Here is a 115,038-nt window from a genome sequence, read left to right as displayed (position 1 = left end):
CTAAATCTCCTTAAGAGGTCTCCTGTCTGCATGTTATGGCTTTTTTTTTTTTTGATACCATAGTGTATGCTTAAATAATCACTACAATAAATTATGACTTTCCAAAACGGATAGACAACTCAAAAGTTACTTCTTATCTTGCCTTCTCACTTGGGTGGCTCAGTTTAACTTCAGAATTGCTTTTAAAGCCTTAAAGGAAAAAAAAAATTGCTGTCTGTTTATCCTGACTTAAAAAAATGCAAGTACAGCTGTGTTCTCCTAGTAGTGTAGCTCTGCCTGGTGGTGAAATGTCAACTAGGATTGAAATTGGTTCAAGTATGTGAAAGTACACCTGGGTTGGGTGTCTGTGAGCAGCCTCAGTGAGAGATGCCAATTTAAGGGGGGGTGAAGGAGGGTGATGTGAGGTGCTTCAGCTAAATGGGGGGGGCTGGAAGAGTAGAAAAGGCTGAAGTTTGTTCCTCTTTTCTCCTAGCAGTTGATCAGGCTGCAGGTAACCTGCTGTAGAAGTGTTATTATGTGGGAACTGTAACTCATAATTAATTCACAATAATTCATCAGGGATTACTAAAAGGTACTGAGGTTATCTGATTTAGGGCTGCTTCCTGGTACCAGGCAGGGTTAGAGGGAAGTGCTGAGGGCTGCCAGAGCTGCTCCTCGGCCTCTCCCTCCCTGTCCCTATAAGAGCGGGGCTGGGACTCTCCCTGTGCCTCCTGTCAGAGCTGCGCCTTTCCTGGGCTTATTTATTTGTGGCCGCACTGCGCCTTTCCACCTACTTGCGGCTGCACTGTGCACTTACACACGAAGAGCATGTTTAAAAATATATATATAATAAAAAATTAACCCGATTTTGCCTTCCGTTGTCTAATTAATGCCCTCTGGGGGCGGGTAGCTCGCCCCGAGCCCTCACCTCAGGGGCCCCTCAGGAGCCGCCCCGCGGGGCGGGCAGCCCGGAGCCCCGCCCACCTGCCAATCACTCCACAAACCCCGCCCCCTTTCCCCGGCTCCTCCCCTCTCCCTGCCTTTTAAACCCCCGGCCGGCCGCTCTCTCCCCACCCCTTCCCTCCCCTCTTCCTATTGGCCGCCAGCCCCGTCCATCACTCCCCGGGGCCGCGCGGCGCCGCGTGACGTCCCCCCGCCACCCAGGAAGCCCCGCCTCCTGCTCCTCCGCTCGGCTCTGGAGGGGGAAAAAAACAATTTCAAGATGGCGGCGGCGGCGCGGCTAACAATGGGGGCTCGGGGCTCGCCGCCCGCCCGCGCCTGAGAGCGGCGCCCGCCGGGCAGCGCCGGGCCGGGAGCGGAGGGAGCCGAGCGAGCTCCGGCCGGGGGAGCAGCGGGGGCAGGGCTGAGGGAGAAGGGAGCGAGCGGAGCGGCTGCGGGGCAGAAGGAGGAAGTGGGGCGGGGGGGGGGGGGAGCCGGAGGGGCGCCGAGGAAGAGGAGGAGGAGGAGGAGGAGGAGAGGGGGGAGGAAGGGCGGCTGAGGGGCAGCCCCGCTATGGCGAGGAGCCGCTGAGCGGCGGCCGCTCTCCTCCCCCTCCCGGCCCATGGTGCTGCCGCCCTGCCCCATGGCGGAGTTCGTGGTGCCGCGGCACAGCGCGGTGATGGAGCGGCTCCGGCGCCGCATCGAGCTCTGCCGGCGGCACCACAGCGCCTGCGAGTCCCGCTACCAGGCCGTGTCCCCGGAGCGCCTGGAGCTGGAGCGCCAGCAGACCTTCGCCCTGCACCAGCGCTGCCTGCAGGCCAAGGCCAAGCGGGCCGGCAAGCACCGGCAGCCGCCCCCGGCCCCGCCGCCGCCCGCTCCCCCCCCGCCGCCGCCGCCGCCTCAGCAGCCTCCTCCCGCCGCGGGGGGCAGCGCCGACAGGAGCGGGGCCAACGGGCTGGACGCTGAGGGGGCGAGCGGGGAGCAGCACGGCCGCAGCAGCACGCTGATCGCGGTAAGGGGACCTTAAGGGATCGGGGGGGACCGTAGGGGACCGGGGGGGACCGGGGGGTGGGTGCCCGGCTGGCAGCGAGCCCCCCTCTGGGAGCTGCCGGTGGCTGTGGTGCCGCTTGGTTCCCTGCTGGAAGGGTGCTCAAAGGTGCTGCTGGGGGGAAAAGAGGGCTAAGGGATCGCCTGCTGGTCCCTACAGCCGGTGGTTGTGGTCCTTGGTGAGGTGTATGGTGAGGGGTTTCACCCAAAATGGCCCTGCGGGGTCTGTCAGGGGTGCCTTGGTGCTGTGGAGGCTTTGGGGGGTGTTTTTTTTTTGTCGGCTTGTGCCTTCGTATGATCTGTCAGGGTTGAATCCGGTTGCTCGTTAAGGGTGCTTGATACGGGTACGCTTATTACCGTGGATAAATTGAAAAATAAAGAGTTTTGCTGCATCTTGGAAGGAGCTCCAGTTGAAGTCGGAAGGCAGCTGCTTATTTGCTGCTCGCTGCAGTGGGTGTGAACGCGATGGGAATCCCACTCCACCCAGCAAAAAACTGGCTGAGCTCAAAATCTGAATGTTTCTCTGGCCTCTCTAGCATTTCTGGTTGTCGGGACATATTCATGCAGCCACGTTTGTATATCAAGATAGCTGTTGCTTAACTTATTCTCAACCCTTCAGACGTCCTGCTGTGCACTAATGTGTCGGTAATGTAGGTTAGTGGGATAACCTCGTAAAGGGTGCCTGTCATAATACCTGTCTTTCTCCAAAATAGGTATTTCTAAACGGTGGCCTTCATGCAAATGACCCGGTGCTGTCTTAGGTGCCTTTAAAAAGTGATGCTGGGTTAACCAAATGTGTTTTCAAGTTAATGTATACGTTAAATCCAATTTTTAAGGTGGTCTGTGTGTTTCTTCAGATTAGAGGAAGAGGAGGACATGATTTTCTGCTGCCTTGGACCTCATTTAGCTGCAGTTTTTAAAATAGAATTGCAGTAGAGCTTACCGTGTTCTCGGGTATGAGTGTACGTGGTGTGAAGCAGTGAAACATGGCACATGGATGTCAGCTCTAACGTACCTAGCGCTAGGCAGCGTGCATGCAGCTTGTAGGGTTTGTGATGTGAACTGCAAATGTTGCTGAGCTGAGTTGTTGTTATTCTTCCTAATACACACGTGCGAATCTTGGATGTACAGACTTTGCTGAAGACCTCAGCACTCGTGGTAGTTAGGGCACTTCAGGTGGCTGTTAGAGAAGTCTTTGAGGACAAGAGGAAACCTTCTTACACATTCCTGACAGTGATCCTGTAAAACTTTACGGGTAGCTGTTGTTCAGTAGGCTCAGCTTGAATATAAGTTTGTGTCAGCATACAAATGACTCAAACTCATATTTTGTTTTGAAAGACCTGATGGGATTTGTGTTTATTTCCTGTCAGGGCTCTAAGGCTTTTTCATGTGGGGCTCTATCCAGTAATGGTGCGTCGCTGCACATTTTCGTTGCACACTCTGCAGAGCTCTTTAGCATGTCAAATCCTGTTGCTTAAACTGCCACCACGCTGCTTCTTCGTATTGATCCTCTAAAAGAAAGACGTCTTTGATTCATTGGTGTTGTTCCTTTTCAATTGCTTTGGATGTGGATTTGATCTAATTAGCATCCATTATGATGAGGACTCTCAACAGCAGTGTGGTTTTGAAATACACTGCACATCTGGGGAAGCCCTTCTTGTTCAGGAAGCTGCTGCCAGTGGCCAATTTACACAACAGAAGAGGGTTTTAGTGTATGAATGACTCTTCCTCGTGCTGGCCTGCTGTTTCCTTCCTAGGATACATGACTGTAAGCTTAATTGCAGCTGCTGATTCATCATCTCGTTACTAGGGTATAAAGTTGGTTTGCTTAGTAATTCAAGCTTTGGAAAACAAAACAAAACAACAAGGAAAACAACAAGAAGCCTCTGCTGTAGTTGTGTTCCTTTGGTGTAAAAGGTACATCTCTAACTCAGTACTTGACCTCTAGCTGTGCCTGTTGCCTATAACCTGTCGCTGTTACCAAGACCATGTACTCTGTATGGGAAGGACATGGGTATGGTTTAAAATATTCAATAAATTTTGGATTAGCACCGAATCTATGTTGTTTTAAAATTTCCTGGACCCATCCCTTTCAAAAGAATGCTATTAGTTGAGTGAAACGTGTTATAGCAGCTATCGCTGCTCTTGGGGTCTGATTTTCCATGAAGCCACATATGAATTTTCTCTCTGAGACTGGTGCTCTGCATTCAAAGCGTTTATTTTGATCCTTGAAAGGAAGGAAATGTAAAGGGTATGTGATCTAGCACCCGAGAGCTTGGAGCAGAAGGACCTGAAGCTGCAGTGCCGCAGGTGTGCCCGGTGCAAGCGCTCCCAGAGGCTCCCCGTGGCAAACCCAGCCGAGTCACGGGGAGCGCGGTGAGCACCACCACTTCCTTTGTAACGTCTTGTGTGGTTTTACACATGGCCCAAATCAGAAAGTAAGTTTGTCCTCCTTAAGTTTTTTTTTCTGGTTTAGGTCCTGAAACTGGATGGGTCTCAGTTACAAGCAGAAGTAAGGGACGGCTTCATCCTTTTGTTTTCTCACTAAGCAGTGCTACAATGAGAGTGAACAGAAATTGAAAGAATATGGCATCAATACAAGTCCTGGGTGGTTTGTGCACCACGTAGGCCTGTCCTTCATTTGAGGAAAAAGATGAAAAATGGTAGCTCCTTATTTAAAAAAAAAAAATAGAGACAATAATTCAATTGACAATTCAGTACTGAAATTTACTTTATGCTCTGTTGTTGAAGATGATGTTCAAAGTAGGAGATGCTTAGAAGTTGAATAATGTATTGTCTCTTGTATTAATCTTGTATTTTTTAGAAACAGAGAAGTTGGAAGGAGAAAGGACTTGCCACCTAGCATGTTTTTTCCTCTTTGTCAGTTTCTGTTTTTGAGAAAGTTCATTTTAATACTGAGTTCTGCCTACTAGAAGGGTTGCCTTGTATATCTCTGGTAGGCTATAATGCAGTGTATCACTGAGTTGAACATCGAGTGTTTCCTTGATGCAAGAGTAAAGAGAATATTAAGAGCTGGATTTTTATCTCCATCTTTTTTTCTTTTCCATATATTTTATTTATATATATCTCATCTTTTTATGATGTGGCATTTTGGAAGGAGACCTGCTCAGTGATTCTTTCTGTGTTTTTCCCTGAGCATCTGAGTTGTGTGGATGGTTTGCTTTGCCCAGGACTGCTGCAGATGGTATTTCTGGAACGGGCAGAGAAGTCCAGTCAGTGGCCTGCCTTGGGGTTGCGTTGTGTTAAAGCTGAAGGGTTTGACTGGGAGCCGTCAAAGTTTGTACAGTGAAAATAGCTAAGTGCTAGCCGAAGCAAAGGCACCAAGTAGAAAGTACAGAAAGAAATTTAAGTATAAGGAGAACGAAGAAATGTTTTGTGGTTGAAAGGACCTGAAGTAATAATGTAAAGGGAACAGATTGCCCGGGTTGTACTGACAGGCATTCCACTACCGAAGCCCAGGCCAGCACGCTAACAATTCAGAAGACCTCATTTTTGTGTAAGCTGTGGTATATGGGTGTTAAATTGTGAAATTATGTTTTACCACAAAAATAGCAAATTATTTCCACATTATTTATACATAACTACAGTACAGTGTAGTCTTGCCACCATTGTTTGGTTTTGCTGACAAGTCTGATAGCTTGTTGCCCAACAACTCAGACAGGTTTTTCTGTCTCCTTTTAATGCTGCGTGAGGTATTGTTGTAGGTTTGAAACATTTCCCCTCTCAGGCTGCTTAGATATGCAGTGATGCTTTCTAAATTGTACGGATCTGGGAGGGACTGATCTGCTGCTGCTGCTGCTGAAGTTCAAGTGAGGTGGAGGATCCGGCGCTGCAGCTGAAGGCACGGCATTTTTTTGATTCAGCAGAACAATTCCTGTAGCAGAAGCTGCCCCTTGTGACTAATGCAGGCTGGGATATTTATAGCCCTGCATATCCACAGCCCTTCTTCACTCCAGCAGGCAGTCACCCAAATACAAAAGACTTCTGGAATTAAAGTAAAAGTCAAAATTAAAATTAGTCCAGCAGTTTGGTTCTGACAACACGCTGGAATGCAGGAACACATTTGGTAATAAAATGCTTTCCTCACAGGGAGAGCACGAATGTGGAATCTGGGTATAGATGCACAGTAAACGGGGAGTTTTTAGTACAGCGTGTGGCCACTGTTATTTTTTGCTATTCAATATCCTTACGTTGCAATTCCTGATATTTGCATTGCTCTCCCAGCTGAAGAGGTTGTCATCCGTGTTGCTTCTGTCCTCAGCCAGGCAGGAAAGGAGGATCCAGCTGTGCCTGCAGAGGCCCTGCTGTAAGCTCTGGTCCCTGGGAGCTTATCTGTGCTGCGGTGCCACCACTGAAGACAAACTGATGTCTTCTAATTTGATTTCCCCTTCTAGGTGAGAATGCGGGTATCTAGCTGGAAGGCATGTTGCAACTAGACTGTTATTAGTTTGCAAAGTAACACAGCATTTCTTCTGTGAAAAATGGCCGGCATTGTGTCTCTTGCTGATGTGTCATGACAAATCCTTGCAGACATAATTCTAAGACTGAAACTGTAAACTTATTTGAAATAAGATAGAAAAATGTAAAGCTCTGCTGAATCTGGTAAGAACAATTTAATATCTGTAACAGATGCTTCAAAAAAAATAAACAGGAACGTCATAATCAAGCCTAAAAGGTAGGGCATACAAGCTAGATTTTTAAAGTTTTGTTTCTATCATTTTTACTAGGTGTTTTTCAGAATGCATGCAGTTTCTGTAACCATATATAATGTAAATATTTACTGTCTTCAGCATTTTTAGAAAAGTAGTTTTAAGTTGTGGTTAGTCAATTCAAAACTCAACAGTGGGAGATTTCTTGTTTGCAAGAGAATAATGTGAGCTGAACTTTTCTGCTTCCTAACTTCTAATATATTGAAATGCTGTTGGCTTCAGATGGTTATCTAAAAGCATTTTCAGGTACTGTTTGTTTGACTCTTGTGTTTTGATTTCTGGAATAATCTTTCTCTTTAAAAAAGTTTGTGTGGTATTTGGTATTAAAAAAAGAAAAAAAAAAGTTAGTGTGTGGCCAGTTTTATGAAGCCTGCTGATGTGCCTGTGCAGTGAGACTCCAGTCTGGCTCAGCATCGTTGAGGTAAACGAGACTGGGGATTTAAGGTGGGTGTCGAGTGCAGTTTATCACAGTTATTGATGTGTCCTACCCTGTGCCCTGCATTTTCTGACAGGAGCCCTGTCGTTTGGGCCCTCCCAGCATCATGGCCCTGCAGCCTAGTCCTGTGGGGCATGGGTGTACTGGGGGTTGTGGGGCCAGAGAGTGCCTGGGTTGGGCTGGGCACCCCTTTTGTTGTGAGGGCTGGTACCTGGGTTTTATCTCTTTGTGCTGGGCACACAAGGAAGCCACAGTTAGGGCCTGACTGGCTTGTGTTCCCCTGCCGAGTGAATTTATCTGTTCCCCCCTGTGGACTGTTGTGGCTGTGTGACTGGAGTGCGGCTCTGGCTGATGCTGAAGAGAGGCAGCCTGTGGCCAGTGCTGATTTAACCACCCCTGTCCAGTCTTAGGCCAAAGGCACAGGCTGATGCCCATTTCTTCTTTTTTTTTTTTTTTTTTTTTTTTTTTTAATAGCTGCTGTATGGCTTTAAATACTTCGGATAAATGCTTTTGGGGTAATAGTTTTTGGCAAAGTTCAATGGGCTTGGTGCAGAGAGGCTGGAGGTTCGTCTGTCGTTGGGAAGTTGAACCGGCTGAGAAAGTCGGAATACATTTCTGTGTCTGATCTTGTGACGATGGGAATCGGCTTGTGCGTTATAAATAAAGTGGGTTGATGCTCTTAAGGAAACTGGGAACAGCATACCGGAGGGCCACCATGCTTTACAAAACGGTAGCAGACAGAAAATTGCTAAAGGGATTCTCTTTGTGAGTAGCGCGGCACATTTTATTTTTGTCAGTGCTTTTTTTGTTTGTTTTTGTGTGAGTTTTTGGCAGAATGGAACAGGTTTTTCTTGCCTCGAGAACTCTGTTGGGGCAGCTTGATATGTAGATAACTTGCTGTCTGACTCGTATCTCACATGCTCCCTGTTATTTTTCCCCCCCAAAAAATGGCTGTAATTATACAGAGACAGACAAACGGGAAGAACTGAATTTAACATTTCTCCTGCTGTTAGGAAATCAAGAGCCGAGGTGGTGCATAAGAAAGGTATTTCGCAAGAGGAGGTTACGTTATTGGCAGAGCAGCTGTATGAATGTGGTTGGTGTGAGAATTTCAGGTTGTGCTATTCAGAAAGTTGAATGTGAATACATAGAAGGTGTCGGGATGAGACATCTTCCTAATGAGACAGGAGAAGGAACCTGTAACTTTTGGCTCCTGCAACCTTTTGTAGCACGATCCTTTCTTGAGGGAAGAAAGGAGGTGGAAAATGGAGCACTGTTAGGTTAATTTCAGCTGGTTAGCTGCTGTGATGCTGGTAGGGTAACTGCAGTAGCACAAACCTCAGCAGAGACTTACTGCTTAATAGTTCCTAAAATTCAGGAATTAAATGTCCTGGTTACGAACTGGGCTCAGTCTTTTCTGGTACAAATAAAAGATACACAAATGTACAAATGTGCTTCTTTCTTTTCTGCTGGTTGTTGTGTACAGGTAGGATATCTTTCAATTAATCTTACATTGAGATGAGGTGAAGCAAGGCTGGAAAGCAGTCACCCCCAAATTTTACCTCATTACTGAATTCCTTTTAATTTATTTTTCTTTAATCATTTTTTTTTTTTTTTTTTTTTTTTTGACAAAGGAGTATAGTTTGAGGTGAAAGGGCTTTGTTTAGAGCAACTAGCACCAAGAAATTGCAAATTGGGTATCTTAGTGCTATGATGAGCAATGAAACCCATGTAGATATGATAGATCTTCAGTTTTCTGAGGGAAAGAGCCTGTGATGGATATTAGTGGTCTGTATCTTTACCTAGACTACAGTAAGTTTAGCTTAGCACTCTGGATGATTTAGTCTTGCGTATATTGCAAGTGGTGTAGCACAACACCAAAGCAAAGACTTCAGCACAAATTAACATGGAGAATATTTGTCCAGCGACCCAGGTGAGTTTTGCAGCCCGTGGCTGTGTGCAGCCACAGCTGTAACGCTACGTCCTGGTTGCCTGGGGTTGGCTGCATGAGTTACGGTTCCAGCGGTTGCTCCAAGGGCCGTAAGTCCCACATTAACACAGAAATTCGCTTCAACTACGAGAAGAATACATTGTGTACAATACTAAATTATTATTTGTATGTCACTTTTCAGGGAGTGTTTTTTCCTTAGTGATTTAGAATTAAGGAGGACTCATTCCCAATCTCTGATTGACTCATATGACCTTGGGCAAGTTACTCATCCACCTTGAGCTTCAGTTTTCCCTGTTGGAGTGTAAAGTAAACAACAGGAAACTTGCTGAAAGCCAAATGCTGCAATGGAGCTGAACCTTTCTTGCTTTCTGTTGCTTGTTTCACCTTTTTATGAAAAAGTAAATTTCCTTTATTCGTTCATTACTTGAAAAAATTGTTCTAGGTCTGCTACTTGAATGTTGAAATGAAGAGAATTTAAGATCCAGCCTCCTCTCCAAACTGGTACCTCCTCTAAGTAGGTCTTCTGCCGATCTCACTACTCTGCTGTGATTTCCATGAAATAGCCAAAAGATCATGGTCTCCTGGAAGTAGCAGTCCATTCCTCTTAGAAAAATGAGGTTTTGCCACTACCTAGGCAAGCATTAAACTGTTTGTTTCCAGAAATCAGCTAACTCTGGACTGCCTAAATAAATAAATAAAATTAAAACGCTATGATCCAGTCCTATCCTTAAATCAAAGCATGTTGTTGCCCAGGCAAGTGCTGTAAAATTCTTCTGATAATTTATGCTGGCTCTACGTACAACCTTTTGCTTTGGTGCAGGGATTTTGAGGTTTCCCCTGTTTGTTCTTGGATGAGACAGTTTTCTCCAGGGGTTAGTGGACCGTGTTATGGAGACTGCGTATTAAAATAAGCGTACTTGTCTTGAGGTTTGTTTAATGAGCTTCTTTTCTGCCATCTGAGAGAACTATTGTTCGGCGAACCGCACTTCAGACGAATGGCTTTTTGTGGGGATTCTCCTCATGTGTCCTGCTGGGATGTACAAAGGCATCTTTTACAGGTCAGGGGAGCTGACGGGAGCTTTCCCTCTGCAGGCTGAGGCTTTCCCTCTGAGCGATGTCTCTGCCCTGCAGGTTTGTCTGTGTTGGTGTAGCGATTCCAGTGCAAGCAAAGCCCAGGTTTCTTACAAGATGTACCTGAGGGAAGTAAAAATTCCCAGTCATCTTTGATGTGTGCGTGAATTCTGTTCTCAGATATTTTGGGGGTCACTGGGAAGAATATTGGAAAGAAAGCTGCCAGAGAAGAGAAGTTGAACAAAAGGTCCCAAGCTCTGCTAGCAGAGCTGAGGTGCTGTTGCTGTACTCTCTGGTTGCTTCTAGGTGGCACTGCAAGAAAAAGAATACGCGTGTTCACCGGCTGGGAGCCAAGCAGCTGTAGATCTGGTTGCTGTTCATGGTCATGGTGCACAGGGTAGCAGGGGGCAGATTCTCTAGGAGAAAAGAGGAGAGGAATGAATTTGCTCTGCTACAACAGAATCGACCCAACTCCTCCTAATCGCTTCTTACCTAAGCATGAAACAGTGGTCGCTTAGTGACAAACTGGTCTTGCCTAATGGCAAAAGTGTGACTGTGTACGAAATTTTTATACGTATCTGTCCTCCAAAAACTATGATCGCAAGAGAAATGGTCCTCCCTTTGTCTAAATATTTAAATGAGAGACTGCTTTATCAAGAGGTCTTGCAGGGAAGTAACACTGTGTGTACACAGACCAGACAAATACAGGTTGTTATGCTCATCTAAAATTTGAGTCTTCCTATTCTGCAGTGATTTTGTATTTGAACAGGAAAGATCATAATATGTTCCAATTCAATGCTATTTCTCAACTTTTTGTTGTTGGCAGTATTTGGCAGCTCTTGTCTTTGAAGGAAGAGACTGTTTGATTCAGCATTTACTTTTGAAGGTTTACCCTAGCAGATTTTTAAATCTCATATGGCGATTTGTAAAACAAATCTTATCAAAGCAAAGGTTTAAACTTTTTTTTCACCTTAAATGTTTTATTCATTTTTTTCCATAGTCAGACCAAGACAAAGCTCTTGGTTTGGTAAGAAATAATCTATGAGACCTGAAGCAACATATCTAAAACCTTCCTTTTTTTTTTTTTTTTTTTTTTTTTTTTTTAGCAGCTCCATGAGACTGTGAAAAGAAAGCTTGATAGTGCTTCTTCCCCTCAGAACGGAGACCAGCAGAACGGCTACGGCGATGTATTTTCTGTGTCCAAGAAATTGCGTCGTGATGACGGTCTTGGTGGAACAAGTGGTTCTTCCAATGGAATGCCCCCTGTGTCTCCACTCCATCATCTTGACAAGAAATCTGGCAGCGGAGATACCTTGCAACTTAACGGGAAACATCCGATGGGGCTCGATGGCATTAGCAAGAAGTGTCTTCCAGATTCCAGCCTGCAAATGAATGGAGGTGGTGATGCTGACGACTCATTTCCTCCGAGCTTGAACAAAGAGCTGAAGCAGGAGCCTGTAGATGACCTTCCGTGTATGATTGCTGGAGCAGGGGGTTCTATATCTCAGAACAACTTGATGCCTGATCTTAATCTTAACGAGCAAGAGTGGAAGGAACTTATTGAGGAGCTTAACAGGTCAGTGCCCGATGAAGACATGAAGGATCTCTTTAATGAAGACTTTGAAGAGAAAAAAGATGCAGATTCTTCAAATTCAGCCGCACAGACTCCCTTGCCGCAAGATATTAACATAAAGACAGAATTTTCCCCAGCACCCTTTGACCAGGAACAGATGGGGTCTCCCCAGGTTAGGTCTACTTCTTCAGGTTCAGCATTTATTGGTGCTGCTTCTGCGCCTGTAAGTGCCGCTTCTCCAGCAGTTGGTAGCTCTCAGGCTATGTTTCAGCCTTCTAGTCAGTCGATGACTGACAATCCTAATCAGCCCATGATGCAGGCATCAAACCACTCTCAGAATGTCCAGAGACCTCTCCCCAATGTGTTGTTACCTGGGAAGGGTGCAGGAAGTGCCAAAGAAATGTCCTCTGCTCATCAGCTCCAGCAGATTGCTGCCAAGCAGAAGAGAGACCAGATGTTGCAGAACCAACAACAGGCTTCACAAGTCCACCAGACAAATCAGATGTCTACCTGGCAGCAGTCTGGGCCTTCTCATAGTCCGTTGGCTGTTCCATATACCATGGAAAATCCCACCAGCCCATCAGTGTACCAGCCGGACTTCAACAATCAGAAGCTCATGATGCCGAGTATGGGAAATAAAAGCTCGCCGAGAGCTGGAGGCAATTACCACGTGAACATATTGGGTCACCAGCAAAACAGCATGAACCAGAACCCCGTGAATAGTCAGGGCTCGATGCTAGACTATGGGAACACCAAACCTCTTTCGCATTACAAAGCAGAATGTGAGCAGGGGGTTACGGTGCCTGGTCAGAACAAGACTCCCATGTTGGCGTACATACAGCAGCGCCAGCAGCAACCGCTGGCTCACGTGAGTGACGACCAAAATGGAATGATTCTGTTGAAGCAGAAATCTGGAAACATTGCCTACCGGCTACCACACAGTCAGGTAAATGTTCTGATTTTTGTTGCTTTTGTTTAGCAGCAGACTTAATGGTTTTGCAAGATGCTGTTGGATAGGTAAGACCTAGAGTAAAGGTACAAGTTATTTGGTGGTGTTTCAAAACAGTTGCTGCATGTTTTTAAAGAAGAAAATAATACGCAGTATGCTGAGGCAGGAATCAAGATCTGTGTTTTCCACTCAGGACGGTTTTAATATGCAATTCTAGGTCATGTTGTTAATGTGTGGCTTCCAGCCTAATATACTTCGTGGGCAACAAATTATGTCACACTTCACAGAAGGTTCTACTTACAAAGATAAATGGATGCTTTGTAAACTTTTGCCTGAAATAACTCATGAAACTGCAGTGTTAAACTGTGTTCTCAAAGAAGCTTTGCTTTCTTTACCTTCTTTTTAGTCCCTGACTTCTGTCAGAGTTGGCTTACTATAAACAGATACGCCTTCGGTTGCTGCTTTTTTGAAGAGAGATGGGGGTGGAGTCTGCATTCCTGGTTTCTTGGGTGTTCCTTGGGGTTTTTAAATCTGAGAATTTGTTATTGGTTAAGTCTGGGAATTGGGGAAGCAGGGGATATGAGAGAAATATATCTTTAGGAAGAATGGTAATATTTGTCTGCCTGAAGCAATGCGCTTCAGGCTTTTCTGTAAAGGAGGAATCCAGGTTGCACTTCTTTGCCTTATGAGATGTAAGAAGTTTGCAATAAAAGGATAACAATATATAGCTGATGTTACAGGTTACAGGCTTGCTGGAAGACTTGTTGAGAAACAGGCTTTTGTTACAAGAATTCAAGCTACTTTTGCAAAAGCTGATGGAGCTCCAACGCTAGTAGCATGCTTCTTCAGTACAGCAAAACAAGAAACGTGGGACAGAGAGATCTCATTAATCTGTGGTAAAGACCACACTGATGTAAAAATAAAAATGTGAGATCAATAATACATGCTTCATAAGGCACAAATTTAATCTCTAAAAGCTAGCTGAAGTAACGATCTAATGATATTTTTGATGGAGGAAGAAGAAGGGAAAGGGCAGAGATCATTGTTGTATCTCTCTTGCTGAAAAACTTGAAGATGACCTTTCATCTATGCTGTCACACTGGTGTTGAAATAACAGAAATTCTGGTGCGTGCTTCTGGAGAATTTCTCAAAAGCTTGCATATAGAAAACTTAGCACAGTGTTACCTATATTTGGCTTGTGATTTCTTACAGAACTGCAGCACGTGAGAGCCAACAGCCTGGATCATTAGCTGAATTCTGACTGTGAAAGTAATATCTGTTTGCATAATGAGGAATGAGACTGAACAGTGCTTAAAAATGATAAAAATTGTCAAATTTCAAATGGATTCACTAGTATAAAGAGGACAGTATCAGGTCTTGAATGATAATCATTCTATATGTCACTTTTGTTAGTGGTAACATGCTTGTCCCAACTTCCCATCGCCAAAAACAAAAAAGCAGACTTATGGAAAATTATTTAAAAAAAAAAAAAAAAAGAAAAGAGGATTATCCATAGTAGTATTTTTTTCCTGTGTAATATGGTGGTTGGATTGTTGAAAAAAATGTTAGGACTCTTCATTTTTGATCAGTGATATCTTTATTCACCTGTGAATACTAAACTCTGATACTTTAAAAAAAAACAACAAACAAACAACAAAACTTTAGGAAGACTTTAGGAAGAAAGGGATAAACTTGCTGAATTAAATGTTGACAGAAGAGGCAGGATATAAATAAGTGTTTTGTGTGATGAAAATTCAAAACAGTGTTTGAAAAGCTGCAACCACGTTAACCAAAGTTCAGGTTGATGCATTTAAGTGCTGTTTGTAACTGGCGCTGTTCCTCTGGCTGAGCAGCAGCACGCAGAGCCACGTTCACCCATCTGAGCTGGAATTTGGAAAGTGCCTTAAGTGAGGTTGAAGTTAAAGCCTCTGTTCCTGAATCTTGAAGAGCTTCTGGCCTGAACTCCAAACTCTCACTTCTGTGTCTGGCTGTCTTTAATTAGCTGAATTGAATATGTGTCACACTTTGCTTTTTCCATTAAAAGCTTCACGAGCGAAGAAGCTATTGCATAAAGATGAGAAGATAAAAGAAACTGTTCTATCTTTTATTAAACAGTGTAAATGCACAAGCAAGCAATAAGTGTCAATTTCTGTTTTTCTGAGGTGTTATAATTCCCCTTTCTGTGTAGAATTCATTTATAAATTCTCTTTCCCTTGTCCTTCACAAAGATAATGTAAATTGTGGACATCAGTTTGAAAGCATCTTTCCTTGTCTGTGTGACTACACACTGTTTCTAAATTCTGGAGGCTGACCTCCTTCTGTAACTCACATCATTTTTGTTTAATATTCTGCAGGATCAAAACCCGTCTCCTAATGTTCCTCGTGTCCCCGTTTCTGTCCCTGGCCCTGGTGTTGGTGCCCAGGCTCCCAATGTCACCATGGCAGGAAACCACAGCAACACACCTTATCTCAGCAATCAACAGCAAGCAGCAGTGATGAAGCAACAGCACCAAATGCTGATGGACCAGCAAAAGCAGAGGGAGCAGCAACAAAAGCACTTGCTCATGGAGCAACAGAAGCAGCAGTTCCTAATGGAGCAGAGACAACATCTTCTAGCTGAGCAGGTAAGAGGGGCCAGCCGTCATCTTTGCACTTCTTTAAGATCTTGCAGAAATGCTCTCACCTTACAAAACAGGGGATGTAAACTAGAAGATGCTTTGGTATCATAAATGGAATTGCTCTTTTTTTAATATATAAAATTAACTGCAAAATATAGCATTTGATTGCTGACTGACTTAGTTTTTCTTTATAAGACACAGTTGTGAACAAAAAGAACAAAACAGAATTTAATAGTGTTGAAATGCAAGATAATACCTACAGGAAGAGAAGATATCATAGCAGTGATGGTGTAATTCTTTGTGAAAGAAGAAAGGCAAGTGAAATCAGAGCAAAATAATAAAAGGTTGGGATACCTGTGATGTTTTGCAGAGCTTTAAAAATGGAAACAGTGAGCAAGGGGCTCTGTAAGCTGGTTGTGTTCTGCCTTTCTTCTCCGTGAGTGCAACAACAGTTCATGTTTCAAATTTTAAACCATCTTTCATTTGTTTGTTTGAGGAAAATAATTAGACGTTTGCATCCAACTGCATCTTATCCTGCCAAAAGAATTTAACTCTGCTATCCATCAGACTGTGCAGAAAGCTGCTCTAGTCTCTCTCAGGGAAATAGGCTCCTTGTGTGAACCTTCCAAAGCTTTAAATCTTTTGCAAGTCTTTCTGTTGGGAATCAGCCCAAAGGGCCTTATTCCTGTCATCTGTGCTTTTCTGGATTTTTGAAAAGCCCATACAGGAGTGTTCCAAGCATTGGCACTGTACAAACAGAGAAATCATTAGCGTCTGGTATGGAGGGAAGGAGAAAAGGTTTGGATGCTGCATTTGCCATATTTCGGTGCTGCCCAGACGTTAGATCTTGTTAGCGTTCTGTTTTGATAATTCTTCAGATACGGATGGTGCTGGATGTAGTTTTACAGAAAGGCTGCTGAACTGGTCAATTTCTGTTTTGCAGGAGAATGGTAGTTTCAGGTAACTTCCCTACCACTTGAAAGCTTTCTTTGTGTTTGGTATTCTGCATCTTTTTCTTTTTTCTTTTTTTTTTTTTTTTTTTTTTGCTGAGCGAGGCTTTTGCAGCTCTTGGTTTCTCTTAGAGCTGTGGCATCTCTCCCTGCCTTCTGTGGTCAGCATCTTTCAGGTTTGACTGGTCCTGCAAGCAGCAGGTCCTTTCTGTCAAACACCCTGCCCTCCTCATTCCTCTGCATGTCTCAACAGCTTCGTAGTTATAGACACTTCAAAACAATGGTAGTGATGTGTATCTGCCTCTCTGCTACACTGCACTAGTTTCTTCTCTCTCCTTTTTTTTTTTTTTTTTTTTTTTTTTTTTTTTTTTGCTTGTGTCTTTGCCCCAGAACTCATGGAAGGGAATTTCTGTCCCTTCCTATGCCTCGTGCAAACTTTTAGATAAGTGGTAGTTGTGGATTGTATTGTTTCCCAATTCTCTCAAAATTTCAGTCTGGTTGAAGATACCTGTGGAAGATGAGCCAGAAATGCTCCCCCGGTTGTGTTTTATATTGTAAAAGCAGTCTGTTGGCTGTTTACACTAAGATCTCCAGGTGTACTGTTAGTGCATGTACGTACACACACCCTCTCCCTTTCCCCTGTGGCTTTAAATTGCTTTTATTCCCCAAATATTCCTAATAGAAATTCACTTATTTTTCTAATGCATTTATCATAACGTAGGTACAGGCTGGATGCTTTTTTAAAAGGCAAGAAGGTTTTGAATCATTAGTAGGGTTTCTTACAATGAACAAGTGAATTGTTGAGAAAATGGTTTTGAACAGTTGTTACAAAACTTGTTTAGTTCCTGTTGGAAACTTAGTTCTATGGTTTTCCATAAGCTTTGAAGAAAACCTGTGGTATATAATAATTTGGGTTTGTATATGGCTTTGGTTTTGAAAACTAGGCCTGGAAAACATTTACATGTTTTTACTTTTCAGAGTAATGCTGACATTCATGACTTCTCTTTCAGCTATCTCTTTGCAATTAAAAAAAATCATCTGGGGGCAAAGAGTAAAAAAAAAAAAAAAAAAAAAAAAAAAAAAAAAAAAGTGTGAATTTTTTATTCTTGCTTGCTTTTACTCGTTAAAAAAATAACTGGAAGTCAGGAATGTTAGTCTAAAGGCTTCAGACACGTATTGCAGTAACTCCTCTAATGAGTTGTCCTCTTGACTTTGAGTTCCTAGCCTTGTCGCTCATCAGATTAAACTGAGTGCTTGAACCTTAAGAACAAAGGTCTGAAAGAACTTTAGGTTGCAGAAGCCCCTATAATTACCAGCTTCATGTAAAAGTATGATTATCTCGGATTTTTATCTGAGATAGTCACCCATGGAAAAAGCTTGACCTGCTTTCCAACTGTCTTGCACTGAACCTTTCCTAGGAGAAACAGCGGCAGCAGCAAGAGCAGCAGCTGCAGCGGCACCTGACTCGACCACCTCCCCAGTATCAGGATCAGCCACAGAATCCGTACCAGCAGCAGGTTGGACAGTTCACAGGTAAGCAAACATGGTGTTGGTAAAGTGGCAGACAAAATACCAGGAACAAAAACGTTTTTTCTCCTGCCACTTTTGTACATTAATACATCTGTTAGGAGCAGAGTATGTGCTTCTATAAATGAACATTTTTTTTTCCTTGTTGTGATGATTGTAACTGTTTCCTGCATCTTAAATCCTGGTATGTGTACTATCTCTTTGCTGTACCATTCCAGTAAGACCTGCTTGCCCCATAACACTAGTTAATTATTAATTCAATGTAGAGCCAATGTTACTCACCTATCTCAAAAAAAAAAAAAAAAAAAAAAAAAAAAGCCTGCAGCTTTTTGGTTTGGAAGTAGAGAAGGTTTTAGTTAGGGTGAATTTCCCTTGGTTGACTAAGAAATGTGGGGAGGAAATGTATTATAGGAATTACACTTCACGGTGCTTTTCTATTCTTTTTTGTTTTAAGTAGGGGGCTGTTTCTTCTACAGGGAAAAGTGTTTTCTCGTGTTTTTTTTTTTTTTTTTAACCTAATTTAGAAGAAGAAAGGATTCTGAGAAGACTTATTTTTGCAAATCCTTTTGGTTATTAGCATTGCATATTAATAAAGTAAATGTTTCACCGTGGAAATTAAAAACCAAAAAAATCTGAAAGTTATAGAAAAAACATTTCTGGAACTATAAAAAAAAGCACAGGACTGGAAATCCTACAGTTGTAGCATAAGAGACTCATTGTGTATGCACAGAATAACTAACAATGCATGTGTGCAGTAAGTGATTTTTTTAGCAGACTAGCAAATTGTGCATGTACTTCAAAATATGTGTGTATACTTCTGTTCACAATGGAGTAACTACAGTCTTGTCTTTAAAGCCTAATTTTTAATTTTTAAGTTCACGACTCTGAACTCTTAGAAGTGGCATTTAGACTTTTTAGGATGTTGGCATATCTGTGTTTGAGATCAAGGTAGAAGTGCTAACAACCCTCTTTACTTAATTACAGTACTGCTGTCTGTGTGATGGTTGCATAATTTGCTTTATACAAATGCAGCTACACCTTGTTTCTTGATTATGGAGTCTACACACCTAGGTCGTCTCTGGTTGAACCGGAGTAGTTAACGTACAAAATATTTCTTTGTGTTTCAGGGTCATCTTCAGCCATGCCTGGGGTCAGTAATTTAGGACAGTCCAGCTCCAGTAGTCCACGGATGTTTCCTCAGCCCCAGAACATGATTCAGATGGGACCTGGGCACAGTTCTGTTCCTCCGCTCCAGTCGGGCTCCAGCCAGCAGGATCGGGGGGTGACTCAGTATACCAATATGCAAAACATTCAGCGAGGGGGATTGTACAACTTGGCGTCTGGTATGACCCCGATGGTTCCCCAACATGCAAATCAAAGTGCCAATGGACAGCCACCGATGCAGAGACAGGGCAGCTTGGGCCAGGGTGCTGCTGTTCCTGCTGGCTACGGGCAGAACACCTTAGCGAACTCAAGTATTTCTCAACAGCACAATAAAGGCGCACTGAATCCAACCTTATCTAAGCCACAGATGGCAAGAGTACCGGGTGCTATGGGGGCTCAAAACCCATCTTGGCAACACCAAGGTATCCCTAATATTAATAACCAGACGCAAGGAAACAGTGGCTTAGGACCGTTTACTGCCAGCTCCTCTTTCCACATGCAGCAAACTCATCTAAAGATGGCCAACCAACAGTTTGCTCAAGGAATGCCTCAGGTAAGCCTCAGCACCAGCAGACCAATGACCTCTATGAACGCTGCCGTCTCTGGGCAGATGCTGTCATCGTCTTTAGGCTCGCAGCAGCGGACAAACGCACCTACGCAACAGCAGGTACCCTCACAGCAAGTCTTGCCTGGCATGAACCAGACTGTTCCGGATCTGAATGCGTTCAACCAGAATCCAAATCAGCAAATGCCCAACAGAGGTAACATGCACTGTAGTCAAGGGTACCCGGTGAGGACAACGAGTCAGGAGCTGCCTTTTGCGTACAGCAGCCAGTCGGGCAATAATGGACTTCAGAACTTAACTGGTGACACAGATCTGATAGACTCTTTGCTGAAAAACAGGACTTCAGAGGAGTGGATGAATGATTTGGATGAGTTGTTGGGAACTCATTAAAAATGGGCTGGGGTGGGGGTTCTACTTTGTTGTTTTGTTTTTTTTTTTAATTATTTCATGAAACATAAAACAACACTTGGACCAAAAAACCTGTGGCATTGAGGAGAGTTGCAGGCATTAGAGGTAAATGGTTGGTAAAGGGACTGGAGCTGCTTCTCAATGAGTGTTGATACACGGTGAAGGCGCACCAAGCAGGTCTGCAGGAGCAGTGCGCTTTATCCTGGTGTCTTTACGGAGTCGCACGTCTGAACAGGTCAAACAAAACTGTGCGTGTCCTAGCCAGCCTTTCAGAAATCTCACTTGCAGTGTTCTAAAAATTAAAATTTTGAATTATTTAAGGATAATGTTCCACAGAAATAGTGCAGAAAGAAAGCAAATAGTTGCAAAAATTGTTGTTTAGGGCTTAGTTTCCTACAGCTATTACTTGCAATCATTATTGTTCATAGCTTGACGTGCTATTATAGTACTGTCATCAAACGTCTGACTTTTTATTTGAGAAGAGGCTGTATGCACCTGAGTACGCTTGCAAGATGTTTTGAATTGTTTTTTTTTTTTTTTTCCATCGCTGAAGCATGTGCCTGTACTCTCAATAAGCAAGTGATATTTCACGGTAAATATTTCTAGATGCTGGTGATAGATGAAAGAAAGTGTTAAAACCTGGCCAGTTAGTCTAGGTAGTCTTCTTAATAGATTGTAGTCTTTTAAGCTGCAGTTTGCACTCTGTTGTAGAGAGGCACAGTTCTTGGCTTATACCTTGCTGTGTTTAAAGGGGGAATTTCTTATGGGAGAACTTTTAAACTATAGTAGTTTTAACATGAATTGTAAAGCCATTTACTTTGCACCTGTTTCTTCATAACTTATTTCCAAAGGTAGTTGTATTTAAATGAAGGCTTTGCTTCATGACAGCTCATCTAGTTTTCTTTGTTGTAAAAAGCAAAACTAACTTCTGAGATCAGTTCATTCCCCAAAGTTAGCAGTGACACAATGAGCACAAGACTTTGTCACTTCAGGGTAAAATGAGGAATAAAGAATTTGGCTGAGAGGTGAGAAGTCCTTATCAGCAATAATAGCACAGGCAGCCTGGGAGAATACTTGTATCAGGGTTGCTCCGATATCGAAGTCTCCCCCTTTAAATACTTTTTTTTATACTGGGTTATGAGTTTGATAATCCTTCTATAGACAGGTGGGTTTATTCCTTTAATATCCCTTGAAGCAGATGCTGGTTCCTCAGCTCAGCCCAAGGAGACCTCATCCATGGTGGGGTCAGTCTCAGAAAGGACAAACACCACAATGGGAGCAGGAAGTGTTCCAAAGTCCTTACTTTCTACCAAAAAAAAAAAAAAAAAAGAATCCCTTATCCACCAACAAACCACCTTGCCTTAACCTTTACTTTAAAATGAAAATAAAGTTGAAAGCTTTTGTTTTAAATGCACAAATACCTCTTCCCTTTCTAAATCCACTTTTTTTTTTTTTTCCTTGAGAACTCCTTTAAACTTTCTAACCAAACCCAGCATTGTGTTTTAAAAGCATTTTCCTTCAGTGGACCGGCTTCTTTGGGAGTTTTCTGCACTGCAGAGATGTGAGAGGGTTTTTTTCCAGAGTGGGTGATGGAGAAGTGAAGGATAACATTGAATTCAAGGAAGGAAAATATTTTTACTGTATCTGCAGCTTCTTTATCAGACAATTTGCACTTTTAAAAACTGCTTTTTAACACTAATACTTTAACCCTTTCCAAATATGCATGGAACATGGTTTGTCCAGCACACTTATGTAGTGTGGATGAATTGCGCTCTGTTAAACAGATTTGATCTCGTGTCATGTTGAACTGTCGGTGAACAATGTGCATTGATCAGTGGTTCCCACCGTTGAATAGAGGATAAAACTTCCCTGAAGTAGGCTTAATCCCTGGTAGAACTTTTAACTAAGATTGTCTTTGGATGGGAAGACAAAAGTGTTAGCGACTTTGGTTTTTGACACTTGGGATATTTTCTAGAATAAGTAGTTGAGATGCAAATAACTGATGCTAACTTTTCTTATACTGGCAATCAAAGCAAAGAGCTGGTGAGTTTGGTTTGCTGTCAAACCAAACGCTGGTCCAAGGTAAGTGTCGTTAGAGTATCAGTAAATTAGCAATGGCAGGGGAAGAAGTGTTTGCTGTATTTTTTTTTTTTTAATTTTTTTTTTAAGGGTTAACTTTGCACCAGTGTGCCTTCCCTTCCTGTTGGGGGTGCTTGGGACCTCATAATTTCAAGTGACATCCTTCAGTGTCACTGCTTCCACCCTCTTCTCCCTCTCCCTTCCCCCTTCGGTGACCCCCCCCCCACAAACACTTGAGAGAAATAGCAGGGTAGGAGGATTCAGCTCTTCTTTCTTCCCTGTTTAGAGTGTGGTGAAATCTGCTACATTCTCCAGTAGGTTTTGCACACAGACTTTGTTCTGAGTAAGTCAAAATACAATCCATCCAGTTTTAATTTCTTAATCAGAGGAAGAGAACATCTGCTGTTTGTGTTGTTACTACCAAAAAGGCAATCCAGCTTAATGTCCAGGACGATGCAGATGTACTTTTTCCTCCACTGTTTCTGGAAGCTAAGGTGGATATTGCCCCATTTGCCAGAGGGTTTGTTCAGGAAGGTGTCAAGTTTTGTGACAGGGCCTTTTCACGGTACTGTTGAACTAAAATTAAGTGTGATTCTAGGCAAACTGGCTTATAATGCCCATTGGCCTTCGTATGTGAACTGGATCCAAACAGCATTTGGCCTGGTAGAAGAAAACAGCCCTTGCTTCTGGTTTTGGTCCCTGTGCACGTAATGCGGTCAGACTGTTAAAAATCTGGTGTCACTGTAACAATACTGAAACAGTTCAATGGAAATGAGAACACGGTTTGGATGAAAGAGGTGCATGGGCAGGGCTGGGCTTTGCCCTTACGCCCTTTAACATGTAGCTGTCTAAATATGCACTTGGGCTTTCCATTTGCTGCAGCTTCAGAGCAATAAAATGTAGCTCCCCTGAACTGTACCTAGCCAGCCGCCCATGGCTTTATTTATAAACTGCGGTTCTGGTTGGGTAGGAAAGGTGAGAGTGTCACTGTGCAACATCCACTGCCTTCCAAAAACCACAATTCAATTGAAAAGGGTGCTCAAAATTTTGTTATACACATTTCCTTTGTGTAAATAAATGTTTACAATTTTATATTAAAGATTTGAATAAGAGTTAGATCTTCTGACTGTATATTTTTTACTTTTTATAGATTTTAAAACTATAATTCTTTATATATGTGTTTGGGGGGTATTATGGTAAGTTTTATGCTTGTAAATGGAGAACAGTTGAATTTGATGCTAACCTTTATGAATTTTTGTCATTGAAATGTATAAAGAGTCCATTAATCCCCTTATTCTTTTACTACAATTACTGGTGCACACCAAAAAAGAAATCCTTCACTTCTGTTTTATCATTATAAAATAAATATTTTGCTAGTGTATTAAACATACATGGTGTGACTTTATATGTTTGTGTGAGCTGAGCAGCAGGGGGTTCTGTGTTTTCCTACCGAGATGGGTCCCTTCGTCCCAACACACCACTCTGGTCAGCCTCTTACAGAAGCTCAGATTTTTCTACTCTGTTTAACAAATCTTACAGTTTTAGAAAGTCCATTTTGGCCAGGACTGGATAAAGAGGCCTTAAGAAGGCAGTCTGAAAACAAGGCTTTAAGCTACAACCACAATTTCTGGCCCTTTGTCTTTTTATTTATATATTTTTTAATGCAGTTTTAAGCCTTAAGCTAGAGAATGTGACTGCGGAGGTGGTGGTTATTAGCATTGCTTCACTCTTGTTTCTAAATTTGAAAGTGAAGATGTTAACTACTCAGATGTGCAAAATCCCAGAGCTCTGGGTGTGCTCAGATTCCCTCAAAATAACGGGCCTTGAAGTTGGTTTCCTTGAGACTTGTGACAGGAGAATGTTTGAAGTAGGCAGATTGTGTGCATGCACACACAACCTGAAACAAAACCAAAACAAAAACCACCAAAAACACCCCGAGAAATGAGACACAAACTGCAAGCGTGAGTTAATATATCTGATCAAGGACCAAAATGCTGGCAGCGAGTTACACGAAGATTTTGGTTTAAAGTTGGCAAGGTCACGAAGCCGATACGTGGAGTGGGTGGGTCGAAGAGGCTGTGGGAAGTAACAGTGAAATAGGGTTTTCAGACCCTACTAGGTCTGAAATAGGTTTTTCAGAGCCTCTTAAGTTGGACGTTTACATGTGATGGTTAGAAGCAAAGTGAAAATCTGTGGCTCTGTCATCATCCGGAGGAGTCGGCTTTCAGTGGAAGTGCGTTAGGGTGTTGGTGTGTTCTTGTTAACCAGCTACGGCTTGATGAATTACTTGAACATTTCAAAGCAATTCTCTTAAAAGTGAAGCATGCCACTCACAGCAAACACACAAATTCAAATTACAAAATATACAAATTACAAAAAATACAAATAAAAATTACGTAGTATTTCCTGTTTGTCAAGGGTACCTTTTAACTGCTTATATCTAATCTCAAGTTTTAAACTACCATCTCAAATCTCTCTCCACAACCACAGATGTAGCAATAGTGATAAAGAAGAAATTGAAAAGCGTGACAAGCTTCTTGCTAAGGCTGTGTTCATCTTACAGGTTACAGTAATTTCAAGCATCCTCCTGTGTAGGAAAAATTTTAGTCAGCTTTAAATGTTGAAGGACAATTCTCCAAGCATTGAAGTTGGGGTTGGTGTCTCATTGTATGGCCATTGTGCATAAGGCTCCATCTCAGAGCCATCAGACGTTTTCACATGGTGCTTTCTGAATTGCTTGAGTGTATTTCCTGTTCTTTTATGCCTTTGGGTTGTGTTTGGGGGAGGAGGAAACGTGTAACTTCAGAAGCTTGTAAAGAAGCAGAAGTGAGAAGGTAAATAATAATACCAAGCTGGGCTGCTCCTGGCCCGCGGGGATCTGCTAAGTTGTAGGAACTTCTGATTCATTGTCCCATTAAAAGTACTTTGCTGAATTCAATGTTGAGGAAATCAAATTTCCCAAACTGTCATCCTGTTAAGTGCATGTATGTGTTTTTCCAAAGATTTTACAGAGTCAGCAGCAGCTCGGGATCAGCCTCTGCTCAGAAACCAATCTTTTTTTATTATTGATTTGTTTTTCTTAAGGCTAGCGTCAATCCATAACGGAAGTGTTTTCTAAAACCCGAACTGTTTGTTGAAATGATGTAAGTGGAAGTGGGCTTCTATTGACACTCTGTACAAAATCAAGGATCACCAACAGATCCTGTTAAACAGAAATATAAAAAATAACCTTCAGTCTGGGTCTGTTGGCAGCTTGCACGGTCAAAAGTCTTACCATGTTTTGCAGAGGTAGTGGTTTTGCTATATTTTATGTGTTTTGCCAAAAGAGTACCAACTGTATATTCGAATAAGCTGACTTGGAAGTTTTCAACTTGATAAGCTGCCGTGGTGGGGTTTTGAGATGAAGATCCAAAGCAGAAGTAAGAACTTGCAGCATCCTGCTCAGGGGAGGCGGCAGGTCTGATCATCTCTTGTTGGTGCTGTGCACGAATTCTGTGCTGAGACTGTGTGAGCCTGTGTCTGCAGAGAGAGCAGCGCAGCCCTTTCCTGCAGCCTCTCTCAGTACAAAGTTAAAATTAAGGGAAAACCTTAGCTGATAATGAATGAAACTCCCCCCCCCCCCGCCCCCCCCCTTTTTGGTATTTAAAGTGGTATTTAAAATTTAAAGCTGGTATTTAAAATCAGAGTAGCCTTTTATCTATATTCTGAGTTTTAAAGCACATTTGTAACTTTTTGAGCCAATGTGTATTTTGCCATTGTCACCCAGGAAGAGATTATATAGGGCTATAAAATACTGCTGTTCTTTGAACTTCACATTTCACATTTATAATTCATTGTAATATTTTTGAGTAATTATTTTTATATCCCATTTGGCCACCCTTTCTGAACTGAGAACTTCTATCTTGTATTTTAGCCAGAAAAATATTGGTACTGCAGAATTTTAAAAACACCTGAGAACTATAAAAAAGTCAGTTAGAAAAGGACTGTACTGTGTAAACTTACATTAATATTTAATAAGCTAAGCATCTGAATGCTCATCTGCATGTAGAATCCAGTAATAATTAAGTTATTCCAGCTAAAGTCTAGAAAATCTTTCATGTGGTCAGCTCTAGTACTTGGAATAGGAGCAGCAGGCCAAGTCATGAATCTTTAAACCCTTGTTAATATTTTTGTACCCTTGCACGTAATTTAGCTGCTTTAGAACTATTTAAAACTAGCAGTAAAAGGCCAGGCAATCTTCCCATAATCTTTCAATTGCTGGTAATAGATAAAGCAACCCGGGTACGAAATCGGTAATTGCAAGAATCTCGGTTTGAGTGCAACAAAACTTGTGCTGCTCCATGGCTCAGTGCAGGGCACTCGGCTCTCACAGAGGTTGTCAGATGGGTGCTTTGGGAAGGTTTGTGGCCAGGGGAGAGTTAACGGGCTGTGGAGGAAACGTGTCACTGCAGGGCAAGAAGCTGGCTCCGCTGTAGAGCGTGCACTAGTGGGAAGGTGGGAGAGGGAAGCGGCGAGCAGCCCTGCTCCTCGTGCTCCATCCCTGCTCTGCTCCAGAGAGCACCATGAGAAATGAGATAGACCTGCTGGCCGCTGTCACGGTGCTGGGAGTCCTGGAGCAAGGTAAATGCCCTCAGGATCGGTGAGGTATCAGCTAATTGTGCTTAACCACGTGGAACTTGGTTGTGTTTTGCTCGCAGGCTGTGTGGGAAGGAAGGTGCTGATGTCCAGCAGGGAAAAATGATGCAAATCACTCGGCTGTTCAAGGTGTAAGTGTTACGTGGGAGCAAGTTTATTTATTAGGGAGCAAAATGATGTGCAAACCTCACAGCCGGCATTCTAGAAGGAGACAAAACTTAAGTTTTACTTTTAAACGTAGAACAATTGGAGCAATTGAATGTTTGAATTATTTTGTGATGGATTTTCAGCAGATAACTTGTAGTTTGGATGGGTTGGAGGTAGGAGCCCAAACTAAAGGTGGGCTGGCTCACTGTTGAAGAGGTCAGCGTGCGAGCCCTTATCAGATGTGTGTGCAAAGAGCATCCTGTGCACATGGGCTCCTTCTCTGTGAGCAATACTGTTAGGTGTCCAGGTCATACCCTGAGCAGATGACAAGACGAGCTGATGCCACACAGTAATTCGGAAACTAACGCAAGCCCTTTTGGTTAGAAATAGATGCGAACATCCTCAAAGAAACTCTGAGTGAATCTTCTTAGTTGAAGTGGACGTGTCCATTTCAGCCTGCTCAGAAAGCAACAGCCCGAGCTGCTCCTATCTCAGCAGTGCTGCAGGGCTCTGTCTGTGCCGTGGCTTTAGCTGGGGGCAAAAGTGGCCCTGGGGCTGCAGGAGGGGGGTACCCACCCTGCCCTGGGGACGGTGCCCCCCTTTTGTTCCTTTCTATGTGGAAAGGTGGATGTTTTTCTGCTGTTGTTTTTTGTTACTGAATGCATTTATCTTAGAGCTGTTGCACCTCTTTGCTCACAGAGGGTTGGATACGATTCTCCGATTCTCTGAGCAGCCTGATTTAGCTGTCAGGTGCTACATCTCTTAGGACAAGCACTATCTAAAACACGAACATGCTGCTTGAAGAAAGGAGTTCACAATTTCTGAACTATCAGTAATTTTCCTCAAACAATTTACTTGGCAGCTGACCCCTAAATAGCAGCTTCCTCTCAAATACATTTGTTTTACGAGAACCTTAAGAAAGGTTGCAGCCCTTGGCACTTCACACTTCCACACTATGCAAACCACGGATCGGTGCGAAGTCAGCGGACAAATAACAAGCACAGCACCTTCCACCTATATTAGGTTGGACAAAGTAGCCTAACTTATGGTCTCTGCTTGGGAAGCCAGGGAGCAATTACAAACTAAGAGGGTTCCTTTCCTTCCTCTCTGCAGTAAGAAATGTGTGTGCTAACATCACCTCGATGCAGAGCTGTGCGGGAGCTTCCCCTGCTTCTTCTGCAAGGCTATTCTGTATGTGGATTACAGATCTGAGATCGATTTTGAGAAGGCAGAGAAGTGGAACAGTGACACGCATGATACATACAAATGCTCTTCTGTCACAGGTTACGTAGGAGACTTAATTTAATAGCTGGGCTTAGTAAAGGACTGGTCGATTTGTTGTTTTTCCTCCCTCATTTTTTTTTCTGAGAGCACACTGTTTCCACATTCTTCTAATTAATTTTCCCCTTTTTAATTTAGTTAGGATCAATTTAGCAAAGCTCTGAGCGCAGCGCTCCATCAGTGTGTGCTCTGGCCCTGGGCTGAGCGCTGTGTCTGGGATCAGAACGCTGCTTGCCAGGCTTAGTTCTTTTTTTCCCTTTTTAGTATGGCTTCAAAGGAAATAAAGCTTATGCAATGTCACCGTCTGTCAGTCCCCATAGAGCTTGTTTGCCAGGATCATTCAAATGTGATAGAGATATCAGCCATAATAAGGTTAGACAAGTTTGTGGACATAATCAAATAGAGAACGGAGCTCCTGCTGATGTTCCTCAGTGGGAATAATGTGAAGGGAGAGCTCAGCCCCTAGGAGCCACTTGGGAATCCACAGAGGGGTTTAATTTGAAGACACGTGCCATGGAAAGCCTGTCTGAAGGGTTCTGCAGAGCAGATTGATCGCTCTTCCCTATTAGTCCCTTCTGAGAGGTTTTGTGTGATGTGGTTTTTCAGCACCTCATTCTGAGGATTGCTGCTTTTGGAGGGTGAATCTTCATCCTGGCACTCCACCATACACCAGATTTGGAAGACAGCCAGCCATGCTCCAAAATGCTCTCACTCCTCTTGGGTATTCTATGTGTTATCCATCTCCAAGCATAAGGGATCTTGCAGGAATTGCTTGTCTACAGGGACAAATACTCAAACAAGACGTTAAGCATAGAACTGATGGAGAGTTTGGGCTTAAAATAATTCCTAAAGAGCTCGTGGGTCTGAAGAATGCTCCGTTAAGCCTTGGCAGAGCTGCATGGGGTGCAGTACCTTTACCTTGCTGCATTCCCTGGGAGGAGTCTGGGATAAGACCTGAAAGCATGAAATATCTGTGTAGGAGAGGTGTGCTTGTCTGATGGGAAGAGGTAACGAGATGGATCACACTTCCATAATCGTTTATCAGCGCTCTGCCAGCCACCGCTGACTCGCAGGCTGTGCACTGCTGCAGCCCTTTCTGGTCTGCAGGGCGGATATGGTGTTGAGCAGAGGCAGGGTGATATCCTCACCCACAGCCATTATCAAGATGCTGCAAACAAATCGGGGGGTGGGGAAGTGTCTTTGTTTCTTCTGCCTTCCTCTCCAGCCCCAGCTGTGCCATCGCATGCTGTGTGGAAGACACTGGAACGTGCATATCCTGAAATGGATAATAGGTTGTTTAATACTCAGGTCTCATAGCATCAGGTTATTTACATTTCTCATTCCCTTTTCCTCTACATATGTTCCAGTGCTTTTCTGCAGGCGTGCATGGATCTCTCATCCTTAATCTTGCAACATCTGTCTCTACTTTCCTCTCTCTATCCTGCTGCTCTGTTTTATCCTCTTTCTTAGAATAAGACAGTCCACAGCAAAGTCCTTGCAGACTCCTTGTCTGTCTTTGCAGTGCCCTGTTAGTGTATGCTACATCAGGACCTTGCTAATCCAAGTGACTTGCTTAGCAGCATGCTGCCTCAGCCACCAAAGTAATTGTTTTTATAATTTAATTTTCTCCTATATGAAAATCCTCAATTTCCATAAAAGCAAAATGTAGTAGTGCACCTAAAAAAAATAATACTTGAAACATAACAAGCCCCTGTGAGAATAACATCCATCAAATAGTGGAATGGTCCAAATCTTCATGTTAACAACTTTTCATCATTGTGAAGTGACTTTTGACATCCCCAACAAATGCACAAAGGAGCGATGTAGCAGACACCACGATGATACCTTGGCCTGTGTTTGGTGCAGGCTCACCGTGGTAGTTGGCAGTGCTTAAACTCCTCAAACTGCCTCCTGGTTTGGGGCTACCCTGCAGGAATGAAAAGGAAGAAATAATTGCCCCATTGCCTTATAATGCCATGATTATGAGCATCTCTAGTTGACCTAATGATAGCCCAGTGCTTCCTGGCTTGGGTGCTGCTCTGTACTGGGGTGCCATCCTTGTACAAAAGATTTGTGCCTCTCTGGAAGTGTTATATGTTCCTGTGAGACTGGCTGAGGGTGTACTAATGTCCTAAATCCAGAGTGCAAGATAAAACATAAGAAGAATAGCTCTGTGATGGGCTGGACGGGGGGAGTCCATGTGCTGGCCTTCCTGCAGGGCCAGGCTGGGTGTGATGCTATGCAAAGTGCCCTCCAGCACATCAGCTCTGTGCCACACATGCTCTGTGTGGCTAACCAAATCTGGATTTACATCCAGTTCGAGCAGGAGGTAATGGCACTCTTATTTCCAGTCAGGTGTGACAGCCCTGGACTGTGAACCTGGTGGTACTGGCCATTTTCCTCTTACCGCTTGCTTGATTCCAAACCAGATAAAGCTTGGCTAAACAAAACACTGCCAGACTGTTACCTTTTGTGTGTTATTCTTTTTTTTTTTTTTTTTTTTTTTTTAGCCTATTTTACGCTGCAAGTGATCTATGCTCGGCGGAAGTTCAAGATCTCTCCTCCAGAGACAGCAGGTCACCCTGAATTCGAGCGGATCTTCAGGGCTCAGTAAGATTTTGATTTGTTCATGGTGACTGCATCTAGATATGACTTGAGTCAAATGTGACTACCAGGAAAGACCAAAGTCACTTTTTCACTTATTTGTGCTGATACTAGACTTTCTTTCATGCTTTGCATGCAGATGTAGAATTATGACAGCCAAAGCAGCGAGCAAGTGCCTTGCTTGTGCTGGTTTTTGTTTTCAGCACTTCGGCTGGAGTGTTTCTGTCCATGACAATCTTCATTCTGCTCTCATGAGAGGCAGCCAAATTAAAAATTAATGGCTGTATGGAAGAGGTGTTGAGCATCAATGCATTACAATCATTAAGTTTAATATTAATGTTGGCTCCAAAATGAGAATAGCTGAAGCTATATTAATAACCTGATGTTTGCTTGCATGTTTTTGCTGTTGAATTGAAGCAAAGGATCCTGCTGGCAGAACCAGCTATGAGGACCTTTTTTTTTTCTTTTCTTACTTTATTTATTTTTTTTTTTAAGTCCTTGTACTGTGAAAGTCAGCACTTGTGGGCCCATGCTGAGGGCTGTTTCTTTTTCCTCTGTTTCTATGGAGTGAGAAATGCTGGGGCTAAACTGGAAACGTTTACAGATCCCTTCAGCTTCCAGCAAGCACCAGCTCCCATCTTTCATCTCAGTCGTGCTGTTTCGTAAGCAGCTGAAAGGAATTGGCTAGAGTGGCTTTCAGTGATAGTTTGAGCACGGCGGTAAATTCTGAACAAAGCTGATGCATTTCCCTGCCAGCAGGCAGGAAACATTTGTGGAGTGGCAAAAACACTCGCTTGGGCCTTTTGTGATGTACTGAAAGGCCAACCTGTGTGGGAGGCATCAGTCTCTTCTAGCTGGGTAGCCGCCGGTGTGGCTTTTAAAGGAATGCTGAGAAGCTCCATTACAGTCTGTGGTGGAGGTGACCTCAGAACTGGGGCTGGAGAAGGTATTTCTTCCTAGTGTATTTCTTCATTTTTTTTCCTCCATTCTTTTCCCTGTGGAAAAGGATGCAAATGGATAATTTGTTTTTATATCTTCCAAAAAAAAAGTGTGTGTGTGGGAGGTATTGATTTATTACTTATGGAAAGCTGGCAGCCTCCTCTTGCTCAGGCTCTAACTACATTTGCAGTGTAGGTTTCTTCAGACTTTCCAGCTCCCAGTCTGGCTCCATTCCCTGAGACTCAGTGACTTCTTGGCCAAATTCAAGATTAGATTGCTTAGGACACTGTAAAAAGTAGAAAAAAAATTAAGAAGCAGAAAGGCATCATCTCTCACAGCGGCAGCTCCCAGCACCCAGCAGTCCCTTCTTGCCTGGCTTCTCCTCCAGGAGAGGCAGCAAGTGCCTGCATGGCCCCAGCTGTGCCCTTCTCCTGGAACAGCACCATGGTGCCAGGGGTCTCTCCTGCAGCCTGCTCTGGTGTGTACATGAAGCTCGCCTCTGTCTCTGATGTGTGCAGGTGCCGGGTTAACTCCCCTCCACTTCTCACAGGGTGAATTGCTCCGAGTACTTCCCGATCTTCATCTCGCTCCTCTGGGTTGCTGGGATCTTCTTCCATCAAGGTAAGGGGAAATAAAACAACCAAGCAAACAAAAAAGAATGTGCAGATGGACAAATCCCAATATAAATCCCAGTGTGACTCAGTGGTGCCCTCTCTGCACCAAGAAGCAGTTGCTCAGGGAAAGCAAAGCTCCCCCTTGCCCTGAAGGGATTCAATGGGATGGACTGCGGAGCGCTCTGCCTCTGGCATGCTATTTGGTGGAGATGTTCCTGTGGTGGCAGCAGCAGCCCCTGCTCCTTCACTAGGGCCCAGCCAAGCCCTGTGGTGTTTTCCTTGGAAAAGTCAGGCCGGGGCCAGGAGTGGTGCGCTGCTCGGTTTCAGCGGCTACAGCTTCCTAATGAGTTGCCCTGTCAGTAAATAACCAAAACCCAGCCTCTCAGTGATGTGGGGTGGGTGCAGGGGATTCACCTGCAGCAAAAGCATGAGGAAGGATTGAGGTGAGCACTGGAAACCTGAGTCCAGAGGCAAGGAGAAAGCACTTGGGCTGTGTGTGGATGGGGCAGCTCATCCCTCAAAGAAAGTGAGGAAAGAAACCCCATTTGAACTCCTGGTGCCCGAGTCCCATTGTACTGTGTTCCATGAACATTTTGGGGCAGTTCCATCCCTGGTGTCCCTGCAGGGACGGCGGCAGCCTGTGGGGTGCTGTACCTCTACACCCGCTTCCGCTACTTCCATGGCTACGCGCTGGCTGCGCAGGGACGGTGAGTACCCAGCTGGGGCTGCAAGCACCCAAACCCAACCCCGTGCATTCCCCATACCACCACCACCCCTGTGTGGGCTGCTCATCCCCTCAGGTGCTGCCCTGTGGTGCCCAAACCCATCCTGCTGGGGCTAACGGGGACGTTTCCCCACACAGGTTGGGGCCGCTGTACGCCAGTGCCCGGCTGCTGTGGCTCCTGGTGGGCCTGGCGGTGGCCGGGCTCCTGGCACACTTCTTGCTGCTCCCGTCCTCCCCGTGGGCGCTGGCATGGCCCCTCCGACTCCTCAACGCCTGGTGAGCGAGGCCTCAGCTCCCCTGGGCTACTCAACCTGCTCTGAGCCTTGAAATGCCTTTAATTCATGAATTGGCCTGCACGCTGTCAACGTTCCTCACCACTGCTGTGGGCATCCCTGTCAGAGTGTGTCACACCACGGAGATAGAAATAAATGCCTTTTCTCCACAGAAATCATTTGTGACTGTCAAACTTGCTTGAGGGGGGGACTGGGTGTGAGAACATCAGAGGTTTATGGGCATGGGGTTGCATGGGAAAAGCTACCATGAATAAAACTAATTTGAAAGTGTGTGCAAACTTGTCTAAAACCTCACCACAACTGAGGGGAAAAAAGCCTTACTTTAATCTAAAGGGCTTGCCCCTGACTTGAATGATCTTGCCTTGCCAGGCCCTGGTCCTGGACAGGACACAGGCCCAGTGCCTCCCCCTGTGAGTGACTCTCACCACTGCACCAAAGGTTTAAATTTTGCTTTTATTACAGTGCACATTATTTTATATATTTATATAGAGAGATGTACTTGAAAAATCAAATGTATCCAATAATAAAAAATACAGCACATTAAAGTAGTATAATGCATTCCAGTGTATAGCTGAAGAGACATTGGGATTTACACTAATCCCTACTATTTTTGAACTGGGCTACTTCTGTTTTTTTTTTTTTTTTTTTTTTTTTACTCAAAAAATCACACCAATCAATAACTGAAATAGTTATTTAAAAAGCTGTTTTCTGCACTCAATCTCAAGGCATGAAGACACTGGAGACTTCACCATGAGTTAAGGGGCTGTGTTCAATGCTGGCAGGCACAGTGTGGCGTATATATTTTTATTCCCTGCCATACTCATAGTTCCAACCCCCTTTCAGCTTCGTTCCTCCACCACAGGAGGGTCAGCCCTCACCCTCATGTAATCCTCAGCTGTGGCCAGGACCAGTGCCTGTGCCAAGGCGATGCAGACGTCAGTCCCTGGCTGTTTCCATCCTGGTGATCCTGCACCCTGTGCATCAGCCTGCAAAGCAGGGGCAGGACTAAACTGTTCCAGGCCCCCTTTCACCCCAGATACAGCCACCAGCAGCCCCCTTTCCTGGGCCGAAGGTGCGTTTAGTCTCCGTGCCTGCTAAAGCTCATCCTGACATCAAACGGCCCCGCGTGTTGGTGGGACTGTGGCACCACACACATTGGCGATGCACCCACAGGAGGAGCGGTGAGCACCTGGGGCTTGCCCAGGAGAGCAAAGCCAACCCTTCGCAGCAGAGCTTGGTTTTTGCTTTTGCTCTTCTTCCAGAGGAAGGTCTGTCCTGGCCCTGCAGCACCATGCACTGGTGCTGGCCTCGAAACCGGGGTGTCGAGGGCCATCCAGCACCCGCGTGTCAGAGTGCGGCTCCTCCCGGCAGCCAGGCGCGCGTCTCGCTGGCATCGCGGTCCCCACGTCTCGGCAGGAGCAGGCGGCGAGGCGCTGCACACCCACGGCCGACTTGGGGAGGAGGGAGAGGGAAGGGAGGGAGAAGGACCCGGGCTCTACACGTGTCCATCCTTCATCATGCCCACTTCACTCTGCTTTTTTGATAAAAATCTGCAAGGAGAGGGAAGGCAAAAATCACATTTGTGCAACTGCAGCACGGTACCCACGTGAGGTAGTGCACAATGGATGCTGGAGAATGTGGGGCTGGGGTGGATGCACTGAGGGCTCCCCAGGCCAAACACTCAGGCAGGAGCAGCCCCGTACCTCGCTCAAGATGATCCACACCGGGGAGTCAGTCTGGATGGACAGCCGGATCGCCTCCAGCGGCCCGAAGGACGGGTCCACTTCGCCTTCTGCAACGCCCTTGGAGAAGGAGCCTGGTGGGAGAGCACAGGGGTGAGGTGGGGCTGGTGGACCTGAATGCCAAGGGGACCACAAACAGACACTACGGCCCCTCTGTGCAAAGCACAGGGCCCAGATGAGAGGGAGAGGCTGAAACCCAGTGTGGTTGTCAATAAAGTGCAATTGAGATAATTTCGCAGACATTATGCTCAATGCTGGTATCATTTTCTAAACAAATAGTGGCCTTGAATCACTGGAAGATGAGCACAGGGCATGCATGTTCTCCACCCTGCCACCTGCTGTACCTATCTGGATGTAGCCATCCGACGTCCTGCGGTATTTGACGGCTGCACCTCTTCCCTCCTGCAAGGTTTCCTTGTCCGACTGCAGGCTCTGTGGGATGGAGAGGCGCACTCTGCTCAGGGCTGGAGGCAAGAGACACCCCAAAGCCCCAAGCAACAGCAGGAACCCCAGAGCTGTCCTTGCAACACTCTTGGCCATTTTGAGGTCACAGCATCCCATGGCACCTCGGCCTCTCACCTGACACCATGCAACCCACTCCCCAAAGCAAGAGGATGTTTGCTGCTGCTTCAGCTGCACCATCCTGACCTCTGTTCTTTCTTCTGCAGCCATCCCACCCATCTGGGCACCCCTCTGCAGGCAGGGACAGCTCCTCCAGAGGCAACTCCATCCCAGCTGCCGAGGTGGCATCACACCAGGGGTGACCCCCATCAGGACGCCAGCACCTTCTGAAGGCACTCTTGGGAAGGTTTTCCTGACAGCGTTCAGCAGTTTCCTTCTCTCAAACCTCTTTTCCTTCCCACTCCACCCCCGCCTCCGTTCTCAATAAAACACTTACGTCAAACGGCAGAACCTCCACAGTCGTATTGAAGAGTTTGTCTTCTGGGTGCTCGATGTTCCCACTGCGGAAGAAGAACCTGTGGCAGAGACAAAAGCCATGGAACACCACACTGAGCACAGGGACGTGACATCTTTCACCCTGGGCGAGCCATCAAACATCTCAACTGAACAGGCACCCTCCCAGAAAGCCCAGGAGTGCCTGCTTGGGAAGGAGAGCTTCTGTGCCAGATTAGCAAACTGTGGATTGCTCCACAGTGCAAGAAAACAAAGAGGTCTGGCAGCCGTGGACCCACCAGGAAGGGTGGAGTTGCCTCCCCCTGGCAGAGCGCTGTGCCCTCCTCCCAGGGAACCAACCCGTACCAGGGATGGACAAGAAATTTGGAAGAACACACGGGAAGTATCTCCATGCTTCGTGCCCCCCCAGACACTGGCCTTTCGATGCGGAGTGGTTTGAAGAATCTGAATCGGATGAAGTCTCCGGCAGTGGGTGTAAAGGCCCAGAAGAAGTCCTCCTGCAGGTAAGCCTTCTCCAAGGTGAAGTGCTGGTAGGTTTTCAGGCTGGTGCTCACCTCTGCAGGAGGGTTGACGTGCTCTTTCCGCAGGGCTTGCTTGCCAAAGTCTTTGTCCTTGATGGACACAAAGCAAAAGGGCAGAAATGGGTCATACGCTGCTCTCAGCCACGAGGAACTACACACACACGCTCGTTCTCTGCCTGCAGCACGATCCTCTGCCCAACGCTGCCTGTCTCCCAATGCAGTCCCTGCTTCTTGGCCAGGAGCTCACACACTCTAAAATTTCACAGAAGCCTACATCCCAACTGCTCTCTGCCAAGTGAGGGACAGCAAAAGAGAGGGCAGCTTTATTAAGGGCCTTAAAATATTATTTGTTTGCAGCAGCTGAGGTGATGTCTCTATTGATGGTACCACAGAAGCAGGCCAGGAGCAGAGGAGCTGGTGCCTCCTCTCCCTGAAGGGCAGGAGCACATCAAGGTTTAAAAGCTTGCTGTGCCTGAGAAGTAGGAGCTAGATGAGCTCCCTGTGATTCAGGATAAAATACAATTACTGCACAGAAAGCCACAAACCATGGTGCTGTCCCTGATGTCCTCAGGCAGCCCCGGTGCCCACAGTTCAGATCCAGCAAAAAGGCTGCAGGCAGGTTGGAAAGGTGATTTCGCAGCATCTGGTACCCACCTTCAGCTTCTGGATCTTTCCAGCCAGGGAGGAGTGGGTTCCCACGTGCTGGAAGAGCGAGGGCTTGAAGCGGATCCTCAGGTTTGCCTTCTGCCTGTCGCAGTGTTTCTGAAACGGGAAAAATCCCGTGTCAACCTCCCCATGTTCCACTCTCCAGCACCACCAGAGAAAGGGACGGGAACACAACAAAACCTCAGGGAAAAGAGGTGTGATGATGAACCCCACCCTCCCTCTGCATAGCTCCCTGTGTTATTTTGGCTTTAATTTGGCCCTAGGGCTTTTAATTGCGCTCTGGAGGAGCCTGTCCTTGGCTCTCAGCTGGTCATTGCTGGGGTTCACAGGCCCAAGTGCCAAATATCTCCTCGCCAAGCACATCTTGGCAAGCGACGAGCAAATCTCTGGGCTCTGCGAGGTAGGGACAGCCAGAGAATTTAGTTTCTTTTGTCCTTGGCTTATCTGGAAAGCCTTTCCCTATGACTCAGAGCTCGGGATCTCTGAAGTGACAGTAAGTACAGGGATACTTAGAGCCTAAGCTGGGGTATTTAGAGCCTAACAGGCAGCAGCTGCAGTCTCTCCTCAGCTGGGCAGCTTTCAGTTTGTTGGCAGGTTTTGCTGGGCACTGAGACCCCTTGGCTGTTTCACACCCATCCCACCAGGCAAACGAACCCGGACAGGCAGCTCTGCTGCGGCCAGCAGTTCTCTGTGGGGTACAGGGAGAGCGGTGATGGAGAGGGAATAAAGGACAAAAGGGAAAAGCCCTGAGAGTGTGGAGCAGAGCCACGGCGAGGGGAATGGCAGCAGGGGGCACGGGGTTTCTATGGAGGTGATTTTTTCCCCCCTTCCCCGTCTCATTTGCCTGGCACTGCTGGGCATGGTGGGGAGGGGGTGACACCAAGCAACACCCCAGAGCTGGGAAAACTCGAGCACACCCCTGCGAGCTGCCAGCAGATAATCCCCTAATCAGCTCACGTTACTTTAGAAAATTAAACCCAGCCCTGCTCACAGGAGAGACCCTGCTCATTGCCAGTGACAACAAACGTCACCCCACAGAGCAGCCGTCAGGCCTCATCCCTGGGTGGGCAGGGAAGGGGGAAAGGGAGAGGAGGGAGCTATGACATCCCCGATCTCTCCTCCTCCCTTTTACTCCTTCTGTTAAAGAAGCATTTGCTGACAGCTACTTTGTCCCCAGTGGAGCTGGGAGGGGGAATGGCCCAGCTGGTGGTAACAAGGTCATCCTTTCACACGGCTCTACCCCAGGTAAATCTAAAATTAGGGAACAAAAGAAAGAGCAGGCTACATCCAGAGCAGACAAAGCACTTAGGGAAAGCTCAGGTCAAACAAACTTTCAATCAAAAAGACAAATCCTCACTGCTACCGACTTGGTTCTGCACAACAGGACTTAGGAGTGAAAGTCGTGTTTGAAAGGGCGCGGTGCAGAGTTAATCATGCAAACAGTGGGGAAAAGGAGCCAGAAATCCACACGGAAAGTAGGTTAATTTTTAAAAAGGCAACACATTTAAGAGGCTTGCAGGTGCCCCTGGGAAAACCTCACGAGGACTTTGCCAGGCTGGAGCTGAACAGACCTGGCTGTGAGGCAGGACCCGCATTTAACCAGTGCTTGGGCTGGGGGCTTTAAGGGGAGGGCAGAGGGAGCAGCACTGTTCCCAGCTCCATCCCAGCACCCTGCCTGTGGCTCTGGGGACACTGGGAGCCACCAGAGATGCCCGGAGACTGCTCTGCCAGACCTGAGCCCTGAGGGTGCCCGGCCACCCTCCTGCACAAATGCGGTATTGTCCCAGGAGCCACCGCTTGCCCTGGCATGTGCCAGCAGCTCCCTTGTGGCCAGCAGGTCCCTCCCACACTGCTGGCTCCAAGCAGTGAAACTATTCTGGGCCACTGCGACTCAGCTGCTCACTCTCTGTCGGGGAGAACGCAACCAGTGCATGAGTGAACACAGTATGCTCAGGGAGGAGACAGGAGGGAGCTGGCAGTGAGCTCATTTCACTCGTGCTCGCTCTCACTCCTCCTCTGCCCTTCCCACTCGGTTTCATCCCCCGCTGCTGCTGCTCTGGCTTCAAACATCCCTGGGTGCAGGGGTTTCTCCTGCTGCCATCCGCAAGGTGTCACACAGACCCTGCTCCGCCAGCAGCAGAGCACGGAGCAGGTCCCGTTTCACTGTTCCCACCCCAGCAGGAGCCCAGGCGAGATGCCTGCGAGCACTGTGCTTCCAGGAAGCAGGGCGGGTGGCTGCGGGTCAGCTGAGGGCAGCCCGCGCGTGCTCCTGGCAGGTATGGTATGTGAGCTCCGAGCCAAGGGTTATTTTGGGGTACAGCGTGCCGGGACGGCTGCTCTGCTGCAGGACCGCTGGAGCAGCCTGTGGGTGCTCAGATGCAGAAATAACACCTTTTCTGACAGCTGCAGACCACACAGGGCTGAATTCCTGGGACCTACACAATCCGGAAGGATGCCCACAGGAGCAGCAAGGCTCCGTGCAAAGTCAGCTAGCTCCAGAGCTCGCAGAAATGACCTCTGGAGGGACAGACCAAGGGTATGCTTGCCCACGCACAAAAGGAGCTTTCTCCTTAATGGAGGCTATTTACGTACTGCGTCCTTCTCGGGGTTGCAGACTTTCACCCAAAGGATGTGATCCAGCAGCCAGTCGATGGGTTTGTCCTTATAGAACATCAGTATGAACTCCACGATCAAGCTCAGATCCAGAGACTTGAACATTTTTCCTACAGCACAGAAAAGGGAGAAGAGAGAGCAGCTGTTGCAGGAGACAGTCAAGAATGAGAGCTGGGAAGAAAAAACTTGGGAGACTGGGCTGTGGAGGTCAGATGTGTCTGTCTCTCTACGTAAACGAAATAACATGCAGCTCTGTTTTATGTACCAGTACTGCTGGCATTGCTAATACAGCTCTGGATTTAGTATTCATGGCAGAACTAGAAAGCATGAGTGTCTCATAGGTCACAGCAGTACCAAAAGGTCTAAAACTCTTCCATTCAGCAGAGAGAAATAAGGTTGAAAAACATCCAGCCAGCTGTAGGACAGACCATTTCCTGCCCCAAAAACTGGAAGTTTTAAGCCAGTCAAACCAGTATCGAGAATAACAGATCAAGCTGCTACTGCAACCATGTACTGCTGTTCCCAAAATAGTTCAGTGCTGATGTAAACTTCCTTTTGTACACTGTTAGGCAACACTAGATCCCATCCAGCCTAAAAGCTACTGCTCACATCGAAGCTGTCAGGCTGTCTGGTGGGCCACCGACCAGGTTTATTTTTGTTAAAAGTGAGCATCAGCAGCATCAGCTGTGCAAAAATAAGTGTTGTTGCAAAAACAAGGGGGAACTGAGTCCAAGTACGTGACCATCTCATGGGGATGACGTGTTGGACCAGGAGCTTAACTGCTTACAGGACCCAGCAGGAGTTTGTGCCTGCTGGGATGGGGGCGCGGGGGAGACGTTACCGATAAACCCCAGCTGAGAGAACTCCAGGATCATCCACTCCTCGGAGGGTTGCTGCAAGGCAAAGTTCTTCATCGTGCTGAGATAGTTTGGTTTGGCCACGATATCGTCCTCCAGCTGCAAGAGGAAGGGACACTCAGTGCCAATGACACGTCCAGGCTCCAGTAAGAGCCTCTCTGCAGAGCAGTCGTGCTGTAGAGTGGAGGAAAGCCTTGGCAGACCTAGTTTATTTTGGAAGGCTCTCCAAGCAGATCCTCACCCACTGTAACAGGTAAACAAAGCAAGGACTCCTGCCCTCCCTAGGGGAAAGGTCTCCAAGTGTGAAGCATCTTAGAAAACTATCTGGCCATCACAAAACTCAGCAGCCACGTCTGCCAAGCCATGCTTCACACACAGCAGCGTCCGGCAGCACCTATTCCCATCAGCTGGAGGGATGGATGGTAGGAATGAATGCTGGAAGAGGTTCAGGTTAGATGTTCCTCCACAAACCGTGACACCATGCATGTGCAGGCCCCAGGAGGACTCACCCCTCCACAGCCACACACTGGCCAGGGCCTCGCTCCCATAAGAAAACAGCCTCTGGGTTTGGCATGCTCAGCCCAGCCACGCACAGGAATGGCTGAATCACCAAGAAGCACGAAAAAAAATGCAAGATTAACTTTTAAAAATAAAAAGTGTGTGATTCAATGTAAAATGTGCACAGGGATGTAGGGCCTGACACAAAGGCCAGCTTTTACTGTGAGCTCAGCCCCATCACACACCAAGACACACACTTCTTCAGCTGGGTGCAAGCTGCAGTACGCACACGTACACCCACCTCCTCTCTGCCCCCAGCACCAAACCTACCTGCACGTAATATATGCCTTTGGACTGGGCGTACATCATTAAAAAGCAGTAGTCAAGGTTCTGCTTGGTCCTCCACCTGCAACAGACAAAGGCAAAGGGAAGCTGACGGAGGCCTGGTGGCAGCTGGGAGGAGCGGGTGGCATGCAGTTGCTCCTTTTGGACTCAAAATGATCTGCTCCGAGCTGCTGCACAGCTCAAGGACTGCCAAAAGGAGCACGCTCTGGGTTAAGGCCACCCCATAGCTTGGTGAAACATTGCAGCTCAAGGTGAGCACTGCAAGGCTGCCACCAGCTTGTATCCCCCCACACCACGTCCTTCCCCCTGGATAAAGCCAGTTTTGGGGCCTCGCCTGGACCTGCAGAAGAGCTTTTCCTGCTGGAGTCTGAAGGGAAGACTTAATTCAGGGTGTGCTTGCTCTTAAGTTCATTGATTCTTACCTGACTCTTTCCTTGGGGTCCCCAAAGGATTCTCGCAGGTGTGAGAAATCAGGATAGAAATGCGGAGAGGGGGAAATTACCTCCAGGAGACCTGAGTGTATTTCCTTTGGGAATCTGAAGGAGAAAGACAGCAGAGAATGAACACCTCCACACTTGACATACCATTTCATTGAGCAATTCGCTGGGTAAACACTGAGCCGCAGAACCAAACACAAAATGCAGCCTCTAAGAACAACCTCCCCAGCAGCCAATGCACCTCCACCCTCACTGAAGGACAGCACTGGGGACTGTCACCAAGATTTAAAGCTGCTTGCTCCCTCCCATGGTCTCTGGCAGCCCATGTGCTCCCCTAGCATCCCTGGCACACACACTGACTGCTGGTGGCACGCCGGGCTGGTGACACATCATTTTTGCAGGTGACCATAAGTGCACTGCCTGCCCCAGACGCCAGCAAGAGGGAATGACTTTCGGTACTGGTGGAGAAACCATTTTCCCTGATTCCCTGAACTGCTCAGTGCTTTCTGCAATGCCACAAAGCTGGTGTGCTGAGAAAGCAGGGCACCACTGGAGAGGTCAACAGGGGCTGCAGAGAAGTGGTGCTGCCTGGTGGGTGGCAGAGTCCCAGCACGTTCCTAAAGGATGGCCACACAGACATGGTGCGGTCTGTACCAGCACCCAGGACAGCTGAGATAAAGGACAGGAGAAGTGGGAACACTGAGAAACCAGCTCAAAGTTCTGCCCAAGCAGCCCACAGCTTGTCCCAGAGGCACTGCCTGGTATTTGTGGCACTTATGAAAACACGGGGCAGCCTTAGAGAGAAGCCACACGCACTGAGTCCCCTCGACAGGATTAAAGGGCCCAGCAGACTGGCACACCAAAGGAAGGACTTGCTGACATTACCGACACTTAGAGATTTTCTGAGTGTGTTAGTAATTAAAAGCCATTTTGCAGAGATTATGTTATGCCTTTCTGATAAGTTACTTAAAGCACCGCGCTGTGCTGTAGTTAGGATAGCCAGCGGGAGTTCTACCTAGGCAAATCAGCATATATTTTCCCTGTAATGTGGTTAAGAAGCCTTTAAAGGGTCAAACCCAAACAACAACAACAAAAATCTCATTTGTCTGAAGAATATGTACCTACACAAGAGCTGCAAGCAATACCCAGAGATTACTGCAACTGCCAGAGATAAGCAGGAAAACCAGTTATTTTTATACTGCCCTTTTTGAGAACATTTGGTGCAAGGTTGATTTCCTTTGTTTGTGCAGAGCCTGGAGGATGGGAGATGTGGCAGAGGGAGACAAAGCAGCGAGAATGCCAAAAACTTCTCACTTATTTTTCTCTTCCTTATTCCCTCCTGGAACTGGCAAGACTTCCAACTATTTCCGAAGCTTCCCTTCCTCACACAGCGGCGAAGCAGAAGTGGACAAAACCTGCAGCGAGGCAGCGGCTGCTTTCCCCCCTCCTGCAACGTGAGCTCGGCCCACCCTGTCCCCACACCACCTCGCTTCCATTTGGAAGAAAAATCATGTAAGCCAACAGGGGTGGGGAGAGAAATAAAATCATTAAGCCAATTAAAGTCGCAGGCCATCTCCGCAGAGCACTTGCTGCAGCGGGCGCCCGGTAATTTCATCAGGCTGCCGCAGACAATCAGCCCATTATCCCCGCTAAGTGCGTCCCGCAGCCAGCAGGCAGGAGGAGGGAGCTCTGCCAGCCTCTGCACAGCAAGATGGAGGGCTCTGTTTCAGCTCTGCTCCCGGTGCCCAGCACACAACCCTTCGCTTGTCCCAGCCCCTCGCCCATCATTGGCTCGGGGACGGGCGCTGGTCGGATGCGCTGCCCTTCGGAGCCTCCTTCTTGTGCTATGGTTCCTGCGAGCCTTTGGAAACATGCAATCGCAGGAGCTGGACTGCGGGCAGAGCCTCTTCGCTCCCCGTTTTTTCTTCTGCCTCTGAGCTCTGATGCTGGCAAGGCCTGGCCTGGCTCACGGTTAATGCTTCACCGCCGGCTGCTGCCCGAGCAGCCCCAGACGAAGCAACCACGGCGCTGCAAAAGCCACTGAAGGCTCTGGGATGTGAATCGCAGCTAGCAGGAGGGAAAAATGTTACTGTCGCCTAGCGCATGGGAAAAACAAACAGGCTGGAGCGGGAAGCAAAACCAAACATGGATTTTTGAAAGCAAACTAAGGCGCTAGCATTTGGGCGTGCTTGCCACGCCGCCCAGTTGCTCTGACTCCGCAGAGCAGGTAGAGGGCTGCACAAGGCACGGAAACAATTGCCAGGATTATTGTAAATCTAAATAATCCATCTTCTCGTGACACCACAGCACAGAAAGAGCAAAACGGAATGGCATGGCCATGTGTGTTAAATACTGCACGCACAAAGCAGCCTACTGGAAGCTACATATGGGACACATTTTGGAACAAGCAGAACTGGAAGCAGCAAAAGCAAAGGCAGGCCAGAATAGAAAACAAAGCAAACAACAACAGCGATACAAAAGGGTTGCAAAAAGCGTGTTTTCTCCTTAAAGGAGCTGCCCCACGGCAGGCACAGACCATACCAGCGTAGTCATTCAGAAATGCTTACAAGTTTTTGATATTTTCTGCCACTCCAGCTGTGTACTGCGCATCTGTCTGAAAACAAAAGTTAAACAGCGTTAGATTGGTCAGCCTCAAGCCTGTCCTGCCCCGTGTTTTAGAAATCACATGGAATATTCCCTGGGCATACTGTCAGCACCTCAGGTGTCACCATCCTTTATCTGTGTGTCTCCTTTTTTCCCTTTTAATGCCCTGACGGACTCCTAGGAGCCCTCCTTTGGGGCCGGTGTTAGCCCAAGCCACCACAGAGCCAAAGCACACCGGAAAATGCAAGACCCTGTGCCTCATCACCCCTGCTCTGCTGGTGCTTCTGCCCCTGCTGGTGTTTGCACAAAGCGTTAACCGCTGGGCTATTTGCTTTTTTTTTTTTTTTATACACGCTGGCTTTCATCCAAACAATCTTCTCTGCGGAAGAGGATCTCCACCCCTCTTGTGAAAAACAGGGGGTTATTTACATGCTCACATTTTCATTTCAACTTCGTTTCAACACTTTTCGTCCTAAAACAACAGCTTGTTCCCACAACCCACCCCGCAACCTGCGGCGGTTCGGAGGTGAAGGTCGGCGGCGCTGCGAGGCGCTATCTGCATGGGCCAGAAAACATTTGCAGGGTGACCGGGAAAACAAACCCCAGAACAAAGGGCAGGAGACCCAGGAGCAGAAACGTGCGTGTTTCCTGGAGGCTGTATTGTTCTGGGAGGCTGCATCCATCACGGGACCGGGACCGCGGGTCCGGGCGGATCTGCAGACGCAGCAGTGAAGAAGCTGGGGTCGGCTGCTGCTGCCCCGGCCCCGGGTGGAAGTGACACGTGTGATATGGGGACGTGTGTCACCAGCCAAGGCCAGCGCCTCCACGCTGCAACGGTGACAAGGGAGGGTTTTTCTCGAGGGGACAAACAAGGCTCAAGCTCTGTTATGGAAATACCAGCCAGGGACCCGGCAGCCAAACGCGACTCTACACGTCAAATCACGGGTAAAGAGGCTGCAAAAGCAGGCGTTTATCTTTGTTCCGCTCCCAGTAACACGCCACTGAGGTTTATCATCCTCACTGGATTTCTGGAAATTAAGACAAATGCATTTCAGGCTCACAAAAATAATCCTGAGGGGAAAGCCACGGAGAAAAATAACCATCTAAACCCGTGGATAAAAGCAGCTCTTGTGGATTAATGTATCAAGGCTTTTTAGCCTCTGGATTCAGCAACTGATTCTGGGCTCCACACAGGCGTACAAAGCAGCGTATTAGTCTCAGCCCCAAATAAGTGGGCTCTTGGGTCTGGAGAGAGGCGTTAGAGCTATTTCAGAGGTATGGCTGAGAAACCAAGCTGCTGCAGGAGGAGTCTGAGAGCCCCTGAGATGTGGCCATGGGGCCACTCCAGCTTGTTTCGGGAACAACCACTCCAGCACCCTGCAAGAGGCAGCATGATTTAGACCAGATCAAAGCACGTGCCACACTGGTAGGTGCCGATGTGAGGCATATTCCTGCTCGCACCCTGACCTTCCCTGCCCAAACCAGGGCTTCATTTTGGGTGGGATGCACCTCATGATCCTGGTGGGACAGTAGCCCAAGGCTGGGCCTATCTGCCCAGTGGCAAGACTCAGCCTCCGGGCATGCAGCCGTCCCATTTGGCACCCAGTCTGTCAGCAGGGTGGGACGTGGCCAGGGAAGCGGGATCAACAGGCCCAGCTCCATCTTACCTCAGCGATGAGGACGACGATGACCGAGTCCTCCTTCTCCTGCTGCGTGAGCTCGGAGATGAGGGAGCTGAGGGTGTCTGTCAGGTAGGAGTGCACCTCCCGCTTCACGCTGGGGATTCCCATCACGACGGACACTGCCCAGGGCCAAGAAGAGATTTTAGAGAGGGGGTGTGCTGGGACAAGGCGTTTCTCGCAGTTCCCGTGACCGCCTCGTGGTTCTCCTGCTCGGTGCCTGGCTCCATCATTAAAACCCAAAGGTGCTCAGCAGGTTGCTGGGTGCCTGGGCTGCGTGGGGCTTCTGTACTCCAGTGCCCCAGCCCAGTACCAACCAGTAGCACCCCAGTGCACCCATCTGGAAGGGTACCAATCGTGGCCAGATGCTTCCAGGACCGCCGGGACCTGCTGTCCACGCAGTGCCTAGCCTCTGCAAGCACCTGCAGGGGTGGTTGGCCAAGGGCTCTCCCACACCTGCAGCCTTGCTGAGGCTTGATTTTGGAAATGTGGGGCATGGGAGTGCCAAGGTGTTCACGGCCATGAGCAGCCTGGTTATGCCTAACTCAGGGTGAGCCCATTCAGCCAGCAAACTTGGTTTTGTACTGCTTTATGAAAAATAGAAAGGAATCAGAGATTCCTTCTTTTCTCCCCCAGAGACTGATGCTTTAAGAAATGCCCCAAATCCCTCCCCTCCCAAGGGCCTTTCCAGCCTGTGACGGTAACTTCAAGACCACCCTTGTTCTCCAACCCCCACCCATGGACAAAGCACCTCAGTTTAGGAGGGATCAGGTGGTTGCTTGGCTTTGGGTTGGGAGTCAGGAGCAGGGACAGGAATTGTCTGGGAACCAACGTCCTACTCCAGGTGGGATTTGTCTCCTAAGACAGGTTAGAGTCTCCACAAAATGCACTGCAAACTGTGCTCTCATCTGACCACCTTATAGGCAAAGCCCAGAGCGCTCTGGAGATGGAAAGCAGCAAAAAACATCTGAGAGAAGCACCGAGAACATCTCAAGAGCACAGACATCCTCCAGTCATCCTGGCTCGCAGAGGCTACATGGCTTACCCACCCCATGTGCCGCTGCACCAAGGAAGCTTGCATGATGCATGCAGCCGTTCCTCCAGTCCTGCTCATCTCCGCACCGCAGCCAGGCCCGGAGGAAAGGGCAGGGACAGGCACCAGCTGAGAGGAAGAGCACCAGAAGCAGCACTAATTCCCATTTACCTCCAGTGCGCCCCTGTCCCACATGCACGGCTGGCTGCAGACTGTTCTCCTTTGACAGCAAATGTGGCAAATGATGGAAGATGGTGGGAAGGTGCAGCACATTCTTGTTGGTGATATTCCACAGTTTTAACTTGGTTTCGTCTTAAAAAGGAAAAGGGAATCAATACGCAAGGAACTGTATGTAGGAAGAGACTGCAAGGCAAACAGCCTTTTTAGAGCAGCCTGGCCACCCGAGACTACTGCTGGGTTATAAAAAAATCAGGCCAACCTTTAACACACTACCACAAACCCAATTAAAGTTCAGCTGGAGCCATGAGAGCCTTAGAGAAGTCCCAAAATATTTGGGAAGGAAGGGGGAGAATGAAGATCAACTGAAGGCCAAATCAGATCTTTCTGGAGAGATCCAATTTTCTTCAACTGAGCAACTTAAAAAAAACCAACAAATAAATCGGCAAGGGGTGCTCAGCCAGTCTAACTCCTTCCTCTCCCGTGTCTTCAGATACCCATTTTCCATATGGATTCAGTACAGCCATAGGAAACGGTATGTATGACTTGCAAGAAAAAAAAACAAACAAACAAACTATAAGCAAGCAAGTTGGCAAATATCACTGGCAGAGGCAAATCTCAATGTTTAATGATGCATATGCACCTGTAATTAAACAGGAGTTTAAGAGTTCCCAAGTTCATTGTATTAAATAATAAAGAACAAATCAAGCCCTCTGAGCCCCACAATTTGCTGGTGCCAGGAGGGAGAAGAGCACCGTCCTACCTGCAGCCCTGCACGCACGCGCACCTCTCTACCTCCTCTCTAGCAACCTTCAAAACATCCCGAGATCCTCAGCTCCTGCTATTCACCAGATAAGCTGCTCCAGGTCCGGTTGATATCCCGCAGGGCCTGCTTCTCGGAGATGGCTCGCTTGATCTCCTCCAGGACCAGGTTCAGCTCCTTGGAGCGCTTCAGGCTTTCCTGCTCGGCTGCGTGCAGTCGGTCCCGGAGAGCCAGAAACTCCCGCTGGTAGATATCCACAACGTCCCCTGTGGATGGGAAAGAGAGGAGTTTTCTCTTCCATGCTCTGAAGGGTTTCAAGCTGCAAAAGCAAAAGCATTCATCCCTTCCCTACCTTCACAAAGTTACAGAACCACAACGAAAAAGTGACTTTTTCTCATTAACTTGGGTTCCTGGGTCATACAGACCTATGACCTGATACTATGCAACAAAATCATGCAGCAAAAAGTTCTGCAAGTTAGCTCTTCTTTGCTACACATGCTGCTGGAGTTAATTTTAAGAGCAATACCATGCCCCTCTGCAGCTCCAGCACTTTGGGTGTGTGAGAAGGCAACTGCTGGAGCGAGCAGCGGGGACCAGGAGTCAAGAGAAAAAGAACTGGGAGTACTGGTGTTGCTGACCTGGTAAAACCATGAAAAAAAACAAGGAATATAAATATTTTCAATTGCCTTGAACCTTGCTTGGGTTCCCTTGTGGTGCAAAAATAAGAGTTTAAGAGCAAAAGCTCTGGGCGTGAGATGAGAGCTGGTCTCCGAGAGAGGACACAGCTGGGGACCTCCGCACACCAGCCCTGAAGCTGTGGCAGATGGGGCCATGGCCACACGGTGCCACATCCCCGTGCTTTCCTTCCCACAGAAAAGACCCTAAAATTCCCTCGCAAGGCCTGCTTCAAAGGACAGTTTATCAGCAGGGTGAGCAGAAGCCAAACCTTGGGCTCGCGGGGAGGGAGTTGGCACCACGTGCTCAGCTGTGCCACAGACACGGCTGCTGCAGATGGCCCGGCATGAATAATCGGGGCGAGGGCAGCGGCATCGCGGGGGCCTTCTCCAGATGGCACGGGGCATCTCCAGGGAGAACAAGCTGCCCAGGCTGGCTCGAGAGGCTTTTAAAAGCGCTTGGTTGTAGTGGCTGTGGAAGGGATGCTCCTGACCGCAGGAATGGCAGGCGCAGGCAGCTCCTGGCATGCTGAGAGGTCTTGTCCACAGGGTGGACAGACAGACAGCTGCTCCCACGCCCACAGAAACCCCACAGGTTTTCATTCAGCCCTCCCTGCCTTCAAGCAAGCCCCGAATATGTATTCTGCCTGTGGTTAGAATGTGCTCGCTGTCCTCTTTTATGGTGAAAGAAGCACTCGGTGCCCAAAAACCCCACAGGGCCCCATGGCTCAGTGCTGGGGGCTGGAAGCAGGCGAGGGCCTGCACGACACCAAGTGATGGGGGGAGAAATACAGAATATCATGTGGCAATAGTGGCTGGGGTGCTTATATAAATTCAAGTGTCCGGATACACACCTTAAAGAAGCATAATAATGTAATATAAATAAAGAAGTAACTTTTGATAGGGTAATAAAGATTTTATTTCAAGACAACATCTTGTCGGCACGCCCTTTTTAAACAATAAAACTACTGAGTGCCTTCAGCCGGAACCGACTGTACAATGGCTGGGAGTGGAATTGGTTACTGATTAATGAACTTTCCTCGGTCACTTTTACCACATTATTAATGAGACTTGTGTACTCAGTAAACACACACGTTTATCTGTGGTTGTTCATGTGTTTTCAGTAAGGTTATAGCTCACAGAACCACACCAAAACATGTTTATCCACCGAATATCAGACCCGCAGCCCAAACACAGCCAGGACAGCTAACACGACCGAAAATACGGCCCTGGAGCTTCCAGCATGGGGCTAAATATAAACCAGAGCCATTGAAAAAAGATACACCGACTGCATCAACAATTTCTATTTTGGGGTCCACAAGCAAATAAAAAAAGTGTGTTTTGAAGATCAAACAATACGCAGCTCCAAAGCACAGAGTTTCCAAGACAACAACGTTCTGAGTCAAGCGCTCTCTAATGCTTTTGCCTACAACAAACGCCCCCCATGGGGTCCCTGCCCCCCAGACAACCTTGGGGACTCACTGCTTCAATTAAATTCCCCACACGATGAACACGCTCTTTACCTGGTGCTAGCTCACAGATGTAAGAATTTACCTCTAAGCTCCCACATCGTCCAGATGAGAGCTTTTCACACACGTATCGTTTAGTAGCTGCATCTATGAGGACCAAACCTCGCTTTGTGTTATTGAAGGGACCAAGGGGCAGCACCAAGCTTCAGGATCTTGGTGCACCTGGGTTTAGGGTTAGGGCTGTGCGTCTGTGAACGAGTCCTTGCTGCAGGCATCAGGCCTCGTTCTGCAGTACCTGGAGCAGAACGCAGGGCTTTGTGCTTAATGGCTTTTTCCAGAGCACTGCACTTCGTTTGTGTCAGACCGAGAAGGGAAATGTCACTGATTATTCAGGCACTAATGACCTGCCCGCTGAAGCCAAGAGCTGTACTTTTCATTAGGCTGCGATGGTGATGTGCAGTCAACCATTTGCTGCTTTTCCGGCTAATGGTTGGAAGTGAAATTGTATTTGTTTCCAGTGCTCTTGTCCTATGATGTCTTAGTTGGCTTTCCATTCTTTAATTAAAATTTCATGAAATTTAAAAGCTGATCGATCGTGACCAGTTACGGTGACAGCTTGAACAGCCTGAGACAAAGCCCGAGATGGGCGTGCAGCTCCTCACGACTTTCCAGTAACGCCATTTCGCACTCGTCAGGCTGTGGTGACACAAGGATACAAGCTCCTTTCCTTGCATGTCCCTCGACTGCTAACCCAGGGAGGGCCCCAAAAAAACACCAAGGGCAGCAGGGTGCAGGGGCGAAGCTGGCTCCCACATCTGCAGGCCAGGCTGGACGCAGAAGTGATTAGCTGCTAATTAGGCTGAACAAATCTTTCAGGTAGTGGCAGTTCAGCACAGAGCCCTTCCTGACCTTTCCAAGCAGCAAGGCTCACTGTCTCCCTATTTACTGTAGTCCCACCCAGCACAAGAGGGTAGAGCTCTTAAAATATCCTGACAACAAGTGCTGCAGGACAGAAACTCCTCGCTGTAACTGTATTAAAAAAAAAAGACTCATCTTGTGTTTTCTTGAGAGATAACACATTGCTTCGGGCTTAAAATACACTGCTTTAATAAAGATAGAAATTCAGTGCTAGGTGGGAGCCTGCAGGATGGAGCTGGGAGTCTGGCTGAGCATCAGACCAACCGAGCCTCACACCGGCTGAGCATCGTGCCGACCCAGCATCACGCTGACCAAGCATCGGCTCCTCCCTTGGCTCCGTTATCTCTCCCCATCTGTGCCCAGCAGCAGCTGCCAAGGTTTGGTTTTGATGCGGGGGCCCCCAGCTGACCTGCTGCGGGCTTCCCAAAGGTTTCAGTCCATCTGAGAGGTGCTCGCTTAGCACAAAGGGAGAGAGGAATGATGTGGCTTTGCTCTTGCTGAAGTGACGATGAGGTGAAGCGGGTTTGCCAGCAGAAGGAAAGGCTGGGATGCCCGTGTCCACCCTGCTCACGCACTTCCAGTTTTTGAGTCAAAGCAAAAAACCTAATCTGAGCCTAAAACAGCAGATGGGCGCAAAATCAGGCCAATGCTGACAAAGCCCCCACTCTGAAATCTCAGGGTCATTCGTCCATGTGGACACACATACATATAGTCAAGAGTCCTATAATCCTGTGCTCTGTCTCTCAAATGGTGTTCAGCCCCCCGGGGAGCGGGTGGCATGTTCCCCGTACACCCACATTTTGGGAGCACTTGCCCTGTGCTTCTGTTGTGTGCAGATAACCTCTGTCGGCAGGGCTGCGATGGGCAGCTCCCTCCCTCCCGCCCAGCCTGCACTGCCTCTGCTAGCTGGATTTGCCGCTCATTAGGAAGGCTTTTGAGAGACTTTGCTTAAAAACTCAAAACAACTCCCAGGCCTCTAATCTGTTTATAAAATCTTGGCTTCGAGAGCGTAACGGCGCATTTTGACCCTTCTGCTGCGAGTGCTGCGATCAACACAAACACCAGAGTTTCCAGGGACAGAGCAGCCAAAAGCAAGCGCAGTCAGTCACAACACAGGGGGAGTGAGAGCAGAAAGCTGAACTTTCTCCGTAGACGTTATCGAGTACAGCGAGCATCCCAACCTCGTCTGGAGCGAGGTTCAGGCGCCCTCAGCCCTGGGTGATGATCGTCGATTTTACGTTTTGATGTTTAATGATTTATATAATGCTGGCACCGCTCCACACATCATGCTCTGGACTGCCCTGATTGAATCGTGATGTTCGTTAGGTGTTTGCTAATGGGATTTCACCGGACCGTTAAAACGGGTATCAGGAGTGACTGTGCCGCGTCGGTGAATTCGGTTCAGCTGCTGAGATGTGCAAAAGGTTGGTGCTGCCGTGGCACACAGCTGGGACAGCCCTTGCACAGCTACACAGCCATCCACAATAATTCCACCATAAACATTTCATACCATCAAAAGCTAAATTTTGCCATTTGCTGGTTTGACTGTGGAAGAAAGAAACTAGCTTTAGAGACGTGTCATCAACAGAATCCCAAAGCAACCCCAACAGCCGCAAGGAAGGGACTGCTGGGCTGTGTGGAGCTGCAGGTGACAGCTGTGACAGCCCACAAATAGAGATGGTAAAAAAAATTAGTCTAGTAGCAGGGAGGGAAAAAGACGGGAGAGCTCAGCAGCCAAAATATCCCCCAAAAGTCTCTGCCCTTGCTGGGCAGGATGAGATCGAGCAGGTCTTGTCCTTCAGGTCTAAAGAAACACCAGCTGTGCTTGTGCACGATGAGCGAGGTGTTGAAATCCCACTCACAGGGAGAAGCCTCCTGCTCCATGGAGGGCTAACATTTGCAGCCTCAAGCTCGTCTTTTAAAACCATAAATATTTTGACAGCTTAGGATATATGCACCCACTGGGACAAATCAAACACGGTCAGGGCCAAATCTCTGGGAGCTGTATTTGCCAGGTGGGACCAGGAAGGGCAGGAGGGATCAGGAAGGGCAGGATGAACATCCCAAAAGCCTCCCATGGTTGCAAACAGCCTGGGGTCCCAGGCAGGCTTTCTGCTAAGCTCCATGGCTGCTCAGTGCTTCCATAGCCTTGCCCATCGCTGCCAGGGCAGGCAGGCAGGTCCTGGCTTCATCCTGGTAATCAGAAAGAGCATCCAGCACACAGCAAACGCAGGTGCTTTACTTGCTTTCTTCAACAAACATTATCTGACAGAACACCACCATGCACCAAACCACCGGGGTACTGAGTCACAACAGATATTTTCTAGCCACTGCTTATTAAAATACACTTCAAGTTTCTTTATTCATTTTCCATTAGCACTGTTATAATTTGTGGTTAACACCAGGACACAGAGTACCATGGAAAGCAGAGTCCTTAGCAGCACTAGAAAGCTCATTATTACTGGGAAAACAGCTGTAGGTGCAGAGAGAGGCGGGCAGGGCAGGGGATGGGGAAGAAAGGAGGCAGCACAGGGGTCCCCAGCTCATAGAAAACGTGTTGTGCGTGATGGTGCTGCCACGGTCACTGATGGGGAAAGCCCAGAGTCACTGTGGTGGGCAGGGGAGGCCAAAGAGGTGATCAGAAATACAGCATGGGATGAAAGAAAGCCAGCATTTCTAAAACGCGCAAAGTCCTGATGCTGCCTGTGGAGCCCTGGGGGGATGCAGGCACCAAGAGCAAAATGCAGAAATTCAGCACTAACAAACCACCAGGGACGGGCCCATCACCTGTGCCTACACCATGTCAGATGGCAGGGGAGGTACCAGAAGCCATCAGATTCCTCTTGGGCACCAGCAGAGCAGATTTCGGGCACTGCTCCCGCAGCCCAGCTCCATGGGTGAACAACGCTGAAGGAGACAAAACACTCCCGGATCAGCACGGGTCCCCCAGGGTTTTGCCATGCCACAAACAAAAGCAGTGACAAGGAGGAAATCCCCAGAAGGTATAAGGCAGCAACAGCTTCTGCAGAAGAAACCAGCCCTGCATTTGTCTGGGAGTTTATCAACCTGTCTGAGGGATTTAACGAGGCAGACCCATCAGATGGCAACTCGTTCTGCTGCAAAACAGCGAAGGGGCAGAAGGAAAGAGGGCAAACACTGCCGTTGATCAAAAGAGAAAGAATGCAGTATTAAACAGTGAATTTTCATCAAAGCAAAGGTTTAAGAGGAGGCCATAAGGTTTGGTATTAAAACCTCTGTCTCATAGATTTAGTAAGGATCTGAAGAAAGAGATGAATTTGCAAGGTAGCAAAAGGTAGAGGTGACACAGAGATAAGTTAGTCAAAGCCCAAGACCAACCAAGTGACCTGGAGAAAAGGCAATGGAATGGCAAATTGACACCAAAGCTGACAGATAAATATTAATCAGGGAGGAGAGGGGAATCAATGTATTTTTCACAGGGTTCTTAACTAACAACATTAACTCGGAAGGAGACCAGAGCATCAGAGCGTCTTGGTGCTGCTCTGTGGCAATCCAGGGGGAAAAGGGGATGGCGAGGGAGGCAGAGATGTTGTCCTGCTTGGTGAATGGGACAGAAAATAATAGCATGAAGATTATAACATTATTAAAATGATGCTGCCTAATCCCAGAATAGTCTTCACCTCATCTGAAAAGGAGTATTATTATGGACTTAAAAGGGGCTTTAGAAGAGGGTGATGAAAATGATCAAAGGGCTGAAAAAACCCTGCTCTGTGAGGAAAGAAAATATATGAGATTATTCATCTTGCAATGGGCATAATAGGGCTCATGATGAAAAGCATATAAAATAGAGTGATATAATGAAAATATATCACAGACTTCTATTCTTCTTGTCTCAAAACACAGGAATAAGCGGCCATTTGATTCAAATATTGTTAATTTCAAACTGATAAAAGGAAATGTCTTATGCAGAAAAAGCACATTATCTCTCTGAACTCGCTGCCACGGATAAACACAGAAACTGGGAATTTAAACAAGGCTGGAGAGCTGGAAGATGCAGCAAGCACTGAGGCATCAGGAGATGGGGCTGCGAGCAGCGTGGGTGCATCGTCGCAAAGTCCTGTGCTCCCCTGGTTTGGCAGCGCCCTTCATCCCCAAACTGCCCCAAACTTCCACACCTCTCCTCCCGTATCACAACTTAATTAGTAACAACTTAATTAGCTTTATTCTTCAAAGTGAAGCTAATTCATCAACGATCTAATTATTTACCTGCGTAGCACAAATAGAGCTTTCGAAGCATTTTCTCTCGACTGGAAAGCGAAGGCTTTGTTCTTGTTGTGGTTTTTTTTTTTAATACTTTTTATTTGACTGGGGAATAAAAACATGCTGAAAGTGAACAAAATAAGGCATTACAGAAATCAGGGGTCATTAAACCTCAAAATACTTGCAGCTCTACAGGATTTTTAAGGGGACACAGCACACTGGGGTACAGAAGTGCATTTCTTTCCCTTTCGCCTTGTTCTCACAAGTGCTAAAGCCAGTGAGTAAAACCCCGTGAGCTGAAACGACCCCAAGGAAAGAGCTGATGTCCGAGCGCACAGGACCGCGTTCCTGCAGGTGCTGGTAAGGCTGATCCTTGGTGCTTTAAAGAAACAGAAAAACCTGAAACACAGCAAATGCCTCGCAGTCTAACAGGAAACCCCTGTTTATTACAACCTAATTGTGTTATTAATGAAACCCAAAGCGCCCACGCACTCCGCTCGGTGCCGTGCCTCAGCGCTAATGGCTCTGCTTCCCTCCCAAGTCCATCCAACAGGAATGCCTCCAAGAAGGCAAGCTGATCTTTGCAAAGGTCACTGTGTTAATCATCACGCCCTTTCTCTAGCAGCAGCTGTCGCTAATTGCCTGTGAAGGAGTCGAGATGAAATTCCTGTTAATCCTTCTCCCAGCATCACTACAAGCCAACAACATCATCGTGTCCCCCCCAGATGACCACGAGCTGCGGGCAGCTGATGGACCGGTGAGGTGCGACCGTAGGGGTGAGAAAAGCAGCTCCTCTCTGCAAACTGGAGGCTAACTGGTTGATAACTGGTTGATGGGGCACTTCTCCACCTCCTGTCAAAAATGACCATCGCAGTCATTGCTCCGCTGAAGTTACCACCAGCCTCAGAACAGCCCAAATCCTGGAACACGGGGAGTTTGTTTAATCAATAACATATGAAGCTTTTGGCACAGCTGAGCATATGAAAGAGTTTTACTAGAGCAAAATAAAGTACTGCTGTGTTATAAATCAGAGAACACATATGGAAAAGTTAAAGTGCTGTACTAAGTCGCAGAGATATCAAGGAAATCACAGAAGTTCTGGCTGGAGTCCCTGGCTCCGTTTATGTTAATAGCAGCGAACTTCAATGCAAGTCAGGTTTTACTTCTTTTTTCCAAAAGAGTAACTCATTTGCAATGCATACAACTGTATTGGAGTGAAAGGATATTTAGTGTTCCCTTCACTCACTGCCTGCCTATGTAAATTGTACATCGTGTCTACCTACAGACACGCAGAAGCAGCTTACAATTTCCCCATTGTACCAATGCCTGATCAGATGCACAATGGTGCTTGTGGGAAGAAGCAGATTTTCAAATCATCACATACTGATCACGGGATGAGCTGATCTGAATTGCATTTTGTTTTAGTGGTCTTAAATAATTTGCAGAATGCTTAAAATAAAACTCACACAGAACCTTTTAAAAATTACTCAGCATTAATATTTGAAGTATTTGTCCCCCAGGGTGCAGGCTCGTAACATGAGCACTTAATGGGGTGCATTTCCTTCTCTCCGGAGAAAAAACAAGACACTGCCATTAAATAGCACACACAGACCAGCTATAAGTGTTGATGCTATCTGAGGTCTCTTGTTTCATTTTATATGCTAGGATAATTCCTGGGAAGAAAAACATTCTGCTAAGAGACAAGGAAGACCTGCTTCTCCCTTTTCTCATTCAGCAGCCAAGAAAACACGAGAAACGGTTATCAAATAATGCTGACAACCCCTCCCACAAAGCCACACCAGCCAGGCTTCAGAAAAGGAGTGCAGAAAACCCTTCCCTCCTCTCCTCTCCTCGCAGAAAACCTGCCCCAGAAGCACAGCCTCTGCCCGGAGCAGCAGCCTGCAGTCACTCGGCTGCTCCCTGCTCACACCCTCAGGGACCGAAGCAGAGCCACGAGGCCTCGGTTACACGCTCACCAGCCTCGTGCCAGCATTATTTCAGCAGAAGCATTATTTATTTCAGCAGATCGGCTCCGCTGCGAGGCAGCACAGATGCTGCGATGGCACAGCGCGGGGGGGCTGCAGGACGTTTCAAGGGTAGACAATGAACAGCTGGGGGAGGAGGATGCTGACTATGTGGGTGTCTTACTGCTAGGCCCTGGGTTGTTTATTAAATGTTTATTATCCCAAAACGTGCAGAGCACTCCCCACGCTGTGCCAGCATGCATGCCATCCCATGGCCTGCCACATCCATGAGCTGGTCCAGCTGGAAAACGAAGCATCCTAACTGCAGGCTCAATTTTTGGCCAGAGCATCCTGGTGACACAGTTCTGAATGCTGGTGCAAAGGACTTGGAAGCACGTGGGAACGAGGATGCCCTTTTGGACAAGAGCCCAAGTGGAGAGCAGCTGAAATGGTTCGTGAAACCACAGCCCAAGAGGTGGGGCTCTCCTGCCAGGTCACGTTTACCTAGCGGCTTTAGGACAACTCACCCAGCCTTGCATCGGGCTGCTTACAACCTCAAAAAATAGTGATGCTTCCCTTCCTGCAGCACAGAACTGCAAGACCACTGCACTGATGCTTAATTTTGTGACTTAAAATGCAGTTTAGTCCTGGCCTTTGTAAGCAGAGTCACCTCACGCTCTCCATGAGCGGAGATGCAGCTCCCGCATCTCATTTCCTTAGAACAGGTCTATTTAAATGCATTCGGTTTTTCAGCATTTCACACACGGTTACCTTTACTGGTGGCATATATAAGGTAACACTAATTGCTATGTGGGCTGCTGTGGCTCAGTTTTCCAGACTTTACGCCCAGAGGGAAGCTATGTTGCAGAAAGATTCAATTTGACACGTTTAGCTGCTGCGAGGAGCGCGGGCTCACTGTGGTCATGCTGTCCTGGGGGCTGCCAGGAGGTCAAAAATCGAGGGAAAACCCCACTGCAGGGAAGCAGGGCTGGCCTGGCGAGGGGAAAACAAGCAGCATGGCTCACCCAGATGGAAACTGCCCTTAAAACCTGCAACACAAAGATTTAGAGTCTCTGTTTCCTCTGTACAAAGAGGTTTTGTGTTACTGCGATGCCCAGGGAGGCATTTCTGCACTCACACCGTGTGGGTACCCCTGGGTGCACCCAAATGCTGCCTTACAAATGGTCCCTCACTGCCACGTGGGCTGCTCAGCACCTCTTCTGGTACCGATGGCTGTCCTCTGAGGACACACAGTAGTTTTTAACAGCTGGCTTGTCCCTTGGAGACATCAATGTGAGAAATCACTCTGGGTCAATAACTCACCCTTGTATCCAGCTCCCCAAAGCCTCCCGTACGCATTTTAGCTTTGCGCTGAAGGATCACTGCTGTGTGTTGCTGTGAAACACCTAATCCAATTTTCTTCGTTTTCGTGGATAAAGCATCGAGATGGGGCAGTCAGCCTGCCAAACGCAGCAGCAGAGCTGCACAGCCATCGTCAGACCTGAGCACAGCAGGCGGGTGAGCCCCAGCTCTGCCAGGCGGGCAGGAGCAATCCTGGATCCGCAGCCCCTTCAGGGCAACGGCGGCGGTGCTGGCAGCAGGAAGGTTGCCCAAAGAACTTCATAATTTAGATTGAGGGTCATGGGAAAGCAAAATGTATAAACTATAACATCGTGACTGTGTATGGAGGTAAATGTGGATGGCTGTGCCCACAGCCTGCTTAGAGAAGCGACGTTCTGGCAGCCTTGGAAGCCACTACCCTTGAAGCTCTGCTAGCACCCAGGAGCCAGCAGGAGCCAGGGTGCCAGAACAGCCTTGCACACCTGTAAGACAAATATGTTCTGTAGCAGCAGGCAGCAGACAAGGAAATAAAGCTGTAAGAGCAGATCGCTGCACGTGGAGGGAAATTCATCCTGCTGCTAATGCCCATAGCTTCCCTAACGAGGGTAATGGATACCACGAGGAGAACAGGCGTCTGCCAGCGGTATGGTACCTGAAACACAGAGCTGATGGGTTCTTCTCCCCGAGCCTCAAGCTGATGCAAAATGCTCATGTTTTAACAGTAAGTGTGATGAACCATTAGCATAAATTACCAATTTTATAATGAGCTCTCCAAAAACATCCTGATGGTTTCTTCAGAGCTGTGTTCCAGTTACACACTCAGTTATGCTTCAGTTTAAATATAAAGTGAGTCTTGGGACGGGTCCTTTCCACCTTTGAAATAGATAGAAGTACATATTATTAATATAAAAACACATAAGGAAAAGGGCCACATGATCCTCCAGAGGAGAAGGAAAAAGAGAAAAGCTGGTTCAGTTTCCTGGAGAGGGCAGACGATTTATGGATATGAGCATTTCCTAACCTTGACTTCTTCAGCAACAAGCCCATGTACTCACATCTCGCTGCTCAGAGGACATCTCGAGCACACAACAAGTAAATTTGTCCAAATGGCTCAGGCTGGGGCTGCAGCAGCACACAGAGCTCGGTGCTTCCAGCTGTGCTCTGTGTCTGTGGCTGGGCGCTTCCCGCAGCTGAGGCTCTTCCATCAGCTGCGGGGCTGGGGGTCACCACCCCGGGCATGCCATGAAACCCCTATTTCTGCTTTAGTTTCTGTTACAGCTGCCCAAGAGATACGTGAGCACAGGAGCAACCTAACCCCCCTGCTGCTTCTTGCTTCAGTACAGCAAGGCTGGGAATTGCAGAGTTTGAAAGAGTCAAATTTCCAAGGCTACTGAAACCGTCTGTTCTTGGATTGCTCTGAGTAATGCTAAAGGATTTGATAGTAAACATCTTTTTATTCTTTTTTTGGGGGTATAGGGTGTGGGGAGGGACAGAAGCCAACAAATAAAGTGTTCATGAAGACACGCTGTCCTCCTCCTCTCCCTCAAATGTTTTTTTATGCCTCCTGTCCCCTGTACAGAGGGTGTATCAGATGGATTTCAGCAGAGGTATGTTTTCCTATTTTAAGGACAATTAAAAAAAAGAACACAACAAGCATTTAGACAGCACAAGTATTTCCTCTCCGCACTAACAAGCATTTCCTGGCTGAGCAGCTCCACAACATGGAATACATCTAACAACTTTGTTTTCCCACAATAATATTTTTCCCAACCTTTGGCTGTTGCGGCAGCTTACTTTCCATTTAAGGCCATAATCCCACTTGTGGGATAACCCATCCCAGTGGATCTTCACAGATGTAATTACAAAGGCAAAGTCCTAAAACAGAAAAGTGTTGCAACTATTCTTGGGAAGAAATCAGGAAAGAGAAGAGAGAGAAGCTGAAGAGTTTCCAAATGTTGTAGCTCACAAAGTGTGCCAGAATGGCTCGGTTCCTTTTATTTTTAATAGAATTGGACAGTTAAGTCAGAAGTTAACACAAGCACATAAACTCGCACTAAACTCTGAGCAGGCTGGCCACAACCCCTGCCTAAACAGGAGGTATGTGCATGCTCGAGAGTTACTGAAAGCCTTGCCGTGAGGCCCTGGATGGACTGTATATGGCTTTGCTGGAAATAAAAACAAAAAGCAGAGTGGCATCCTGCTCTGCCACTGCTAGCAACATTCCCACCAGTCTCCACCAGGCAAAGTGCCAGAGATAAATTCAATAGATTAAACCAAGCAGAGCAACACAACGGATAGGGACGTGCTAATTCCACAGGAAGAGGCTCAGCAAATGCTGCAGGTTGCAGGCAGAAGCCAGAGAGGGAAAGCCTCTCGCCCAGCACCGGCTCCGGCCCCAAGCACTGGGCACGAGGTATTTCCATAGAGTACAGCGAGCCAGGCAATTTGTACTGTGCTTTGACTGTGTAAATCAGAATTCAAGTAACTTTTATAGCACTCTAGCTCTTCCTTAAAGTTTATTTTTGATTACTGCGTGCACTTGATGCCCTGGGTGAGATGCCCTATGAAGCTCTTAGGATGCCTGATGAAAGCCAGAAAGTTGGAAGAGCTTTGGGCAAACCAGACCCACACCTTCGGTGACTGCACTGAGAGCTTTTGGGAATACCCAGCCTTACAGGAATGGATTTCAAACGAGAAGAGCAGTTGGCAGGCTCCAGCAAGTAGAAAAGCACACGCACATAAAGGATTGGGAGCTGTGCACGAGCTAATGGAGCAAGCAGAAAATGACTGGGCATGCTCTCTGGGCTCAGGGACCGCTTCCTTTACGACAGACAGTAATGTCTCATTACAGGAGAAACAAATACAATAAAGATGAATATTCCATCTTCCCCCGGCTGCACTTTAAGCGCTAAGCCAATACGAATTCTCAGGTTATATTTCACAAAAATAGCTCCTCCAAAAAAAAACTGCTGGCGGTGCAGCAAGGCAAATTTCATTTCAAAGATAAATCCTACATTCTTCGTAGGCAGATGTTAAAATATATCAGGCTTTATCCTAACAGCCCCTTCCTGGACCAAAAGGAGGCACAGAGAGAATTTATAACCAAAAAGTTTCTTCTTTCACCCCACCTTCCCTACATGCTCACCGCGGGGCTCTGCAGTCAGTGCAGCCTCAGCCCAGTATTCGGGATCAGCAGGAAAATGCTTGGATGGTAAAACTACGTTGATGCTGTGGTGGCTGCCATCACAGCACACACTCAGTTCCACTTCTACGTGGAGGTGAGACCAGCACAGCCCACAGCTGACAGTCACAGCCTTGTCAGGGCACCTGGGCATGGTGCCGAAGCAGCCCAGCAGCTGCCAGGGGGTTGCTGGCATCTGGGGCTGTGCTGAACATGGGGCTGTGCCAGGACGCTGTAGCACAGCTGCTTCTAGCTCAATTTACCTGCACGGTTCCATGGAAGCTCCCACAAGCTGGCACGTGCAACAGCCTTAAAGCTGCCCCTGGGAGCAGTGCTGTGAAACTGCATCACCACCACCTCCTGCAGCAGGAGCCCGCACGCCGTGCCAAAGGGTCACCAACAGCTCGTACCAGGATGGGTAGGGATCAAGGAGAAAGCATCTTTGCCAATAAAAACCCAGCTTGGCCTGAGCCTGCTGATTCCTGGTGATGTTTGCAACCTCAGCCAGCTCCTGTCTGCATGCTCTGGACATCCTGCTGGCCAAAAGTCCCCTGAATTCAAGCACTGGAGGCAAACATGCACCAACACGAAGCTGTGCCTACAGATCACAGCTTGAAGCAGTTCAGCTTTTTTGTTTCTTTTTTTTTTTTTTTTTTGAAAAAGTTGGTTTATCCTACATTCATTCTGTCTATCACCTCCCCTTGCATCTCCATTTTGAATTATTTATCATCAGGTATCACATTCATTTGCATACTTTATAAGGTGCAAAATAAATGATTAGTCATTACATATTAGCCTCTTCCAAACCATCTGTGCGAGGCTCTGTGGCAGCTTTGTTTTGCTTTTCTGTAAGACTTGGGGGAAAAAAATCCAAGGGGAGAATTGGATTTGCTGGCAACATACAGGAAAGTAGTGCGCACGCTTGTTGAGAGCAAAGGTTTATTGCTCTGTTATAGCTGCGCTCCGCATCGAACGCACAGACTATCATCTTCGGTGTAATTTAGCCGGTGGTACAAATTGCAAGGAGCATTATTTCAAAGACCTTTATTTATTGATTAGAAACAAAGTCCTTACCCTCTTCCTGTTCCCTCCTTGAGTCGTGCTGATTGCATACAAAAGAGAGCTATCACTTAAAGAGCCAATTAAGTCAACTTCTGAAAGGTAATTGAATAGCTGAAATTCTTAGTGCAATATTGTACTGCATTATCTTGATTGCAAGGAAGGAAAACAAAGCAGTTGGAGCGACGAAAATTAGAGAATGAGGCATTAGGCACAGGTTGGAAGAGCAAAATGGATGGAGCCATTACCATTTGCTTTCTGTGCTAACTTCTGCTGCTTGCTACAGGTGTGAGAAGGAAACAAAGAGCCTTGCTTATTGCCTGCGCTGGGCAGGGCTTTACAAGGGACCAGCTGAGCTGCTGACAGGCACGGAGAGCGCTGGTGGCCATGGCCACCTCTCTGGGGAGCTCCACGTCTTGGTGTCCTGTGGTTGACTGCAAGCGTTGATTGATGCAGCCCTTGTATCTGGGGCTTAATGAAGATAATGCCTCCTGGGTGGGTTCACTGAAGCCTGAGGGAGGGGCTCATACTCGTCTCTAGCAAAGCCACTAACAGAATTTCTCTTTTCTGCCCTCCTGGCTACCTCCAGAAATACTTGGAGGCTTTTTGATCACCTCTGAGGGTCCCAAACCCCTGCCTGACCTGGCTACAGTGAGACCAGGAGACTCGGATGAAGGACGTAAGCTTCATTCCCTTAGAAAAAAAACAAGCTTAGCCAGAAAACAGAAGAGAAAGCAATTGCAAGCTTGCCAATACTCCAAAGTTACATAAAATCACTGATTTAAATGCAGTAAAAGCCAAACACCAACTGAGAGCGGAACCCTCAGCAATCTGAAGCCACCAGCTGAACGTGGTCAAAACCCACCATCCATTTGTAGGAACCTCTCAGAGTCACAGCACTCGGGCTATAACTCATTTATTTACACAGCCACATAAAAAGGGAGCTTTTTCCAAAGCGCGAACAGCGGCGCCACGAACCATAAAAGCCTCTTTCCTCGTCCCGCACTGGCAGTGCTTTGGTGGACCCATCGGTGCTGTCCTGCTGTCCCTCCACCCTCCCGCAGGAGCAGGATGAGTCCTCCTGGCCCAATCTCCCTGCACATTAGTGGAGTGCTGCTGCTTTCCCTTCACTGCCTTGGCACCAGCTGCCTTCCCGCACACGTGTTGTGTCTCGCACCGAGAGTCTTCTTGGAGAAAGCACAGCTGAGCAGGGTGAGGTGCTGCCACGAGCCCTCCTGCAGCTCCACAGGTATGTGGGTGGTTGTCCGTCTGTCCTGAACGCTTGCTCTCAAGGTCCCTGCCCCGAGCTCTGCAGACTTTCCACCCCCAATGTAAGCAGAGACCTCCCGGATCACCCGGATCAATGCTGTTCCTCTGCCTGCAAACGTGTCAGCAGAAAAATGCAAGGCCATCCATCAGCACACACGGCCTCGCTGCTTCTGTTTGAGAAGCTGCAGGGGACGGTCAGAGGGAGGTTTCAGGGGGGTTTACGCACCCAACAGTGCAGGTCGGTGCTTCTGGAGCTGCCCCTGTGCCGTGACTTCCCCATCTGTGGGGTGAGCTCAGCGGTACCGACCCTGTGAAGGGCTTTGCTTTCCACCAGCGCTCCTCCATCTCTAGGGGTCAGGTGCCGCCACCCTCACCTTGCTGCTCTGGGGCCTCAGGAGCCACCAATCTGAACCAAAACGTCCATAAATCCACCAGGAATTTGGCATTAACATGTAACAGCACCAAACATGCATGTAGTGGCTGCGCTTGCCACCGTGCAGCAGAAATATGGGACTTGAAGGCACTGCTCAAACTTTGGTGTCGTTCATTTTTGTCAGTAACTCCTTAGCTCATGTTGCAAGTATCTCTGCAATTTTTGTTGAAATTCATTGACACAATTTAAAGAACTTGAGCATTTTTTTTCAGACTTGAGCAGTCTTTGCCCAAATGAAGCCAGAAGGAAGCTTTGGCAGTCAAATACCCCCCGTGAGTCCTGGTTGTCAGACAATAACCCATAAAACAGGAGCTTTGGTTTTTCTTACTTCAGCAGACTGAAAGCACATCAAACACAGCAAAGCGACAGCCTTCCGCTGACCGGTCTATACTTGTGACTTGTTACATCTTCTCAGGAGCTCTTTTCAGTTACACAATCAAAAAACCCATAAGGACTTTACTGAGAACAGCTCTCAAAATTGTCTGCACTTCCACAAGAGCCTACGTCAACGCTGCGGAGAGGGGAGCCAAGAGGAGAACAAATATTTCACGTAGCAGCACTCACATAAATACTGCCCCGTGACACCGATCCGCCGTCAACACAATTACATCCTCACATAAATTACCGGTGCACTTCAGAAGCGCTGCTAATAGGAGACAAATAAATAAATAAATGAGCGCGTGAAATAAGAAACCATTTGACACTGCAGTGAGCCACTTCACCCTCCGATCATTATTTCCCAAGGCACGCCGTGCTGGTTCGTATTCCAGCAGCACATCCTGGTAGCCGCACAGGTACAAGAGGAGCGTACAAATCATGTTTTGCAAACAATTGTTGACGAAGAGCAGGATTTGTGTATTCATTGTTCACCGCTGAACAGTTACATACATTTTAATCCCGACCTCAAACACAATTTGGGCCGTGGCAGATGTTTCCTACGGCGCAGACTTCCTCTGGAAGGGAGTTAATTCAGTTTGAACACGGCAGCAATGAAGAAAGGGATTTAAACAAATATTTTATGCTTATTCTCTAAGCTTAAGACTGCAGAGGTAGAAATGAGGAAGCAGCAAATTGAAGAGCTAACCCTGCCTGCTCCGGCATCGCCTCCGGATTGAAACCAGCTCAGAGGCCTGCGCCGCCCTGTCACCGAGGATTTCTCTGTTACACCAGGCTGTGTCTAAATGAAACTAAATTATTTTAATGAGGTGCCTCCGGACGCACAGCGATGGAACAGAGAGGGGAACGCACCTCATGTTTAAGGCTGCTTAAGTTTCGCCAAAAAAATGGAGCACGTTCGACTGCGATGTCGTTCTCCCTTCCCTTCTGTTACCTGCCGCAGTTTTCTCCCATTACTCAAGAGCAGTAAGGGGATCGTTGTTTCACCAGCCACTGTCCCAACTGCCCACAGCATAAGATCCGATGGCAATCTCATATTTACATCGTCGCCCATCCTGAAGAGCCCTGAGATGCTTTTAACGAGTCGCCTGCAGAAGGCCCGTCACTTCGCCTATCGGTACAACGGGCTCGGGAAGTGACAGCTGTTTAAATAGTGCTCACGCAGTGGAGTAGTTTAAGGGAAAATGAAATACTATAAATAATTGAAACCGCAGCACGGAACGCAGGCAGAGCAGAGGGAAAGAGGGCGACCCAGAGGAAGCTGGCAGCAAGAGAAGCAATAAGGACTTCTGCTGAAAGCCAAGGTAAACAAAAACATCCACACCTCTGCACAAGGCCACACGCCAGCAAACAGAAGCTGTTCCCAGCCTGCTCTGCCCGGCTTGGCAATCCTGGCTTCGCCCACCACCAGCCCTCTGCTGCCGACATCTCCCACTCTCCTGCTGGGGACCAGTGATCCTGGCCTCTCTGACCAGGAGACCCGCATTTGAAATAGCCAGGGTCTGACATCTTTCTTGAGGGACTTGCACAATGAACACAAGCTTTGAGGGCTCCTCAGACCCCCAGCAAGGTGGATATTTTGCCCTGGGGACAGCTGGGCCCAGCAGGAGATGGCAGAGAGCTGAGGATGCTCTCTGGAGCGAACTGCTGTGGGGACCCAGCTCAGCACAGGGTCGAGGAGGGAGGCTTCATGATGAGCACATCACGAGATTCCTCAGGGAGTGGTTCATTCAGAGGGCACGCAGCGATACCAAGACCCAGGTAAAAGTCCCCGTTAAGATTCCTGTGCAATTCAAGAGCTGCTGTTCTCAGAGATAAGATGGGTATCTTGCCTTACACAGCAATCGATTGACTTTTAGGGGTCAACTGGCAGGCCTCGCCAGGTTCCTCTTGTGCAATGCCAGCGGTTGCAGGGCAAAGCCTGCGCCAGGCACAGCGGTTAAAATCAGCCCAGCTCCCAGAGCCACAGGAACCGAGAGCAGGAGGTGGAGGAATCCTGATGCTGAGGCTTCTGTGTGGGCAATTCAAGCTCGAGAGCTCCTGCTCTAGAAGCACATCACCAAGACAAAAAGAGACCACGCTTCTTGTTCCGTAACACGGGGCTGGGAACGCTGTTAGCGGATCCAAACCCATCCAAACGTCATGGCTGCTGTCAATACAAAGCTGTTCCTTTCTCTTTCTGCCATCCTCTGCTTCGGCCGTGGGGCAACCATTAGCTGCAGACACAAAGGGAGCAAAGAGCCTGCAACAAGAGCCTCATTAAAGCGACCGTGCAACCGGATTTGTTTTGGAGCACAGCGCAGTTCTCCACGCTGCAAGGCAGAGCTCTTGCTGGGAGAAAAAAATAGATCAAATTTAAAAATGTCTTGCATACCTTAATATTGCAAGCAGCTCCTCAGTCAGGCTTAAAACAACAGCATTATCAGCCAAAAAAAAAAAAAAAAAAAAAAAGAAAAAGAAAAAAAAAGAGCAGAAACTCTCCCACAACAGCAGACCAAATGAAAAAAGGAAAAGGATGAAGGCGGCTTCAAATCTGCCCTGGATAAAATGTGCGTCTCTGCTTTAACCAGCTGTAGGGAGGGGGAAAAAAGGGAAATGGGATAGCAGGGACCAGAAATCAGATTTATTAAGGCCAACCAGGTAGATAAAAGACAGATGATCACCAAGCAATGATGTCTCTATTTTGGGATGAGTTAACTTCTGAAAACATCTAGTCAGCTTTAGCATTTAGTACACATGAAATTAGCGTCCACACAAGAGCACTCTCCTGAAACGACAGGATTTAACATAGCCGAGATAATTATCTAGATCCTTCTTTATCCCATTAGTGGTTTTCATTCGCGTCCTGGAACACCATAAGCGGATTGTTCAAGAATTATTTGCCATCCGCTGTTTCAATCCTGATCGGAATTATCTTTATACCTTGGTATGAAGAAAAGAGATTACATCCCTGCCGGGGCTTGCTGCAATGCCCTCTTTTCTGAGGCTCCTTTTATCATTTTGTTCTGCCAGGTAGCGAAAAGAATCAGAAAACAATTGCCATGGACATGATGTTGCCCTCTCCTCCTCATGCGTTTGGGAGGAGGCTGAGGTGGGGGCACACGCATGGGGATGAAGCTGAGCAGGACTTGGCCATCCAAAGACCCAGGATGGGATCCAGAAATGCTCCCAGCTTCCTCCTGCACCACAACGCAATAATAACAATAAAAAGCGATGAAACTCTTAAAAACAATTAAGCAATTCACCATGTGCAACAGGAAGAAGTGGGATTTGCTGCAAGGAGAGACCCCAGGGGTGGATGATAAATGTCGCTGTCCGTGCTCTCCAGCCACATGTCACCGTGTGAGCTGACAGAGATGAACCCGGTGTGATTCAAACAGCCAGCACCATCCCTTGCTTCAAGGCCCAAACCCTCACGAGCCAACATTCCCCTCCCAGCCACGAGGTTTGTATTAACAGAGGAATTACATCTCCTTCCAGGGATGGCCAGGACACTTCCCACCTCCCCATGGGCACCCATGGCAGGAAACGAGGAGACTCCTGGATGAGACGAGAGCTCTTTCCCCCTTATAGAAACATAAGAAAGTAGGTAAGCAGACCTGATGTGAATAAAAATGCCTTTTTTTTTTTTTTTTTTTAAAGCATGTTTTACAGCTTCGTAATGAGCTCTGTAGGAGAGGTATCTCTATAAACAAGTTATTAAAGGGGGGAGGAGGGACACAATAATAGCAGGTGCCAATTACTCAGCTCCCAGCAGAGACTTTCCAATTTCTCACCTTCCCCCAAAGCAAGATGTGCCTCTGCACGGCAGCACATTTCCCTGCGAGTGTAACACCCTTGCAGGGTGTTTCTTCTCCCCCCCAAAAACAAGGATGCATCGCTGCTGTATCGCCACTGCACAGGGGCTGTCCCTCTCCCCACCAACCCTGCACCAGAGGAGGGACCAACACAGCATTACGTTATTTTGAGAAGAGCGGAGCAGCACGGAGTAAATAAAACAAAATTGTCTTTTTATTTGACTACAGAGCCCGACCACTCCTACTGCCAACAGGAACGGCGGATTTATAGGCTAATTGCAGCTGCCAGGTTTGCCTCTCTGCAAATATCTGCTCCGTTTCAGGAACAAAACCCCAGTAACGATTTTGTTATTTTCAGACAGCAGCAGAGTTTCAGACCGTAAATGTTCACATTGCAACCGGAGCCGTCAGCGAGATCCCATCCTCCGAGACGAGCACACCACGGCAATGATTAATATTGCAAACGTAATCCAATCCTTTAAAATCATTATTTCCAAAATCAGCAAATAATTACCGAGGCCTTCAGCAATCAATACTCAGGATAAATAGACAATTAAATTGCAAAAAGAAACAAAAGAAGGTAGTTAATATTTGCCGAGGACATGCCAAATACACTTTTTCATGGTAACCAAATACTTCCAGTAAATAGATATTTTAGCTCATCGGAGAGGCACTTTCAGAAAGTAATAAATTAATCTAATAAAACCGACAGACAGGGTGGAACCAGACGTTAATGAAACACAAACTGATCTATATGGAGCCAACCCACAATCCATGTCCTAATTACGCTCATCAGCCCTTCTGGTTACTTACCCTCTCCTCCCTCCCAGGTCAGCCTTTTAGCTCGAGGAAAACACGTTTTGTGCCTCTTCACGGGAACGACAAGGCAGAGGATTTCAGCCATCAAGCTCAGAAGTTTGCACTCAGCTAGAATTTGCTCATTTCCATTTTTTTTTTTTTTAGTTTAATACCTCTCCATCCCTGAAGTCAGCAAATTAATCAGCTTTTAAACACGACACTTTCTTGTCCTTTGATTTACTTCAAGCTCCACCTGCGAGGTGCAGGATAAGCTCTCCCAAAGTCCTGCAAGCCACCCAGCGGGCACGAGCATCCCCTCCACACGGCACGCTCAGACCAGGAGGGTTCAGCTCATTTTCTCTTCTTTTACTGTTTTTTTTTTGCCAACATTTTGCTGCACCTGACCCTGCCATCACTCTCAAATACCCATGGAAAGAGGGAACACATCCTACAGCTGCCCTGCGGTGGGATCTGTCAACAAGTGGGGGCTTTATCACCAGGGTGATATAAGAGTCAATGAGTCAAGAGCTCAGCATCTCGCACCCTGGTCCCAGTCCCCTTTGTGAGGGAAGTTTTGGTGCTGACCAAGCAGAGGGACCAGCACACATGGAGCACGTGGGATATCAGACATGAGGCTGGAGGTGGAGGAGCTGGATGCTGGAGGGACTCAGAGGAAGCCCTGGCCTGTGCAGGACAATCACCACCTTCTCCCCCTGCAGCCTGTTCTGCTTCAGCAGCTCCTACCAAAAGTCATCCCTTGGAGAGAATGAAGCCACTGCTCTAGGCAGGCATCAGGGAAAGTTCCTGGAATGGTGATAACTCAAGCTGGACAAGATTAAGAGAGGGAGAGACACATGAGAAGTCTGTCCTGGTCATTTTCTACAAAATCAAAGGAAGAAGAGAGAGAGGAAGATGAGGAAAATGGAAGACAGAGGAAAAGATATCAAAGACAACACCCGAGAAAGTGCAATGAGAGGTGGCACGAAAAAGGAATAGTTAAAACAGGAAAGGCGAGATCAAACAAGAGCAAAAAGATCAGCCTGGACACCGAGAGGAGGGAGGGGAGGCTGCCGCGGCGCTAATTGACTGATTCACTTGACAGCTACTTTTCCGTGGCAGCTGCTAAGTCTGAGAGCGTAACACCCCCCGAGTCCATCCGTCCACCAGGCAATCGATGCAGTCAGATATTTCCCTTGCTCTCCACGTGCACGTGGTGACACGCACTGGAGATGCACAGAGAAGCTCGGCTCCGGGGCACAGAGGACCGCGGCGGCGTTGTCTTCGTTGGGAAACCTTCCCCGGCTGCTTCTGCACCAGTTCTTGTCCTGGCAGGGTTGTGTTCCCACTATGCTCCCACTAAAGCTGGCTATACAAACATGCAATGCACTCACAGGTCACCTCTCAGTATTGGAAGTGTTTCTTTGATAATTTACAAGGGCTCTCGAAGACTCTGCGATGTTTTTGGTAGCGCTCCTCCTACCGAGGACATGAAACTCCTCGGAGCAGTGACTGCACACCCAGGATTTGCTATGGCAAACAGACAGGCTGCGAGTGACAAAAAGGTCTCCGTGTTGCACCCGATTTCCAGAAAGCTCTCACCACCACAGGGAGAGAAGAAAAGCCTGTGTTCCTCAGGGCAGAGCTGTGGATGTGGTCAGGGTGGTCTGAAACCTCCTGGAGGAAGAGGTGTGAGGTGGGCTGGGCTCTGCCCCAGCTCGGTGTCTGTCCCACTGCCAGCAAGCCCTAAGGCATGAGCATGACAGGCATGGCTAAAAGTATACGGACAGCACGACTCGACTGAACTCATAGCGGGGAAAAAAAAAAAGGCTGGTGGAGATTGGTTTTTGCATACAACCCCCTTGAAAACCTAATGATTTACATGTTAACGCTACTGCTGTCCATTCTAAAATAAGCAGAACTGAAAACAACTCGCACAAATGTGCCCGGTTGCCTCACCACACGGCTGAGCCCCCTGCTTAGGGGGCACATGGCAGAGAAGGGGAGGGATATGAAACACCAGTGGGGTCACCCCACAGCAGGGTCACCCCATGGCAGATGTAGTCACGGTGCTGTCTGCACATCAGCGGGGTGTCCACAGTACTGAACCTGTCCTGGAGGCTCGGATGTGGCTGGGCACCAAGAGGAAAACGGGAGGAAAAGCAGCCAGTGCCACAACTCACACAGAAAGGGATGGCTTGGAACAGAAACCCGCCCTTCCCAGATTTTCTTGCTTCACAAGGGAAGCCTGACGTGAGCTGTGCTCTGTGAGGGCTCAGAAACAAAACAAAGAAGGTCATCGCTGAATAAAAAGCCTCCCGACACCTCAATTAAAATAAAAATGCAGAAAAACACATTTCCCTCTGTCAAAGGCAACAATCCTCTCCCCAGACCAGGAAGCTATTAAGCAGATGTTTGATCACCAAGCCCCGTAAGGCTGTCCTTCCAACAGGGCTCACCTTTGAGGCCCAGCTAAAGCCCTGTCTTTCTTTTAATAGTTTCCATAACCCCATAATTTGCCCTCCCTGCACCGAGCCCCGCTGACCCCATAGGCTTCCACTTGTGAAAACCCTTGATCCAAGCCTGCAGGACGCCTAAATCCAAGGGCACGGGGAGAGGAGCACGGCAAAGGGAGCTGCCTGGAATAGCCCAAAGTTTGGGGCATTTTCTGTTAACTCATTTCTAACTCAGATGCAAATCTCGGCGAGCGTTCAGTGGTGCCAGCAGCGGGTGAGCGGTTGGCTGACTGCAGCAGAAGCGAGTTCACGCCCTTACAACGAACCCGAGCAGAGGTTTTCTGCAGTTCAGCCCCAAAGAGGCTTCAGCTGTGACTCTGGCTCCACTGTTTCCCCCCGCAGGAGCTGCTCTTCTCCATCCTCTGCCACACATAGTGGGACAGGATGGGATGGGACAGATATTTGGCTGAACCTCGGCACGGCACCAACCCGAAGGGCTCCCAATGCTCTGGTCCTCATGGGGACCCGACACCCACAGCTGCGCTTCCCGCAGCGAATAACCGGAGTTTATCAAGCGAAGCGGCTTTGCCCAATTTATCACTAAAGCAATTTCTTCATAATTTAGCAGGTTTCAAAGCTTTCCAGAGATGACTGGCAGCTTCACTTAAACTAGCAAGCTATAGATGTGCTTTACCTTAAACGCTAAGTGAATAATCAATGAACATCCCGGATATAAGCACAAATCAATGATTTCTTTCAGATGAATCAAACGGAATCACAAATTAGAAATGGTTTTGTTCTGTAAGAGAAGTAAGCCACGAGAAGCACTTGATATAATGGGGGGGGGGTGTTAACCCACTCCTCTCCTACATCTTGCCGCAGCCTCTGTTGCAGGAAGCTCTGCCCTCCAGACCCCTGTGACAAGGGGGTGCTGTGAATGCAGCTGATTGATGTCCCCAGGGAGGGATACAGCACATCCAGGGCCACATCCAAGCCTCCACATCCCACTACCCCAGTCTGGAGAACGGCTTCTTCCACCAGCAGGGATTTAAGCTCCATCACACGACGACAGTGCTTCGTGTCGGAGCAGCAAAGGGACACAAACGAGTGCACGTGCAGCACAGATCGAGAGCCCAGTTTAAAAACCCAACAAAAACTGCCAAGCAATGTAAGCAGAAATACAGCTGACTGCAGGCAATGAAAGATTTAATTTGATAAATGCGTATCAACAGCCTGCGCGGGGCCATTCGCTCGCAGGACGAAATTTGGTCAAACCACGGGCAGGATAATTCTGCAAACGCTGCTGCTCTGCAGCCATGCACTGCACACAACTTTTGACAAGCACCAACCAAGCAGAGGCTCTCAGAAACATTTGTATCTATCTTTTTTTATTTGTTATGCATTTTAACATCAAGTTTCCTGCACCGAGCCCCCACCTGCACCTCCTCGGCCACCACGAGCGCACGCTGCAGCTGCTGGTGAACGCTTCAGAGAGGCTCCGGGTGGCAAGGAAAGCCCCCAGCGCAGAGCAGGGCTGTGGTGTGCACGGGGACCGCAGCCGGTGCCCCCACACCTCCAAGGGAAACCACAAAGCCCTGCAGCCAGGTGCGTACAGGAGCAGGGAACAGAAGTGAAAGCACAGAAATGGGAAGCCCACACGCTGCGGCAGGAGATACGGCTGATGGAGCCGTCCCCCAAGGTGTGACTGCTGCTTCTGGAGAGGGTCTGAGCTCACGGCTTTCTGCGCCGCACCACGAGACTTTGTGCAGGTGCTCAGGGACACCTCCCCGTGCCACCGCTGCCTTCGCTCCACTGGTGGCACCTCCAGTCCTCTTGCAGTCTGGAGAAGAGCAAGCACGTTGGTGCAGGGTTGCAGCTCCTGGTGGGACCACACGCACCTCTGCAGGGGCTCAGCATGTGTCCCCCCTGGTGCTCAGCCCCACCACGGCTTGATCCTCCTCAGCCCTGCTCCAGCACCACTTCTTGAGCCTGCTGAGAAGAGGCAGTGCCTGCTTTTGCGGACCACGGGGTCAAAACTTTGCTAATAACCACGTCGCAGCAGAACACTATTAGCGGGGAAACAAACCCTAATTGGGTACAGAAGGGCAGCTCTGGAGCTGGTCTGACCTGTTTTATTTTCTTTCACTTAATTGTTTTGTCCTCCCAAGAGCAGGGTAGCAGAGACAAGCAGGCTCTGCGATGCTTTCCTTGTGTTTTAAAATCATTTTCATTCCCCACCTGAGGCAGTGTGGGCACCTTCCCTGCCTCACCCCAAATGCAAGCATCCCACAGCTCGGGGGCACCGGGAGCCATCCCCAGCTGACGCTGCAGAAGGCTGGGAAACACAAGGCCTGTCGTGAAGAAGAAGGGGACGGGGATGAGGAGGATCCAGGATATTATAAAATAATCAGCTTAACTTCAATTGAAGTACTTAGACGATAATGAGGACTCGAGCAAGAGCTAACCTCTTTATCAAAACTAAATCACATCAAATGTTCTCTATTTCTTTGTTTCTGGGCACGACATCCCAGGGACAAAGCTAGGGATGCAGGAGGGGTCTGGGCATCCTCACGGGGGTGTCTCACGGCTGGGAAACCCGACAGTGAACTGGTGACTGCATTTAAAGCATGGACAGGGAGCACAAAGTACGGCACAGGGAACCCACCCCAGATGGGACACTGCCCAGCGCTTTCATTCAGGACTTGGGTTTCGGCACAGACGACGTGCCGATGGCACCGGGAGGTGACAGCAAGCTGAGAGGGACTGCCAGCCCGTGGGAGGACAAGATCAGAATTCAAAACCATCCTGACACTTCAGAAGCTGAAAAAAAAAAAATAAGGACGCTGTTCAGCAAGGACAAGCGTGAGGTAATGCGATTTGGTAAGAATAATTAACCGGCCAAACACATGATGAGGGATGAAAAGCAGGAAAAGTTCTGGAGAAGAATGGCTGGGGGGCAGATGGGATTAAAAAAAAATTAAACGTGAGTCATTTGTGGCAAAAGTAAAAAGCAAACACTTTGCAGTAGATAAGGATCTCAAGTAATCCCTCGTGCTTCTGAGCACAGGCACGGCAGCGGTTCGGTCCTGTACCACAGCTAGTGCCACTCTTTGGGAAGATGACAGCCCTGAGGAGAGCAATGAGAACAACCCCAGATCAAGCACACCGACCTAAAAAGAATGATCAAAGGAACTGGCATAGCACGATCGATATTGGCAGGGACTAAGGGGAAACACAGCAGCAACACCCAAATACCCAACCAGCTCCCTAAAGAGGGAAGGAACTTCCCTGCACGTGCCCGAAAAACAGGCAAGGAGCAAGCAGGGAACCAAACTGAAGGAAAAGGCATCTCTGCTCTGCTCATAAGAAAAATCCAACAGTAGGGCTGTTAAATGTCAGACGGATCGTCTGGGGAGCTCAGGCATCCCTGTCAGTGAGGTTTTTATGAGGGAACAGGATAAACATCTGTCAGGAAGGGCTTAGACATCGCCGATCCCGCGCAGGGGCAGGAGATGGACCGAATGACCTCCCAAGGTCTTCTCCAGCTCGTGACAGCCCGATACGCGCACAAGTGACCACAATGCCCGGAAACCTGCTGCGCTGACACCGCCTGACCCACGTCGTTTGTAACCTGCTGCAGCGAGCAGCAACCTCCAGGTGCTGGAGGGAAACGCGTACGCTAGCGAGGTCCTGCCAGGAAGGACGGAGATGGCTGTACTGGGTTATTTTAGCACACGAAGCAACAGCATTTGTAACGGGGTGACCTCCCCCTGCCTGACCCACACCTCAGAGCAATGTGGTCATATCTGGGAGCACTGCAGAGGGCTGGGCAGCCAGAGCACCCTGCTGCCGACCCCATGGCTGCAGGACGTGGAAGAGGCGAGCAGCCAGCACGGGAGCGAGAGGTCCCTGCACCGCCGTGCGAGGCAGGCACAATTCTGAAATAACAACCAGAATTTTCCTGCAGGCCAGGGTAAATCCAGTGCATTGCTTTTGCGAGCAGCAGGGTGGGAAAAAGTGACTGAGATGCTGTCAGGAAAAGCTCACAGAGACAAACTCCTCAGTACCTGTGCCACGGCAGGACAGGGCTCTGCACCCCTGCTTTGCCCACGCGGGGTGAAACCAGCAGTGATTTGTAAGTGACAAAGCCGACAGCCCTCGTGCTGTAGGGCTGAGCCCGACCTGTCCCAAGCAAGTTCCCCAGCTGCAGCACCAAGCCCCAAGAGCTGCATGGGGTGCAGGAAGGGCGCTGCCTCTGAAGCCCCCGGCAGCAGCAGTGGTGCTGCTGGGCTCCACCCTCACCTCTGGCTCCCCAGGATCCCCCAGCACCCAAGGGTGCTGAAGCGCTGGGGTCCCACCTCTCCACTGGGATGTGGACCCAGGGGGTCCCATTGACCACACAGGTTCTCACCACGGGCATGGGGACGAGGTGCATCGCAGCAGCAAAACCCAAAGCACCCTCGGGTTACAGCACAGCACCACCGACACCTCCGGACCCCCACTCCCCCCCCCCAGGCTGCAGCACCCTGCAGGGGATGCGCAGCACCAGGGCGCACAGGACCCCACCGTGTCGGGATCCCACCGCACCCTACCCCACCGGGGAGGGACCCCAAGCATCTCCCCAAGGCAGCACCCCCAAAACCACCCCCCAGAGCTCCATCCACACCCCCCCCCAGCTCCGCATCCCACCGCCCCCCCAGCAACCAGGGGCGTTACCGGGAGCCCCCCCCCCCCCCCCCCTCGACCTCCTCCCCAAATTTACCTTTGTGCCCCCCGAAGGCTCCGTACCAGGAGAGCGAGAGCAGGGCGCAGAGGCAGCCGAGCAGCAGGGTGAGCGCCGTGCCGCCCCGGAGCCTCATCGCCTCCTGCCCGCCGGGGGGGGCCGCATGGCCCGGCAGCGGCGGCGGCGGCGGCGGCGCGGCCCCGGCGAGCGCGGAGCGGGGGCGCGCAGCCCGCACCCAGCCGCCGCGCCGGGCCGGGGCCGGGGATGGGGCCGGGAGAATAGGGGAGGGGCTTAACGGGGCGTGGTTAAAAAGGGGGAGGGGCTAGAGGGGGTGGGGTTAAAGGGGGCGTGGTCCGGGAGGGGTGGGAGCGGGTGGGGAGCGCCCCCGTGCGGGGAAAGAGGGGAGGGGGCTGGGGGAGAGCCGGGAGGGGGAGAGGGGGGTGGGCGAGGGGTGGGTGGGAGGGGGTGGATATGGGGGGAGAGACCCCCGTGGGGGTGTCCCGGGTGGGTTCGAGGGGTAGGAGACCCCCCCCCTGTGGGGGTGTCCCGGGTGGGCGCTTGGCCCCCCTTAGGCAGGATGCGGGATGTGGGAGGCAGGGGGAGGGATGCGGGCACCGGGCCCCAACCCAGGATGGGGGTCCCGGGTTGGGGGTCCCGGGTTGGGGTCCCGCAGGAGCCCTCTGCCTCCAGCCTGACAGCCAGCCGATGCCAGGGGAGTGTCGCAGGTGGATGCTGTGGCCTCAAAGGCTGGCATTTGTCTTCCAAAAGGCTCGGTGTTTGGTAATTATGGCCTTAAGCTGCTGGTCGGGGTGAAGGGCAGGAGGAATCGGATGTAAATGGTGCTTTGGGTGCGAATGGGTGCTGCTTTATTTCATTGTGAGCAATGAGAGCTGTACGGTGAGGCTGGGCTCGAAGTGCTGAGCGTGCACCCCTCCGCCACCCGAACCTGCCCCTGCTGTGCTGTCTGTGGTCACAGGCGGGCAGGTGTGTGGCTGCAGCCGTCCTGCTTCACTCCCCGCAGCTCTCTCAGCCATTAAAAATCGTGCAGGTGCTGTGGGACTGCCTTCCAGCGATCAAAGTCTGCTGCTTGAAGTGTTTGGAGCTATCAGACAGCGATGCAAAGCAAAGCCTGCACGTGCCAAGCGCAACAGCACGGGTGATGCTCAGGGTCTGTCCCCGTGCCGGGGTATCGCTGTGGTGGCAGCAACCTGTGCACATTGGGCAAGGCCCCGTATCCTTAGCCGCTTGTCCAATTTGTCCAATAAATCCCATTTTCAAACCTTGAAATGGCAGCGAGCCTCTGGCAGGAGGAGCCGGCAGGGGGAGCGCTCCGGGAGCCGCGGGGCACCCAGCATTGATGGAGCGGGGCTGGGGCACCCAAGCATGTGGGGTTTTGCTCAGCTCCAGGGAGAGCAGCAGCATCTGCATTTTCAGCGCTAGAAAAAGCGACCCCCAGCCGCTCTGCTTGCTCGCCCTAAAGCTATCTGCAAAACCCCACAGCCCGCGAGGGGTTTGCGGCAATTAACGGGGGAAACTGCAGGGGCAGCAGGTGCATAATAGCTCTCGTGGGAAAGGCATGTGAAATCCTACAGCCATCTGAGTTTAGTCAAGTGCCATGGCACGTTATGATGTTGAGTGCCTCTTTTCATCTGTGCAAAATGCTCCTACTGCATGGGATAGGTAGTGCATATGCAGCGGGAAAGAATAACGTTAATAATTTCCACAAGGAAATTAATTAGGCTTCTCCCCAAGAATAAAGCTTAATCTAATTTCTGCTATTATACTTTGTCTTCATAAAAGTCTGAAGAAATGAGTGAGCTTTATGCCACCATTGCATGACAAAAACCTTGGGCTCTCTTGGAAGAAACGAGGGACTGAGCAAAACTGTCAGCCTGGTTGTATCAGTGTGGCAAAGTTCACATTGACTTTTAAAGGCCCTCCCCATGTCGGTCTTGCCTTTATCCTGTTAAAAAAATGGGTAAGTTTTGAGCCTTCTGGGTGCTTTTGCAGAGCAAAGTTTAAAATGCGAACTGCAAAGACTGTAAACCCCAAAAAGCAAATAAACAGAGAGAACCTGTTTTTTCAGGTGATCTCGTGATCTTTGACCAGTTGATGTTGGCAGCACTGAGCACGCTGCAGAAGCTAGGGCTGTCTGCTGCAAGCAGTCCACAGGTCCCGAGGCCTTTACAAAAATTAAAAAGAGAAAACACGTATTAGGTCTAGTTAGAAAATCTAATCCAGATTTATAGCTGATTTTATCTAGCTCTCTGAAGAGCTTGGCTCCGGAGCTTGACTCTGGCCCAGCTGCAAGCAGGTTGGGCCCTGTCCTTCCTGGGCTGCTCTGCACAAAGCACGAGTGCTATTTCACCCGAAAACACAGCCACTTCATTTCCTGTGTGTTTATAGGTCACTGTGTTCAAACATCATGAGGTCTTGTTTTACTCATTAATGCTTTAATTCGGGGCAGAAGCCATAAATCATGTTCTGGAAGTAACGCTCCCTCCAGGTTGCAAGAAGTGCCATCTCACCTGTGTAAACACGAAATTCTGACGTAGTTGCACAACACAGGTTGCATGCTTCTACTTTGTGCCTGCTATCTGCTCATTTTTCCTATCTGCTCCTCCCAGTGCCAGCGTCTTCTGCCCTTAAAAAAAAAAAAAAAAAAAAAGTTTCACGTTACACCAATGACAAATGGAGTTGAAAGAGATATCCTGTGTAAACACCCTGATGTTTCAAAGCTCACCTTCAGGAAAACCTAGCCTCGAAAATGAGACAGCAAAAAGCCAGTGTCGCTTTCCCTTCCGCCCACACTGTAGAGAAAGGAGGGCTTCTGCATCCCGTTTTCCAGAGCAATGTTTCTGATCATGAACCTTTCACCTAAGAAGAGCAGTATTTCTATATTAAAAAGAGCTAGATTTCTGTATTAATGTATTATGCATGTTTATGTGTATAGATGCATACAAATATGTATATATTTCTTAAACTCACAGCAGCAGGAGATGGCTGAATGCACGGTGAGCGTGACCAACCCTCGCAGCCCAGCTTGGCTCGGACAGGAGCTGTTCCAGGGCCAGGTGCCCCGAGCACCCTGCAGCAGTGCCGGGGCCTCTGGCATCGTCTGGAAGCAGCACAGAAGCAGACGAGCAGCGTTTCCGCTGGGCTGGAGGAGAAAGGAAGCTGTCACGGGACAGGACTGAGTCACCACTGCCTGACCCCGCACATCCAGTGATCCCGTGCCTCTCCAGAAACCTCCAGAAAGAGCCGGCGCCTGCTCGCTGCGGGGCGCCGCGCCGTCCCTCCAGGGCCAGGGGTCCGAGGGGGGCACCCCCAGCCCCACCAAGCCCCCTTGCGTAGTGATGGGGCACTGGTGGGGCCTCAAGACAAAGCCGTGAGTTAGAGAATAATTCCCGCTGAGAAATCACCAGCAGAAATCTGTTGTGGTCTGCAAGTGTGGAAAAAAGCAGGCCCTTTCCTCTCCCCCCTCAATCCCACTGGGAGTTTGCTGTCAGCACGAAAAGCTTGGCCATAAGGAGCACTGCTGGTGAGCATGCCCTCAGAGCAAGAATCTCACCAAATATTTTTAAACACTTCCCAGCAGAAAGTGGGTGGAGAGAGAAAGCAGAGAACTGCAGGGATGCTAACTGCTCCTTTTTGAGCCCTTCCTCTGTAACTTTGATATTTTCAACTCAAACAGCTTTTTTTCCCCATCCCCTTTGCTGTCCCTCTGCTACATCCATCTGCGTAGCTGCTCAGAAACTGGGGTTGCCAAACCGCTTTTTCGGCAGGGGTTGCTGCGATCGAATGCTATGGAATTCCTAAAGTACTGTAAGAAAACATCTGCGGGGCCAGTTCTTCACGCTGGGAGTCCCACACTCGGGTCCTCCAGCAGAGGGAAAAATGCCCCAAGTTAATTCGAGCTCCAGCCAAATCTCAGGCTGCGGAGCTGTGCGAGGGCAGGGTTTGGTGGGGAGACATCTGTCCAGCTGCGGAGGCAGAAGGATATGTTGGCGAGCACCGTAAGAATAGAGCCCAGCTCCTTGCATCTCCCTCTGCGGGCTGAGAACCCCCCGAGGGCACATCCAAGGGCTGGGGCAATAGGAAATGCTGGGAGGAAATCCCCGACCCGGAGGAGGAGGAGGAGGAGGAGGAGGGGACATGCTGAGTCACCCTGTCCCGTGATCGGTGAGCTAAGTTAATCACAGGCTGGTGAAAGTCTTGTTTTCTTTATGTTTTGAAAAAAAGTGCATGATGTCACGGCCAGAAAGCCGAGCATGACTCAGCAGAAGCCACCAGGAGAAGGGAAATTCTCCCTGGCTTTTGGCCCCTTCCATATTTGCCAGCTGGATTAAAGTTCACATGGAGGAAAAGTAGGATTTCTGGTGTTAACGTGGTGCATCGACTGGTAATTAATAATGCGTCTATTAATCTGGAGGCAAAACCAGAGTGAAAAGACCCAGCAGCCTGGGGACAGCCCATGGTGCCTCAAACACCCGGGCAGGGTGATAGAGAGGGGAGGAATCAGCCCTGTCAGTACAGCTGCATCTCGGTGCCTTAGGAATGACTGTGATGGAGCTGGTTCCCAAAAGAACAGAGCTGGTTCCCAAAAAACAGGTCTCTGGCTCTGTAAACGAGACCAAAAGTGGCCTTTGGGGTCCTCAGATATAGGGCACAAGATGGCTGTGCTGGAGGTGATGCTTGGCAAGGCAGATTCAGCGTGGAGAACTGTACTGCATGCCCTGCTACTGCCTGCCCCTCTTCCGATTTCATGGAAAAAAAAACAACCCACAATGATTTTAATCCAGCAAACTTCACCAACATTTCCAGAAATAAGGGGACACACAGCAAAGAGATGAAAGGGAAGGTGTGCACCCAAAGCTCTCAGTATCTCGTGCTGTGAAACCTTCCCAGAGCACCATAATTCATGTCTAAACATGAAGCCTCTGGTGTTTAAACTTTAACTCATCACCTGATGGTGAAGCAGTGGCCACATCATGCACAGAAATCAACATTCCTAGAAAATATTTAAAGTTAGAAAGGGCAACCCTTTGTACTATAAATACAACTTTCCAGAAAAGGGTTGTGAAAAAAGTACCCGTGTGGCCCAGTGCTTTAATATATGCGCTGCACATCCAGATACACGCTACCTCCCCGTCATGGAGGTGAAAACTTTCCCTCTCTTGGTTGCGGAGGATGGAAAGTCATGGTATGTGTTCCCTAAGTTTTCATTATAGAACCCTAGAATCATTAGGGTTGGAAGAGACCTCCAAGATCATCTCATCCAACCGTCCTTAGGGACATGGTTCAGTGGGTGCCATTGGCAGTAGGGTGATGATCGGGCCAGCTGGCCTTGAAGGTCTCTTCCAACCTTAACGGTTCTAGGACTCTACGACCCCAATACCCCCAGTGTCACCCACTAACCACATCCCCAAGCACCACGTCCAGCCTTCCCTCGCACACCCCCAGGGACGGTGACCCCACCACCTCTTTGGACATCCCACCCCAACACCCGGCTGCTCTTTCCGAGAAGAAATGGCTCTGAATTCCCACCCTGACCCTTGCTGAGGCCACGGGGACCAAGGAGAACCAGGCTCCGAGGGTCCTGGGGGGCGAGGGAACCAGCTCCAATAGGGGCTGATAATGGCGCCAGCCTTACCCAACCACTGGGGGCGTGGCCTGAGGACTACCAGACGCTATATATGGACAAGTGGGCGTGGTCTGAGATCAAGTGACTACATATATGGGCAAATGGGCGTGGCCACATCGAGGGCGGAGCTAATGAGCAGGGGGCGTGGCTCGGCGCTGGCGCTATAAGACGGGGGCGCGCTGCCCGGCTCCTGCTCCGCCCCGCGCCGTTCCGTGCCGAGCCGCCCCGTTCAGCCCAGCCCGGCCCCGTCCCAGCGGCAATTCCTGCTGCGCCACAGCCATGGCGGCGCTGACGGTGAAAGCCTACCTGCTGGGCAAGGAGGAGGCGGCCCGCGAGATCCGCCGCTTCTCCCTGCAGCCCCCCGTCCGCTACCAGGCTGTCTGCGAGCGGGTGGCTGAGCTCTTCCAGGGCTTGCTGCGGGCCGGGCCGCCGCCGGCCTTTCGGCTGCACTATAGGGGTGAGGGGGGATGAGGGGGTCGGCTATAGGGGGGTGGTGGTGGGGGTGATCCTGTCGTGGCCGGGAGGCTGATCCTGTCCATGCCTCTCCTGCAGATGAGGATGGGGACCTGATCGCGTTTTCCAGCGACGAGGAGCTGGAGCTGGCCATGCCCTTCGTGCGGGACGGCGTCTTTCGTGTTTATATCAAAGGTAATGGCATTGGGGGGAGGCAGGGCATGGCCTGATGTACGCTGCAGCTCCCTGGGGAGGTGAATTGAAGGGTGGGGAGGGGGCTGGAGGGGAGCCCACCCTGCTGAGGGGAGGCAGGCAGACCCCAGGTGTCCTTTGAGCTTTGTCACTCCTGGCATGGTGACAGCCACCTCCCTGGAAGCCCTTCCAACCACTGGTGGCCTCAGCGGTCACAGGGACATGTTGGGAAGCCCAAATGCCAGCTTAATTGTCAGTGTGGTGTTGTGCCCTAGTCCCTTCTGTTTGCTTAGACACCTGCAGTTTTATCAGCAGCCCACCTACTGACTCACACGGGCTGTCACTCTCGTCTCTGCGCTCATCTGCTGTGCCTCCTGGCACCCCTTCTGAACTTCCTCTTGAGAAACATTCTGTCCTTGCAGAGCTTAGGGAGGTAGGATGAGCTGCCAAATGGGGTGGTGCTGTGCTAATCTAAAATAAACATGGAAAGATACTGCTAGGGATGAGGTATGCTCAATTTGAGGAGCAGGTATGTCTGTGAACCCCCTTCATGCTTGGTTTAAATTCTCATACATGCCCCTGGCTTGTGTTTGGCAGCCAGCGTAAAAATAAACTGACCTAGTAAGTCAATACTGCTGTGACAAGGGCTGTTTGTGTTTCCTTCTCCTCTGCCTGATTTCCAACCTTTAAATAGTAACCTCGTTCTTGATGCAAAGTTCCCTTTCCTTAATAGAGAAAAAGGAGTGCAGGCGGGAGCATCGCTCGCAGTGCAGCCAGGAGCCTCCCCGTGATATGGTGCACCCCAATGTCATCTGTGATGGCTGTGAAGGGCCGGTGGTGGGTGCTAGATTCAAGTGCACCGTCTGTCCAGACTATGACCTGTGCAGCACCTGTGAGGGTAAAGGCATCCACAAGGAGCACAACATGGTGATGTTTCAAAGTCCACTGCTAAATCCGTTCGAGGTGAGTAAAATCTATGGAGTGGGACTAATGCATGAGATGTTCCCCAAATATAAGCACTAAGCTTAATTTACTTGGAATCTGTGTGAACGTGGTCACATGAACGTTACCCTTCACAGTGGCTTCCCCGTGGACGCTGGCTCCGTAAAATGAGGCATGGTGTGCCACCCTTCCCGTGGATGCACTGCTGGGGCTATCCTGGCCCTGCAGGTCCATGCCAAAACTCAGAACGAGCCCAGGCCAGTGCTGCTGCCTCCAGTCAACCTGCTGCGGAAGGTAAGAGGAGATGCTCTGCTAAACAGGGTGGTGGTGGAGGAGCTGGAGTAGGTGGGAATCTGGGTGGAAAAACAGGCATGGGAACTAATCTAACTTGCTTAAAATAACTAGGACATTTTGGGACAGAGTGCAGTTTCTCAAGGTGTATTTAGGGCCCAGGCAATAGATGAGGCTGTAGAGAGACTACTTAAAATGAAACTACGCAGAGCTGTTAGGTCAAGCGTGTCACTACTGTGCTCTAGATCTGCCTTTCAGCATGGCTAATGAGCCTTAACAATGCTAATGCCACTGGTTTATTGTTCCAGAGGTGGCTCAGAGTTAGATTTGGTCTTTCTACTTACTGCCTTTGTGCAGTGACGTTTCTCAGAAAACAATCACTGAATACTCTTGGGGATATGCTCTGTAGGTGCTCTTTCCCTTTGGGCTGCTGTATGTACTAATATAAATTGTTCTTCTAGAAGCTTCTACTAACAGCCCGCCCCAGGACCCCAACGTCACCTTCTTAAAGAATGTTGGGGAGAGTGTTGCAGCTTTTCTGAGCCCTATGGGTAAGTTACTTACTGTGTCATCCACATCCCTGAGACTGGCTTAGCTCCTAACAGGAGCAGCAGCCAGCTGTCGTGGCTGATGGAATCGCTTCATGCTACTAAGCCTTGAAGCTTTAACTTTATTCCTTGTGCTAAAATTGCCTAGGCTTAGGACATCTTAGTACCTTTTTAGAGTCCTCCTGTGGAAGGAAATGAGGAGTGATTTCATTAACATGTTACCACTAACATTAAGTCAGTGGTGACTTGGGGCTGTGCCTTGCTATGCAGATCTGTAAGTTCTGCCTTGACTCTCTAAATGTACGGCTGTCCATCTAGAGGAAGGTGATTGTGGTGCTTCACACCTCAATTACTACCTGTTAAATGGGAAACTGGCAGATTACAGTAATGTTACAGCATTTATGCTAGGATTAATGCATGCTTTAAGACTGCTTTTGAAAATGTCTTAATATTTTCTTGGTCTGAAATATGTTCCTAGGTATTGAAGTTGATATTGATGTGGAACATGGAGGACAGAGAAGCAAAGTGACTCCTGTTTCTTCCAATCTGGAGAAGAACGATGCTGAGTCAAGCAGTGGTACTCTTGACCAGAACGCTCAGACCAAACCATACTGGAATAGCACAGATCCTGTTACGGTAGTAAATACGGTTGCAGAGCAGATACAAGATATGGTGATAGATCCTGTGCCCACACAAATGGAAGATGGCAGCTTCCAGACCCAGGTATGAGAACCATGGCATTAATGTGCTTGCTGAGGCTTTACTGAAAAGAAAGCCATTTGACGTGTTATAGGGTTGATAATCAGAGTGTCAGTGCTTAAGTGATGCACAGCACCTCAGCTTTACTGACTTACAGCAAAGGTGTTGGGACTTGTGAATCAAAAGCTTCATATTATAGATAGTAGGAGCATGCATCCTACCTGAAAGCACTGCAGCACCTGGACCATCTTTCTTCCTGTTTCAGGAACACAGTGAGTCTAGCAGTTCATCAGGGGGTGATGAGGACTGGACCCACTTGTCTTCCAAAGAAGTGGATCCTTCCACAGGTGAACTGCAGTCTCTGCAAATGCCCGAGACAGAGGGTCCCAGCTCCCTGGATGTATCTCAAGATCCTCCACAGCCAGGACCTACAGGACTGCGAGAGGCTGCACTCTACCCACATCTCCCACCAGGTATGAGAATGTATGGAGGTTTCACAGTTGAGAATAACTTCCACTCAGAAATTTCCAACTTGCCCAGTATAAGCAAATCTACTTGGAGATGGTAGGAACCAAGCTCATCTAAGTTAGAGGTGACCTTGTTAGCTGCTATGGCAGTGCTCTGCACCTTGTTAGAAGCAGGTTCTCTGCTTGAATGTGGGCAGCTAGGTATTAAAGACTTCATATTAGAACTAGCCTAAGCTACTGTTCAAGCAACATGAAAAATGTGGTATCCTAAGTCCTGTCCTTGCTATGTACTCTTAAGAGTCTTCTAATGCAAGATCCAGACAGCACATCCTGTATGTTATGACACATTTATGGCAGGAGCTAGGTAATGTGCCAGCTGTAACTTAACTGAAACCAGCAGCTCTGAGGCTCACAGCAAGGCCAGCTGAACCTGACTCAGCAGGATTCTGACTCAGCAGTTTTCTTAGATTACGTTTTATTTCAAAATGTCTGTTCTCCTAGGAGACAAAGGAGAACACATCCTCAAGCACTTGTCAGCTATGCTAGATTTACTAGGCTTAGTGCCAGCCTACCTCGTGAGTGCTATTAAAGCCTTGGCTGGTTTGCTAATTACATAAAGTGTTTCAACTTCAAACTATCCCTCTCTTAACAGAAGCGGATCCTCGCTTGATTGAATCCCTCTCCCAGATGCTCTCTATGGGTTTCTCAGATGAGGGTGGATGGCTCACTCGACTTCTGCAGACAAAGAACTGTGACATCGGGGCAGCACTAGATGCCATCCAATATTCCAAGCAGCCTCCTCACATGTAGTAGTCTACATAACAAAAAGCACTTTTTCTCACTGAAACAAAACAAGGCCGTACAATTAACTCTAGCGATACATCTTCCTTTCTGCTAAGGGGTTGTTTCATGTTCCTATCATGTTCCTAAGTGCTTGTAGAGTCAAGGAAAAAATAAATACTTCCTTTCACATGTGATAAGTCTGTGTGTTTGATCAGAGCTGTATTACTAATGGGAACTTGGGTGAAAGATGGTCTAGGCTCAGAGCACATGACTTCACCAAGCAGCTCCCAGCACCAGGGAGGCAGCCTAGGACTGCATTTTTTTTTTCTCATGTAGCAGGGGTTTTATTGGAGTAGACACTTAGGGCTATACGCTACTGAAGGGAAATCAACTGGGTTGGCTCTGAAGCCTGCTCTGGAAGAAAGGGTTGCTATGGGAGATCTAAACAGAGGCAGAACAAGAGAAAAGGGTTGGAGTTCACAATGGAGAGTTAGTCACAGAACTTCTTTGTGCTGATCAGAGATCCTTAGAGACCTGGAGGTTTCTCCTTGTTCCACTTCCCTCCCCCAGCTGACCTACTTCCATTCTTATTTCTAAGATTCTTGCTAGATAACATTATACAAACCCAGCACTTGCTCCTTGGAGCGGTCTTTTCCCACAAGACACCTGTATAGCATTTAAAGAACTTTAATAGTGCAATTAAAGCCCCCTTCACTTCAAATTCTTCCTTCAGTACTCAATGTACAAAACATATGCTGGACATACAAAAAGGAAAGCAATACTGGAAGTGCTTGAATTTCTCAGAAATCATCATCAAACTCCTCACCAGTACAGAAGAGGCGTTCACGAGAAATGCTGCTAGGCTTAGGCTTGGTGTTATGATCAACAGGGCTGGTTGTAGGGGGTCCTGTAGCAGCTTCAAGGGTACCAGTTCCAGCCCCTAGCAACTGGCCTTGAGGTTCTTTGACCAATGCATCCTTCCCCTGGGAGCAACTGATGCTGGGCAGCATGCTGCCAGGTGGTTCTAAGGCAAACTGCTCAGTGCTGGTATTGGACTTTTTAAATTTAAAACCTGTACCTGGAGGTAGAGCACTTTGAGCTTGTTCTGAGTATCTAGTGGCCGTACTTACTGCAGTGGTGCTGCGTTGTCCCAACGTTCCACTGCCATCCTGTGGTGACAAGGTGACCCTGGCAGCATTTTCACTATTGTCAGAACACGATAGAAATTTTTCCCACTTTGAGGGTTTGGTACAAGCAGCTGGGGGCTGTGTGTTTTTCTGTGGCACTACAGCCTGACAGACAGCAGGTACTGTACTGTCTGCAGAAACAGCATCTCCATCACCTTGATCAGGAACTGTTATCGAACATTTCTTGTGCTGTAACAAGAAAGAGCTTAGTTAGAAATCCAGCATGTACAGTAAAGCTTCACAGAAGCAAAGAAAGAACACTCCCATCCTTCAAATATACTTAAGTTTTCACCAGCACTCTGAAGCAGAGCTGAGTATAGTGCTCTGGGTGGGGCCATGAACTCTGGGCTGTGAAGAGTCAAGTCACCTGGCAGGGCAGATGATCACAGTAACCTCAATAACTGCATGCTGCACAAGTGCTGCTGCTCAAAGGCAAAACAGCCCAGAGAGCAGCTGTGCTGATGGAGGAATCTGGCTCAACCACTTTTAGCTTACACAAGAGGGCATGGCTTTTGCCTGAGTAAAACCTTTCAGAGAGAAACACCCAATACAATTGTCTTCACCTCTCTGGTTATTGAAATAGGTGAGTGGTGGAAGACTTACAGAACTTCCAAAACCGCAATAACATAAAAGAAGCAAGGGGAACACTGTTTTGATTTACTGGTAGGAAGCATCTTCTACAGCTAAAATACCTAAGAGGTTTTAACCTTTTTGGCTTGGTAGGCAAGCTGGAAAGCTCCATTTTCCTCTGAGTGCTCCTGAACATCACTGTAGAGGAATCTCTTCTGCTGTTTCCTGGCCAAAAAAAAAAAATTCACAAAGGACTCAGCTTCACTGTGAATTTTAACACAAACAAATCACCAGAAGCGTTCAGAAAAAGCACACTTCTAGCAATAAAAAGGTTAAGTCAAGCTGTTCATTGCAGCCTGTACTTTGTTCAGCTACCAGAGATGAAATACTTCCCACATCCCCAAACCAAGTGTCATCACTCAGAGGCAGGAATTACCGAAAAAAAAAAGTTCTTTCTGTACCTTTGTTCTTCTACAGCATTCTTCCTCCATGAACAGAACTGCTGCCCTTCTGTACTTTCCTCCTCCTCCTCCTGATCTTCACTGTCCTTGTCCAGATACTTACTCCAGCGACTGACTTCTACCCTTCCCTCCTACAACATTGAAGAATTACTAAAAACAGCAAAATACAAGGTTCTCAAATTTGGCATTATCATGTACATGCAGAATGCCTCAAGAGAAAAGTCAGGCCAGCACGTATTTCTGTATCTTGTCCCCAGGTTCAATATCTTGGAGCAGAGAATTTCTGTATATATCTCATTCTGTCTCTCTGCTGGAGCCTGATCATATACACGGTCATCTCAGCTGCATGAACCGATATAAAGGGATCACAAACTTCACTTTGATTCACCCAGAGGTCAGCATGGGTTGGTATGTACTTCAGCTTTGTAGGTATCTTACCTGCTGGACTGAACTCTCTTCACCATGGGCTGCTGTATTTTCATTGTCATTTACAGATTCTTCTATGCACCTAAGAGAGAGAGAATTGCAGCTGGAGTTTCTTGTCCAGCTTACAAAGAAATTAGTCTGCTTATTTGTCTTTTTCAAATCATCTAGTCATAGCAAAAGACATTGGATAGAAAGCATTGATAGGAACATTGGGTAGGAAGCCTATCAGGAAAAAAATAAAAAAAATCTATAGAAAAGCAGATCACAGATGTCAAGGACTTTCAGGATATATTGCCCAAATACTGGGAAAAAAAATAGAGAGTAGCCTGCCTTCCTCCTATACAAATAGAGTAGCTCATCTGATCTAAAGCTGCTAATCATGAAATGGGAAATTTTAATTGATCATAACTACAGATATAACAGCATATCTTTTAGGACAACAGCTTAAACCCCCTAATTATATCCCAAGCAAGCAAGTAAAAAGGGAAGTTATTTCATAATGTTTTGGGAAAAGCAACACCAACTCTTTTTGATGAAGCAAACAGAGTTCTCCTCCCAAAGCTTAACCCAGAAGCACTGCATATACACAGCTAAGTTATGTAACTGGCTTTGACTGATTTCTGAAAATAACCTTGAGCGAAAAGGAAGTGGTACTAGTTCAAGACCAGTTCAAGATTAGGCAATTCATAAACAGACTCAGAAATTAAATAAACAGGAAAGTGCTACTCAGATTTTCCAGCCCGGCAGGAATTACACCCAATTTTTTGCTCTTTCTGTCGATGGCATGGATTACTCAGCAGACCCACCACGTGAAACCCCCGCACACCAACAGTTCGGTGGTGCCAGCTGAGCGGAGGATTTTCTCCCCGGGGTGCCCACAGCTGCACTGCTTGTCAGCCTGAGGGACGGGCACTGCCAGCTGGCTCCTCAGACAGTACATAAGAAAGTGCAACTTCAGAAAACCAAACCAAGCCCTATTCCATGTATTTTAGTTGGTAAAAGTGCAATGAACACACACTAACGACCAACTAAACATATCGAAAGAAATCCCTTGTTAAAAGAAGCACAGCAGGCCACGAAATGAACAAGCCGCTCGTTACAGGGAGAGGAGGACAGGGCCGGCACCCAGCCCAGCCCCCTGCGGTGCTCACTGTCCGGCTGCCGGCCGTGTGAGCCGTGCCCCGGCCGCCCCCCCCCATCCCGTACCGAGCTGTCCGAGCGATCGCCTCCTCCGCCTCGCCCTGCAGCGAGTTTAACTTCTGCACGTGGTGCCTGCAGTCCCGGCCCGACCCCCGGCCGTAAACCTGCGGGGAGAGGCAGCGCGGAGGGCAGCGCGGAGGGCGGGGGGGGGCCCGGCGGGGGCGGAGGCCGCGGCCCTCACCTTGAGCAGGGCCTGCCGCTGCCCGCACACGCTGCAGCTCCACTTGGTGCTCCGCTTGGCCTAGGGGGGAGCAGAAGGGGGTCAGACGCTGCCCGGTGCCCGCTGCCCGCCCCCCGGTGCCCGGTGCCGGCCCGGCCGCACCTGCTGGGCCTGGAAGAGGCGGCAGGAGCAGCAGCGCAGCACCCAGCACGGCGCCGCCATCCCGCCGCCCGCCGTCGCCATGGCAACGGCCGACTTCCGCTGACGTCACCGCGCCGCCCGCGCGCCGCGCCGCTCTTGGGTCCGCTCCCCAAGCCACGCCCCCTGTCCGTTAAGCCCCGCCCCCAAGCACTAAACCACGCCCCATCTCACGAAGCCCCGCCCACGAAGCCCCCTCCCGGAGGCAGACCCAGGGGCCGCAGCCCGAGCAGCCTGACGCTGCCGCACGGTCGTTAATTACGGCACGGTCATTAATTAGCGCACGGTCGTTAATTAGGGCACTGTCACCTTATTCCTGGAGGAAAGCAGCTCATGGTTGTGTAGCCACCAAACCGGAGCTCTCACCCTGAAGCTCATGACAGCGTGCGCCACACAATGAATAAATACACAAAATAATAAAAATTCACTCCAGCCACCCAAAAGTGAGTAAATTCACAGCAAGTGGATACACAGCATGACAATAAAGGCTCACTCCAGCCCCACCGAGTCCATCCTTTAAGGTTACTGCCATGGACAAGGCCCAAGCACCGTTCCATGAGCTCAGGGAACAAACAAAAGGCAGCCCAGGATGCCCATCGGGTTCTGGTTCGTTTATTGAGTACATGACAGGTCAGACAGACAGTGTAAAATCACATGGAGTAGTTGGACTTTTAAAAAATTACAATAAATTACTGAATAATTAGTAAAAGCGGTTTTACTCATGGCTGCTCTCCGGATACAGGACAGAGGAGGCAGGAAAATAAGAAATACGTACGAACTGTGAATACACAGAGAGAACGTCACGAGGGGGGATTAACACTGAGTAGCACACCGAGTAGTGTTAAATGGGAACATCCAACCACACGCGTCCTTCCCAGCCTTTACATTCCCAATGCCAGCCAGAAGCTGTAGCAAACCTTGCCCTCAGTGCGGGGTTTGCTCTCGCTGAGCACCAGCATCTCTCGCTCTGGCCCTTCGAGGCAGATGCTTGTGCACTGAGATGAATTCAGCTGTACAGACAGCATCAATTCTCCTTCCTCGGAGCGGATGCCCTGCTACCAGAAGGCTAACTCTTAGTTTCTTCTGGGCTTTGCCGATTTAGAGAGCAGTCGCTCAGTCTCCCAGTTATTTAATCTCCTTAACTGGAAAGAGATCTAGTCTGTTCGGGTTTCCCATAATGGGCTGATGGCAGAGCACCACACTGCTTTGCCTTCTTCCTCTTCAGGTGTAAAAGCCCTCTGATGTGCAGCAGTTTCTACGAGCACGTCCGTGGTCAGACACTTTGTACACGAGATGTTCAGAAGGGACACACTCAGCAGCTGCAGGTGGCACAGCGCTCCTGCAAACCTTCCTACCCCCAGCATTTGCAAGGGCTGACTGATCACAGTATTCTTAGGAGTCTTTCTGAAAATTGGACCCATGGTTAGTTAGCAAAAAAAGAAAAAAAAAAAAAGAGACTCAGCAAGAAAATGAATATTTTCCGCTCCAACAGGGAAAGTCCAGCAGACCAGCGTGCCACAGATCTGCAATGTTGAGACTGATTCACTGACTTGTATGTCAGGAACATACTCCCTCCTCCTTACAACTGTCAAGGGCCCATTGATTGACTTAATATTACTTCTGCACTCAAGTCGAGGAGCTTGTGGTTTCCCAGAGAAACTAAAAACAATTGGCTTTCAACGAATTAGAAGAGCAAAAGCTAGAAAACCAAGTTTATCTGAAAACCGTCTCCTGAATGCTGAATGAGAAAAAAGTTATCATATCCTATGAAAGTGCCAAATCACATCTGAAAGAAACCAGCAGATCTGAGAATGTGTGTTTAGATCTTAGGGTGCTGGGAGCAGTGGGGCACATCTGCATTATAGCTGCTGGGTCACAGAACAGCACTGAAGAACTTACAAGACTATTTAATTATAGGTCAGGGTCCTATAGCACTTGAGGACACTGCATGAGCTCTCAGACTGCAGCCAGATGTGAACATGGTTTCAAGCCAGGCTGCATCTGCTGTGCAAGTTACCCAGGAACCTACAGCAAACAAGGGCAGGCAAGGAGCAGTTACTGTCTGAAATAAAACGTCATTAAAATAAAAGACAGCAAAAGGCAGACATGCATAATTTACGGTGGTAATTCTGTACGTCAGGGGCTATTAGGTTCTAATGGCTCTTGAGAATGTAAATCTAATTCTGCCAGCCCAAGTAGCCAAAAAAGCACCTACAGAAAGCAGTCACTGTCTGAAGCCCCTTATCGATCAGAATCTATCGTAATTGTGTAGTTACTGGTCTCTGATTAAAGAACAACAATAACAGAAAAAAAAAACAAAAACAAAATATCAAACCATCCTGCCATCTGCCACATTATCTCCCCGTTTCATTTCCCAAAGACAATTACTGCTTTGAGTTCACCCTGACACAGAGGAAAGTTCATAGTCACTGGATGAACTGAACTGCCTCTCCACCTTCTTCTGTTCTTTGATCTTTTGCAGAATGTTGACCTTTTTCTCAAAGTAGTTTACAAGGGCTGTCTCAGTCAGCATGGAAGCTAAGATCTGCTCAAAGGAGATTGACCAGTCAGTGTCGATGGTACTGCCGTACCTGGCAGCTGCACTGCCACCTTCACAACCAACCAGGACCGTGTCATCTGCAATGTCTTCACACTGCAGGGAGCCCGTGCTGACCATGGAGTAGGAAGACATGGACATATCATCTTTGGTTTCATCATCTGATAGCAGCTGCAAAGGAGAGCCTTGTCCTTCCCCTGACCCATCTCCCAGCGTTTGGTTCTCCTGCTGGGTTTTTTCAGGCTGAGGATCTCCGCAGGTTTTGTCCTCGTGGTCAGCTTGGGGTTGCTGCTCCACTGCCGAATTCTGACTCTGTTCAGATGTTGGTGACTCCTCTTCACTCACAGGATCTTGGGTACTGTTTGTTTTGCAGTCCTCAGACTTCCTTACAGGTCTGCTGGAGAACTTCTTCCCAACCTCCCCAATTCGCAGAAGGAGACTGGCTACCGTGGCAATTGCATGGTACAGCTCTTGTTCTACGGGGTCCTCACTGAACATGTTGTAAAGGGTTTTGCATAACTCTATGAATTGTTCCTTTCAAAGACAAAGACCAAAAATCATACTTAAGGCTGCAAAAAGTTGACAGTGGTTGATGAAACAACAGACACCATCTTGCCTGACTCTTCATTTATTTGCCTCCCCATCAAGTAGTGACTTTTACTGATTCAGAACAGTCCAAACACAGGCAAACTCCTCTCTCTGCTCTAGAGGCTAAATTGAGACACAGCTAGGAATTTAATACTGGCAGTATTTTTGCTGCCAGATGAACAGAATACTGACATGCTCACACCTGAGAAAACCTAAGCTTTACTTCTGCCCTGTTTCTCTTTTGTGGTCAGCTTCTACACATTTCCCAACTGGTATAAAAAGCACCCATAAAGGAAATTAGAGACAGAAAAGGTGGCACTAGTCATCAGACTCTCTTGTAACCACATTCTTTGCTCTCTCCTAAGCAACTTTAACTTCAGGCAATGCAAAAACAAAAAGCCAAACAAGTTTGTATGAGTGGTGGCGTATCCAAAACATAGTGCTCTAGAGGGAAAACAAAGATTGCAGGTCTTACAGGAAAAAATGATCCGGGAGGCACAGAATCAAACACGTTTGTCAGGTGGAAACAAAGCAGCTTGATAGCCAGCTACATGTCCACTGAGGAATTAAACGCAACTGTTTAGAACTAGAGGCTTCTAAAGCTCACCAGACCAGAAGAGCAAGGCAATCTACTGGCAATGACTGAGCATGCTGGCAAAATAGCTGCTACATATTGCTGAATTCTCTGATAAGCTGTCAGTCATCTAACTGGAAACCTTCAGGTTCAATTCTTACCTGGCTCATTTTAGGGAGATCTTTAATAGTTTCTTTTTTGGACTCTTTTTCTTTGGCCCACATTCTTAGGTAGTATCTGTAGTCCTGTGGACTGGTACCTTTCTCCTCTGCAAGACAAGACCAAGGCACTACTGCCAGGTGGTTAATGGTTTCAGACAAAGAGAACCCCATCTCAGCAAAAAACACATTGGAAGCAAGTTTTATTGACAGCTCAGGAAAGCATCTCTCAGGAAAGCTGCATTGTTTTCTGCTGGTTTATCTGATAAAATTCAGTAGAGCAGTAATCTTCACAATGACTTGTGCTGGAAGGGACCTTAAAGAGCCTCTAGTTCCAACCCCCTTGCCATGGGCAGGGATGCCACCCACTAGATCAGCCCACCTGTCCTTGAATGCTTCCAGGGATGGGGCATCCATAAGTTCTCTGGGCAACCGGGTCTAGTGTCTCACTACTCTCTAAGTGAAGAATTTCCTCCAAACATTTATAATCTGTATCTCCCCTCTTTTAGTTTAAAACTGTTCCCCTTTGTCCTATCACAACCTGCCCATGTAAAAAGTCACTCTCCATCTTTTCTATAAACCCCGTGTAAGTACTAAAAGGCTGCAGTAAGATCTCCCTGGAGTATTCTCTTCTCCAGGCTGAACATCCCCAGCTCTCTCAGCCTTTTTTCATAGGAGAGGTGCTCCAGCCTCTAATCATCATTGTGACCTTCCTCTGGGCCCACTTTAACAGGTCCAGGTCCACATCCTTCTTGCTTTGGGGGCCCCAAATCTAGATGCAGCACTCCAGGAAGGGCCTCAACAAGGGCAGAGTAGAGGGGGACAATCACCTCCCTCAACCTGCTGGCCACACCTCTATTGATGCAGCCCAGGATACACTTGGCCTTCTGGGCTGCAATCTTAACACTCCTGCATTAGCCTGATTTCTAATAAATTAACTCTATTAGTTGATAACTAACCAAATGTGATTTTCAAATGTTATGATCTTGGTAGGCTAAAAAGTCAGAGCAGTAAGGCAGGAGGGCTACTTTGTAGCTCACATCCCACTTTGTCACTGTCCATGCGGGTCACTTTGAAAGGTCTTCATGATACAGCGAAGGACAATTAAGTTGGTAATATGAAAGAAACAAGATTGGAATGTCTTTATGATGAAATTACCTTTTTCTTGACCATTGTCATTTCTCCTTCCTTTGTCTTCTGGGGTTTCTAAAAATAACAAAATTATTAAAAAGTCATTAATATCTGTTTTTCAACAACACAACACATGAAGACTATAAGACAACTCATATCCAAATTAAAATCATGTATGAATATATTTAACAGAAGCTAGATCACACACTCCCACAGGACAGAAGCATGAGGGTGTTGGGATAAACTGGAAAAAAAGAAGCCACACTGAAAAAGAGGGTGAAACAGCTGAGGGAGATGACAGAACTCTAAAAGAAAGGGTGAAACAGACATAAAAGGCTCCTAAGCAATGGCATGGCTTAAAGACAAAAGTTCCGTTATCCAAAGCAAGATAACAAATGGAAAAAAACTAATCCACTACTGAGTACATAGGGTAAGTGACTAATGTCTACACTGTCCATTACTCATGGGCTGAGCAGACATTTTGGCAGTAATTTGCAGAGTCTAATTTTATGAATTTCACTTCTGGTTCCTTATATCGTCACTAGACTACACAGGAAATCTAGTCTGAGCTCAGACTTATTCAGTTAGCCATCTAGCACCAAACAGTGCAACTACCCCTTTTATTTAACTCTTTTTTTTTTTTTTGGAGCATTACTCTTTTTTGGTAAACATAAAGCACAAACAACATACTTTGTCCATACTTAAGATGGACAAAACCTATTTTGGCAAAGGTTGAAACACAATAGGTAGAATATATTGAAGTGTGTTCAATTACTTATAATACTTTATTCACAGCAGGAATGTCATGAGAGAGGAGCAGCAGCAACTTCAGAGCATTTAAAATAGCATGCTGGTGCTGGCAGAAAATATCAGCATTACAGCCATGCTCAACGTGTGCACATAATCCATGGACTGACCTTGAGACTCAAAGGGCAGGCAGAAATCCAGCTCTGAGACAAAAGGAGATACTGGAGCAGAAGAAAGAGGGGTTGAGGGGACAATATCCCAGATAAAACAGAAGAAAAGGCCACACAGAGACAAACACAGAGAAAGAAACAAAAACAAGAAGAGAGACAATGAGACTCGCATGAAAAACCCAAATCAGGGTGAGAGACAGGAACTGGTAAAAGCACACCGCTCCTTCTCAGCTGTCTCTGTGCTTCAGAGCGTGCTGTGTCCTGCATGAAATGGGTGCTCAGCAGTTGAAGCTCCGAACTTCTTTCCCATCATGCAATAACAGCAGCCAACTCAAAACCACTGGCAATCTTAACATGTTGCCCACCATGAGACCATGCCTTGCAAAAATCACCATTCACAGCACATGGATTTGTGCTGCAACTCCTACCTAAACTGAGGTGTACAGGCACAAAGTGTTGCATTACCTTCTGTTGTAACATCCTCTGTGAAATAACTCGTGGCCTCCAAAGCAGACTCCGTCTCCTCTGGATTCAGAGCTGTACTCACAGAGAAAGAAATGTTAAGATCTCTAAGGTAACTGAACAGTGGCATTACCCATTTCATCAGCAAAACTCATGAGGCATCCCTTTTCTATTGCATGTCAGAACAGACCATGCTCACTAGTAGCAGTATATGGAAGCAATCACTCACCAGGAGGCAGATGAAGTTTGTAAAGTATTTTGAGTTTATCTGTGAGGTCACCATGGTACATCCCACCTGCAAGTGAAAAAATAAATCAGAAGAGTAAGAAAAACAGCAGTTAGGATAAAGAATCACCCTCTGCACACAAGCTCAAAACAGAATGAGTTCTAATGCAATGAGGAAATGCTAAGCTGAATAAAGCTCTCTGCAGAAGCAGCAAAGAAATATCCCCAGCAAAGCTTCATCTTGTAGGTTTACCATGTATTGTTTCCCAAAATGGGAGACTGTCTAGCAGGAAAAAGGCATCTTCTGTTCTGCTTGAAACATGTTGTGAGACTGTCAACCCTCCCTTCATGATAGTGCAAACATCACCATCTCTTTATTTTTTTAGTTCTCTGGAAGACGACAGAAAATGTTTTTTTATAATATTCCAAGATCTCCAGAAATACCACTTACTCATCCCTGTAACAAACTCCTTGAAGTTAATGAGAGAATCCCTGTTCTCATCCAGAAGCCGGAACAAGCGTCCTGCCAGCACAGGTGTATGTGCACCACAGGACCAGGGTGTCAAACTGATGAACAGCTCTTTGAACTGCTCCATGTCTATGCGATACTGCTCCAGGTAGGGCAAACTCTGATCTCGGCGGGCAGCTGCAGCACGATTGTTTCCCCAGTAGCAACTCATCAGATACTTTGCCTTTGGAGGGAAAGGGTTGATAGGTCAGATTATTTTATACTACAACAATCCATGGGAGTGGAGACTTTCTTATAGCTCAAGAATAGCACCAAGTAAGCAGAGACGAGATATGTCAGACACACTGTTTATCTCAACCATTATTACTAGCATTATTTCACTACAAAATAGTATGATGTGAAGGAAGAGACAGGGATTTCACAAAACCATACGGAACAAATTTAAGTGAAAAATACAAAAAAGATTATTTCAGGTTTGAATGAAATGAAAGTCAGTATTTACCGCAAAGGGAAAATGCAGATTTTACAACTAGGACTCTGAGTCTATAGCAGAGTGGAACTGAATTTGCAGTGACTTTGGTAAATGAAGTTTGATTTTTTTTTTTTTTTATTTTTTTTAACAATACATACACTGGCAAACAGAGGCACAGCACTTACAGAGCAACTCTATGGCAAACCTGAGAATAAAAACTGAGGTATAAGTCAATCCTAGCTCCGTAAGTGCTGTGTGACATTCCTTTCTCTTGACTGTGTTCTCTGAATAAGCGTTATTCAAATACTGTGAACTTGGTTTGACCATCTTTGCCCCCCAAGAATCATTTCGTAATAGAGCCGGTCTCAGTTGCACCACATGTAACAGAACCCCACATCTGCTTCTGACAAGTTGGATCAAGAATAAAAACAGAATCACTACTTCCTTTTTTACTTATTTTGACATTTGTTCTGTGTCAGAACACACCCCTCCTCACTCTATAGCTTCTATAGGTTCTTACCTTGAACACTACATACAGCTCTTCTAGTTCTTCAATAGAGAAACCAATGTCACTAGACACAGCTCGGACCTACAGTTAGGGAAAAAACAGAGTGAGTTATTTATTTCAAAGCTAGACAAATTAAATATGACTCAGTGAAAAATCTGTGTAACAAAGAAGAGAAGAAAACAATTAAAATGAGATATGGCACAAGAGAGGAGAGAAAACATAACCATTCCAATACCTTCCATTGCTATGGATTACAGGTCAAGAAGACAGTTTCTGGTCAAGCAGAAACCACTGACATTTTAAGCAGCTAGTAAAAACTCACTGATTACTTCCTGTCTCTGCAGCACTGAGAACCCTGTGTTGCCCCTCCCTCTTGTTTCTATCTTCAGATATTTGACTCAGATGCACAGAAAAACAACAGCAAAAGAAACAGATGGACAAGGTTCCCCACCTGGAGCGTGGGAGATAGTTGCAATAGATGTCAATACTCATTTCTGGCCATTAACCCTTCTGTAAAATTCCCCAACATGCTAGCATACCCTCTAAATAGGAGAAAAATACTTATCTGCTATCTATTTTTCTCAAAGATTACAGGCAAGTAGGAAAACAGACAGTGTTAGGCATTGGAGACTATTATGAGGCCTATAAGTGGTTTTTATCTCCCTCCATGCCAAGTATCTAATTTGATCATGCCCAATCACTTTAAACCATTTTATTAGATTAACTAGACCTATGTGAACAAGAAAACTGAAAATCCATTATTCCAGCCAGTAAATCCATTTCTCACATTAAGTGCCATTCTTTAAGTGACTTAAAACCAGGTTTGCTACGGAGCAAACTTTCTTGATTCTTAAAGCAAAACGCATTGCATTAATATGCCATTTGGTAGCTCATTTAATCTGGGAGTCACATACCACACTCTTCTTGGCTGTATCCTCTAGGGACTGGATCACCTTCAGCCTTTGTTTAAAACGCATTTGTTCAATATCATCTGCCTTCAAATTGCTAAATTTCTACAAAAGAAAAAAAAAAAAGCGGACCAGGTCAGCATCATCTCCTTAAGAACAAATAATCCCTGTTGAATTACATGATCTTTAACAAGTGCAGTGTACCCTCAGAGATTATCTAGAACCCCCAGAAACCTTTTACCAGCAGCAAAAAGGTGAGAAAAAACTGTGAAAATGAACTGGGATGCTTCCATGTTTCTGCAGCATACCTCATGATTTTTGACAGTCTCCCCTGGTGCTGGAGAGACTCTTTGGAATCCACAATAGTCAAAAATGTTAGGCTCTACTTATACCAAACAAAAATATTAGTGGCTTGAGCATGCGCTCCTTGGGCACCTCGAGCTACGAACACTTCAAATTCCGTCTGTATAAAACTGGATTTTAGGGGAGAAAAATCACTTAGGCAAAAACTAAGCCAGAACCTGACCTCATAGGATGTTTTGATGAGGTCAAAGATGTCAATTTCAAGTGGTGGGTCATCTCCACTCGTCAATAAGGCGTGCAAGTGGGGAATAGGGGGTGAGACGCTCTGTCTGTTAACTACATTGTCCAAATACCTGTGGAGAAAACAAACAAACAGATCCAAGACTCCAGGATTAGTGTCAAAGAAAAGCAGTAATATGCTAAATGCACCAGTCCTAACTCCTTTGTATTATTAATGGAAACACATAGGAAAATTTAATTTTTCCCAGCTAACCCACAATGCTATCCTCAACATCTCAGACAGACAGCTGATGTTCACTCTACTTTGGGGATATCTGTTCTTTTCAAAGGCAGGCTCCCAGCAGTAAGCTGAAGATCTTACTGTAAATAGGACAGATTCACATTTCAAACAAGAAATTCTTTTATTTACTACACTTGCGAAATATCTGCTTGATCAAGTTTTCTGTTACAAGAAGGCCATTCTTGCCAGGACTTGTTCTTAATAGTGGATTAGAATTCTTCTGTGAATTTTGGATAAGCAACCCTGTGGATTTCAAATTCAAACTGAGAAACAGGAATGTTGTATGCCACCAAACAAACAGCTCTGCAAATATGGGATTCCTCAGCTCATACTTCAGCTGAAAATTTGTTTCAGCTGTTGCAAAAAGCAATAGCAAACATCTCTGGTGCTCAAGTTTCACTCTAGACAAATTTCTATGACCTGCTATGTAATGGAATTCATGGGAACTATAAAAGACTCTCTCTTATAAGGTACAAAGGAATGATGACTAAAAAGGGTACCATTACCATTCAGTTATAAGTAAGAACAAGTAATGGTACCTGCCCAGAATAGTCATGGCTTCACCTTCATCACAGCACTGTAACAACTTCTCCATGTTGGCATCAAGTATGGCCAACGACACCTGCAAGATAAACTTGATGCCCTCGTAGAAAAAACAGTCAACAATGACCACAGCACTCTCAAAGGGCATGACACTGAGAAAGAGCGTGAGAAACCAAGAAAGGGATATGGTAGAAATCACTCCCAGCTCCTGCATCTTTTCTGACAGCTGTGGAAGATACTCTCGTGTAAGTTCTTCAAAGATGCCTTGGTCCACCAATGCACCTGGGAAAAGAGACAAGAACAATATCAGAACTTGAATTTGTGAGGTCATGGTACTATAACCAAGTTAATCAATTATTAAACAAAACATTATGTGTTCACTTTGATTTCCTATCAGCTTCTTAATATCAGAACTAAAAGTAACACATTTGTTTAGATTTGTTACCCTGTTCCCAATAAACATAACACGTATAGACGGAGATTATTCTCGACTCCATCTTCCTTGTTTAGCTTGGTAGCCCATAGCATCTCTTTCTATGCCTCCACCACACACCTGCAACTTTAAAGGGAAGAGGCTCGTGCTTCATCTTTAAAACCCATCACGTTTAACTAATTCTGAAGAAACAAAATATTCCTGAGAGATTCTGACAAAACTGTAGCTGAAAATCCAGGATCCAGCATGATATTGACAAAGACTCACCCACTACTCTTGTGTTGTAGTAATCTGGCAACATCCGCTCACATAAAGCCACTAGGAGCCAGAAAGCTTCTTCCTCATTGCAGTATAACAACAGCACTGATGTAACAATGTTCATTGCCTATTTGTTGGCAGCATTAAACACAGGGGGAGAGAGAGAGAGAGAGAAACATGAAGACGTTCATGAAAATTCTGTCATTACAGATCAGCTAAACTTAAAGAGCATGATTACAGCAAAGCAGTCTTGTGGGAGTGAGAGTCAGATTTATTTCCAGCTTTTACTGGTATCTGAGTCACTAGGTGACCTTGAGACAATTAACCTTCCTGTTTCAGTTCCTCTGCAAGGCAGCAGATAATGTAACTACTTTTTGTCAAGCACTTTTGTTAATAAACATGACCATATATGATTTTCAAAGTTTTCAGAAAAAGCTTTGATCGTAACAGAACAATGTAACAAGAACCTCTCATGGCACAGAAATACACAAAACAAATCTGAATTTCTACTGAGCTGTTTGCGAAACAGCAACTGGCTTCATTTGTGATATATTGCTCATGTGCATCACTATTCGCTTGATTTCATTGCTTATTTCAAGGAAACCAGGAGATGCTTTTCTTGAAGTAAGGAGAGCTCTAGCACAAAAACTACTGAAAGAATGTGTCACCACACATAACGGATATGCGCAAAGTCTATATAAATGCTGTATCCGAAGGATAATTAAGAGATCCATGCAACAACACCGCTTCTTTCCATCACATGCACAGCAAGAAGGAAAAGCTTGAAACTGAACCAAGAAAAGATCCAATACAGTCATGGTAACCATGCAGGGGCTGATAAGTCTAAGACTTCTTTCTTACCTGACAGTACCCAATTGTTGGATTTCTGAATGCATAAGCTGTTAAGACTCTCCGGAGGGCAGCAATTCCCAACTCATTCTGGAAGGCAGGATGTTCTGGCATAGAACGGTGCAGATCTCTCTCAATTTCTTCTGTAGCAAGATTGTACTTTCCCATTGACTTTTCCACAAGATCTCCATAGTAACCAGGATGAGTGACCATCTCGTTCCAAGCCCCTGTAATGACAAATAAATACTGCATCACTTCTTGTGCTTCAAAATATAGGCTCTATGCCCACAGCATCAGAGAAGAGGCATCCAGGAAGCACTACACAAACTCAGCAACTACAAATAGACATGAAAGTAAGTATAGAAACAAATTCATTGTTAAAGCATCAGGTTAGAGTGTAAGTCCCAACACTGAAATTCAGACAAAATTGACCAAAGAGCTACTACACTCATAAATAAAGTCATATTAGTAATGCAATCGCTGCATTTTTGTCCAAGACAACCATGAAGTATAATTCAGGTGGAGTTAACTTCTGATTTATCTCTTCTGAAATGAGCTGTGATTTATACCTTTTCCCTTGAGATGTGCAGAACACTTTTTTCTGCTAGCTGCCAAAGTATCCCTCACAACCTCCTACCTGAGAAAAGTAGCCACAGCTCTCCACGAAGATTCTCTGGGATTCCTTTCTGCACCAGCTCCCTAGTCTTGGCAGTGCGATACATACACATCCCTCTCCCATATTCAAAGAAATGAATGTTCCAAGACTCTTCCTTCATCTTCTCCTTTGCCTGCACAGGAACAAACAAAGCCATTTTAGGAGATCAAAGCATTTTTATATTTGCATAACAGGTGATTTCTGGGTACTCAGGCCTACACTTCATGAAAGAAATGCACTGTGACACCTAAAGATTTTCTTCTTCCTGCTGAATAAAAGGGTGTATGCTAATCTATACTGTTCTGAATCAGTTCTGACCTGCTTTAAGTCATCTCCACAACAGCAACATGGGCTTAGCAATGATATTACACCTTGCAAATCTCTACATAAATGCAAGAACCTTGGTCTAAGATGACTGTCTAGGAAACCAAAATACCAGTTCTCTACTGCTTTGATCTGAAGAAAAGCAGTTCTTCACAGATACTAATTTGTATCCCAAAAGCACAGTAACACAAGTTTCTCAGCCTCTACTCATGTATCTCAGTACTGATACAGTAAGCTGATGGTTAGGTTACATCTATGCAGCACTACCATGGTGACAGTGATACTGCAGAGGTGACAGAAGCTAGGGAGAAAATGCATTTATAGTCTCAGAGCAGGACAGGAAATCTGCCACCTACTATACACTATTTATAGTTAATTGATTTAAGTTAAAATATCATTTACCCCTTTGGGTCCCAAGAGCTCCTCAGAATTTCTTCTGAAAAGTTTGAGCAGTCCCTGGGAGGCTGTTGGCACTTCCCCTGCGCAGAAGTTGACAGGTCGATTGTTGAGAGCAGAAGGGGGGCTAACTGCAAGTGGGCTGCTGGAAGGCAACTCTGGAACTTCCTGGAAAATGCAAATATTTACTTTGATAAAAAACATAACGTATTTCTACTGCTGTAAAGTTAAGTCATACATAACATATCTGCCAGACTGGAGACAGAGGTGGTAGAGAAGAGGTGGCTACAGTTCTGGCTTTTCCTTTAAATCGTCCTTCAAGAACTATCCCTGTGTCCGCCTGAAAGGTGCAAAAATGCTCCTCCCACCTATTTCCTTAGTACCTCGCATCCAGGATCACCCATATTCCACTTCCATTCCCTGTCACTGCCGCATGGTTTCTTGGATGGTGTTCTTTGCAAGAAGTCAGAGATTCTCTGTACCAAGAAATCTCGGTCCCTCAGATTGGCAAAGAAGAAGGTCATTTTACTTTTAGTGCTGATGGACAGAGGGCTGGGCAAGACACTGGAACTATCAGCCTTCTCAACTATTGTCACCTAGAAGACAAAGACAAGGGCAGAAGACATTTGGATCTAGCAGATTCTCCATTATCTGCAAAGCATGACACAAAAGCTAGAAGCAGACAAAAAGATAAGAAAAGGCTGTAGTAATACACAACTGAGAAATCCCCACCTCCCTGAGAGGAATGATGAGATGACAAGCCTCCTCTGCCTTGCTGGCAAAACAGATGTAATTGTTGGAAACAAACATCTGGCCAGGAATGTGCATCTTGTTGAATGGTGTCCACAAGGTACAGTCTGTATGTCCATCCAGGCACTCATCCTTGGGCAGCCGAAAAGTGGCACGGTAGCATTCATTTTTGGCTCGAGCATCAAGGTCTCTGGGGAAAAGTAGAGAGTAGTCCCTAGAGTTTTTTTTCTCCTTTGAAAAACCCACAGAAACACTAGCGTAAGTGTTCGTTACAATAACAAACTCCAGCCTGTGCTGTGAATTCTTACTATTCATTTCTCTAACTGAGATGCTACCCCTTATCTGACTCCTCTTTCAGCCTTCAGACATGCTTCACTGACAGGGTATGTCCTGCAATACAAGACAAAATAGGCAAGCACATCTCAGAACAGAAATCTGGGAAACTGAAATGTTTTATCAGATTCAGATACTGTTAAGAACAGTCCTCAGTGGAAGGATTTTTTGCAACATACATATTTATTTATTTTTATAATTTTTGAACTTCAGGCCAAGGGGCCAGTTTCATTTTCTTCTTTCACACTTTATTTTTTAAATATGATTTTTAGTAGTTTGAAGTTGAAAATTCCTTCTGAGAGCCTCTAGTCTGTACCTTCATGCATGAGAAAGACATGAGGGTTTATGTGAATTCAATACCAATTAGGGATGGAAAAAAACAACAGGCAGAGGGCTAATGACTGAAATAACTGAAGCATTGCCTAGAGTGAGAAAAACCCAGGGGCACCCGAGAGCTACACAGTAATGCTGATTTATTATTACAATCCCCTTTCCTCTGTCTTCTCACTGCTGGAAACACACACCTTTTTAGTGCAGAGATGTTCTTAAGAGGCTTCCTGGGCTTTGGGAGGGACTTGTCCTGTAGGAAGCTCTCATTATCCAGTAGCTGCCGCATAGCAATGTTAGCCAACTGCTCCATCAACTTGAAGGTCTCATTGATGTTGAGAAACATGGAAAAATAAAGTTCGCTGTCCCTTGTGCTCACTTTAATGCACTCAGGGAACAGCAGGGTAGCATTTTTTTCTAGCTGGGTTACATCCACCCATTGAATCACCAGTGTCACTAGGAAAAAAAAAAGTTAAAAAAGCTACTATTACAATTTGAGACGAAACAGAAATCAGAAATGAAGCTCAAGCAGCGAGAAAGCTCTCCATGCAGCAGTATTTTTTTCCTCTAACATGTGCACATTCCTTTTCTTTATTCTTTTCTGGGTTCTCAAAAAATACTTGGAAATATTCTTTGGGAATAGCTGGACTAGAAATAATGCAGCTCCAAAGGACTCTTCTATTCATTAAATGCTTTCAATTACAATTACTCATGTTTTAATTCTTTCTTTCTAGCAAGTTAACTTCGTACTCAGGGGTTTAAGTTTTGTTATTACTGGGTGGTTCTCAAACAAAACTCACTAAAGTCAAAAAATTGCTTGGTTCTCTAATTCAGTGGAAGTAAAAGCCCAGGTGCACAACCTGGCAGTTTAAACTTCACTGAAGTGTCTACGAGTGCAAGGATGGATCTACAAGTTGAGCCAGAGCTCAAAGGATTCCTAAAGAGAAAAAAAAAACAAACACCATTCAGCTTTAAAAAAAAAAAAAAAAAAAAAAAAAGTCCCCATGAAAGATCACCCACATCAAAAAGATAATGGGAAATAGCAGAAAAAAAATAGTAAGTTTATAACTCACCCTCTTTGCCCAGCAGGAAGGAATAGAAACAGAGGTGATTGACAGTGAGGTACAGCCAACCCTGCCGGGGAACACGCCCCTTCCAATAGCTGCAGGAATAGTAATTGACCAACTTCTCCACCTCTGGCATCCCAAACTGCTTCCGCATCTTCAGTTCAGCCTCCTTGAATTTACCTGGATCCTCTTCGCTCTGGGGCTGCTGATTCTTGTTCTCTTCAGCAATAATTCCCTGAAGGACATGGGAGGAGAGACACAGAGATAAGAGATGTCTGCTGACAGACAGAAAATACAGTTAAAGGTCACAGCAGCAATCCGGAAGACAGAAAGAAGAAACACAACACAGCAGTTAACATTTCTCCTGTCAAGTTAGAGAAACAGTAAAGACATGTAGAAGGAGCAGTCAGATAGCCTGGGAGTCTACGAGCTGATCTGCTCCTGAACACACGCAGCTAGGGTTCACGTTTAACATTTGACTGCGTTTCTCACAGCTGGTCTGGTAACACTGTGAACACCCTGCAGGAGAACCGGTCTGCTTTCACTTGCAAACACGCATTTTCAACAGGAAGATCATCATCTGTCAGGAAGAACTGAACTCTGCAAGCCGTCAGATCTTGACCAGCCAGAAGGAAAAACAAATTACCACAATCTCTCTCGCACACAGACACACAGCAACTACAGAGAAACCTGACAAGAGTACTAGAAAAGCCTCAGACTGCTTCTGTTCAATAAAAAAAAAAACGCACGTTATGTTTTTACTCTGCAGAATCTGTGTGCTGGTCATCTGAAGAGTGTTAACTGCACAACAAGCAGAGACACCTGTCTGAACACCCATGCAAGTTAGGGTTCAGTTCCTTTACATCCTAGATGGCTTCAAGACCATCATGGGAACACAAATGCATTGCTTACGAACCAGAATTCTCTCCCCCATATTTGTTCCTAGATCAACTTTAGTTCAACACTGTCAAAGGTTCACAAGAATTATAATAAGTGATTAGATTTTAATTAGTTACCCTAGGTAGGCTGCTCCTTGACATCTACTGCCCATAACCTCCCCCCCCAACATTTGTCCAGTGTTGTGGACGTAATGTCATGCTGACAACACTGTATGCATTTCATGACAATTTCAAATGTATGTCTGAAGCTCTGCAATGGAGCTCTTGCTTCCTCCCTTCCAAGGGTAAAAAGCTCTTCATACCACCTCCCTATTCATTATCAGGATCTAGAAGTCCTTCAGGGAAACATGTCCCTTACATGTATCTTGCCCTTGACAAAGGTGGTGATATCTTCTTCATTATCAAAGATGGATAGAGTCTGTAGTAAGTTATTCTCCAGCCATTCCCAGTGCTTTGTGATCTCTTTACGAGATGATCCTAGTTGAAGGGGTGAAATATGAAGGGAAGAGCAAAGAAAAAAAATAAATTAGAACAAGCTCTTTTTTTTCTCCAAGTTTATAGCAGTGAATTAATAATTACCAAACAGTGATCAAACATCAAACACATCAATTGTATACATGTTGAGGATATTATATACACACCATTATGTGTCTAATGAAATGTCTCAGTTGCCACCGAGGATAATAAGCACACTACCAACACATCATCCTATTTGCAATTACACAGCAAATAGTGTTTTTTTCCCCAGACAAAAAGCATTGTTACGCTCCAGACAAGAAGTACTCTTAATTCCTAATTGTCTAGAATAAAAATAATGAACTTTCAGAAGAAACTTGAAATTTCAGAACAATCACACTTTTTACACCTCCAAAGGGGTTTCATTTTTCATGGGCAGCACAGAACATACAATTACAAAACAAAAAGCAACCAAAATATTCAAATGCTATGTTCTTTGCTTTCCTAAAGGAAAAAAAAAGGTCTCAGCAAAACTTGCATCAAACAGTTAGTTGTCTTTAACCACATAGCCCACAAGGTTCACAGAGGACAAGCTTCAATGTCTAACCAGTTTAATGAACTCTTCTATAAAAAGTTGCTTTCATTAACATTTTGTTCCCTTAATTGTTTCAGAGATTTACGTTTAGTAAAAGATTTCGTCACCTCTATCAACGGCTATTACTCTATTCTCTTATGCAGAAATAAAGAAATAAAATAGCAATTCAATTTTTTAAGATAAGAAACAACATTAAATGCAGACAAAATTTGCAAGTCAAAGACACTTGTAAGTTTCTCATTGCCAAATTCCCGTAGATTCATCTTTTGAAGTTTCAAACAAAAGCAATGGGATATGTAAAAATGTTAACAGCATGCCTCCCACTACTCAAATTCTCTGCTAGAACATTAAACCCCTCAATGTGGTTAATGATGGAAATGAAGAAAACAGCAGGAAACAAACAGTCCTCTAAAGCTACTGCTCTACCTGACTTTCTTATCTAAGAGGCTGCTTCAGCAAAGAAACAATATTTGTGTATTTGTAGTTGGATACCCGGCCACAAAACCAAACCCCAGCTAATCTGTGGTTTCATAAGCAAAAATAACTCCAAAACCTGAAACCAAAAACTAGAAGCAAATAAGCTGCCTTGTCTCAGAGGACCGCAGGACTATGAGTTTGAGTTTCTGTGTACAGGTCAATGAATTAGACAACAAATACAGTTTCTTCTGCTTTTGTGTATAAGTTTACTTGATGTTTATTCAAGCCATTTGACGTTGTTTTTGAAGCATAACTAATTTTGAATAATACTAAATGGCTAATTTTAAGAGCGCAGAATTATCAATTACAGGATGCTTTGGTCATCAAAGGAAAAAACAAACACACCAACAGTCAAGTAGTAATGGTGGGGGAATAAATCCCATCTTCTAGTTGTTTCATGACCTGCATCTCTCACCAACTGATAGCAAACAAATTGCTAAAAGACAGGTCTCAATAGTTGAGGTCCTTCTATGAACAACATTAGAATAACATACACAAAATGACTAAAATTCTGCAATTCCTACAAAGAGTTCTAAGAACAAAATGCTGAAGGCTGTAGCTGCATGCATAACCGGAACGTTGCCCACTAGTATTTACACATGACAAACCGTACATTAAAGATGGACATTTTTCAGCTAGAGAACCATGTAAATTTTATAACTTTACGTGAATGCCAGTACTCTTCTTTTGACAGTAACGTGAATATATCATATGATTAAAAAATAGTACTTTGGATTAGTATAATGTATTTATTCTAGTATAATAATTTATCAAATTCCATACAGTTGCTACATAGCCCATCTCATTCTACCATGTTGCGTTACTTCAAAGTAACTGAAATATTGAGAATATCAGCTACTACTGCACTACTGAAATTGTACAAAAACACGCTCACTGAGTGTCAAGGTACTACAGAATTATTTGCACCACATGTGGCTAATACATTTTCTGTTTTGTTTGTTTGTTTGTTTTTTCCTATTCAGTTTCTGTTCTGTCATCTTATTTTCCTGTTTTCTTCTCTGCCTCCTCCTTCGTCAGAAGTGAAACTGATTTTTTTTGTGGAACGCAGCAATTTCTAAGGCTCTCTCCTGCAGAATTTAAGCAGCTCTGCAAGGGAGAATGTTTTGTTGGTTGCCTGGGGACAAGATGGGAACAGGGAAAACAAGGTTTCAACATCTGCAGGCTTAGCAAGTAATTACTTCATGCTCAGATTTTACTTCTGAACCACAAAGTGAGAAGTGAAGATGCTTATTGTAAACAAAGCCACTCTAACAAATATGTCTTAAGATATTTTCTTTTCAGCAACCAGTAGGATTTAAAGCCTTAAGCAGAGTTCACTACTGGATACCAGAAGGTTGCACCACAATATTCCAACGCAGCAGTTACATCTATCAAGTAAAAGAGGCCAAGAATTCTTGCTGCTTTAAAAAGATATATTAATATATTTTACAGATATACTATAGCTATACATCTATTACAGGCCAGAAATAGCAGAAGAAAAAAAAAGGATCAAAACACTAAGAAGATTTCCACAAGAGTGTTTGGCACTTTGAATGACCTTACAGGTTCCCATCTTGTACTGTGTTCCTGGTAAGCAGGTTCTGGCACAGCACTCATTATCCCACAGCAATCTTTGTCATCACAGCTTTATTTTCTGAGCAATCCTCTATGACCCTACAAACCAGTATCTTGGAAGATACAAATTTCATAACATCTGCTGAAGTGGAAGCTTTTACAGAGCCTTATGTTCACAACCTATAGTTTAAACAATGCCAAGAAGTTTTGCCATTTCTGGCATTACCCACTGCCCCACCAAAATTTCCTGAGCAGTCACAGAATACTCCTGTGTGGGTAACTGATCACCTGAAGAAAACAGAGAATAGAATAACATGAATCCAGCCTCTGACAAGAGTCACGTCAATACATACCACACGCTACTGCCCAATACACTTGAGAGTCCTGAGTCTGGTGCAGAATACGGTACGGGGCAACTCTGGCACTGGAATCCAAAACCACATCTAACGTTCCCACAAGGAGACCTAGGAAGCAAACATACAGAAATTAAAACAATGCAATACCAAACCAAATAATTGGGTTAAGCAAAAATACATCATTGACACTACAAAAAAGTACCAGTGTTCCTATTATGCACCCTGTGATGGTTCTTGGTCAAGAAAACAAAGACCTAAATCCAGTCACTGAAAGCAAATTACCTATGAGCCACCAAAGGTAATCCCACTGTGAATGGCTGAAGTTTAGATGGCAATTAAATATCTACTAAACCTCATTATGATCCTCTGCCTTCCTAGGAGAGTTTTATAATGAAATTAAATGCATTTTTTCCATGGGGTCCGGACAAATAGGAGAGACGGTTAAAGTGGAACATCTTCAGATTAACTTTGTCTCAAAAATACTTTTTGAAAAAAAAGAGCTTTGTCCTCAGTGCGGGCAATAATCTCATAAGCCTCTAAGATCTTTCATCACTGAATCCAAATGATTGCCACAAGAATATGAAGTCTCCAGAAATTCCAAGCTTCTGCTACTACCTGATTTTTAAGCTACTAAACTATAACATGAAAGCGTTTTCAATACTGTATCTTTCAGAATCACCTATGCAAACAGAAGGCAAGGTCCATTCCAAAATGGAATCAAATAGTTCTAGAAAACTGGTACTCCCAGGTTTCAGTGACATTCCTGTAAGTACCTCAATAAAATAAAGAATGCAGCTAGAGAACCAAAATTTGGTAATTCAGAAGGTATTTTTTTAATATGGTAAATGAAAAGGCAGGCATTTTCAGCACTAAATGCTGACCGCCACAAGACTTCGTAAAGCAAATCCATTCATTTCAATTAAATCAATTTGCTAGTTAAATCAAATATTTAAGATACTTTGCTTTATTCATTCTATATAATGTACTACGAGTACCTTTAGCATAAATTCATTTTGCAACATCTTCATTATTTCATTTTCTAATCTTAGAACAGGGAGAGGGAGCACAGTTGCTCCTCTGGTCTGCTCTTCAGGAGTCCCAGGCCCAATTCCCTGCCATCCTCCCTATGCTTTGGGTGAGCCTGAGCAAATTGTACTCGTCTGTATCTTTCACTATCTGTGAAACTTGCTTCCTCCTCCCCTTTATCTCTCCCTCAGCTACCCAAAAGCAAGCAACAGATTAGGGACATAGCATTGAGCCTACTTCAAGAGAAGCACCAGAGATAACACGATCAGCCAGGGAACAGCCACATGGAGTTTGGTAATCCTTAAAACAAATGCGTATGCACCCAATACAACAGGATCTGCTCTGGCTCCAGGTATCTTCTGTATAGTTGTTGGCAGAATATGGATTAAAAACTCATTTTGTATACTTCCTATAACAACACTCGATGTGTCATATATATTGACACGTGTGCCAGTAACAAGACATGGAGACAAGAACTCGAGTACAACTGCAATTTAAACGACTTGTTAGCTTGGCTGAATATCTGCATTCTAACTCCCAGATGTTAACTTGCAGCTGTCCAGCTCTGCGAGGAGGTCATGCGGCTTCCAGCACACAGGGGCTCTGGAGAAGACTCTCACTGGGCTGAGCTTGCTCAAGAAGTAAACTGGCTCAAAGCTTCAGGCACTTAAGAAAAGATCAGTCTAAATGTTTAATCGTCCAGAACAGCGCCAAGGGTGACTTCTCCTTGTGAAGAGACTGGGAAATTCCAGAACACATTTATATACTCACACACAAAATTACACAAACCGTGTTACATAAGAGAGTAGTTCAAAACCATTTTAAGTATTGTGAAAAAGACGAAATATGCTAAAGATGTTTATCACTTGTGTCATTTCTGTAGTTTGTATTTTTTGTATTTGGTCCACAGGGCCAACCACATGAGGCTGGTTGTGCGTAACTCAACCAATGTAAAAAGCACCTTTTTCACCTTTTATTATTTACATAACGGTGCAGACATTCTGCATGTACATGGGTGTTTGAGGGAATTCTGTTGTTGTTCACACCGTGCCTTGGTCACAGTTACGTTCGTTTAACGGTCCCCATCAGCAGCCAGGGATACCAGGCAGCCGCACACACACACAATTACCGCTCAGCTGCATGACTTCACCTCCGTCCACGCACAGCACCGTGACTGTCCCCAAAATGTGTAGGAGCACCACAGGAATACCTGTGAGTACCACAGCGATACCCACCAGTACCACAGCGATACCCACCAGTACCACAGCGATACCCACCAGTACCACAGCGATACCCACCAGTACCACAGCCAGATCTGCGAGTATCACAGCAACGCTCGTGACAAACCACACCTTGCTCTCCCCCACCTAAACCTTTTTTCTTTTTCTTTTTTATTTTTTTTTTGGGGGGGGGGGGGGGGGGGGTATGAAGCACACCCCAAAGACCCGAGGCCACCTGAGTGACCCAAAAACCCCTTATCCCAACCCAATTTTTCCCGGGCCAAGCGGGGAGGCCCGGGACCGCCCGGGGCTGTCCCGGAGAAGGCCGGAGCCCCTCACGCCGCCCACCCCGGATCCCCCACACCCCCAGCGCCCCTCTCGTCCCCTCAGCACCCCCCGGGCCGTGCCTGCCCCCGGCCCAACGGCGCCTCACCCGTGAGGCCGCCCCCTTTGCCGTGTCCCCGCCGGCGCTGGAGCAAGAAGAAGGGGTTGGCCCGCTCCGTCACCCACAGCGCGCCGGCCAGCAGCACCTCCTCGGGCCCCAGCCACATGGCGGCGGCTCGGCCCGGCCCGGTTCGGCTCCCTTGGGCCCGGCCCGGCCCGGCCGGAGCGCTGAGGGGGTTGGTGCAGGGGGAGCGGCCGGGCCGCTCCGCGCCGCCCGGTCACGGGGCCGCGCCCGCCGCCATCGCGCCCCCTGGCGGCCCGGGCCCCTCACGGCAGCGGGGCGGTGCCGTGCGGCCGCCGTGGCGCCGCGGCTCGCTCCGCAGGCTCCTCAGCGGGGAGGTCGCGGGTTCGAATCCCGCTCGCGGGTGCTGCGCGGTGGGGTTTAGCTGCTTGATTTACAGACGCTCTGGTCCCCCTTCTTGGCACTTCAGCGGGTGCAGGGAGCTGTGTGCTGCACAAAGCACGGCCCTCGCCGCCGTGGTGTAGGGAACTGGGGAGATCTTTGCCAGGTGGCTGTAATTTGCCATGCTAACGCTTACATACTGACACTGGGCAGGTGAAAAATCTCCCCCTGCAGCCCGGTGGGATCCATTGACATTAACTAACAGGGGTTATTTAAATGCTCTCTCCCATTGTACACGCTAATTTACTGGTGCACAGCTCCACGGGCTGCTCTGTGGGGCTGCGGCCTGCTCCCTGAATGGTGGCTCCCCCACTGCGGCCCCGGCCCTAGAACAGGCTCTAGCTCTGCCGGCGGTTCCACCGCTGCTTTGGGGAGAAGTGAGGACATTTACCCTTTTCCTGAGCACCTCTCATGGCTCAGGCTTGACCCTGCACCTCCTCCTGGCTGCTGGCTTCATTTTGATCATTTCCTTTGGCAGATCTGGAGTCCATCATGGCCAGCACTCAAGCCCGCGGTGGGTCCCTGCAGCAGTGGAGCAGGAGGCATGGTGCTTCCCCGGTTCTTGGCCGCTGTTTTTGTTTCAATTACCACCAGAGAAACTCCCCACAAATTCCAAAAGTGTCACAACAGCAGAAAATATTGGTGGCTACCATCCCCGTGCTTACTGCCAGGCTCCCAGGAAGGTGGGAATGCCGTGTTTTCCTTAGGCCATCAATCCTTCAGCCTTGGGATGATTTATGATTTTAGTGCACTGCCCTAATCCCGGCTGGAGCCTTTGTGCACTACTGTAATATAAATATTTATTAGCTGGCTGAGCGTTCAAGGCTCTGCTTTCATCGTGATAGCATGGCT

At 47.1% G+C, this 115,038-nt stretch overlaps 6 protein-coding genes across 8 annotated transcripts; 3 read left to right on the top strand and 3 right to left on the bottom strand.

Moving 5' to 3' along the window:
- Window positions 1-1,540: 1,540 nt before the first annotated feature.
- Window positions 1,541-21,248, top strand: MAML1 (mastermind like transcriptional coactivator 1). Its single transcript, XM_032197021.1, has 5 exons — window positions 1,541-1,930; window positions 11,260-12,672; window positions 15,030-15,299; window positions 17,662-17,776; window positions 18,898-21,248. Exons 1-5 carry the CDS (start codon window positions 1,541-1,543, stop codon window positions 19,887-19,889), a joined length of 3,180 nt encoding a protein of 1,059 aa, XP_032052912.1. The 3' UTR covers window positions 19,890-21,248.
- Window positions 21,249-26,548: 5,300 nt separating this feature from the next.
- On the top strand, window positions 26,549-33,257 carry LOC116494761 (leukotriene C4 synthase-like). The gene is made up of 5 exons (XM_032196824.1): window positions 26,549-26,606; window positions 30,560-30,659; window positions 32,143-32,213; window positions 32,832-32,913; window positions 33,069-33,257. The coding sequence occupies exons 1-5, from the start codon at window positions 26,549-26,551 to the stop codon at window positions 33,208-33,210; spliced, it is 453 nt and encodes a 150-aa protein (XP_032052715.1). The 3' UTR covers window positions 33,211-33,257.
- Window positions 33,258-33,878: 621 nt separating this feature from the next.
- On the bottom strand, window positions 33,879-76,944 carry MGAT4B (alpha-1,3-mannosyl-glycoprotein 4-beta-N-acetylglucosaminyltransferase B). The gene is made up of 15 exons (XM_032196823.1): window positions 76,827-76,944; window positions 48,160-48,339; window positions 47,305-47,445; window positions 46,089-46,222; window positions 44,385-44,431; window positions 41,803-41,916; window positions 41,366-41,441; window positions 40,522-40,636; window positions 39,660-39,790; window positions 37,056-37,163; window positions 36,298-36,491; window positions 35,864-35,942; window positions 35,310-35,397; window positions 34,927-35,039; window positions 33,879-34,773 (listed from the first exon to the last, which is right to left on the bottom strand). Exons 1-15 carry the CDS (start codon window positions 76,921-76,923, stop codon window positions 34,750-34,752), a joined length of 1,641 nt encoding a protein of 546 aa, XP_032052714.1. The 5' UTR covers window positions 76,924-76,944; the 3' UTR covers window positions 33,879-34,749.
- A 5,700-nt stretch (window positions 76,945-82,644) lies between these two features.
- On the top strand, window positions 82,645-87,000 carry SQSTM1 (sequestosome 1). Of its 2 annotated transcripts, XM_032197176.1 has the most exons (8): window positions 82,645-82,888; window positions 82,984-83,079; window positions 83,810-84,039; window positions 84,156-84,312; window positions 84,771-84,860; window positions 85,336-85,580; window positions 85,822-86,029; window positions 86,676-87,000. In XM_032197176.1, exons 1-8 carry the CDS (start codon window positions 82,711-82,713, stop codon window positions 86,831-86,833), a joined length of 1,362 nt encoding a protein of 453 aa, XP_032053067.1. In that variant the 5' UTR covers window positions 82,645-82,710; the 3' UTR covers window positions 86,834-87,000. The 2 variants fall into 2 exon arrangements, with proteins under 2 accessions (XP_032053067.1, XP_032053068.1); XM_032197177.1 differs by lacking the exon at window positions 84,771-84,860.
- A 508-nt stretch (window positions 87,001-87,508) lies between these two features.
- Window positions 87,509-91,032, bottom strand: MRNIP (MRN complex interacting protein). Its single transcript, XM_032196932.1, has 7 exons — window positions 90,973-91,032; window positions 90,832-90,891; window positions 90,657-90,754; window positions 89,463-89,532; window positions 89,025-89,155; window positions 88,701-88,788; window positions 87,509-88,182 (listed from the first exon to the last, which is right to left on the bottom strand). The coding sequence occupies exons 1-7, from the start codon at window positions 91,030-91,032 to the stop codon at window positions 87,607-87,609; spliced, it is 1,083 nt and encodes a 360-aa protein (XP_032052823.1). The 3' UTR covers window positions 87,509-87,606.
- A 566-nt stretch (window positions 91,033-91,598) lies between these two features.
- On the bottom strand, window positions 91,599-114,000 carry TBC1D9B (TBC1 domain family member 9B). Of its 2 annotated transcripts, XM_032196697.1 has the most exons (22): window positions 113,773-113,999; window positions 111,091-111,201; window positions 107,993-108,111; window positions 106,742-106,970; window positions 105,866-106,124; window positions 104,991-105,198; window positions 104,642-104,854; window positions 104,265-104,426; window positions 103,521-103,671; window positions 102,896-103,110; window positions 102,044-102,161; window positions 101,340-101,625; window positions 100,504-100,633; window positions 99,984-100,082; window positions 99,082-99,150; window positions 98,072-98,312; window positions 97,625-97,690; window positions 97,399-97,470; window positions 96,934-96,984; window positions 96,044-96,091; window positions 94,889-94,995; window positions 91,599-94,099 (listed from the first exon to the last, which is right to left on the bottom strand). In XM_032196697.1, exons 1-22 carry the CDS (start codon window positions 113,888-113,890, stop codon window positions 93,407-93,409), a joined length of 3,765 nt encoding a protein of 1,254 aa, XP_032052588.1. In that variant the 5' UTR covers window positions 113,891-113,999; the 3' UTR covers window positions 91,599-93,406. The 2 variants fall into 2 exon arrangements, with proteins under 2 accessions (XP_032052588.1, XP_032052589.1); XM_032196698.1 differs by lacking the exon at window positions 96,934-96,984 and having other exon boundaries at window positions 113,773-114,000.
- Window positions 114,001-115,038: the final 1,038 nt, after the last annotated feature.

Source organism: Aythya fuligula, chromosome 14, assembly GCF_009819795.1.
Source record: "Aythya fuligula isolate bAytFul2 chromosome 14, bAytFul2.pri, whole genome shotgun sequence".
Classification (NCBI taxonomy): domain Eukaryota; kingdom Metazoa; phylum Chordata; class Aves; order Anseriformes; family Anatidae; genus Aythya; species Aythya fuligula.
Note: the sequence above shows the minus strand (reverse complement) of the source record. Positions and strands in the feature narration are given on the sequence as shown.

Excerpts from the sequence above, each read along its gene's own strand:
- MAML1 (XM_032197021.1), top strand. The coding sequence starts at position 1,541 with ATGGTGCTGCCGCCCTGCCCCATGGCGGAGTTCGTGGTGCCGCGGCAC. Across the intron at positions 15,300-17,661 it reads AACATCTTCTAGCTGAGCAG|GAGAAACAGCGGCAGCAGCA; the intron begins GTAAGAGGGGCC and ends AACCTTTCCTAG. Across the intron at positions 17,777-18,897 it reads GCAGGTTGGACAGTTCACAG|GGTCATCTTCAGCCATGCCT; the intron begins GTAAGCAAACAT and ends TTTGTGTTTCAG.
- LOC116494761 (XM_032196824.1), top strand. The coding sequence starts at position 26,549 with ATGAGAAATGAGATAGACCTGCTGGCCGCTGTCACGGTGCTGGGAGTC. Across the intron at positions 26,607-30,559 it reads GCTGGGAGTCCTGGAGCAAG|CCTATTTTACGCTGCAAGTG; the intron begins GTAAATGCCCTC and ends TTTTTTTTTTAG. Across the intron at positions 32,914-33,068 it reads GCGCTGGCTGCGCAGGGACG|GTTGGGGCCGCTGTACGCCA; the intron begins GTGAGTACCCAG and ends TTCCCCACACAG.
- MGAT4B (XM_032196823.1), bottom strand. The coding sequence starts at position 76,923 with ATGAGGCTCCGGGGCGGCACGGCGCTCACCCTGCTGCTCGGCTGCCTC. Across the intron at positions 41,917-44,384 it reads GCAGAAAATATCAAAAACTT|ATTCCCAAAGGAAATACACT; the intron begins GTAAGCATTTCT and ends TTTCTCCTTCAG. Across the intron at positions 35,943-36,297 it reads AAACCACTCCGCATCGAAAG|GTTCTTCTTCCGCAGTGGGA; the intron begins GCCAGTGTCTGG and ends TCTCTGCCACAG.
- SQSTM1 (XM_032197176.1), top strand. The coding sequence starts at position 82,711 with ATGGCGGCGCTGACGGTGAAAGCCTACCTGCTGGGCAAGGAGGAGGCG. Across the intron at positions 84,040-84,155 it reads CACTGCTAAATCCGTTCGAG|TGGCTTCCCCGTGGACGCTG; the intron begins GTGAGTAAAATC and ends TACCCTTCACAG. Across the intron at positions 86,030-86,675 it reads CTACCCACATCTCCCACCAG|AAGCGGATCCTCGCTTGATT; the intron begins GTATGAGAATGT and ends CTCTCTTAACAG.
- MRNIP (XM_032196932.1), bottom strand. The coding sequence starts at position 91,032 with ATGGCGGCGCCGTGCTGGGTGCTGCGCTGCTGCTCCTGCCGCCTCTTC. Across the intron at positions 89,533-90,656 it reads GCGATCGCTCGGACAGCTCG|GTGCATAGAAGAATCTGTAA; the intron begins GTACGGGATGGG and ends TCTCTCTCTTAG. Across the intron at positions 89,156-89,462 it reads AAGAGAGTTCAGTCCAGCAG|GAGGGAAGGGTAGAAGTCAG; the intron begins GTAAGATACCTA and ends TCAATGTTGTAG.
- TBC1D9B (XM_032196697.1), bottom strand. The coding sequence starts at position 113,890 with ATGTGGCTGGGGCCCGAGGAGGTGCTGCTGGCCGGCGCGCTGTGGGTG. Across the intron at positions 104,427-104,641 it reads TGGGTGATCCTGGATGCGAG|GAAGTTCCAGAGTTGCCTTC; the intron begins GTACTAAGGAAA and ends TGCATTTTCCAG. Across the intron at positions 94,996-96,043 it reads TGACAATGGTCAAGAAAAAG|AGGAGAAAGGTACCAGTCCA; the intron begins GTAATTTCATCA and ends CTTGTCTTGCAG.